Source organism: Budorcas taxicolor, chromosome 11, assembly GCF_023091745.1.
Source record: "Budorcas taxicolor isolate Tak-1 chromosome 11, Takin1.1, whole genome shotgun sequence".
Taxonomy (NCBI): domain Eukaryota; kingdom Metazoa; phylum Chordata; class Mammalia; order Artiodactyla; family Bovidae; genus Budorcas; species Budorcas taxicolor.
Genome location: NC_068920.1, coordinates 63,877,600 through 64,021,052, shown reverse-complemented (window position 1 = coordinate 64,021,052; position 143,453 = coordinate 63,877,600). Strand labels below are relative to the sequence as shown.

At 47.9% G+C, this 143,453-nt stretch overlaps 1 protein-coding gene across 1 annotated transcript; it reads left to right on the top strand.

Annotated features, from left to right (window-relative positions):
- Positions 1-55,493: 55,493 nt before the first annotated feature.
- CRACDL (CRACD like) lies at positions 55,494-124,302 on the top strand. The gene is made up of 10 exons (XM_052649571.1): positions 55,494-55,567; positions 75,249-75,328; positions 86,798-86,966; positions 96,571-96,706; positions 97,039-97,203; positions 102,746-102,973; positions 107,092-108,649; positions 121,631-121,803; positions 122,778-122,922; positions 124,160-124,302. The coding sequence occupies exons 1-10, from the start codon at positions 55,494-55,496 to the stop codon at positions 124,300-124,302; spliced, it is 2,871 nt and encodes a 956-aa protein (XP_052505531.1).
- The last annotated feature ends 19,151 nt before the right edge of the window (positions 124,303-143,453 follow it).

Genomic DNA, 143,453 nt, shown 5'->3' with positions numbered 1-143,453 from the left:
GGGAGACGAGCAGCTGTGTGAGCCTCTGAGCGCCCACCCCACACCTTCCTCAACTGATAGCTTAAAATAACCCCACTCCCTATTCCAGCCGGCACGCTTCCTTCATTTACATAATTCGGGCACGTGACCGTGAAATAGACTCTGTTTAGGCCCTGGTCTCCCTGGAGCTCACACCTGGATGATGGAGCGCCGTGATCACTCCTTGGAGCCATGTGAGGCGGTAGGATTGTGGGGAGCAGCTTATCTAGAGCCTGTGCAGTAACATCAGCGGTCCCTGACTGTGGGGCCTGTGGAGGACTGAGCTGGGCTGGTTTCTTCTTTCTGCTCCAGTGTTGTGCTGAGCCATATTGGAGCCTAAGGTAGAAGAAAAATCAGTACTACAGATCCTGTCTTTATTTAAAACTGTGATGTGTTTCGTGCAGTGTGGATTCTGTGTTCATTTTGATGTTTTGAAACAGTCCATTGTACCATTTGTCTCCAGGAGTCTTTGGTACTCCCTGAAATTTTGTGCCTGGAGCGAGGGCCTCCCTTGGTCCAGACTTGCCTCCTGGTCAAGTTTCTTAGTTTCTCTGAGCAGCTGTCCTCAGTGAACAAATTAAAAAGTGGCACCTCCAAGGCTGCTGCGTGGCTCACACACAGCATATGGCCGCTGCGTGGGACCAGGCCCCTCGGGCTCAGGGAAGGGTGGATGTCCTGTTCATATTGTTGTTCAGCTTGGTCATCTTGAGCCGGTCACCGAAGCTTGATAAGTCTTGGTTTGACTTAGCAGAATGCGAGTGCCGGTCGCCAGCTCAGGGGGTTAAATGAGACTGTGGGTGAAGGTGCATTGCCCTCCTGGAGGGTAAGTTTTCTGAGGTGGCACAGTAGGCTGGGTTTGCCTGGGCAACCTTGCAGCCATCTGCTCTTCCTTGGGAGGTTAGCTACATGCCTGTGCACAGACACGCTTATAAACCCTGCTTGTGTTGCATGGAGACCCTGAGGAAGCCTTTTGATCCTAGTGGAGATGTTTCTTGCCCGGGGTTTATTGTGGAGGGCTGTAGGTCACCAGCCTCCCAGTTGTGATGTGCAGAGTTTTTTAGGTCAACTTACTTTTTTAGGTGAACTTAATTTCACTGCTCTGAACAAGGGACTTTGGTTCCCTGTGATATGTCTAGTCCTAGGTCCTGATCATGATTTTCCTGAGCCTAATTCAAAGGATTTTATCTGAGTCGCTATCTAGCTTAAAGCAGCTCAGTCCCCGGAAGGTCAGTCTCTGTCTCCCCAGGTCACTGTCTGGGGCCCTTTCTCGCTGCAGGTAGTCTCTGGGCTCCAGGAGAAAGTTGCAGCACCTCAAGGTGTGGGGAGCGTGGCTTCTTGCCGTCATCTGATGGCTTTCCCACCACAGAGCCTCCTTTTTCTGTTTCCATTGAGCATTGTCCAGCCGGCTGTCACTGGAGTGAGACACAGTTGGGGACCCGGCTCCTGCATCCGGCCCTGAGGTCTCCGCTCCCTGTGTCTCCAACAGGTCCCTGCTGGGCATCTGGGAATCTGCCCAGTTTGTGTGGAATAGCCCAGGTCCCTAGTCTGAGCGGTCCCGTGTTCCTAGCAGTAAGCAGGACAAACTCCCCCCAGCCTTCCATGTCCCTCTCAATCCCCTGGGGGTTTTCTTCCCTCACTAACCCCTCTGCTCCAGGCTGGGTGTAAAGGGGCTGGGGGCTCCAGGTTCCTCTCTCCCTGTATCGGAAGAGCTTTTTTTTTTTTGACATGAAAGGCAGGAATCTTTCTTAGGTTGTATCTCCTGTCCTCTGGACATGGGGGCTTAGAGTAAAGCTCTTGATGTGTAGAGGGAATTTCAGCATCTTATATGTCTTAACTCCTCCCCTCCCTGGAGAAACCAGATGCACCCTGGAGATGTGGGAAGGAAGCAGGGGGGCAGCAAACTGGGGAAATCGACTAGAAATTCCCTTTCCCCATCCCCTCATCTTCTGGGCAAGTCAACCTCCGTTATCTGCCCTGGACTTCTTATTACCTGAAAAGGACCGGAAAGACTGTAGGGCCTGTTGGAGTTACCAGTCAAGGATGGAGAGGAAATGGGGAAAGAGTAGCTTTGAAGCTTTGGTGGTTGGAGGACAGAAGAGTTGTCTGCCTACACACTCCCGAGCCCAGCCCGGTAGACCAGGTTCATATGCTTTGGTGTTTTCCAAACGGTCACGCTGTTTATGCCGCTGCTTCTTCATCATCACAACGATCCACTGTATGCTTGGCATTTACCAAAAGCAGCAGGAAAAATACCTAAAAATCCAAGTTGTAATTGATTCTTCAGGATCCTTGGGAATTGTTTGGAGAACTTGATTAGCCCTTGTGAAGCCTAAAGCTTCGCAAGTCCTGGGTTTTGTTCATACTTTGTGGGTAGAAGGCAAAGTGGTCAGGGAGGGCTTCTCAGAGGAGGTGGGACTTTAAGTAACATTAAGACTTGGCCACGTGTGAGATTAAAGAGAACTTCCCATGCAGAGGACTTCTTTTTTTTTTTTTAAACTTTTTAGTTTGTATTGGGGTATAGCCAATGAACAATGTTGTGATGTTTCTGGTGAACAGCTGCAGGGACTCATATGTATACATGTATCCATTCTCCCCCAACTCCCCTCCCACCCAGGCTGCCAAATAACATTAAGCAGAGTTCCCTGTGCTATACAGTAGGTCCTTGTTGGTTATCCATTTTAAATATAGCATGTGTACCTGTCCATCCAAAACTCCCTTACTATCTCTTCCCCCCACTGGGAAGGACCTCTTGAATCCATAAAGACAGAAGACTCCCCAGGAGTGGTCTTTTGGGGCTCACCTCTTAGCTGACTCTTCCTGGTGTCGTGTTATCCCTTTTGTTGTCAGGGTACCTGTATCTGTACGTTGGACCGTAGGCACGGTCAGCTTTCTAAATGCCTGGCATTTCCCCCCAGCTGAATGGAAATCAGAGGAATTCTCATCTAATCCTGTTATTCTCAGTTATCTGCACCTGGAAGCGCATTTCAAACTTTCAGGTCAGGTAAATGGTCCTTAAGGCCCATCGATGATTCTAAGGAATTACTCTAGCATCCTTTGTATTCCTTTAATATGCCACGACCCATAACCCTGAGCTCAGTAGGACACTAACCAGTAGGTCCCAGGGAATGGTCAGCGAATTTAGCGACAAATTGACAAGAAATGATCGGACGGGGTGGCCATGCAACCAGGGACACCCCTACCTGTGTCGGCTCCTTGTGGACACTGGCACTGTTCCTGTGCAGACCTGGGTAGGAAGAGCTCCCAAATATGTTGCTTATGATTAAGCTGTTTGTGAAAGAAATTGCAAAAGCGCCTTTTGAAAGGTGAGGAGTAGGATGTTGTGTATTTGCTCAAGTGTGTTCCTAGCCCCGGTGTGGGATGGGCTTTTGAATGTATGAAGTTTGAGAACTTCTGGAATACCCATTCACCTCTGGGGTCCAGAGAGTAGTCCCTTTTTTTTCTGTCCCCAGATTCGCACGTCTGTGGGAGGCAGCAGAAGCCTTAGGTCAGGTGTGCAAGTTTCCCAAGAAACTACTCTTAGAATGGCTGGCTTGAGTGGGGGGTCGTGAAAATGTCAGAGGTGTTTTGCTTTCTTAAAGCAAGTGGTCCAGCTGAGCGGGGCAGTCAGGGCTCTGGTTTCCACTCTGCCACCTAGAGTCCCTGTGACCCCATAGCATGGGGGTGGGGATTCATGTTTACCAGCATCACTTGAGATCCTGTATCAGCGGAGAAAATGCCTCATGAATTATTTGTAGTGGTTACTCTTCCATTGTCTTTCTTAATAAGCAAAAGCGCATTTATTTTGATCCCAATTAGGACCCCCAAGGCGATGGCACCCCACTCCAGTACTCTTGACTGGAAAATCCCATGGACAGAGGTGCCTGGTAGGCTGCGGTCCATGGGGTCATGAAGAGTCAGACACGACTGAGCAACTTCCCTTTCACTTTTCACTTTCATGCATTAGAGAAGGAAATGGCAACCCACTCCAGTGTTCTTGCCTGGAGAATCCCAGGGACAGGGAGCCTGGTGGGCTTCCGTCTATGGGATCACACAGAGTCGGACACGACTGAAGTGACTTAGCAGCAGCAGCAGCGTGATTCATATGGTATTTCTCCTTCTCTGACTTCCCTGGTGGCTCAGATGGTAAAGAATCTAACTGCAATGCAGGAGACCTGGGTTCAATACCCGGGTTGGGAAGATCCCCTGGGGAAGGGAATGGCAACTCACTATAGTATTCTTGCCTGGGGAATTCCATGGACAGAGGAGCCTGCAGTTCATGGGGTTGCAAAGAGTCAGACACAGACTGAGCGACTAACACTATGACACATAAGACCCCCTGATAAAGGATCCTAAAGCAATGAAGGGTCTGAGATCTGATGGTGATCCAGGACAACGAGCAAGTCTGCTGTGTAGAGCACTGCTGAGCAGGGCTAGTGGTAGATGTCCTGTTGGGAATGACCTTATTGTGCTCAGTCATGTCCGACTCTCTTGTGACCCCATGGACTGTAGCCCGCCAGGCTCCTCTGTCCGTGGGGTTTCCCAGGCAAGAATACTGGAGTGGGTTGCGATTTCCTCCTCCAGGTGGGAAATGAGCTTGATGCAGTTTCAAGTGAGAAGCTGGGACAGAGAGATGGGGCAGGTAACAGAGGTAGGGAGGGTGCAAGCAGGTGGGATCTCCCCGGGGCCTGAGTCCTGGGGCACACAGGGCTCGCATGCTCCGTCTCCCTCTGCAGTGTCAGCTTTTCCTGCTAACATGGTGACAAGTACTAGCAGCCAGGCTACTGACGGGAGGTGCCCTGGACCAGTCACCCTCCCCACCGCACACACACACACACACACACACACACACACACTTGTTCTGCAGGCGAGATGTAGGGCCTGCTGCATCTGTGACCAGCATGACAGACGGCGGTGGCTCCGAGGACCACTTTGAATGTCGCCCGTGGGTAATGGAATTACAGTCAATATCAAGTCCCTGTTGTATATTTAGTCTCCTGTAGATGAATATATTGTGAATATTTAGTACCTTTTCAGCGCTGAGTGTATCATGAATATTTACTGCCCAGCTGCCTGGGTATATTTAGCGCCTCATGAATATCAGGTGTCTGTCTGTCCTTCCACACCTGTCTGTCTTGCATGCACACGTGCTCTCCTTACTGAGTGTTTGTCTCTGCTTAACCTATCTTACGAGAGTCCTTCATCCTGTTTCCTGTCCTCTCTGGACACGCTGCTCCGAGCCTGTGCAGACTGCTCTTGGCTCTTCTCTCTCTTGTTCTATGTGCAGCTCTGGGGCCAGGCACAGCCTCAGTACCTCATGGGGCAGGTGTGGTGGGCGTGGAGGCTTTGACCTGGGTCACTTGAGTTCCCTTCAGGGCTCTGCAGCCCAAGTGGCAAGTGCAGCGAGCTGCTCTGAAGCAGCGTCTCCACTGGCACCGGCTCTTCTAACCTGGGTTGGATACTTAACTCCTCACCCCCATGTTCCATCAGCTTGCCTGCTTAATTATTCATTCTTCCTCCCACCGTGCTCCCCAAGGAGTGGTGGTTGGTCAGTCGCTCAGTCGTGTCCCACTCTTTGTGACCCCATGGACCGCAGCACGCCAGGCTTCCCTGTCCTTCACCATCTGCTGGAGTTTGCTCAAATTCATGTCTGTTGAGTTGGTGATGCCATCGAACCATCTCATCCTCTGTTGCCCCCTTCTCCTCTTGCCCCCTATCTTTCCCAGTATCAGGGTCTTTTCCATTGAGTCGGCTCTTTGCATCAGGTGGGCCAAGTGTTGGAGCTTCAGCATCAGGCCTCCCAATGAATATTCAGGGTTGATTTCCTTTAGGATTGACAGGTTTGATTTCTTTGCTATCCAGGGGACTCTCAAGAGTCTTCTCGAGCACCACCGTTCGAAAGCATCAGTTCTTCAGCCTGGTAGCAGGAACTTTCTCTTGGGTTCTCCTGTGTGGAAGGTGCGTGACTTAGAAGCTGCAGCGAGAGGAGCAGGCGGAGGATGGGGTTTGTTGGAGGTTTAGCCCCACCCACTCGATGTCTGAACCTGCAACACTCCACCTGGGGATCCACCCTCCTTGCCCTGGGGTCATTTCCACGGGGATAGACTCAGCCCTGTGTATTTGGTGTGTTACTGGGTGTCAGTTGTATGCACCATTGGAAATCAGATCTTTAAATCATTGCATATTAGCGTTTCCAGTGTATTTTCAGGGTATAAATGGATTCTCAATGTACGAAACGTCTTGCAGATATGAGTCACCTGTTTTCTGAGACTCAGCAATGTCATCTTATTAAGTGTCATTGCGCTGCGTCGGGCCTTCGTGGGCAAAGTCGAGTCTGTGCATCAAGGGGTTCTGGTCAGCACGGCTTATTGGGCACCATGTTCTAGAGCTGAAGTTACCAGGAGCAGTTCATGGGCAACCTCGGGGTCTCTTGGTGGCAGCACAAGCACTGTAGACAAGACTTGGCCAGGCTGGCAAGTGGGAAAGGCCTGGAAGTTGGCGAGCCTGGCTCAGGGCCAGCCTGCCCGCCATCTGGGGCCCTGACCAGACTTGTGATTGGGCTCCGTCCTGGCAGCCTGCCCTTTGGCTGCCCCCTCGGGTGGCCCGAGGCCCGGTGTCGCTTCACAGACAGTCTCTTCCATCGAGCAGACCAGGAGGCAGAGCGGGAGCAGGTGTAGCAGCGACATCTGCGGGCAGCGTCTGCTTCCGGTCTTGGTTCGTGCTGTGCCAGATACGCATGTACACGTGTGCTCACAGGAGTAGGTGTTGTTACGGTTGCCAGTAGGGAAGAATGGGAAGAAGGGATAGTTAGGGAGTTTGGGAGGGACGTGTACACACCGCTGTGTTGGATGACCAACAAGAACCTGCTGTGCAGTGCAGGGAACTCCGCTCAGTGTTATGTGGCAGCTTGGAGGGGAGGGGAGTTTGGGGGAGAATGGACAGGTGTATGTATGGTGGAGTCCCTCTGCTGCTGACCTGAGACTACTACAGCACTGTTAATCAGCTGTGCCCCAATACAAAATAAAAAGTTTTTTTACAAAGTATATATTAATACAGGGAAGTAACATCTACATTGTTTACTGGGCCACCTTTTCATGTGTTGAGTCTCTTCTCCACGCTATTGGATACACTTCTGTAGCACCAACTCTTCTGGCTGCAAAGGACTCCACGGTCAGGGTGGTCCCCACTTACTCACCCACCCTCTGTTGGATGGACGTGTACCTAGGCCATTTTCAGCCTTTTGTCCTTTAGCCCCATGAGAATGAAGGTCATTGTCTGTGCTCTTTTGTACATCTGTCTGGTTGGTTCCTTCCAAGTCCATCTCGAAAGATTGATTTCCTGTGTATACACAAGCCTCTTCCTTTGATATGTCCTGCCCAAAGTCTGTCTGTCTTTTCACGCTGAAGTTTTTTTCCCATGAGATTTCATGTATTTTGGTCAACAGCGTCTTCAGCGTCTGTGCTATTCAGGATTTGCTCCAGTTCCTTTAAGCAGAAGAGGATTTAGTGCAGGAAGTTCAAAGATAACAGAGTTGTTGAAAGCTCAGCCTCCAACCAGACCTGCAGGGCTGTCCTGCTGGGAGCTGCCTCCCTCCTCAGACCTACCACACGGGGGGCAGGGGAGAGGAGATGGGGGTCCCCCCTGAGGCTCAGCATCCATCCTGAAACTGTGGCCGAGGCTCTGGGACCCCCTACACCCCCTCATAAGAAAATGGATGCATCCACCGTGGTGCCTCTTAGCAAAGCAGGACAGTGAACTCTCCCAGGTGGGCAGCGTGGCCTGGACAGAGGCTAGAAGTGAGGTCTTGGTTTTCTAGCCTCAAGCAGGCAGTGAACAAGCCAGGTAGGGTGAACTGTATCTCAACCTCTCTCTCTCTGTCTTTTTCTTTTCTTCATAATTTGTACATTTTGTCTTTGAGTTGATGCATACAGAGGTGAGATTCACAGAATTTAGCCTTGGATTCCAAGCTGGTTCCTGCCTCGCAGAATCAGTCATTCGTCCTCTCCAGAGAATGTCAAGGTCGTTTCCCAGATAAGATTTTCATTTCAGTCCCCTTCTCTTCAGAGCTCTTTTGCCGTGACCCTAGCCCCCTTCCTGCTCTCTCTCAGAAACCAGATTGGAAGCTTTTCCAGCCTGAGCTTCAAATGGATTAAAAAAAAGAAAAAACCCACTATATATCTGTATCTGTATAGCTGTGTCTATCTCAAGGTGAACCCACATAGAAATAATTCCTGTAGACTTGCCTTTTAGCTAGACCAGGTATTTGAAAATCAACCCCCTGACCCCAGGCCTGCCTGCAGGATGGCCTGGGCCAGGGTAGGGGCAGGGGCCGTCTGGTTCTTTTCTCTTGTTGGGGAACGCTGGGTCGTGTTGCCCCTTCAGGCAATGTCACACTCCCATTGAACAGCCCTGAGCTCTCAGGCGTGGGTTGGAAGCAGGAGTTAGCTTACTGTTAAGTTAATAGCCAATTTTTCCCATGAGCCATAATTGATCAGCAGGTAATGTATGAACCATATTTCTCCCTGCCTTTTCCAGCAGGCTTTTGTGTGTAATTAGTGTGAATTTAGGTGTTTGTAGAGTTCCAAACTCCCCCTCTGAGTCGTTTCTGTATTTTCAGTTGTTCCAAGAAAGGATTCTTGAGGAAGGATTCCAGGAAAGAGTATGTCCTTAGCAACCCAGAGTTCACCGGGGCGGCGGGGGGGGGGGGGTGGTGTAAAAGGTGTTTGGGTGACAGCAGGAGGGTAGCCACCAACCTGGGGGTGCACGCTCTCCTGACCCTCAACAGGTCCTCCGCCCCTTGTGGTCCTTGCCTGTCATTAGACAAGCGCTGTTTAAAATGAGCTGATGCCCCCTAGCTGAAAGCTCTGGGGTGGAGGGGTGGCGAGGAGGGAGCCTGGCCCCCTAACTCCAGGTGGGAGCTAGCCCTTGGAGCATCCAGCAGGTCACGCTGTCAGCAAGGCGCATCAAAGAGCCCATGCCTTTTATGTATTATTTTCCCTTTTCTGTGGCTGTGCTGGGTGTTCGTTGCTGCGCTCTGGCTTCCGTGGTTGTGGCTCACGGGTTTAGTTGCTCAGTGGCAGGTGTGACTCTTAGTCCCCCGACCAGGGATAGAATCCTGTCCCCTGCATTGACAGGTGGATTCGTAACCACGGGACTGCCAGGGAAGTCCTCCCCCAGGTCTTTTTTTTTTTTTTTTTTTTTAAAGGCAAAAATAACAGTGATTCACTCTCTCCCAGATGATGTGCCTTAGCTCTCAACAGCACCTGCTTTCCATGACTTATACGTGATAGGTATTTGCCGTTCTTGAATTTTAGGGGGTTGTATGTTGATTGTGTATTAGGAAGTACACTGAAATAATTGTTTTAGTGGCAACAGATGTTTTTCTTTCAGTTTTTTCTAAAAACATACAGTGAGAGTCTGAATTGTGTGTGTAAGGCATATAATCACTGGACAATTCAGGCTGCACATTGCATGACTCCCCCCACCCCCAACCTTGTGCTTTCAGTAGTTACTGAAGTTTGAGTCTGTGTGTGATCAGAACAGTCTCTTCCCACCCAGAGAACAGATGGTGTCGAAGCCTGTTCAACACCACGCATCATTTTGGGTCTTTCGTCTGCAGCGTCTCATTCAGTCCTTACGACCACCTTGTGCATTTTACAGAGAAGGACACTGAGGCCCAGGAAAATCGAGTAACTTGGCCAGGGCGCCTCAGCTAGTGAGTCGCAGAGACGTGAACTCCCCTCACTCTCCCTCCTCGCAGGATGCACACGCGCTCAATCGTGTACTAGACTGTGGCCCGCCGGCTCCTCTGTCCGTGGGATTCTCCAGGCGAGAATGCTGGAGGGGGCTGCCACGTCCTTCTCTGGGATCTTCCCAACCCAGGGATCGAACCCGCGTCTCCTGCATTCGTAGGCAGATTCTTTACCGCTGAGCTACCTGGGAAACCCCTCAGGAGATGACTTCCTCCTGGAAATAGGCCGTTTGCTCGTTAGCGGGTACTCCAGGTACTGCCAGAATTGCTCTGTGCCCCCGTTTTTATCCCCGATTTCCAGAGGAGCATGCAGGCAGAGAGCGGTCGTGAGCCTTACCGCGGCAGCAGGCGGTGCACTGGGGATTTGAACCCGGTGTCCCCTCCTCGTCGCCTGTTTTACCCTGTCTGGAACTCTTAGCTTAGAAATGGCCAGGAAGTGTCCTTATAGCTGGCCCACTATAGTGTCCTATAGCTGGTTTCACTCAGTGGGAGTGAACATCCCTGGGCAAATTCCCCCCCAGGGTGTGCACAAGGCCTGCTGTCACCTCCCTGATTCCCACCCAGGACTGGAGTCTCTGGGGACCCTCCTTTTTCTCTCCTGTCTCCACCACCTGCAGCGGCTTCTGCAGGACAGCAGAGCAGGGGAGGTGGCCGGGAGCCAGGCTGACCCCTTGGGCCTTGGGCTCCCTTTCCTGCAGGGCTGTTGTAAGAAGCAAAGGCAGTTTGTGTGGAAGTGGCAGATATCTTGTGACCGGTGGACGAGAGTGAGGTAGAAAGGCTGTGTTATTGTAACTGAGCCTCACTTCTGTCTCTCTCTTACACAGCTATTTATTTATCTATTTTTGGCTGTGCTGGGTCTTGGTCGTTGCTCGGGCTTCTCTTTAGTTGCGGTGAGTGGGGCCTCCTCTCCAGTTGTGGCGCTCGGGATTCTCACTGTGGTGACTTCTCTTGTTGCAGAGCACAGCCTCTGGGATGCATGGGCCTCCGTAGTTGTGGGACATGGACTCCGGAGTTGCAGTTCATGGGTTTAGTTGCTCCACGGCATGCGGAATCTTCTCGGATCAGGGATTGAACCAGTGTCCCCTTCATTGGCAGGTGGCTTCTTTACCGCTGAGCCACCGGGGAAGCCCACTCTCCCCCTCTCCCGCTCTCTTTTAATGTTAAAACGTTCCAGTTAAAATTGAGCAAGACCTCGTGACTGGGAGCTCTGGGTGCAAAGTCTGACTCTCCCGTTCTCCAGCTGTGAGGCCTCTCAGCACCTCTGTTCCCATCTGGAAAATGGGGATGTGACGAGCCCCCCACCCCTGAGGGCCGTCGTGTGGGCCAGCTGATAGTCCTGGTGCCTGTAACGTGCCATCGGAGAGGGTAAAACCTGAACTAACTGGAGCCCCCAGGTAGCTGAGCCTGGGCTGTGCTCCAGGCACTCTTGGGTACATAAGGAATTACATGATCCCGCTGGGTCTTCCTACAGCTTTAAAGAATGGAGAGGATTATCCCTGTTTGGAGGTGAGGAACCCAAAGCTCAGGAGGTAGATGTGGTGTGTGTGCCTGTCTCCATCCCGGGACCCCTAGCGGGTGTGACCACCTGAAACCTGGGGGTGGTGAAGGGCTCCAGAGCTCCGGGGGCCAGGCCCCCTGTCTCAGCACCACATCAGTGGTTGGGTGGCATCAGGGTGGCTGCCTCTCGAGTCTCTCTGGCTCCAGGGGGCGACCCCAAGTGAACTGTTCACCACGTGCTGGCAGGATTGGCTGAGGGAGCAGATACTGCCCAAACATCATCTGTTCTTGTTCCACCCCAATTCCCAAATAAACACTTCTGTTGTAACATCAACATGATATTACAGCAGTTCTTTGCTCTTCTCATGGCCATAGAGTCTTGTGTGCAAAGTTGCAGTTTAAGCTCCTTGCTGTCCATCAGAGTGGAATTCCCATCTGAATTTCACTTCAAGACACAACATCCGGGATGGCCAGCCGTGGTGTTTGGTTTCTTAAAGGCTGTCAGTTCTCCCCTAAAGCCAGGGTCCCTTTGTAACACTGAACAAGTAGAGAAACGTTCTACATGACGGCAGCTACGTTTTCAATATATCAGTGTGTCGATGAGGAAAATACATACAAACAAAAAGACAGTATGAATTTTGAGGCTCATCTGGATGACTTATTTTATTGATCACATCTGCATGTATTTAAGGGCTTCCAGGTGGTAGAGAACCCACCTGCCAGTGCAGGAGACACAGGAGTCCCAGGTTCGATCCCTGGGTGGGGAAGATCCCCTGGAGGAGGGCATGGCCACCCATTCTAGTATTCTTGCCTGGAGAATCCCCATGGGCAGAGGAGCCTGGCGGGCTACAGTCCACGGGGTCACAAAGAGTTGGAAAGGACAGAGCAACTAACACTTTGACTACTTTTTCACATGTATTTAAAAATAAGAACCTGTGTATGTATGTGACATAACATTGATGCCATTTATAGATAATGCTTGTCCTTCAGGGATTCACATGTAAAGAACTGAGGATTTGTGTTTGGAGATTTCATTATTTATAGGCTTTCAAAAAAGTAGAAATGCCCTTTTGCAGTTTGCTTTCTCCTCCTGGGTACTTTGCTTGTAATTTCAGGAGGTTCCACCAGGGGGTGCTTGGGCTCATGATGCTTCTGCAGTGGATGAAGCTCCGCTCCTGCTATAAGACAAAGTGTAGTTTTCTACACCCAAGTGTTTCCTTTTTGGGACAAGCAGTATTCTTGCCTGGAAAATCCCTTGGACAAAGGAGCCTGGCAGACTGTATAGTCCATGGAGTTGCAAAAGAGTTGGACACTATTTAGCAACTAGACAGCCTTAAATAAAAGAAAACATGATTTGAGCAAATGCAGTCTAAAAGAGTTGTAACTGAACATGAAGACAAATTTAAAAGATGTACTAGGCTAAATAATACTAAAATTCTAATTATTAATTACTGCTTAGTTTTTTCTGTTTCAGGCTTTATTTATTTGTCATGCCACGTGGCTTGCGGGATCTTTGTTCCCCAACCAAGGATCAAACCCAGGCCCCCAGCAGTAAAAGCACTGAGTCATAACCACTGGACCAACCAGGGAATTCCCAGGATTTATTTTTTAAAAAGCAGTCCCTGAGCATCAGCTACCACACTCACTTCCAAAGGGTCTGAAGTGTCACAGCCCAGAAGAGCTTTAGGATTAGAAATATACAGGCTGCTTTAGCCGCGTAGTGACTGTGAGGCACCGTGGACCCCACTGTTTTTCACCTGGACCCTAACAGAAGGTTCTGAGACTCTTGCAGACACATCCTTCTCTCAGCAGCTCTGTCTCACAGGCCGTCTTGGCCTGTTGACCTGTGAGGGAGCTGAGTGTCAAACTAATTTGAATATGATATATAGAGCCAAGAAAATCAGGCAAAAGCTCCTCAGAGCACCTGTTGGTTCATTTAGTAGTCCCACTGATAAAACTTCACTGCTAATCCCTCTATTCCTGTTCCTTCAATACACGTTTATCGAGGCTCATGGCACGCACGGGCTTCCTTGGTAGCTCAGCTGGTAAGGAATCCATCTGCAATGCAGGAGACCCTGGTTCCGTTCCTGGGTTGGGAAGATCCCCTGGAGAAGGGATAGGCTACCCACTCCAGAATTCTTGCCTGGAGAGTCCCCATGAACAGAGGAGCCTGGCAGGCTACAGTCTCTGGGGTCACAAAGAGTTGGACACGACTGAGCGAGTAAGCAAAGCACAGCTCGTGGCTCTCAGTCGACACAGCATTGGGATATCAGCGTAGGGCAATGAATGACGGATGAGGGCAGCAGACGCTCTGGGGCGGGCCGTGCGGGGCCTGGGTCCTAGAGACCCTGGCCGTGCTGGAAGCTGCGTTCCCTGGGGAGAGTCCAGGGAACCCTGTGGGGCTCATGGTGGGGCCGGGCCCACTGGCCCAGTGGACACCTGGTTCTGAGGGTCCATCATAGTTCTAGGGGCCCACAAAATGTCTTCATGTCTTTTCCTTTTTTTAATTGAAGAAATTAAAAAAAAATTTTTTTTTTTGGCTGCACTGGGTCTTTGTCGCTGTGTGCAGGCTTTCCTCTGGTTGCGGTGAGCAGAGGCCACTCCCGAGTTGCATGTGTGGGCTCCCCACTGCAGTGGCTTCCCGGTGCAGAGCACAGGCTCTGGGAGCTCAGGCTTCAGTAGCTGGGGCTCGTGGGCTCGTGGGCTGCGGCCCACGGGCTCAGCTGCTGCTTGGCACGTGGGAGCTTAGTTGCTGGACCAGGGTTCCACCTGCGTCCTCTGGGTTGGCAGGCGATTCTTAACCACTGGACTACCAACAAAGTCCCCAGAATGGTTTAACCTTTTAAAATCAGAAGGAAAACACGAACTTTAGGGTAAAGAAGGTGTCTTAATATACAATAATATATTCACCTTTATATCAAAAGATGGGCTTCCTTGGTGGCTCAGTGGTAAAGAATCCACTTGCCAAGCAGGAGACATGGGTTTGATCCCTGGGTTGGGAAGATCCCCTAGAGAAGGGAATGGCAACCCACTCCAATATTCTTGCCTGGGAAATCCCATGGACAGAAGAGCCTGGTGGGCTACAGTCCATGGGATCCCCAAGAGTTGGACACTACTTGGCAACTAAACAACAGCAACAAATTGTAAAATATATTTAAAGGAGGTTTTTAAATCGAGGAAGGGACCCACAAAGGCAGAAGTGCTTAGCGCCCCAGAAGTCACAGTGCAGTGTTTGGGAGTGTGACGAGGGACCTGCTGACCCTGGGAGATGCCTCAGCAGAGTCACAGAGGCGGGGCTGACCCAGGCAGGACGGGGCTGACCCAGGCAGGACGGGGCTGCTTGGTGGCTTGACTTACCCACGCCCAGGTGCGGAAAGGGCCTGGAGAAAAAGCAAGGACTCTGAGAAGACCCCCACACACACCTTGCCCCCAAACCTTGGCTGTAGCCCATTTGATGAAGGCAAACGACCCCTGTTTCTCAGGCTCAGGACCAAGTGCTTGGGTGCCTGAGGCTTCAGTGTCATTGGGATAGACACACTTGGCACTCTTAGGCCCTAGAGTCTTAGCTAAACCAGAGAAGGTTGTGTTTCTCAATTATGGAATTTTTTTTTTTTGTTCTGGTTCCAGGCTGGTTGCTTGGGGCTGTGACTGCACCTCTGAATGTGCTTCCTCATCTGTAAGTTGGGGCAGTAACTGAATTAGACTGTGCGTGTCAGGAGCCTTCCTAGCCCAGTGCCTGGCTTCCAGCCATTGTCAAATGTTTCCTTCTCCTTTGCTTGTCCACGTCACCTCATTCAAGGGAGGCCAAAGAGATGGAAGGCGCTGGCCTGGGCCATACGTGGTCTTGGTATCAGCCCGCTTGTGGCTGCCCTGGCCTCACCTGCCCGGATGACTCAGGAAGTCTGGGTGGGACTAGACTTTGTGTGAACAAGCTTTGCACGTGGACCTGCCCTGTGGCTGAGCCTGAAAGCCTTGGCCTTCACCTGAGCGTGTCTGGGCCGTGGTTGGGCAGGTCTGATTTCTTAGACCGGAGCTCCCACTTTCCTGTGGGAGGGAGGAGCGCAGGTCCTTGTCTGGGGAGATTCCAGGCATGCTGGGCTGGCCTGCACCCCATCTGCTCTGAAGAGGCACAAGCTCTCCTTTGTGCTCAGCCCCAGAGGCCTCCTTGTCCACCAGCAGTCGTTCTTCCTTTTGGCCTCTTGGCACCGAGAGCTTCCTTCACTCAGTTTGTCAGCACGCGGCACTGTGGGCCGGACCTTCCCGGCATCCCCTGATGGAGCACGAAAGTAGACGGGAGTAAGGCCTCCTCCATAAGGTGCAAACCCAGTGGAAATTTGTTTTCATTCCTAATATTTTATCTTATTTATTTTTTGTTTATTTTTAAATTGAGGCAGAAGTGACACATTAGTTTCAGGTATACAACATAATCATTCAATATTTGTATATATTTCAAAGTGATCACAATAACTCTTGTTAACATTCACTACATTTTTATACATACATCTTTATTCCATACTTTTATGTAATGAGAACTTTTAAGAGCTACTCTCTTAGCAGCCTTTAACATGCAATGTAGTATTCTTTTGGGGGTGGGGGCCACTGGGCCTCTCTAGTGGCTCAGTGGTAAAGAATCAGCCTGCCAATGCAGGAGACTCGGGCTTGATCCATGCATTGGGAAGATCGCCTGGAGAAGGAAATGGCAGCCCACTCTCGTATTCTTGCCTGGAAAATCCCATGGACAGAGGAGCCTGGTGGGCTACAGTTCATAGGGTCGCACAGTCGGACATGACCTAGCAGCCAAACAACAACATTATTGATGAAATCAGACTATGGAGTGAGGGTCATTTCTACAGTAAGAGGCACCTCCAATTGGAGGATCTGGCGCGAGTGAGACAGGACATGGGCTGCATGGGCAATGGGGTTTAAAAGAGGAGGCTGTAAAAACTGCGGAGGAAAGCGCTGGCGCCCCCTAGTGGTCACAGCCCTGGGCGTCTTCAGGAGTAGCCACTCAGTGATGGCTTTTGAACGAGATGTGCTTGGCTTGGGGGACAGTGCAGAGACAGCACCTACGTGCTAAATGTGCAGTCAGCCTCTCTGCTCCTAAGAAAGTCAGGAAATGCGACGGGGAAGTCGTTCCACTCATGACAGAAGCAAAGATGGGGAGAATGCTAATGGAAAACGTATGGAACCTGCACGAAGAACAGAAAGTTGACCTGGAGACCCGAGAGAATGGTTCTGTAAATGAAGGTATTTAACACTTTCCGGTACTTTGGCCACCTCATGCGAAGAGCTGACTCATTGGAAAAGACTCTGATGCTGGGAGGAATTGGGGGACGACAGAGGATGAGATGGCTGGGTGGCATCACTGACTTGATGGACGTGAGTCTGAGTGAACTCCGGGAGTTGGTGATGGACAGGGAGGCCTGGCGTGCTGCGATTCATGGGGTCACAAAGAGTCGGACACGACTGAGCGGCTGAACTGAACTGAACTGAGCTGAACACTTTCCTGCAAGTGCTAAACAATTTCCTGTAATACTATTTTGTGTATTCATGTTGTTCCCCAATTAATTCATGCATTTAATGCAATTCCCAGCCAGCATCTGCATGGATAACCTATCCAGTATTAAAACATATTATACATTTGTAAGTATCTAAACATTTTAATCTGGGGCCAGGAATTGAAATCATACCCATGGAACAGAATAGAAAGTCTGGAAAATAGGAGTTAATATTTAACCACTTGGAAAACCATCATGTTTCTCACTCATGTCAAACCCCAAAATATATTCCATGTGGGTTACAATTTTAAATGTACAAATGAAGTTATTCAATCCACTTTAGATGAGAGCTTGAGAAATTATAAGATGAAATGCACACCACAACAACAACAAAGATGCCGCATGCTGCAACAAAGACCGAAGACCCTGCTTGCTGCAGCTGAGGCCTGGCATCGCCAAATAAATAAATGAATTTCTTAAGAGAAATTGTGGGATGAGAAACATTTTTCTACATGTACTATCAGAAGCAGAAGCCACAAGGCCAAAATTGTTTTGCTTGTTCACCTGGGGGAATCAAAACTTTAGTATGCCAAAAGGAAAAAAAATTCCAAAACCAAATAAAAATTCACTTGATAAACTGAGAAAACAATTTAGCAACGTGTATGAAAAATAGCCTTACATAAACAACTCTGATAGTAAATATGAAGAACTGTTTCTTTTTTAAAGATTTTTTTTATGTGAACCATTTTCAAAGGCTTAATGGAACTTGTTACAATATTATTTTGTTTCTAGTCTATGTTTTTTGCTTTTTGGGCTTCCTCGTGGCTCAGATGGTAAAGAATCTTCCTGCAATGCAGGAGACCCAGGTTCTATCCCTGGGTTGGGAAGATCCCCTGGAAAAGGAAATGGCTACCCACTCCAGTATTCTTGCCTGGAGAATTTCATGGACAGAGGAGCCTGGCGAGCTATAGTCAGTGGGGCTGCAAAGAGTCAGACACAACTGAGTGACTAACACAAGAGGCCTGTGGGAGCCTAGCTCCCTGACCAGGGATTGAACCCTCACCCCGAGCATTAGAAGGCAAAGTCTTAACTGCTGGACCACCAGGAAAGTCCCATGAAGAACTCTTTCTATGAATGAACTGGCCAGTAGGAAAGTGGGTGAAGGATGTGAATTCATTCACATGAGGAAAAGCAAATACCAGGAAGTGTGAGAAAGTAGTAAAGCAATAGGTACATAATAAAATTAGATACTTTTTTTTGCTATCAAATTAGGTATCAAATCTAAACAGTGTATTAAAAAGCAGAGACATCACTTTGCCAACAAAGGTCCATATAGTAAAAGCTATGGTCTTTCCAGTAGTCGTGTATTGGTGTGAGAGCTGGACCGTAAAGAAGGCTGAGCACTGAAGAATTGATGCTTTTGAACTGTGGTGTTGAAGAAGACTCTTGAGAGTCCCTTGGACTGCAGGGAGATCCAACCAGTCAATTCTAAAGGGAATCAATGCTGAATATTCATTGGAAGGACTGATGTGGAAACTGAAGCTCCAATCCTTTGGCCACCTGATGCGAAGAGCCAACTCATTGGAAAAGACCCTAATACTGGGAAAGATTGAAGGCAACAGGAGAAGGGGACAACAGAGGATGAGATGGTTGGATGGCATCACCGACTTGATGGGCATGAGTTTGAGCACCCAGGAGATGATGAAGGACAGGGAAGCCTGGTGTACTGCAGTCGATGGGGTCGAAAAGTTGGACACAACTGAGTGACTGAATGAAAAAAACAGTCAAATTAGCAAATTTTGGGGCGTGTACTGTTTCTGTTTGTTCCTGCAGGGGATAGTACTTGGTGCAAGTGTGTGGCGAGGACTCTCATATCCCTTTCAGAGGGGAAGAAGATAAACAGTTTCTGCCAAACTATTTGGCAGTTGTCATAAAACCCTTGAAAGAATTCCCCTTGAAAGAATCCCTTCATCCTGGTGATTTTAGTCCTAGGAATTTTTCCCGAGGAAACAATTAAATCTGCCATCAAAAGGTTTCTATGCAAGGATGTTCATCACAATGTAATTTATAAAGATGCAAATTTGGAAGCAAGGGTAAACACTCAGTAATGGGGAGTGAGTCGTTCACTACTGGAACCCTTAGGAGTGTTTCTGAAGGATGCTTAGTCACTAGGGCACTTCATGAGCTGTGGGTGAATGAAGAAGGCAGGAGGGACAGTGGGTGAGTGCTGGCGAGGGAGCTGGACCTGTGGCAAAGAGCCCGGGGTCAGAGTGAAGATGAGAGATGTGTTGGGGGGATAGGCGGGTCTTCTCTTTCGTCAGAGCAGATACTGGGTGCGAGGCACTGTCACGCAGGCTCGATTTGGAGAACAGGAAGCTTTGGGTGGGCTGAACAAAGGAGTGCCCACGACCAGGAGGCGCTCACTCAGGGTTGTTGACCACCTCTCTGCTCTGAGGCCCACGTTCCACCCGGCCCCTCCAGAGGCTTGCCCTCAGGGACTCCGCCCCCTTCCCACCCCACCCCCCCAGTCCCCTACCACCCCACCTCACCCCCCACCGCCCACCCCATTGGGGCTGCTTGCCCCTGCTCCATACTCAGTGTGTCTGAGGCATGGAGTTCAAAACCAAACAAATCTCAGTATATACAATTTTTTAAAAATCAAAATGTAAAAACTTTTAAAAGAGGGGTTGTAGTCTATAGGGGCTTTCCTGTGGCTCAGACGGTGAAGAATCTGCTTGCAATGAAGGAGACCCAGGTTTGATTCCTGGGTTGGAAAGATCCCCTGGAGAAGGAAATGACAACCCACTCCAGTATTCTTGCCTGGAGAACTCCATGGACAGAGGCGCCTGGCAGGCTACAGTCCTTGGGGTCCCCAAAAGTCGGACACGACTGAGTGACTCACACAGGCAGCTCCTGAAGGACTCCAGACAGTCATATCCGCCCCAGTCCCCAAGCAGCCCTGGTCCCTGTGGTCCAGTAACAGGCATGATGGGCACACGCCTGCCATGCTCAGCCCGGAGGACCCCGGGAGTGGCCTCCCGTGTGCTCAGGAGCCAGTCCACTGTGGTGTTCTGCTCTGGCCTCCGAGGTACTCCTGGGCTCAAAGGAGGGACTTAGCCACCTCTGGTTCTGTGCAGAAAGGGGGTGGCCAGGGGCAGCCCCTCTCCCACACGCTTGTACCCCCTTGTCCCTGAGCCTTAGTCCCCTAAGCCCTGTGAGGTGATGCCCTTTTCAGTCTTTCTCACTTTGATCACCCAGTCCCTGGGCCAGGTCAGGAAGTGGACACTCCCATACAGGCTGACCACCACCCCCACCACCGATTTCTCTACCCTCTGAGCCCCAATACCAGTTCCTTCACCCAAGCTACCCACACTGACGGAGGCCCGAGACTGGTCAGGGAGCTGATGCCCACTACTGGGTCTCTGCTCTGGACCACCCGTTCCTCATCCACTGGCAGCCGATGATTGCCGGTCACTGCTCCTGGGGCTGGGGATGGGCCCTGGGAGCCGCCTGGGCCGAGATTCAGTCTTCCTTCCTTCTCAGGGATCTACCTCTAGGGACAAGACTCTCAAAACCGGAACCAGGAGGAAGGGCAGGGGGCTGGGTCCCCTACCCCCATGGGGCACAGCGCACCAGGGCAGCCGGCCTCCCCTTCTGTTTGAGCAGAGATAAACGGGGGCCAGAGGCTGAAGGGCCCTTGAACTCCTGAACTCAGGAACCCGATCCCTGAGAGCTGAGAAGGGTGCAGGACAGGGCTCCCCTTCCTGTTTTTAAAGACGTCTCCTTGGAAGAGGGAGGAAGGAAACAGCAGGTTCACCTGGCCCGCGTCCACCCCGGATAATCTTAAAGCCGCGGTGGGGTGGTGGCGGGACCCAGCCTCCGCAGCCCCAGGTGGGAAGGGTGAGCCTCAGGGAAGCCCTTTCGGAAGCGGGCTCAGCCCCGGGGACCTTGCCTTGCTGTGGCCAGGGGGAAGGGGCTGAGGAGCTGCCTGGGGCCGGAGCCTGGGGGCGGCCGGGGTGGGGGGGGTACGGCTGGGAGGGACGGGATTGGGAGAGGGTGGGGGAGGGTGGTAGGGTGGGGTGCGGGGGATAAGAGGGCAGCGGGAGGATCCGGGTGCGGGGAGGCCCTTACAGACATCAGGGGTGGGTGGGGCCAGCCAGGCCCTGCGGGGTTCTCTGGAGCCCTTGTGTGCGCCTTTCCTGCGTGTTTTCACTGGCAGCGTCCACGTGTCCGGGGGTGTGATGCCCCTACACAGCGGGGCGCCTCCCGCTGCAAACCTGGCTGCTGTTTGCACTGACTGGGTGGCTGTGCAGTGCCTGAGGCGGCAGAGGGGAGACAGACTTCCGGAGTGGACGGTCCATTAGAGGAGCTCCAGGACCACCGGTCCCTGGGTTTGCTGGTTCTGACCTCCGCCCCCTGGCTGTTTCCTGACTTTGATTCCTGGCTCCTGACCGCAAGTGGGGCACATCGACAAGGTGGCCAGCCCCACACTGGTCCGTGGCTCACGGGGAGCGACACATGATAATAAAACCTGCAATACAGAGCTGATTTCTAAGCCTGTGAATAACAGGGCACCATTACATCTTGTGGAAGGGGCTTAGAGGTTTCAGGTAACTTCTCCCAGGCCCTACTGCTTCTGAATGGTGGAGTTGGGGTTTGATACCCCCTGCACCCCAACCTGTCTATTGCTAAACTGTATTCCCCCACCACCTTACACCTGGGCACTGCAGGATCACCAGCCACAGGCAGGTGCTTTGTCCACAGCTTCCATGTAGCTTATTTAATCCTCAAAACATCCCTGCAGTAGGTTTTGTTCTGATTGTTCCTCTGATCATCCTGAGGTTCAGAGTGTGTAAGTAACTTGCCCAGTCACACGCAGTGGTTAGGGTCCTTTTGCCGTTTCAGAGCGTACTCTTCAGTGACTGATGGATGCCCGGACCTGCCCTCGGATGGGAGGTGTGGTCCTTGGTTACTAAGGGGCTTGGCCCTCCAAGTCTGACCAGCATTCCTTGCATCTAAGCACGCCTGATACCTGCTCCTCCCCTCAGTGCCATGAGACTCCCTGTTCCCCAAACATCCCCAGATGCTGCAGACCTCAGACCCGTGTCCTCTGCATGCCCTCCCTCACGTCCTGGGTAGAGGTAACTGTCCCTGCACCTCCCCGTAGAGCCCTGTAGCCGTCCCCGCCCCCGCCGACTATGGGCAGGACAGAAGCGTCTCTGGAGTTCTTTGAGGTTGGAGACTCTGCCTGAGGTCCCAGGGACAAGGAAGAATAACACCAGATAGATGTTCAGGAAATGGTTTTGAATTAGGCTGAATTGAACTTATAGATGTAAAATCTCCCTGCTTTTCTGATCTAATGCCTTTTAGGTTTGAGAATGTTGGCAATAGGGTGAGAAATTTTCACGTGCCATACGGGTCCCGATGGTAAACAGTAAGACAGGTTCAATTTTTAACTCCAGATTTTAGCTCTCAGACTGTGTACTATCAGCATATAGCTGGACATCTCAAGGCATCCACGGAGTTCAAAATCGGGGCTCATGCCCTACTCAGTGTGATTTGTGGAGGTGATGACAGGCCTCCTTGCAGGCCCAAGGACCCCTGGCCCAGGGCTAATGGAGCACCCGTGGGTGCCTGGCGGCCTGTCTCCTGGCCCCTGCTTCTAGGCGCCTCCAAAATGAGTCAGAGCATGTGCAGCGTGGGCTTGTGCGGGTGGCAGGGAGCCCAGAATTAGCTCAGCTGCTTCAGCAGGGCTGCAGTGGGGAGGGGGCAGCTATGCCAGGCAGGGGTGAAAGGCAGGCGGCCTGGAGCCACAGCAGGGGTCTCTCTTGGGGGGCCATCCTGGGCCTGGGAAAGTTGGGGGGAAGAAGACTGTCTGTACCTGGCACTCGCCCAGCTGGATGAGCAGGAGGTCTGAGCAGCACGTCAGCTGCTGGTGTGACCCCAGCCCACCTGAGAAACAGAGCTGGGCCGAGTGGGCATGGCCAGGTCACCCCCGAGGTGCAAGTGGCAGACAGGAGAGGCATCAGCGGGCTCGCTGTTGACCTTCAGTCTGCAGCACACCTGGGTGGCTGAGCCTTCCTGAACCCATGCCTGTCCACCACCCCGACAGCCCGCCCTCCTCCAACTGCTGTCCTTATTGTGTTGTTGCGTGGTGAAAGTCGCTTAGTCGTGTCCAGTTCTTTGAGATCCCGTGGACTATAGCCCGCCAGGCTCCTCTGTCTGTGGGATTCTGCAGGAGAGAATACTGGAGTGGGTTGCCATTCCCGTCTCCATTTTGCAAACTACCTTTTTGTTCAAAGGAACCTTAATAAATTGCCAAATGCTTTGAGGTCCCTTGCACCTTGCCCACTCTCCCCAACCTCTGGCACAGGTGTGTGGCCCCAGATACTGGTGGGTGTCACTCCCAGCTACAGCAAAACAAGGGGTGGGGAGGGGCCTGGCACTTGGGTTACCATCAGATGAGTCAGCCAGGTGGAACCGTAAAGCATTTAATCACATGGGTGTCAGCGTTGTTCTCGAAAGAACATTTTTCCAGGACCTGGTATGCAGGATGGGCACACGCTGTTATCTCTGCGGTTTTCACATTGCCATGTGAGAGGCATGCGAGCTGAGCTATCGGTGTGCTCGGGGTTTTTGTGGTTTAATCATGTGAATTGAACAGTTTGGGGAAGAAAGCAAAGTGTCTGCAGGTTTTCAGGCTGGCCCAGCTTTGAGGCTCAGCAGGTAATTTCTGCCTTGGAGTGCCGGCCTGGCCTTGGGCACCAGCTGTTGGGTTCAGGAGGCCACGGGGGGCCATGGGCACCCTGTCCGGCAGAGGCTGGGCAGCTGCTGTTCCTGCAGTCACCTCCCTCCTGACCCTGGCACTGATCTGGGCGTGATGTTGGACACACCTGGACCTCACACACTAAGGGGGCACAGTGTCAGCTGTGGGCATCCCAGGGCATGGACCATGTCTGGTCAGCTTCGCCCATTCGGTGCTTGACCTTGTGCTCTGTCCACGGAGAAGGCCCAGGCTCCTCAGGCAGTGCTGTGGGTTGGCACCTGAGGCCAAGCCTCGGGGGCATCCGTCGCACAGAGGGTCCCACAGTCTGGAGAAACCTCTCCATCTATACAACCATCTCTTTCTTCCTCCCTCCCTGCTTGCTTCCTTTCCTGCCATTCCCTTTGGCACGCGGTATCTTAGTTCCCTGACCAGGGATTGAACCTGTGCCCCCTGCAGTGGAGGTTCGGAGTCTTAACCACTGGACGGCCAGGGAGGTTCTCAGAACCATCTTTTTTTTTTTTCATGGCACAGCTTGCACCCCACAGTCTTGTCAGGGCCCCCCATTAACTGTGACGTGAGTAGAGCCAGAATTACCGAGCCCCTCTGAAGGGCGAGCCATCTGAGCTCAGGAAGCGTTAGGGGTGTGCTGTGTTGGGAGCAGACTCACAGGCGTGGTGGGGCCCCCGCCTCTCAGATCCACACCCAGGCCAGGTACCTGGGCTTGTCCCACCAGGACCCCTTCCCACCAGGTTCCTCCAGAACTCTGGGTGTAAACACCCCATAAGTGAGACCCCACTTGCGGAATCTTGGAGCAAGAATAGACCCAACTTCTGTGTTTTCCAGCTGTGAACACTGAAGCTGAGATGAGTGAGGAATTTGCAGTAGGCTAAATATTGGAAAAATTATTTGGAAAGAATTAAAAAAAAAAAATCCCAGTCAAAGTTTATAATGCTCAGCCAGCAACATAGGTGTGACATTTGTCTCCTAGCTGCTTTGCACAAACACAGCTGTGTGAGCCTCAGGCCTGGAGGCTGGACGTGCACTGCTGTGTCCTCCCCTTCCTGGCAGCCATATGGTGTTGAGGACAACTTCTCACCCTTTCTTGACAAGTGAACAGTTTCTTAGATTTTTCTAATTCTCTCTTTTCTGCAAGGTCACCGGAACCTGAGTCCTGAATGGCCCCTTTTGCTGAGAGGTCATTGTGTGCACCCTTGAGCTGAACAGTGGGTCTGCATCACCCGATTCAGTCCTGCCGACTCCCTGGGTGCAGTTATCAGCGTCACTTGGCAGCAAAGCAGTCGTGTGCACTGGGGGCGGCCCTGGCCGGGGTCCCCCTCTAAACAGGCCTGGGCCTGGAGGACGCTAAGCCCACACTCTGGCAGGGGTGGGGTGGGAGGGAGGAACACCTTAACCCCAACCTGACCTGCGTGGCTTCCAGGCTGCTCCTTGTTTGGGGAGAACTGTCATGGTGAGCCAGAGCTGACTGGTTCCAGGGGTCCTGGGAGTGGTGGTTTGGAAAACAAGGGACTTCTCAGGATGCGTTCCAGAGAAAATAGCTGCTCTTCATAAAAAGCATGTGGGGGTGTCCTGCCCCGGGGTGGTCCTGCCCACCCCCTCTACCAGAGGTGTCTGAAATCTGCTCCCGTGGGTGGAGCCTCCGGAGGAGGGCATGGAGCCCAGGTGGGAGGTGGTGCCAGGCTCACGGAGGGAACAGCGTTCCCCCCAGTGCGATGTGGAGGAGGGACAGATGACAAGACGGGCTTACTGCTGGTGGATGTTTAATTAAGCCGGAGGGTTGAGAACCTGCGCAAAATGCATCCATTTCCTCCTTCCGGATTCAGTCACCCCTTTTGAAAGCTGCTGAGCCCTGCTACCCGTTCTCTTTCTTGCTCTCATCTCTCAGCCAGATCACTGCCCCTTTCTCATGCCCGCCCATGGGCTTTGGGCCTGGGGACAGGTTCTGTGAGTTCACAGGTGGCGCAGAAACAGGATTCCTCTGGCCGAAAGGAAAGCGGGGAGAAGAGCAGCTGGCCAGGTGCTCGGTGAGCTGGCAGATGGAGGATTCAGAGCCTGGCTGGGTTCCCCGGGAGGCCAGCTTAGCCTGGAGTCAGATTTCAAAGGGCCTTCGCAGGTCAGAGCTGGAATGTGCAGGGGAGGGGCGGCTCCCTTGTGCCAGGCCCCGCTTGCTCCTGTCGCACAGCCTGACAGCTCAGCTCACTGCCTCTGGGGGCTTCCTGAGTGGTTTGATGGCAGTTTGCTGTTGTTCAGTCACTAAGTCGTGCCCACCTCTTTGAGACCCCATGGACTATGTAGCCCGCCAGGCTCCTCTGTCCGTGGGATTGCCCAGGCAAGAGTACTGGAGTGGGTTGCCCTTTCCTTCTCCAGGGCAACCAACCAGGGATTGAACCTGGCAGATGGATTCTTTACTGCCGAGCCACCAGGGAAGTCCCTGATGACATCTGCCCGGGTCCAGATGACATGGAAACAAATGAACCTCCTCCGGGACCCTTTATCTAAAGATCATGACGGCATTCTCAGACTCTAGGAACAGGAATTCTTCCCTACCTGCCTACCTCTTTCTATGAAAGTGAAAGTTGCTCAGTCATGTCCAACTCTTTGTGACCCCATGGACTATACAGTCCATGGAATTCTGCAGGCCAGAATACTGGAATGGGTAGCCGTTCCCTTCTCCAGGGGATCTTCCCAACCCAGGAATCGAACCCAGGTCTCCTGCATTGCAAGTGGACTCTACTAACTGAGCTACCAGGGAACAATGCACAGCTGTTACATGTAAATCAAAAGAAAAGTGAACCAAATAAAGAAAATAATTTCATGAACAAATAAGCTCCCCATGAGAAGCCCAGAGAGTCTAATGTCATAAGGGAAATACCGTGAGGAAAATTTAAGAGTTTGCTACTGCTGTCTAGGGCTCTGGAAAATATGAATTTTGTGGCATGCACAGAAACCTCATGCAGAAATTGCCTGACAGCTCTCTGCCAGTCTCTTCTAAATCTTCGCCAGATAGCTCTCACAGGAGTGTCTGAGGAAGCAGAGTTTCTGAAACGCTGATTCACTGTGTGAGGCTTAAATTCAGGACATACTTGTCCAGCCTCTGCTGTTAGCATCTCCATTAAGCTTTGAAACATAGCATCGTTTAAAAGCTTGGAGCAGATTTGGGGCAGTGGGCTTCTTCTGTGTAGACTTTTGAGCTTTTAGGATTCTTCTCTCTCTCTCTGTTAGTCGCTTAGTAATGTTCGACTCTGTGACCCCATGGACTGTAGCTCGCCAGGCTCTTCTGTCCATGGAATTCTCCAGGCAAGAATACTGGAGTGGGTAGCCAGTCCCTGCTCCAGGGGATCTTCCCAACCCAGGGATCTGACCTGAGTCTCCCAGGCAGATTCTTTGCCATCTGAGCCACCAGGATCCAGCCTTAGGATTCTTCTGGCTGGTCCTAAAATTGAATGTAGGGACTCGGTCCAGGCTGAGCGAAGACAGGCAAGGTGTAAGTGACATTCACTTCTGCACACACGACTTGTACTGGAAATTGTGAGGTTCAGGCCACTTCTCAAGTGGATTCTGGACATTGCTGCTCTACTGATGGAGGCAGTGCCGGGAGTGGCGGCGGGGAGGGTCATTGGATCTGGGAGCCACTTGACACCCGAGCCTTGGTCTGTTGTCTGGGGCAGGCGGCAGCTTGTAACCAGGGAAGGAAGGGGCGGCTCTTTCAGGTGTTTCGTCTGCCTGATTGACATTCGCAGCAACAGGGTGAGTATGAGTTTGGGTTTCTATTTGGCTGGTAAAATCTTCCTGTTCCCTGACAAACTGTTAGGGCGGCAAGCCGTTGGCAGGCTGTGGATGGGAGAAGCCCTGGTGTCAGCTGGCAGGGTAGCCGGGGAAGACTGCCAGTTTCCCCGTACCCAGACCCCTGTTTGCAGTGAGGGGCAGACATTTGCTCAGAAAATAACTTGTTGAGGGTTGACCTGGTCCTGTCCTTGCAGGAGTAATAGCGTGTGACCCATTTCTGCCCCAAAGCTGAGGATTTGAAATTGTCTCAATGAGACTCAAGGACTTCCCTGGCAGTCCAGTAGTTAAGACTTTGCTTTCTAACACAGGGGGTGCAGGTTCGGTTCCTTGTTGGGGTGCTAAGATCTCACCTGCCTTGCGGCCACAAAACCAAAACATGATGCAAACAGTATTATAAAAAATTCAACAAAGGCTTTAAAAATGGTCCACATCAAAAAAAAAAAAAAATCTTGAATAAATGAGAACCTGCCTCTTGAGTGTGACCTTGGAGCTCTCCAGTCCACACATTTGGGCTCCTCTGTGCTCATGGTGGATTTCCTGGATGAGATGGCCAGCTTTGAATGAGGAGGGAGCGCTGCCCGCTTCTGCTCTGGCTGTGGCTGAGCTCAACCAGAAAAGCTCTGGGAGCATGTCCTCGTACTCCAGCCTTCCAAACCGCGGGTCTCTACCTGGTGACAGAGATGAGGACTGGCTTCACATGCCCATGGGTTTATCTGAAAGTATATTTTACTCCTGATGTCTTGCCGGATTTGCACAGGTGTTTAACAGGTGTCAAAGCATTGCATTTTCTGTTCGAAGAAAAACTACCTTATCGGCCTTCTTAGGTGGTCTTAGGGTAGGTCGTTGATTTTGCAGTTTTCTTCCACACAGCAGCCAGAGTCAGAATATGAAAAGACTTCCAGTCCCAGGCATGGTGGAGTAATAAATATTGAATTTACTCTTTTCCCAACCATTTTGATGATTGATTTGATTTAGTTGCTTAGTTGTATCTAACTCTTGCGACCCCATGGACTGTCGCCTGCCAGGCTCCTCTGTCCGTGGAATATCCCAGGCAAGAATACTGGAGTAGTTGCCATTTTCTTCTCCAGGAGATCTTCCCGACCCAGGGATCGAACCCGGGTCTCCTGCATTGCAGGCACTCTCCTGAACTGCAGGTGGATTCTTTACTGACTGAGCCTCTGGGGAAGCCACGATTTTTGGTACTGGGCAAAATATATGAAGCAAGTGTTTTCAGGAATGGAGCAATACTGAGTGGTCTGTGATTCAAGTGAAAGTATGTGGGGCAAGCTCCACATCCTCCCTGGCTTGCTGTTGAGCAGAAACCAAGGCAGAGTGGAGCAGAGACCAATAGAGAGCTGGGCAGAGGAAACAGAGGTCAGGATTTGGGGGTGCTGTCGCAGCTGTAATCTGTGGGACACAGTGTGTTGGACAGGAAGGTTCTGAGCAGAGACTTAAGAAACCTTCAAAGTGGTTGCCTAGAGACTCATATAATACTGAGCTGTGTTTACACAGGCCACGGTGCTTGGAGGCTCAGCAGAGAGCAATTACTCAGGAGCAAACAGTGAGCTAAACAAAGGTTCTGGAGGTCACGCAGTCTTGGGAGACCTAGCACTCTATCCTGCCAGACTAAGGAGCTCTTACTAAACACCAGAGATGACGGGGACATCGCACCTTAGGGACAGGGTTGCTTTAGTCTATAGAAAGGACCACACACAACCCGTAATATTGATAACAAGCCCTACAAACAAGCCTCATTAGGATTACGGTGATGTACCAGTCAACCAGCTGTCTGCCAGAATAAAACTCAACACTATTTAAGCTAAAGTGTTATCTACAATATCCAGCATGCAATAAAAAATCGCAAGACGTAAGCAATATGACTGATAGCAAAAAGAAAAAAGCTCATTAGATATACACTCACAGAAACATAATGAGTAAGCAGATAGGAATTTGAGTGAAGAAATGGAAGTTTAAGAAACAACCAAATTGAAATTCTAGAACCCAAAAATAGAGCATCTGAAATGAAAAATTCACCAGATGATTCCACAGCAGTTTGGGCTCTACAGAAGAAATGTCAGTGAACTTTAAGGTAGATCAATAGTAACCATTCAAACGGAAATACAGAGTGAAAAAATAATGGAAAAAAAGTGAACAGAGCCTCAGTGCCATGTGAGAGATAATATTAAGTAATCTGACGTTTAATTGGAATTCTAGAAGGAGAGAGATTGGGGCAGAAAAAATGTTTGAGGAAGTATCATCAAATTTGATGGAAAAAAAGAAAAATCTCAACACACAGATTTTAGAATTTCAAGTAACCCCAGGCAGGGTATACCCAGAGAAAACCACACCTAGGCACACCAGAATTGGGTTGCTGAAAACAAAGGTTTAAAAGCAGCCAGAAGAAAAAAGATATACAGTTGACCCTTGAACAACATGGGTTGGGACTGTGTGGGTTCACTTACACATGGATATTTTTAAGTAGTAAATACCGTAGTACATGGTCTGTGCTTGGTTGAATCCATGGATGCAGAGGAACCACAGATATGGAGGGATGCCTGTAAGTTATACACAGATTAACCCCCAGGTCATTCAGAGCTTAAGTGTATTACATATAAGGCAACAGAAATAATGATATAATTGACTCCTTACCCAAGACAATGCAATGGGATGCCATCTTCAAAGTTCTGAAAAAAATTGTCTTTCAAAAATAAATATAAAACAAAGACATTTTCAGATTGACAGAAATTGAGAAAAAATTGTTCCCTGAAGACTGTCAGTATAGGAATCATTAAAGGAGTCTTTAGCCTGAAGGGAAGTGCCACCAGATGTAAAATGGATCTGTATAAAGGATGAAAAGTGCCAGAAATTAGAAATATGTGGTAAATATAAAATAATTTTTTTTTAATTTTAAAGTTCCTTTGAAAGACAATTGATGGTTTAAAGCAAAAATAATAAGCTATTTGAGCTTCCCTGGTGGTCTAGTGATTGAGAATCTGCCTGCCAATGCAAGGGACATGGGTTTGATCCCTGGTCCTGGAAGATTCCACATGCCTAGGAGCTATGAAGCTTGTGCATCACTCTGCTAAAGCCTACACACCCTAGAGCCTGTGTGTGGGAACAAGAGAAGCCACCTCAGTGAGAAGCCTGTGCACCGCAATGAAGAGTGGCCCCCACGTGCCACTAGAGAAAGCCCACTCACAGCAGTGAAGACCCAGCACAGCCAAAAATTGAAATAAAATAATTTTAAAAGGCAGCCAGGAGAAATAAAAGGCAAGAAGTTTGGACAGAAAGGAAGAAGTGAAATGACCTTGTTTGCAGCAGACCTAATTCTAAGTAATCTACACAAGTGCCACTAGAACTAAGAAGTGAATCAAGCGAAATCGCAGGATAGGTGGTAAGTGTGCAAAAATTAATCATGGTTCTCTATACTGGCCAGAGAAATTGGGAAATGAAATTTAAATATGTGTCGTATTGTGCCAGCCCTCTGCTCAGAACCTTCTGATGGCTTCCTACTTCACTCAGAATCAAATCCAAAGTCCTGTCCCGTGCTTCAAGGCCCTCCTGCTGTGCGCCCTCCTCCCCACGCAGCGCGGCTCTGACCCGTCCGCAGCCTTCCCCACCACCTCCCCATGGTACACTGTCCCCTACTTCCTTTGCATCTCGGCTCTACGATCACCTTCTCAGAAAAGGCCTCTCATCACCTGGTATAAAAGCACTTCCCTTACTGTGCTCCGGGTTGTTTTTTAAATGTTTATTGATCTGTTTATCTGTGTCAGGTCTTACTGGGGCATGTGGGATTTTCATTGTGGTGCGTGGACTCTTTAGTTCCGGCTCGCGGGCCCAGTAGTTGTGGCGCACAGGCTTGGTTGCCCCGAGACACATAGGACCTTAGTTCCCCGACAGGCATGGAAGCCGTGTGCCCTGCATTGCTAGGTGGCTTCTTAACCGCTGGACCACCAGGGAAGCCCCGCTTTGGGTTTTACAGCCCTCACCGCCGACATACTGGATGTTGGTTTGTTTGCTGTCTCTCCCCCTTAGACCGTGAGAACAAGGACGCTGTCTTCTGTGGTTGTCCACGGCTGGATCTGCAGCGCCTAGTGTGGTGCCTGAAGCTCAGTGAGCATTTTTTCCATGACTGATTCAGAACAAGGTATAATGCTGATCGGGACGAGATACTGGAGGGTACTGCCGAGGACCCCCTGGTTACTGGAGGGTAACTGTACTGAAATGGCAGTTGTTGGTTCAGGAGGCTCTTGAGTTCCCTTTGATCTTTTTTGAAAACCTATGTAATTTTACCGTGACAGAAACATTTCCGTTTAAAATCGTGATGTCTTGACAAGTCCTGAAGCAGAACAGGGCACATCTGTAGGGCAGGCGTCTCCAACCTCTGGTATCTGATACTGGATGATCCGAGGTGGAGCTGATGGAATAATAATAGAAATAAAGTGCACCGTAAATGTAATACGCTTGAATTATCCTGAAACCGCCCCCCAACCCACACACATCCCGGTCCGTGGAAAAATTGTCTTTCCACGAATCCACTCCCTGGCGCCAGAAAGGTTGTGGACCGCTGCTGTCGGGCACCTCTTCTCTGCATGACACCGCATCACTTGCAGAGTACTCTCCCGGGCTTTGCCACACCGAATGGCACAGGGCCCGGGGGTACAGAGGATATGACGGGGAGGCAGAATTTCAGGTACCTGCCTATGGCCACCGTGCAGACGAGCTGAAGCCAGGAGACTGGATTTCAATCCCACTTTCCTCTCCACTGCACCCCATGATGGGAATCGGGCCCCATCACGGTTTTGCATGGTCCCTTATGGACAAGGCAGCCCTTGGGGTCAGATCGTGATGAGGATAAGCGTTCTGCTGTCTCTGCTCTGTGCACATGAGGCAGCAGGTGGAGAAAAAATTTTCCAGATGTTTGAGTTCTGTTGTGGAGGCAGGATCTGGGGGAATGGAGACCGGACCAACATCAGCCAGGCCTCAGGTGTTTCATTGTATAAAAAGGCACAGGAAGGGCCCTGCCGGCCCTGGGGTGGAGTGAGGGCCCCACAGACCCCTCCTGAGGACTCTGGAATGTGCACTGGCTTCAGCTACGAGGAGGAGAGGCCTGGAGGGGCCCCGGTCTTGTCACACATGCCACTTTGAGCTGCTGGGAGGCCGGTGGGGAGAAATAAATTCTTCTCTGATTGAAGTTTGTGTTAGTAAACAAGGTCGATGGCAGACGAAAGGCTGGGCATCCGTGTGCAGTCTCCCACCCGCTGGGTCCTCAGAATGGACGAGAAAAATGCCTCTTCCACCTTCCCGGCTGAAGAAGCAGGCAGAGAGTGATCCTGTGGGTGTCTGAGACTATTCCCATGGTAGATAGAAGGCCCGGCATTAGGTCCTGGGTCTTGGGCTTGAGCTCCAGGTCAGCTGCGCTCTGGGGGAATCCCCTGGTGGCCCGGTAGTTGTGTAAGACCCTGGGCCTCCACTGCAGGGGCTCCGGGTTTGATCCCTGCTTAGGGAGCTAATTTAAATACGTGTTCTCCAGGACAGCTGCAGATCTCCATGGGGAGTGAGTGGGACAGAGAGTGATGCGTGACAACTCTAATACCGTAATCGTGAGGAGGCAGCTTCCCGGGGATTGTTCTGGAGGAAAGATGAATGAGGTGGCCCCAAGTGAGGACAGGGCTGGACTGAACTCGTGTGGGGGTGTGTGAAGGCGTGGGCACATCAGTTCTTCCTCTTGTGTGTTTGGTACCTGCCTTCTCCATGGCCCCTCACTTTGTGTGACTCTCTCCTGGGGATCGTTTTACTTGTCCTCCCTGGGTTTAAGGCTCTGGCTCCACAGGGAGGCTGTTGGGAACTCAGGGTATCGCCGACAGCAGGTTGAAGGCAGCTCCGGGCTCCCCTGCAGGAGGCTGGGGCCCCATGCTCTGCAGGTGTCATTCTGGGAGTCAGACATCAGGCAGGCGAGCACCACGCAGGGAAGCAGGACTGATGGCTGCAATAGCGTTTCTGACCGCAGGACCGCATGCCTCTGTGTGTGTGTGTGTCTGTGTGTACCTGTGTGTGTGTCTGTGTGTCTTTGTGTAGAGCTAATGCTGGAAAGAATTTTTTTTTTTTCCTAACTCAGTGATGCATCAGAAATAAAAATTACTACTAAGATCCACTCGCAGTAAAACTGCAGGGTGAGGCATGTTAAGAAGCCTTAGCTCATCCTCAGTGCTCAGACTTAATGAAAATACAAATGTTTTTCATCAAAAGTATATTGTTGCTTTAGGGGGAAAAAAAATCTGTTCCTGCAGTTAAGCATTTGCAGTGGTGTAAACTTGTCTCTCTCCCATGAGCCTGTGGAGCTGTGGCCTCTTCCTACAGGTGGAGTTGTTTGACACAGTGAAGCCTGTTGTTGTTGTTTAGTCACCAAGTCATGTCTGCTTTTTGTAACCCTGTAGATTGTAGCCCCAAAGAAGGCCATGGCACCCCACTCCAGTACTCTTGCCTGGAAAATCCCATGGACAGAGGAGCCTGGTGGGCTGCAGTCCATGGGGTCGGTAAGAGTCGGACACGACTGAGCGACTCCACTTTGACTTTTCACTATCATGCATTGGAGAAGGAAATGGCAACCCACTCCAGGGGGTTGCCTGGAGAATCCCAGGGACAGGGGAGCCTGGTGGGCTGCCGTCTATGAGATCACACAGAGTCGAACACGACTGAAGCAACTTAGCAACAGCAGACTGTAGCCCACCAGGCTTCTCTGTCCATGGGATTTCCCAGGCAAGAATCCTGGGAGTGGCTTTCTTTGTTGGCATCTAGCTTGGTGTTATCTGTGACTCCTAATGAGTTCCTAGCTGTAATCATGGTAGTAATATTTGTTCAGTCTCTCAGTTGTGTCCGACTTTTCGTGACCCCATGGACTAGAGCATGCCTGGCTTCCCTGTCCACTAACTTTTTGCTCACACTCATGTCCACTGAGTTGGTGATGCCATCCAGCAGTCTCATCCTCAGTTGCCCTCTTCTCCTCTTGCCCTCAGTTTTTCCCAGCGTCAGAGTCTTTTCCAGTGAGTTGACGCAAATATATGTTTGCAATGCTGTCAGTGCTTCGTGTTTAATGCCAGAAGGGCAGAAGGAGCCAGCTCTGGGTACATGCAGCAGCTTGGCTGAACCTCAGAATCATCATGCTCAGTGAAAGAGGCCAGCCTCAAAATGTTATGTGCTGTGCCGTTCCACTTTTGTGACATTCTCGAAAAGACAGGAGCGCAGCGGGAGAGAGCAGATCAGTGGTTGCCAGGGGATGGGGGGCGGGAGGGGCGGATAGTGGAGCAGCGTGGGGGAGGGTTTTCGGGGTGATGGAGCAGTTCTGTGTCCTGGCAGTGGCTGCATGAATCTAGGCAGGTGTCGAAACTCAAGGGACAAAAAAATAATTTGACAATAATTTATTTCAGAAGGTTGTCCAGTCCCTGAGGACAGGCTCGAGTCCCCTCTGCTCCTGGAAGTAATTACCTCTGTACTGAGAGATTTAGGAAGATTCCCCAACCCAGGCTCCCTTCCGCATCGCTGGTATCCTTTGGCTGATGGTTGTCAGGATGCATGAAAGGTCACAGTCTGATATTCTCTCTTCTATGAAATATCGTGGAGGGACTTCCCTGACGGTCCATCAGTTAAGATTCCGAGCTTCCAGTGCAGGGGATGGGGCTGATCCCTGGGAGGGGCTTTCCTGGTGACTCAGACGGTAAAGGCTCTGTCTGCAGTGCAGGAGACCAGGGTTTGATCCCTGGTCAGGAAGATCCCCTGGAGAAGGGAATGGCTACCCAGTCCAGTATTCTTGCCTGGAGAATCCCCATGGACAGAGGAGCCTGGCAGGCTATAGTCCATGGGGTACAAAGAGTCAGACACAACTGAGCAACTAACACTTTCACTTGGGGGACTAAAATCCCACATGCTGCCCAGTGTGTCCAAAAAAAATGTCATAGCGTTTGCACCTCTGCTTCAGACCTGCCCCTTGGAATACATTTAGGATGCACATTTAAGTGATTTTGTTTTTTTGCCACTTTCAAGATTTCCTTTTGTGTGAGTATATGAATGTTTATATGATTGTGTGAGTCGCTCAGTCGTGTCCAGCTCTTTGTGACCCCATGGACTGTATAGTCCATGGAATTCTTCAGGCCAGAATATTGGAGTGGGTAGCCTTTCCCTTCTCCAGGGGATCTTCCCAACCCAGGGATCGAACCCAGGTCTCCCACATTGCAGGCGGATTCTTTACCAGCTGAGCCACAACAGAAGCCCAAGAATACTGGAGTGGGTAGCCTAACCCTTCTCCATAGGATCTTCCTGACCCAGGAATCTAACTGGGGCCTCCTGCGTTGCAGGTGGATTCTTTACCAACTGAGCTATATATGATTGTAAGCGAGTCTATGAAACTGATAAATTGAGAACAGTGATTCCTTTTCCACTGTTAGTTTATTCCTTTGAAATCTTTTCTCCTTTGGAAACATGTCCAGAAGGGTGAACCACCTTCACGTCTCTCTCCCCAGCAAAGCCAAGTCTCCTGTCTTGAAGAGACTCCACCGTCCACGCATTTGCCTGAATTTGAAACCCGGGGTGCATCTGTGCCATCTCTTTTGCGCCCTTCATTAGGCACCGTGCTCTGTATATTCTGTCTCCTAAATAGCCCTGCAATCGACCCCTTTCCTTTCCACCCAGCTCACCACCCTGCTCTCCCCTTTAGCTGAGATCTTTCTGATACTCACATGCATTCAGCTCATTCTCCTGCTGAACACCTTGTCAAGCTCTCGTTCCCTTTATTATTGAATTTACTTATTCATTTTGGGCCCTGCTGGGTCTTCACTGCTGCACGGGCTTTCCCCATCAGGTCTCTGTGGTCCTCCGCCTTCCCCTGCTCAGACCCTAGTCCTGGGTGGCTGGGGGACTGGGGCGGGGCTCTCTGCCCCATCAGGTCTCTGTGGTCCTCCACCTTCCCTTGCTCAGACCCTAGTCCTGGGTGGCTGGGGGACTGGGAAAGCTCTCTGCCCCATCCGGTCTCTGTGATCCTCCGCCTTCCCCTGCTCAGACCCTAGATCTGAGTGGCTGGGGGACTGGGGAAGCCCTCTGCCCCATCAGGTCTCTGTGGTCCTCCGCCTTCCCCTGCTCAGACCCTAGTCTTGGGCGGCTGGGGGACTGGGGAAGCTCTCTGCCCCATCAGGTCTCTGTGGTCCTCTGCCTTCCCTTGTTGGACAGGGGAGGGGTGTGCCTTGTACCCAGGACTGATTCTGCTGTCTCTGAAGTTGTGTCCGGCCAGCCTGGTCAAGGATGGTTTGCCCTGCATCCCACAGCCATCCAGACTGCCACAGAGAGGGATCCTGGAGCGCTGACAGGCTCTGCTGACTTCACAGTTCTGCCAGGCCAAGGGCCTACCCACTCTTGTTTGAAGCCTCATCTGATTTCCTGATTAAAGCAGACCACCAGGAACATGGAAGTCCCATGGTCTCAGCTTATGGGCACTGCCTGTGTGTCCCAGCCCCTCCTTCCCCACTGACCAACCAGTGTGGCGCATGGACAGGTCACTGGCTTTTCTGGGCCTTTTTCCTCTTCTCTCTAATGAGGAATTTGCATGAGGCAGTGATCACTGATTCTCTCCAGAAGTTTGATTTAATAAAGTCACTATTGTATCTACTGGGAGTTAGTGTCCGGGCTGGTAGATGAGGCCTGCACATCCACTTTCTTACCTCACTGGGTCCCAAAGAAATGATAGACAATGAGGTGGGGAAAAAGAGAAGGAAGTGACAATACCCTCAGTGAACCAGAAATGCAGAGGAGTTCCTGGAAGGTAAGAAAGGAATGGGTTGCCAAGGAAACCAGAGCAGAGGATGCAGCGGCTCAAGACCCTGGAGAGAGACGTGAGTGAGCTTTTCATGGAGCCCTGGAGAAGCTCCAAGCTCCTTAAACACAAAGAACGGGAACTGCAACCACCTGGAGCAGCTGCCCCACCTCCAGGAAGCCCCAGCAGCACTTGCTGCAGAGCAGAGCAGCCCAGAGCGGATCTTGCCTCCAGGATGAAACCAGGCGTTCTCTAAAGAAGGTGGGCAGACTGCCTGGACAGTTCCGGGCAATGGTGCTGGGCTCTGAGGTAACCTGAGACCTCAGAACAGACAGAGGAGAGATGATGCTCTCCAGGCTCCCCAGGTGATGCTTGTGGTAAAGAACTCACCTGCCAGTGCAGGAGATGTAAGACACGTGGGTTCGATCCCTAGGTCAGGAAGATCCCCTGGAGGAGGGCATGGCAACCCACTCCAGTATTCTTGCCTGGAGAATCCCCATGGACAGAGGAGCCTGGCGGACTGCAGTCCATAGGGTCGCAAAGAGTTCAACACGACTGAAGCGACTTAGCACACACGCACAGGAGCGAAAGACATCATGTGCTTTACACCCAGAATAAAGCTTTCTTATTTTCAGCAGCCATGAGTGAGAGTCCCCGGCTGCCAACCTCCTTCCCACCTACCCAGCCTCCCATCAAGAGGAGAGGCCTGAGGGAAATAAATTCTAACCAATCTTCAGAATTTTAAGAAACATACTGCTAAGCTTCTGGAGAGAAGAAACATCTTACGAAAAAGAACAGAATCAAACTGGCAGCAGACTTCTCCTCAGCCCCACTGGTGGTGCCGTGTCTGCCACGTTTGAGGGAGATAAACTCCAACTGAGAAAGCTACTCCTAGCCACATTATTAATCAAGCGTGAAGATCCGTAAGGATGTTCCTGTGCCTTGAGGAACTCAGAAATTCATCTTTACATCCCATATGGGGGAAAGAAAAAAAAAGAAGTCAAAGAGGTCCTCCAATAAAGCAAAAGAAAAAGCAACAATCTAACAACAAAAACAGAGATTGCTTGGTGGGCAAGAAACAGTGGCGGCCAGTGATCCAGAAGAAGGGAAGATGCCTGGAGAAAAGTGGAAATGCTTCAATAGACCCTGACTCTTTAGAAAGTTAATTAATTAATTAATTAATTAATGGCTCTGCTAGGTCTTTTTTGCCTCAAAGCCTTTTTCTGGTTGTGGCAAATGGGGGCTACTTTCTAGCTGCGGTACTCGGGGCCTTTCATTGCAGTGGATTCTCTTGTTGCAGAGCATGGCTCTAGGCAAGAGGAGTTGGTGGCTGTGGAGCACGGACTTGGATGCCTCATGACACAGGGAATCTTTCTAGACCAGAGATTGAACCCAGGTTCCCTACATTGGCATTCAGATTCTTAACCACTAGACCACCAGGAAAGTCCAAATAGACCCTGACTGTTGGAGGTTCTTGGACTGCAAGGAGATAAAACCAGTGAATCCTAAAGAAAATCAGCTTTGTATATTCATTGGAAGGACTGATGCTGAATCTGAAGCTCCAGTACTTTGGCCACCTGATGCTATGAGCCAACTTACTGGAAAAGACCCTGATGCTGGGAAAGATTGAACGCAGAAGGAGAAAGGGGTGGCAGAGGATGAGATGGTTAGATAGCATCACCGACTCAATGGACATGAGTTTGAGTGAACTCTGGAAAATAGTGAAGGAAGGACAGGGAAGTCTGGGGTGCTGCAGGCCGTGGGGTTACAGAGTCAGGCACAACTTAGCCACTGAACAACAACAGTCGAAACGTCTCAGGTCCGGTGGAGAGGTTTCCTTTCCAGTGGACTGGTCACGCCATTTGCTGTCCAGTGAGTGGCCCTGTGGCATTGCCCTGCCAGCTCTCCCAGTCCTGGCTGTGGGCCCTCACATCGTCCCCTCCTCACCAGTGCTGTTGTTTCTACCTCTGTGGCATGTTCCCAGCTCCCCTTGGCGGGGGGGGGGGATGGTGTTGACACAAGTCGGGGCGAGGAGGGCGGGAGCGGGGAGGGCTGGGCGTGGTTTGGGAAAGGAGCATGCCCACGGCTTCCTAAGCCGGCTGCACTTTGTCACTTGGGGAGCTTTAACATGCCTGATGCCCACACCCATTCCTGGCTGATTGCATCAGAAGTCCTGGGGACGGCGCCCAGTGACTCTGCTGTGTAGCCCCTGGGAGGTCAGGTGAATTCAGATGGAAGTGAGGACTCAGAGCCTTCACTGGGCTCCTGTGGGGCTTCCGCAGTGAAAGACAAGCTGTTCACACTGAGAAGATCAGAAATAGGCCCCAGAGATGTTTTTCTTTTTAATTATCCTTTCATTTACATGAGTAATTGAAAATAAAAGTAAACACAGCATATAGAGTAAAAGGCTCTTATCCATCCCCCAGAGATAAGCCAGTATGTGTCTCTCCAGGTCTTTTCTGTGCATTTACCCAAAAGGGTGTGGAACTAGAGCTTGTCTGTACTCTTGACTGAGAACGGATTGGTGGTGCTGCCACAGGTCCCTTTTCCAGGTGTCGGGGGGGCAGCAGGCTCCCTGGTCCCAGCCACCTGCTGGCACAGGAGCTGGGATCGTAGTAGGAGAGAAGGTCCTTGGAGATGTTTTCAGCAGCTCCTTTCCCTCTCCGCACCCCGCCCCACCCTGTGCGCCTGGAGGTGGGGGGGGCCACCTGGGAACGGCCTCTCTGGACGGATGGCCCTCCTGCCAGGGCCATGGCCAGCGTGAGGGCTGCACAAGAGGAGCCTGGCCCAAGGGGTCCCCAAGAGTGTGTTGACCTAGTCAGGAGGTGGGCACAGGCCAAGGGCAGTGTTGCTATAGGGAGGCGGGAATGGGGGTGGGGAGGTGGGCCAACACCACCGGAGGGCCCTGGCCCCAGTTGGGCTGGACCTGTCCTTGGCGGCCCTTTGTCCAGGTCCAGGCCAGGTGCTGAGCTGGACAGGTGTGCACACGGCTTCCCCCATAGGACTGTGGGCCTCTGCTAGCCAGGAAGTAGAGGCCCTTCCTTGTGGAAAGGACTGTACCCTGAGGTCCCTGGATTGCACTGGAGTGTTTGGTGCTAAAAGGGATGGGCTATTTAGCTGCTATTTCAGAGAGCCTGGAAAAACTATGGCCAAGATGCAGGGAGGTGGTAGGAGCAGGGTGGTTTCTGCTTCACTCTGAGGAGTCCAGCTTGTCTGTGACTGGTTCTACATGTATATGTATATGTGTATATACACACACATGTGTGTGTGTGTGTGTGTATAATATATACATGTTATAGATGAAAGCATGTGATGCACACATTGTATATACAGACACAGGCATGCATATTCGGGTTTACATTTTTTGCAAATTTAGATCATACTACATTTGCATGCTTTTCTGTAGATCTTTATTGACATTTCATATTTTATAAATACTTCCAAGTCAGTAAATGGATCTACTTCATTCCTTTTAATCACTCTTTAGTATTCTAAATAGTTAACTATTACCAAATCAAGTGTTTATGATACAGTTTTTTTTAATTTCATTTTTTATTAAATTTTTCTTTTGTTTAGCTGATTAACAAACAATGTGATAGTTTCAGGTGAACAGCTAAGGAACTCAGCCCTTCCTATACATGTATCCATTCTCCCCCAAACTCCTCTCCCATCAAGGCTGCCACATAACATTGAGCAGAGTTCCCAAAGCTATACAGTAGGTCCTTGTTAACCATTTTAAATATAGTAGTGTGTAGATGGATATGACTAAATTTTTAATACAGATCTGGCTGCAGGGAATATATTTGCTCATTTATCTATTTGCTTCTATAGAATAAATTCCCAGAAGCGTAATTGCTGTGTCATAGGATGAAAACATTAAAGATTTTCATAGAAACATAAACGATGCCAAATGGCTGTCCAACAAAGTTGGGCCATGTTTAAACTACCAGCAGCATATGGGTGTGCCCATTTCTCACACTCTGCCAACGATGAATAGCACTTGCCTTTTAAAATTTCCAGGTGTCTGATTGTTGCATTTGGTTTTCAGTGGGGATGTTTTTCTATGCTTACTAGCTATTTCTTACTGTGTGAATTGTTTTTCCATATCCTTTGCCCACTTTTTAATGGAATGTTTGCATTTTCTGTATTGCTTTATAAGAGCTCTTTATAAGTCAGGAATATATATTTCCTGTCTTATGTATATTGCATATATTTTTTCTTAGGATAACTCAAATCTTCAGCTTTATTGAAAGCTTTCACAGTGTAGAAAAGGTTTGGAAGAGATGAAATAAGAAGCCACCTACTTTTAGGACTGGAAAAAAAAAAGATGAAAGGGCTTATCATTCACATACAACTTTTCAAATAGGGTTTAACTTTACCGATTAAAAAAAAATCCAAGAGTTCCATTGTTATAATTACTAGCTGGCTTTTGCTTTGCTTCTCCTTCTACTTTTAAAATACTTGATATAATTCACATATCCCCACATATTTTTCACTACCACAGTCTAATTCCAGAACATTTTCTTTGCCTCAAAAAGAAACTGCAGTCCATTAGTAGTCTCCTTTAAACATTCGATGAAATATGCCAGTGAAGCCTTCTGGAACGGGGCTTTTCTTTGTGGACAGTTTCAAACTTCCTAATTCAATCTTTTTAGTCATAATCAGTCAATTAAAATTTTCTTCCTGATTCAGTTTGGTAGTTTGTTTCTTTCTAGGAATATGTCTTTGTCATCTAGGTTATCTAGTTTGTTGACATCCAGTTGTTCATAAAATTCCTTTATAATCCTTTTTACTTCTGTACAGTCAGCAGTGATGGTCCCTCTTTCATTCTTGATTTTAGTAATTTGAGTCTTTTCATTTGTCTTGGTCAGTTCAGCTAAAGGTTTGTCAATTTTGTCGATCTTGTCAAAGAACCGGCTTTTGGTTTTGTTGATTTTCTCCATTGTTTTTCTGTTCTCAGTTTCATTCATTTCTTCTCTAATCTTTATCATTTTTTCCCTTCTGTTGCTTTCAGTTTCATTTGCTTTTTTAAAAAGATGTCTAACGTAGAATGTTTCAGCATTCAAAAATTTAATATCACATGATATCCAGTCCCATCACTTTATGGCAACTATAAAGGGAAAAATTAAAAGTGACAGATTTTATTTTCTTGGACTCCAAAATCACTGTGGATGGTGACCGCAGCCATGAAATTAAAAGATAATTTTAATTGCTCCTTGGAAGGAAAGTATGACAAATCTAGATAGCATATTGAAAAGGAGAGACATCACTTTGTCAACAAAGATCTGTATAGTCAAAGCTATGGTTTTTCCAGTAGTCATGTGTAGATGTGAGAGTTGGACCATGATAAGAAGGCTGAGCACCGAAGAATTGATGCTTTTGAATTGTGGTGCTGGAGAAAACTCTTGAGAGTCCCTTGGGCAGCAGTGAGATTAAATCAGTCAATCCTGAAGGGAATCAACCCTGAATATTGGCAGGATGGGTGCTGAAGCAGCTTCCCCTGCTTTACACCTGAGAGTGTGCGTGAGGCAGTGCTGCTTCAGTCCCGCCTTTCCCTTCCCGCTGTGTGCTCCAGCGTACCGTTAAAGTCCCTTGTCATTTCTTTACCTCCTTTAGGTTTTACTTTCTCAGTAGTTGCCCTTGGCGATTTGAATTTATAACAATCTGGTATAGATTAATTCCAACGTAATTTAATAGTGTATCGACAGTTTGTTCTTTTATAATTCCATCTCCTCAGCCCTGTTTAGTTGTACAAATGGTATTTTCACACACCATGTGCCTGTTAACACAGAGTTATGGTTATTGCTTTATACAACTGTCTTTTAAATAGAAGGAAAAAAGAGTTACAAACAATACATTTCTATTATTATAAATGACTTTTATATTTACCTATGTAATTACCATTATTGGTGCTCACTTATTTTGTGTGGTTTTGAGTTCCCATCTAGCAGTGCCCATTAGTATTTCCTGTAGGGCAGGTTTGCTAGTGTTTACCTGAGTATGTCTTAATTTGTCTTATTTTTTTTTCCCTTCGTTTTTAGCAATTGAGGTGAAATTTATATAACATAAAATTAACCATTTTAAAGGGAACCGTTCAGAGGCATTCAGTACACTCACCACCTCTCCCTACTTTCAAAGCATTTTTTTTTTCACTCCAAATGGATATTCTGTACCTGTTAAGCAGTTGTCCCCATTCTTTCACTGTTTTTTTTTCTCTTTTTTCAAATACTGTTTCTGCTTTGTTCTTTTGACTGTGCTGGGTCTTTGTTGCAGTGCGTGGGCTCTTCATTGTGGTTCTTCGCTGCAGGATGTGGGCCTAGTTGCCCCACGGCATGTAGGTTCTTAGTTCCCTTCCAGGGATTGAACCCACGTCCCCTGCCTTGGAAGGTGCATTCTTAACCACTGGACCATAGGGAAGTGCCCCCATTCTCTCACTGTTGTAGAATAGTTTGCTGGATCTACTGTTGTTCATCCATAGTCTCGTTCTTTTTAAAAATTTTTTATTTTTTTAAATTATGAAACTATGAAGACACATTTACAGGAGACTTGGAAAATACAGACCAGAGTTACATATAGTTCCACTATGTATTACAATTATTTTTTAAGTAGATAAGTTAAGATTTTTAGTTGGAGTTTCAATATCAAACTCTCAAAAATTAATAGGATGAATATACAGAGAAGTAGAAGGACATGGTAGACCTGAAAAGCTCTATGACCCGATTCAGCGTAACTAAGACTTATACAGTTTTCGCACAATGATAGGATACGAATTCTGTTCAAGTTCCCATTGCACAGTCTTTGCTTTCAGCAGGTTGAATAGTTCATCCCGCTGCTTTCTGGCCTTGTGACTTACGATGAGAAATCAGGCATGAATCTTACTTTGGTGCCAGTCCCTCAGTCGTGTCCGACTCTTCAGGACCCCATTGACTGTAGTCAGCCAGGCTCCTCTGCCCGTGGAATTTCCCAGGCAAGAATCCTGGAGTGCGGGTGGCATTTCCTTCTCCAGGGATCTTCTTGGCCCAGGGATCAAACCTTCTTGTGTCTCCCTGCATTGGCAGGTGGATTCTTTACCACTAAAGCCACCTGGGAAGCCCGTTAATCTCCCTGAGGACCCCTTAGGGTATGAGTCCTTTCAAGATTTTCCCTTGTCTTTGGCAGTTCAATTATGATGTGTTGCAGAATGGATCCTTTGAGTTTATCCTACTTGGAGTTTGTTGAACTTCTTAGATGTGTAGATAAATGTTGTCCTCAAATTTTACAAGTGTCCAACTATTAGTTCTTCCGATATTCTTCCTGCACCATTCTCTTCTCTCCTTCTCAGATTCCTGATATGCGTATGTTCGCATGTTCAATGATATGAATTTTACTTCATTGTATCTCTTTCTGTTTCTCAAGCTGGTTAATCTCAACAGATGGATCTTCAAGTTCATTGAATCCATTTGAATCTGCTCTTGAGTCCCTCTAGTGATTTTTAAAAAATTTGTTACTGTACTTTTCAAGTCCAGTTTCTATTTGGTTTTCTTTTATAATTTCTTTCTCTTTATTTTTATATATTTGGTGAAACATCATTCTCATACTTTGCTTAATACACAGTTTCTTGGTTCTTTGAACATATTTAAAGTAGCTGATTTAAGTTCTTCATCAAGTAAGTCCCAACATCTGGGTATCCAGTATATGGATCACACTTATTTTCCTTTGTATGTTTAGTAAGTTTGTGGAATATTTAAAATATATAATGTGGCAACTTTGAATTTCAGATTCTCTCTAATTCCCCAGCATTTGTTGTTGTTGTTTGTATTGACTTTTCTGAACAAATTTTATAAACTCTGTATTTTTTGTCATGTGTGGCCACTGAAGTCTCTACTTTGGTTGGTTTAGTAATCAGCTAGTGATTGGACAGAGACATCCTTAGACATTTAGAGTCAGCCATCCTCCCAGTCTTTGCTGAGGGACTCTGTACTCAGACAGATGACAGCTCTGTCTAAACCCTGACTTCCTCCTTGCACAAGGACAGCAGAGGTGAGAGCTTAGCGCCTTCTCAGGCCTCTCCTGAGTGTATGCATAGCCCTTCATGTGGACTTCTAGATTCCTAGGAGCATGTCGGGCTTTTCCTTTTAAGCGTTTTAAATAGTCTATTGTTTGCCCCTAGGGGGCTTCCCTGGTGGCACAGTGGTAAAGAGTCTGCCTGCTCATGCAGGAGATGCAGTTTCGACCCCTGGGTCAGGAAAATCCCCTGGAGAAGGAAACGGCACCCCACTCCAGTATTCTTGCCTGGAGAATCTCACGGACAGAGGAGCCTGGTGGGGCTGCAGTCCATGGGGTCGCAAAAGAGTCGGACACGACCGAGCGCAGCACAGCATAGTATTGTTTGCCCTAACTTTATCCACTTGCCTCCGCAAAGTTGAATATTTACCTTTAGGGGGAAAAGAGCTTTTTATATCGAGTGAACGCTGACTCAGGTCAGACTGGGCTTTTTTCCCCTCTAGGCAGGCTTCTCCAGGGAACCACTAAACAGATTAAACAGTGACAATTCTCTGAGAGTGGAGCTTTGAGGACACTCCAACCCAGTTCTTCCCCATCTCTTGGCTGCCAGGCTACTCATTTACACAGTAATTGTGAACCTGGTGATTTTCAAGGCTACCAGGGTGATGGAAAGCCGGAATAAGGCAAGTTAAAATGCCACAATACTCACTGTTTTAACTGAGATTCAGCCATGGAATAGATGCTCCATGGAATGGTAAAGACTTTGGCTAATTTCTAGAGTTCTGACAAAGTTGACTCTAACTTTTTGTTTATTTATTTTTTGCCAGTTTTTTAATTGCTTTTGTGGAGGAGAGATTTTTGAAGGTCCTTATACCACCATTCTTGATGTCATTTGCTCTTGTTTTTTTTTTAATTATTATTAATAAAAATGTTTAGAATCACATTGAATGTTTGGTATCATCATATTTGGTTAGCTAAGAGAGCTCACTTTTGCCACTAATTCACTGTGTCCTGGGGCAAGTTACAGAATCTGTCAGCCTCAGTTCCACATCTTGAAAAATGGTTGGTTGCCTAGCGAAAGCTTTAGTTTTTCTGAGATTCTGAGCTTCTAAAGGCCATATTTTCATCCTCATTTTCAGTTCTTTCTTATGCAGCTTTACTGAGTTAATTTTTAAAAATTCTTACCATACCCTGTCAGTCATATTTTTGTGATAATTATTTCCTTCTGAATTGTAAACATCCTTCTGATAACATCATTATGGCTCTTGGCTGTTATCTATTCCTGCTGAGAGACTTTAAAAATGCAGTTGCTATGTATCTTACCATAGAAAAGGGGGTTACTCTTCTCGCTGTTGTCCGCCCCCACCGCCCTGGGTTAGCAGCTCTTTGGCTTGAAGTAGAAGATGCTTTTAAACGGGCCTTGGTACAGAGTAATGGTACCCAGGTCTGGAAGTAAAATGCCATAGCAACCGAGCCACACATCCCATGCCCTAATATAACTGCTGATGAATTGACCCCAATGGCAGATTTCAGCCTGCCTTGATCATACCATCTTTGTAAACCGTAGCCTCTGCGCTTGGTCTTCAGCTGCCTTCTGATGCCTAACTGCCATGGACACCCACCCCCTCCCCACACTCCTGCGCCTCTGGGTGCCAGGGGCCCTCTCCCTGCACTCCTTGCACGCAGCTCAGTGAGAGTGTTGGTTCGCTGTGTCCGACTCTTTTATGACCCCATGGACTGTAGCCTGCTAGGCTCCTCTGTCCATGGGATTCTCCAGGCAAGAGTACTGGAGTGGGTTGCCATTCCCTTCTCCAGGGGATCTTCCTGACCCAGGGATCAAATCCAGGTCTCCCTCATTGCAGGCAGGTTCCTTAGCACCTGAGCCACCAGGGAAGCCCCGATCAGCCGACACTGGATTCCAGGGCAGGAGGGCACAGCAGGGGCACAGCAGGGGCACAGCAGGGGCAGGGGCACCGCATCTGGCACTACTCCCCTGGAAGCCCACCTCGCGTTTCTCAGGCACCTGCAGGTGGGCACCAGATTGACACTCATGCCTCCCTCTTTGCGCTGAAGTGGGCCTGGGTGGCAGGAGTGGGACAGGGGTGTCCTGGTGGTTTGGCCAGGCTGGCCGGCTCGCAGGGAGAAGGTGGGGTTCCAGTCCAGCCTCGCCGTCTTATCTTTCCTCTCTTCCTCTCTGCCTGTCCTGGTCTCCGACTCAGAGCTGCTCGTTCTGGCAGGAAGGGGCAGATGTCTGCCCTGTGCTTCCAGGGCCCCCGTTGCACCAGGTTCTAACCCACAGTCCGGCTCACGACCCCTGCTGGCCGCTGTCTCCAGGCGGAATGGGCCCCCGGGGGTCTGCAGCCCACCCCCCAGCCCCAGACGGGCTCCCGTGGGCGCGCTGTCTCCACATCCCAGCGAGCTGAGCACGGGACAGCCAGAGCAGGCCTTGCGTGGAGGTGGTGTGCGTGGGCGCCATGTGCTGCGTTCTGAGAGATGCCAAAAATATCGGTGAGCCGCACGCCCTCCCCTTGGCTCCGAGCGCCTCAGGCATTACATCATTTCATCCGGGCCTGCGCGGCGGTCCGGTGACAGGCGGGACACAGAGGCCCGGCACTGAGTGACAGCCAGGGCTCCCGTGCAGACAGCAACTCGGGGCTCTTCCCGTCCTACTCAGGCCCAGGCTCCTCCCTCTGTTCGGGGTAGAATTTTGGCACCTCTGGTTGGTCTCCCGAATCGTGCTTGGTGTTAGTGTAAAGGCACGTTCCTCTCAGGCGGTGCGGGACCGGGGGCGCGGCGCGTGCCTGCTGGGGGCCGAGCCCCAGGCGGGCCTGCCCACGCGCAGGCCTCAGGCCGCCAGGGTAGGCGCCCACGGAGCAACTCGGCTTTCCTACAGCTCGGCTTCATGTGCACTCTGAGCCCTGGGAGCGCAGAGCTGCCCAGCTTACTCTCACAGCTATGGTGTCTGTCGCAGCCCTCAGCACCTGGCTGCGCCAGCTGGGCTGTGGCGCGGCGTCCAGGCGGGTGGAGTGGGCGGAACGCTGCTGGCCGCAGTGCCTCTGTGCAGTCCACCAAGACCGCCGCCTCCTGCCTCTGCGCCAGTGGCTCTGCCAGGCCTCCGGGTTCGCATAGTCTTCCCTTTCTGTGGTCCCTATGAGTTTGGTGAACTGCCCCACCCAGGCCTCCCCTGGAGCCCGGAAGTCATTCTGGAGCTCTGATCCTGTGGGGACCCAAGACACCATGGCACGTCAAAGACTGGCTTTCCTGACCACCTCTCCTCAGCCGTTTTCATCCACAGATCTTGCTGTCACTGCTTGTCAGCTGGATCTGTCTCCTGAAGCCCTAGCCCTTCCTTCTTTGCCAGACTGTTTTCCACCCAAAGGAAGAAGCGTTTGCACCAGAGGACACTGAGCGTGTGCAGAAAGTGGGACAGACCTCAGCCATGGCTTATTCCCCTGGTTACCGAGCTGCTCCGAGGTGATTCTGAGGGTCTTCCCTGGTGATCCAGGGGTGGACACTTTGTCTTTCAGTACAAGGGGTGCAGGTTCAATCCCTGGTCAGGGAGCTAAGATCCTACATACCTCTCAGGCAAAAAACCGAAACATGAACCAGAAGCAGTGCTGTAACAGATTCAATAAAGGTTTTTAAAATGATCCACATAAAAAAAAACCTTTTTTAAAAAATGCGATTCTCTAAAAAGAAACAGTACAAATGAACTGACAAAACAGAAAGCGACTCACAGACTTACAGAACCAACTTATGGGGGAAAAGGATGGGTGGAAGGGATAGGGAGATTGGGATGGACATTGCTCTATTTAAAATGGATAGTCAACAGGGACCTACTGCATAGCACAGGGAACTCTGCTCAATGTTATGTGGCAGCCTGGGTGGTAGAGGAGTTTGGAGGAGAATGCATACATGTATATGTGTGGCTGAGTCCCTTGCTGTTCACCTGAAACTATCACAACATTGTTTGCTACTTGGCTATACCCCAGTGCAAAATAAAAAGCTTTTTAAAAAAGAAAAATAAAAGGAAAAAAAAAAGTGATTCTGATATAGAGGGGTCACACCTCTGCCCTTTGTAAATCTGCCATGAACAGACTCTTCCTTTACTGATACCAGCCTTTCCTTTGCCCCAGCCTTTCCTGTCCAGAAGGTGTATCTAACTGCTTTGTCCTAAAGATCTAAAAATAGAACCAAACAAAGCATGTCCCTGTGGCTTGACCTCACTCATACAGTTCCTGTTTGCTCTGGGAATTAGTTGGGACTCTTTATTTTGCAAATAAGGCTTGCAAAGTTTTGTTGGCTTTTTAAAAACCCAAGAGATAGACTTTGTAGCTTAGTAACTGGGAAATCACTGGTAACTGCCTTCAGGAACAGTTTGATCCAGGACTCTTAGCAGAGTTCCCAGGTGCTTTGCTTTTCCTCTTTACCTCTTGGTACTTCTTTCCTCTCTAAACTCATATCCTTCCAGACCCAAAAGAAAAGAAGTAGTCTCTTTCAACAATTCCATAAAAGCCCTGAGCCTCACTCTCCTGGACCTGAAATGAGTCACATGCCTGTCCCTGAAACAACTACTCTTGCCAGGGTGTAGAGCTGCATTGACCAACTGTAGCTCCTGACTTGAGCCACAGCATATGTTGAGTCAGGCCTTGGCAGGTTCTTACTGAGTTCCTGGGTGTCTGGACCTGAGTGAACCCAGTTTCCACCCCTGCTGGAAGAGTAGGCCCCTATACTCAGTTGTTGTTCAATCGCTAAGTTGTGTCCAACTCTTTGTGACCCCATGGACTGCAGCACTCCAGGCTACCCTGTCCTTCACTATCTTCCAGAGTTTGCTCAAACTCATGTCCATTGAGTCGATCATGGCATCCAACCATCTCATCCTCTGCTGTCCCCTTCTCCTCCTGCCTTCACTCTTGCCCAGCATCAGGGTCTTTTCCAGTGAGTCGGCTCTTTGCATATGGTGGCCAGAGTATGGGAGCTTCAGCATTAGTCCTTCCAGTGAATATTCAGGCCGATCTCCTTTAGGGGTGATGGGTTTCAGATCCAGGGATGGAGCCGCTGCCTCTGCCTTCAGTTTCTAGTGACAGGCAGCCTGAATGGTCTTTAACCCTCTCTTCCCCAGGTGGGTTCCTATTTGTAAAAAGTTGTATTCCCTCAGTTCTCCTGTGTTTGACCTTCTGTGACTTGAAGGAAAACCGTTTGTTACTGAAACTGTAGAATTGAATGCAGAAGTGTGCTTTCTTTTTCAAAGTATTTTTTTAGTATAATTGCTTTACAATGTTGTGTTGGTTTCTGCTGTACAACAACATGAATCAGCTATAAGTATACACATATCCACTCCGTCTTGAGCCTCCCTCCCACCTCCCACCCCTCTAGGTCATCACTGAGTACCAGTCTGAGCGCCTACGGCAGCTCCCACTAGCTGGGTGTTTTACACACGGTAGTGTATATACTCTCTCAATTCGTCCCCTCCTCCCATTCGCACCCTGTGTCCTCAAGTCATTCTCTCTGTCTGCGGCTCTGTTCCTGCCCTGCAGCTAGGTTCATCAGTACCAGAGGTGGGGAACAACAGTTCTCTCCCCTGCCTGCATCTGAAGTGACCTGGGGTACTCTGACAGCGATTGGGCCAGGGCATGATCCGAAGATCAGGAGTTTTTAAAGCTCCCCAGGGGATTTTGATGTGCAGCCAGGGCCGAGAACAACTGCTGTAAAGCAGTGGTTCCCAAATGTGAACATGCAGAGGGGTCACCAGGGGCCCTTGGCCCAGGGCGGACTGTGAGGCCATAGATCCGGGTGGATGGAGTCGGAGATTCTGCCCCTCTCATCAGCTCCCAGGCGATGCCGAGGCCGCAGGTCCCCTGGCTGCCCTTGGAGCGGCAGGGCCACCGGGTTCCATTCATGAGGCCTCCCGGCATCTCTGGCAGGTGCACACACGCCCATCGGCCCCTGCTCACCCTCAGACTCCATGCCGCTGGGCTGCCTCCAGGAGAAAGAGGAACCACAGGCTTCTCAGACACCCTGCCCACAGCAGCTGTCCCGGGGGTGGGCTTCCAGGCAGGTGAGGCACAAGCATCCCAGGTTGGGCAGCCTGTCAGCGCCTCACGCCATTAAGCTGAACGCTTGGTAAGTTTTCCTCTCCGAGAAGCAGAGTCAGTAGGGTGCTCTCCTCTGTTGCTCAGCGGGGGATGTATCAGACGGGACCACAGGATTCCCTGAGCCACCTGCCCAGGAACTCAGAGCCCAGGACTGAGTGGGACTGTGTCTACCAGGGACTTGGGGCTGCCCTTCTGGGTGCAGATGGGTGCTGCACCCTTGCCTTTGGGGAAAAATGTGACTCAGTGGAGATGGAAGAGGGGCCCCTGTCTGTTCAGCCACCTGGTTTAGCTGCCTTTCGGCAGGAAAGCCTGCACCCATCCCAGGAGCGGCACCCAGAATCAGGAGTCCCCCAGGCTCCACCCTCCACCTGGAGCCTGTGCTGGTGCCTCGTGCTGCCGCCGACCGTCACCTGGTGACACTCCTCCTTCCAGAGCACGACTCCGAGTGGCCTGGCTTGGACGGAATTCTCGTAATATTCAGTTCCGCTGACGTTTAAAGAAGAAATGCATGTGGAATATGTACAGCAGTTCTTGGCACGTGTAAGCTCCGCCGGCATCATGCCTTGGCTTGCTAGGAGGTGAAGTGTGAGAAATTCCCAGAGTCCTCATTTGTTCACGGGATCCCACGTGTCTGCACAGTCTTCCTTCCTCTCTCCTGTGCATCCGTCAGCTAAGGACTTCACGGGTGCTTGCTTTCTGACTGTGGTACCATGCCTGTTGCTGTGTGCACTGATGGCCCTGGCTAGTCCAGGAGGATGTGGCTTGTGTGTTGCACCGTATTAATCAGTCACGTGATATCTTCACATGCTTAGTTGACTCTTTGTGACCTCATGGACTGTAGCCCACCTGGTTCCTCTGTCTATGGAATTTTCTGGGCAAGAATAACTGGAATGGGTTACCGTTTTCTCTTCCAGGAGATTTTCGCAACCCAGGGATGAAACTCAAGTCTTCTGCATTGCAGGCAGATTGTTTACTGCTGAGCCACTGGGGAAGCCCTGTATTAATTAATCACTATGCACTTATTAAGCACCTACTGCATATTTGGCTTCTTGGAATACATAAAACAATCTAGTTGATTGACATTGTTCTTAGAGAATTTGCAATCTGATTGAGGAGACCAGCTATGCACATTAACTACCAACTGGCATGGGGCATCTATTAATATATATACACAACACCCTCCTCCCACCATGGCAGTATTGAAGAAAATGGGAACTTGGCTGCTTCTCCAAGGCCTTTAAAATACCGAGAGGCTGGAAAAATTTGGAATATTAGATGTCCTCACATAATGAGCCAAATGTGTGTTCAGATTGCTCCATGTTCTCACTCTCCAAATGTGATGTCTCCAAATTGCAAAATAGGAAGATATTTATGTCAAACCCAGCCAGCCCACACATCTGAATCACACAGGAGCACTTTGTCAGAGCATCTTACCAAATGGCTCAAACGGAAGCCAACTATTTGAGAATCCCCCCGCTCCTTAGGAGGGACTTAATAAAGCAAATTACCTTATTAAAAGTGATTTTGTCCTTTTTTTATTATTAAAAATTTTTGGCCACACCACATATCATGTGGGATCTTAGCTCCCCAATCAGGGAATTGAACCTGGGGCCCCTGCATTAGAAAGTTGGAGTCTTAATCCCTGGACCACCAGGGAAGTCCCTGCCCTTAGATTTTTATAAGCACAGGTGATGAGGCTCACTCGTTCATTAAATATTTCCCAGCATCTACTATGTGTAGATATCAGAGCTACAGAGATGAAAAGAGCTTATCTCTTCCCTTAAGAAGTTCACATTCCAGTTGGGGAAATAATGTGAGTGGGCAGGGGCTCAGAGGAAGAATGTGAGGTGCCCAGCAAGTTCTGAGGTGCCTTAGGGTCACGGGCAGAGGCACGGATGCGTGTGCATGAGGCGTTCCCTCGGGTAGCAGAGTGTCGGGTGTGGCTACGCGGGCGGGGGTGGTGGCAGCAGGAGGTGCGGTGGCCAGGCCAGACTGAGGGGCTTCCTGTGATGTTCTCATTGCCACTTCATTTTTCTGGCTCACAGACACGCAGTATAGTGGCTAGATTCTGACACTATATTTTCCATAGATGTTGTTCTCAGCTCGAACACGTCTTTTCCTCTGTTGGTTCACAGAAGCATCTTCACAGAAAAATGAAGTTTGGGCCAGTTTTACAGACCTTTATTTTTCCTGAGGTAATCCGATAGACTGTCAGGTATCAGAGTTCAAACCACTCATATCAGATCTGAGACAGAGGCCCAGAGAGGGAAGTGGTTTGCCCCGAGTCATTCAGCTGGTTAGTAGCTTGTTAGTGGCAGACAAGGCGAGAATCCAACTCTATAGATTTACTGCAATTTCTGCCAATGATGTCGACAGGCTTCTAGCCAAGTGCTGCTCCAGGCAACTGGCAGGAGCTCCCCAGAGGGCTGTGTGGTGAGCAGTTCTGAGAATGATGCTGTGGTTGACTACTGATGTCTGCCAAGGACAGGTGATAGGAGACACCTTGACCTGGGCTTCTTAGGAGGCAGCTGCCCTCATGGGGCTCACAGCTGGATGAGGTACAGGCCTTGATTTCAGCATCAGATTTTCCACTTACACCGTCCTGGACCTGCAGGGACACTGACCAGGCGCAGAGCAGGGCTGGCCGTAGCGAGCAGCAGGGTGGCTCAGGTTCAATGCGCTGAGTGCTGAGCTGGCCTCCAGTGGGGTGAGTTGCAGCTGTGGGTCTGTTGGACTTGGCCTCTGGGGAGAGAGGGCTACTGGCTGGGATCACTTCTCAGAGACATCCACCCTGAAGCCAAGCCCATCCTGACCCTTCTGCCCCTGACTTGCCTCATGGGAGACAGGGACACCCCCGCCAGTCCGTTGTCCCTTTCCCCAGAGAAGGCTGAGCTGTTGGCAACATCCAGGCAGCTGAGAGCATCTTTAGAAGATTCTAAAGAGTCCAAGGGCAGGTGGGTGTAAACTGCCAGCAGAACACTCAGCAGTCGTTTTTCCCCAAATTCATTAAACTCACTGCTTTCTTTAGTTACCATCAAATACACTGGTTATGCTTTATTATTTCAATTATAAAGAAGTCAATCAGAACTTTCTTTGGAAGTGTTGATGCTGAAGCTGAAGCTCCGATACTTTGGTCACCTGATATGAGAACCAACTCACTGGAAGAGACCCTGATGCTGGGAAAGATTGAAGGCAGGAGGAGAAGGAGGCAACAGAGGGTGAGATGGTTAGCTAGCATCACCAACTCAACATGCATTTGAGCAAACTCTTGGAGATAGTGAAGGACAGAGGAGCCTGGCGTGCTGCAATCCACAGGGTCGTAAAGAGTCAAACATGACTAACAATAACAAGGACCAGAACTTTATATATATGGATGCGTTTCGGAAAATAGAAGAGGAATCTAGGACTTCTTCAGTACCGTCTTCAGAAGTCACCCCTGCTGCCTGCTGCTCCGCAGTTTTCATAATACAGAGTCACACTTGTCATCCAGAGCCTTCTGTCAGCCCTCTAGACGTTGCCTGGAAACCGCCAACAGTGCGGTTAGCAGTCTTTAGACTTTGCAGGAACTCAGGTGCAGTTGCAAGGCTGGGCGGCAGGAGTCTGTTATTTTGAAGTGGCAGCTGCAGGTCATCAGAGAAGACGTCACCAGGAGGTGGCTTTGTGGAGGGGGCGGGCGTGGCCTGTGCACCTGCCCGGTGTGGTCACCAGCTGGGAGTGCTGCAGCTCTGGCTGCCACAGCAAGCCCTGGGGCAGGTGCCTGCCTGAAAGGAGGAGCCTTGGGAAGGTCCCAGGAAAGAAGTTCACCAGACACATCCAGGCCCTGCGGCAACAAGCTTGAAGAGGGAATAAGGAGAGAACCAGAGCAAGGGAACAAAAGGCTGTGGGGCGGGGGCCTTAGACATTCCCCCAGGGCCTGAACCCTCGCTCCGATGGGGCGATTAGTGCCCTTTGCCCGACTCTGTCGGGAGCCCAGGGAGGCAGAGCCCGGGCTTGTCGATTTCCACCCTCAGCAGTTGGGGAGGGAGGCGGCGGCAGCTCCAGCCCCACCCTGGCCGTCCACGTGGATGGAGGAGAGGAGGAAGTGGTTGTGTGTCTGAGTTCCCAGGGCCCTGTGCTGCACACCTGCCCGGAGGCCCCGCGGGGCTGCAGGAGTTGGGAGAAGTCTCCGTGTGCCCGGGGCCCGAGGTGCTGCTCTGGAAGCGGGAGCAAGGCTCTTGATCAGCACCCAGGGGTGACCCGAGGGCCCCTTTGGGGAAGGGGAGGCCTTCTGTCCTTCCGGAGAATGAAAGTGCCGAAGGCCCCCTCCATATTCACGAAGATGGCTGCCTTTTACCAGTGCATCAAGCCTGAGCCCAGGTGCGCCCCTGAGAGCTGAGAGGTGGTGGGGTAGACGGAGGGGCTGAGAGGGAGGGGGGCCCGAGCTCGCACCCCAGCCCCTGGGGCCTGAGGGCACATTCAGTATCTGTGGTCATTGATGACCCCCTTCCTTACAGACGTCACTATATATATATAATATATCTCCTTCAATTGTGTGAATTCTGAACAAACTAATGATTTTCTTTATTTTCTTTGTGACACATGCATATATTGAAACCGAGGGGAGCAGGGTGCTAAGGTGAAGGGGATGGGGAGTAAAAGGAAGAGAGAAGGGGAGGGGAACGGGGCTGGAAGACAGAGTGTTTTCCGCTGGACATCCTCTGGACATCGCATGCCTGTATAAGGGGTCCACATGGCACAGTCTGTGACCTTTTGGTGGAGAGAAGGCAGCGAAGGGCAACATAAAAGATCACTAGAATTGTTCCTGGAACTAACGATCAGCACCGAAGGGCTTGTTCTTTTTTTTTTTCTTTAATTTTTTTAAATGAAGTATAGTTGACACACCATATTATGTAAGTTACAGGTGTACAATGTGGCGGTTCACAAGGTTAAAGTTTATACTCCGTTTCTAGTTATTATAAAATGCTGGGTATGTTGCCTGTGCTGCACGGCCTACCCGTGGAGCTCATTTTATGCCCAGTCGTGTGTGCCTCTTAATGCCCTCACTGTCCGTCGCTTCCACTCCCCTCTCCCCGCTGGTAACCACTCGTTTGTCCTGTGTGGCTCTGCTGCTTTTATGTCACATTCACTAGTTTGTTGTGTTGTTTAGATTCTCCATGTAAGTGAGGTCATACAGTGCTTGTCTTTCTCTTCACATAACGCCAAAGGGCTTAGTAGTAACTGACAGGCTTGCGGAGCGCGGTGGCCTGCCCAAGTTCTTCGGGAGCAGAGGCCAGTGGACCTGCAAAGCCACCTCGCCCTGCTGCAGGTGAACTCATCCTTTGAAAATGTTTGGCCTTTGGTGCACTGTGCTTCCACCATGACAGTACAAAGGGAAGCAGAGCTCCAATGTGGTGGAAATGCCTTTGCAAGTATAAGTAAACAGCTTGCATGTCTCATAAGCAAATGGAAAATTCCAGTATGGCAACCTCTATCCAACCAAGTGATGGTCATGTCCGCACATCACCTGGCCTGGGTGGTCTTGGGAAACAAATATGCCCACTTCGTCAGCATACATCTGGAGGTGTGAGGGATGCTGGGAGACCTGGCAGACCGTCCACTCCCCGCCAAGCCTCACTTGCTGCTTTTGCTACACAGGGACAGGAACCCAACAACCAAAGGCTTCCTTGTGAACACATATCTTTGTACTGTTGCAAAGCCCTATGCAGGAAGGTCACCATCACTGTTATTGTTTCATTAAAATCTTTTTTTTTTACTTAGAATTATTCAACCTCAGTGTCTGATGCTGCCTCTTTTGAATGGCCCAGAATAGAGTGGTGGTGTGATGTCTCTTCATTAATAGACTTTGGAGCATGACTTCCTAATTAAAAAAGAAAAACAAATCAAAACTTCAGCTCTGCGTCTGCTGTGCTACAGAACTGCCAATCACATATGGAACATCCTAGATAAATTTAGCCTTAAGAACTTTCTTCATGTCCTTATTTTTGGTAGACATGCAGAAAAGAGGGGAATTTACTACCTAAAAAAATTCAAGTTAAAGACAGACCAGCCCTCATAAAGCTTCCCCGCGCCCCAGGGTTTGGGTCCATTCATCCCATGTGGGTAGTGATAGCACAATTCACAGCTCACTCAGAGATTGAAAGTTTCCACGTTAGATCACATCTTGGTAAGACACCCCAGCGTTAGAATGTTTTCCCAGGAATTGTACAAATGCAGTTTCTGAGGTTGCAAAGTTCAGTGCTCACCTCTTTTATTTTTTTATTTTCGGCTGTGCCGGTTTTTCGTTCCTGCGAGGGCTTTTTCTCTAAGTTGCGGCTAGAGGGGGCTGCTCTCTCATTGCGGAGCACGGGTTCTGTGGCATGCAGCTTTCACTAGTCTCAACTCCTGGGCTCTGGAGCACAGACAGTAGTTGTGGTTCACAGGCTTAGTTGCTCCACAGCTTGTGGGATCTTTCCAGATCAGGGATCAAATGAGCGTCTCTGGCATTGGCACGCAGATTCTATACCACTGAGTCACCAGGGAAGCCGCTTACCTATTTTTGAAATTATGGTCTTGTAAACAGTGGCAACCCACTCCAGTACTCTTGCCTGGAAAATCCCATGGACAGAGGAGCCTGGTAGGCTGCAGTCTTTGGGGTGGCAAAGGTCGGACACGACTGAGCGACTTCACTTTCACTTTTCACTTTCATGCATTGGAGAAGGAATTGGCAGTCCACTCCAGTGTTCTTGCCTGGAGAATCCCAGGGACGGCAGAGCCTGGTAGGCTGCCGTCTCTGGGGTCGCACAGAGTCGGACACGACTGAAGCAACTTAGCAGCAGCAGCAAACGTATCTCATAGATTTGTTTTATTCTATTAACATACAAACGCCTAAAGTAGTGTTTTAAAAATCTCATTTGAAAACATTCATTTATAAGCGAGTGAAAGCAGGTAACTCAAGTGAAAGCTGTCGTGTATTGCATGGGCTTCATTGAGGAGCATCCATGTAGACACAGGCTGCATACTTGAACGCAGGTTCCTGTGTGTATGTCTATAGGAGGGTATGCATTCCCAGCTAAGTAACGTACCAGTGTACTTCTTCATAAGTATTGCAAAATCAACTGTTACATAAGTTTCAAATCAATGGTATAGTTTGAGACACTACATATATGCTTATAAACTATGCTGTTTGTCTGGCAAAGAAACAGGCTAACCACTTGTGGTCCACTGCCTCATTCTCTCTGGAACCTCTCACTGTCCCTGTCAGGACTGTCCCCAAGGACAGGAACCAGGCATCTGAAGCAAGGTCCTCCTTGCATCCATGTTCCTTGACTCCCAAAGGCTCTGCATGGTTCTAGGGCAGGTGATGTCTAGGGAGCCAGGGACAAGAAATCAGACTGAAGAAATGTGACATCATTTAGTTAAGTCATGGACTTTTTTAAAAAATCAATTGATTTCTGGCTGTGCTGAGTCCTCGTTGCTGGGTGGGCTCTAGGGCTCGTGAGCTCAGTAGTTGCGGTGCATGGGATGAGTTGTTCTGAGGCGTGTGGAATCCTCCCAGAACAGGGATTGAACCCATGTCCCTTGCACTGGCAAGTGAATTCTTAACCAGTGGACCAATGGGAAGTCCTAAGTCGTGAGCTTTGAAAGATGTCTGTCTTGGAGACAGGGGAGTGTCGCCTGGTCTTGGGAACTGTGACTGGGTAGTGGATGCCGTGTCATTTTTCTCAGAAGGTGAATCCTTTGTCTAACAAGTGTCGTGAGTGCCTCTGACTCATTTGCTCATTCATCCATTCAACAATCTTTTTTGGGGACCTCCTGTGTGGCAGTACCATGCTGGTACGTGTTCCCTGTTCTCAAGGAGTTAGTCTTCAGGTTTTACACTTTTAGCCAGATTGGAGATGACGCACTTCTCTAGGTCAAGCCGAATTTTAGGTTTTTTAAAGACTGTCAGTTACTGGTCTCTAGGAAACTGACCTCCCTGTAAGTTCCTTTGCTCCCCTCCTGCTGTCCTCTGAGCACTATGACTCTGTGTTTGAGTTCTCGGTTTTCAGCCCTTTGCTCATCTGATTGCTTTGCTTTCGTTTTTTCAAGCAGTGTTTTAACTGTAGTTGATTTACAGTGTTGTGTTAGTTTCCAGGGTATAGCAAAGTGATTCACGTATATATTCCTGTAACATATATATGCATACACATACCTGCACACTGAGTTGTTGTTCAGTCGTTAAATCATGTCCAGCTCTTTGCAGCTGCATGGACTGCAGCACACCAGGCTTCCCTGTCTTTCACTATCTCCCGGAGGTTGCTCAGACTCATGCCCATTGAGTCGGTGATGCCATCCAACCATCTCATCTCAGTCTTTCCAGGCATCAGAGTCTTTTCCAGTGAGTCAGCTCTTCACCTTAGGTGGCCAAAGTATTGGAGCTTCTGCTTCGGCATCAGCCCTTTCAATGAATATTCAGGGTTGATTTCCTTTAGGATTGACTGGTCGTATTCCATTGTGTGTATATATACACCACATCCTTATCCATTCATCTGTTGATGGTAGGTTGTTTCCATATCTTGGCTATGGTAAATAGTGCTGTCATGAACATGGGGGTGCATATCTTTTTGAATTATAGTTTTCTCTAGATATATGCCCAGGAGTGGGGTTGCTGGATCATATGGAAGCTCTATTTTTAGCTTTTTAAGGAACCCCCATATTGTTCCCCGTAGTGGCTGTACCAATTTACATTCTCATCCACAGTGTAAGAGAGGGTTCCCTATTTGCCACACCCTCTGCCTATTTCAGGGAGAAGGCAATGGCACCCCACTCCAGTACTCTTGCCCGGAAAATTCCATGGACGGAGGAGCCTGGAAGGCTGCAGTCCATGGGGTCGCTGAGGGTCGGACATGACTGAGTGACTTCACTTTTGCTTTTCATTTTCATGCATTGGAGAAGGAAATGGCAACCCACTCCAGTGTTCCTGCCTGGAGAATCCCAGGGACGGGGGAGCTTGGTGGGCTGCCGTCTATGGAGTCGCACAGAGTCGGACACGACTGAAGCGACTTAGCAGCAGCAGCAGCTGCTGCCTATTTCAGTTCTTTTTAATGATGGTCATTCTGACTGATATAAGGTGATAATTCCTTGTAGTTTTGATTTACATTTCTCTGGTAATTATCGATGCTGATCATCTTTTCCTGTGCCTGTTGGCCATCTCTGTGTCTTCTTTGGAGACATGTCTATTTGGGTCTTCTGCTTGTGTTTTGATTGGGTTGTTTTCTGTTTTTGTTGAGGCGTATGAGCTATCTGTATGTTTTGGAAATCAAGCGCTTGTCAGTTGCATGATTTGCAAATATGTTCTCTCAGCCTGTAAGATTGTCTTTTCATTTTATTTATGATTCCCTTTGCTGTGCAAAATCTTATAAATTTCATTAGGTCTCGTTTGTTTATCTTCACTCTTGCTTCTATTGCCTTGGGAGACTGACCTAAGGGAGCATTGCTACAATTTATGTCGGAGAAAGTTTTGCCCGTGTTCTTTTCTAGGAGTATTATGGTGTCAGGTCTTATATTTCATCTTTAAGCCATTTTGCTCGTCTTTGGGTATGGTGTGTGGGTGAGTTCTAATTTCAGTGACTTACATGCAGTTGTCCAGCTTTCTCAGCACCTTTTTGCCGAGGTGACTGTCCCTCATTGTGTATTATTTCCTCCTCTGTCAAAGATTAACTGACCGTAGGTGTGTGGGTTTATTTCTGGGCAATTTCTTTGCTTTCTTTTCTCCATATGTCAGAGTGGATCTACTTTTTCTCCTCCCATTGTTCCCAACAAGTGAATGAAGCAGGTTTTATGCACACACCTCGAGGTGTACTCTGAAAGGTCAAATCCTCTGGTTTTGGGCATAAAAGTGTCTATCATGAGGCAGTAAAGCCGGCACAATTTTCGAGCAGAGATGTCTCACAGGAACTTTACAAGCCTTACACATTCTGTTGCCTCAGTAATGTGAAACTGCTTTTTCTAAAAAAAGGTACAGGCAGATCTTGGTGTGACTCACTAGAGAACAATAGTCAAGTCACAGTTTATTTTCATCTTTTTCCCCCCAAAAAAGGAAAAATTGATTAAATGTATAGGGAAGGTGAGCAGGCTTAAATCCATAAAGGGGAACCAGATCACAGAATTGTGCAAACAGAGATGTGATGAAAACTGGCGAATGCGGTGAACAGAAAGGTCCAGGCTTCTTACTGTGCATTGTGGAAGGTGCTGGCTCCTCTGATCAGACGCGCCAGCGGGACTGAGCGCTGAGCAGAAGCTGATGAGAAGAAAGGGGAGCGTGAGAGCAGGGAAGAGCTTTCAGGCAGAGGGAACAGCATCTGCAAAGGCCCTGGGCTGGAGGGAGATGAAGCCTGCAGGGCAGGGAGAGCAGGGCGGGCGCATTGGTGCCGACTGTGTGTGTGACTGAGATCCAGCTGACCTGCTCGTCTGTCCATGCTTAGATTTACCCGGATAAATACTGGGTAAGGTCATATCCTTCCTCCTTTCATATCAGCTTTGCTGTGGGATTGCTAGAGACACATTGTATCATGTCTTCTTTCCCAAAATGTCTTTACTTCACCTTTTTATCTGGTCATTCTTTTTTCCCAGCAGCTTTATTGCCGTATAACTTTATATAACCATAGAGTTCACCTTTAGGAGTGTGCAGTCACCAGTCTATTTCCAGAGTCGTGCAACTGTGAACAGAATGTGATTTGAGAATGTATTCATCTCCCCCAAAGAAATATTCACCTCCCCTTCTGCTCATTAGCATCTCTTCCCATTCTGCCTCCCTCTCCAGAGCACCCCACTCCCAACCTTGGCAGACACTAACTTACTGTCTGTCTCAATGGATTTGCCTATTATGGGTGTTTTTTGAAAATATTTATTTATTTATTTTTTGGTTGTGCTGCGTGTGGGCTTTCTCTAGTTGCAGAGAGCAGGGGCTACTTGCTCGCTGTGGTGCGTGGACTCCTTTTGTGGTGGATTCTCTTATTGCGGAGTGTGGGCTCTAGGGCGGGAGGGTTTCCGTGGTTCTGTCACACCAGCTTAGCTGTGTGGCAGCGTGTGGAGTCTTCCCAGACCAGGAATCTGAACCGGCATCCCCTGCATGGCAAGGCAGGTTCTTAACCACTGAACCACCAGGGAAGCCTTGTTCTGGGTATTTCATATAGGTGAAATCATTCAGTATGCGGACTTCTGTGTCTGGTTTCCTTTGATGTAGCATGATGTGTTCAAAAGTAACCCACACTGTAGCATGTGTTAATGCTTCATTCCTTTTTATGGCTGGATAATATTCTGTTGTATGTATGTATCATATTTTAAATGTATTCATCAGTTGTTGAGCTGTTTCCACTTTCTGATTATAAATAATGCTGAACATTGGTGAATACATTTTTTTGTGCATTTCCCCCATTTTTATTGTTGTAGAATACACGTAATATAAAATGTTGCCATCTTGAGCATTTTTAAACATCCAGGTCAGTGGTATTAAGTACATTCATCTTGTTGTGCAAGCACCACCACCCATCTTCAGAACTCTTTTCATCTTGCAAAACACAGACTCTGTACTCATTAAACTAACCGCCCCCCCTCACCGCTGCCCTGGCGCAATTCACTCCTTCCCCAGCCCCTGGTAGCCACCATTCTGCTCTCTGAATCTGTGATTTTGATTCCCCAACATAAGTAGCGGAGTCATCCAGCAGTTGTCTTTTTGCGACTGGTCTATTTCACTTCGCATAACATCCTCCAGGTTCATCCACGTGGCAGCCTATTTTAGAATTTCTTTCCTTTTTGCAGTTGATAAGAAGACACTTGCTTCTGTCATTTTGCTATTTGTTTTCTCTATGCTTATAGGTTTTTTATCCTTCATTTCCTGTATTACTGTCCCCTTTTAGTTGATCTTTAATATTTATTTTTATTTATTTATTTTTCTGCATCAGGTCTTAGTTGTGGCATTGGGGATCCCTGACCAGGGATCAAACCTGGGCCCGCTGCCATGAGAATGTGAAATCTTAGCCACTGGACCACCGGGGATGTCCTGAGTTGGGTTTTTTGGTTGTTGTTGTGAAACTGTTAAGTTCCTTTCTCATTTTCTTCTGTGCTACAGCTGTTTTGTGGTTACCACAGGATTACATCGGAGAAGACAATGGCACCCCACTCCAGTACTCTTGCCTGGAAAATCCCATGGATGGAGGACCCTGGTGGGCTGCAGTCCATGGGGTCGCTACGAGTCGGACACGACTGAAGCGACTTAGCAGCAGCAGCAGGGATTACATTGAACATCCTAAAGTTATAACACTCTAATTTGCATTTGTTCCAGCTTAACTTCCATGACACACAGAACCTCTGCCCCTTTTCGCTTCTGTTCCTCTTCCTTTCAGTTGTTGATGCCACAGAATAAGATCTTTAAGCATTGTGTGTCTAAAAACATAAATTAATAATTTGAAAAAATACAGTAACCTCTTAAATTAGAAAGAAAACAAAATGTGGAGTTACATACAAAAGTTACAATAATACTAGCTCTTAGACAACTAATTGCTCTTTAAAAAGGTGTAAGTGTCTTAAATTATGTGGAAAACAAAAAGTGGAGTCATGAATCAACCATAAACCAGTGTTGACCCTTGAACATTGAGGGTTGTTGTTAGGAACAGCAGCCCTCCACACAGTCTAAAATCTGAGTGTAGCTTTACAACTGGCCCTTCATATCTGTGCCCTATCCAGGGATTCCACCAGACCTGGGTCATGTAGTACTACAATACATATTTGCTGAAAAAAAATCCACATATAAGTGGACCTGGGCAGTTCAAACCCATCTCGTTAAAGGGTCATCTGTACTGGCTTTTATAATGGCCCAGGTATTTCCCTCTACTAAGTTTTTAAGTTGGTTTTTTTAAATTGAAGTATAGTTGATTTACAGTATTATGTTACAGGTGTATAATGTAGTGAATCACAAATTTTAAAGTTTATGCTTCATTGATCATAAAATAGCAGCTATATTCCCTGTGTTTTACAATGTGTCTTTGTAACTTGTTTCGTACCTAACAGTTTGTACCTCATACCTACTTCCATAGTACCCCTTCCCCCTTCTCCACTGGTAACCACTTGCTTGTTCTCTATGTCTGTGAGTCTGCTTCTTTTTTGTTATATTCACTAAATCTTGTATATTTTAGATTCCACGTTTAAGTGATGTCATACAGTATTTGTCTTTGATTTATTCTTCCAAGTCCATCCATGTTGTTGCAAATGACAAAGTTTCATTCTTCTTTATGGCTGAGAAGTATTCTGCTGTGTTTATCTTCTTTATGCCTGTTCTTTATCCATCTTTAAAATACAGTTTCAAGTTACTGTCTAGCTCCCTTTTATTCCAGCCTGCAGGGCTCCCTTGAACATTTCCTGCAGGGCATGTGTAGCGGTAATGGACCCCTTCATCTTTTATTTATCTGGAAATGTCTTCATTTCTTACCATACTTTTCAAGGACAGCTTTGCCACATTTAGGGTTAGTGGTTGACATTTTTTTCCTTTTAGCACTTTGACTATATCCCCTTCCTGCCTTCTACCTTCCAGAATTTCTGATGAGAAATTTGCTGATAATCTTACTGGGGATTCTGTGTATGTGATGATTTGCTTCTCTCTTGCTGCTTTCAAGATTCTTTATCTTTGGCTTTCAACTGTTTAATTACAGTGTATCTCAATTCATTGAGCTCCTTAGATGTTGTTATTTGTGTCTTTCGTCAAATGCAGGAGGTTTGGGGTCATTATTTTTTCAAATATTCTCTTTACCCCTTTTTCTCTCTCCCACCTCCTTCTGGGACTCCTACAATGTGTATTTTGATCCATTTGATGGTGTCCCATAGGTCCCTTGTACTTCCCTTGTATCTCAGACAGTAAAGAATCTGTCTTCTATGTAGGAGACCTGGGTTGGATCCCTGGGTTGGGAAGATCCCCTGGAGAAGGGAATGGCCACCCACTCCAGTATTCTTTCCTGGAGAATTCCATGGACAGAGGAGCCTGGTGGGCTACAGTCCATGGGGTTGCAAAGAACCAGGCACTACTGAGTGACTAACACTTTCATTTTCATAGGTCCCTTACGCTCTGTTCAGTTTACTTCAATGTTTTTCTTTCTATTCCTCAGACTCTAATTATCACGACCTGTCTTCAAGTTTCCTGATTCTTCTACATGCTGAAATCTGTCTTGGAAACCCTCTACTGAATCTTTCATTCCAGTTACTATTTCAGTCGCCTTTTTTTTAGCCCCAGACTTTTTCTTCCTTGTTAGGCTTCCTCTCCTTTTATTAACACTTCCATTTTGTCTGTACGTTATTTCCTTGAGTTTCTCTACTTCTTTAGTTCCCTGAGCATCTTTAAGATCGTTGTTTTTAAGTCTTTGTCTAGTAGATCAGCCACCAGATCTTCTTCAGGGACAGATTCAAAACTGGACATTTGAATCTAATAGTATGGTAACTCTGGAAATCAGTTCTCCCCCTTCATCTGGGCTTGCTAGGCTTTATTTTTTGTGCCAAGGATTGGCCTGAGGTATAATCTTAAGGGCTTCTAAGATCTTTTATAAGCCTGTGAGTTTCCCTGGGCATATGCAGTAACTTTCTCATTTCCCCCATATATTCAATAGCTTTTGAATGTCCTTGGAGTCAATGTCTGGCTCCCAAAAGGGGAAATCAGAAAACTGAAGTGGGGAAGGGGGACATGGGGCACCCAGCCCAGCCCTTTAAACCTCCTAGAAGTTAGTGCAGCTAGAAGGGGAGGGGCTTGCAGCAGTAGGGAAGGTGCAACAACAGTGGCAGTCCACCACCTTGCAACTCTGTCCTCGTCAGCACTAATCACAGCACAGATCTCTAGTATTTGGAGAACTGGGTCCTTTTTGCCCACCATGGTTCCTTCAAGCTGTGTGCAAGCTGCTTTGAGATGCGTGGCTGCCTGTCAAGAGAGCTGGGAATGGGAGTGAGTAGATGCTATTGAACTAAGAGCTGAAATTGACTGAAATTACCTGCAGTTTACATACCAGCCCTCCTCTGGGAGTTGCGAGCCTTCGATGGACTCCGAAATAGCTACACCAAACAGATTCTGCCAGTGTAGTTGTTGTCTAGGTGGGAGAGAGATTCCTGGTGCCTCCTACTCCATGGTATTCCTAGAATCTTTCATAGACATATGTGTTTATTTCTCCAAGGTAAATACCTAGGAATGGAATTGCCAGACTGTATGGTATCTTTATGCTTTATGAGGTTTCTTCCCCAAGGAGCTGTTTTCCAAAGTGTCTGTAATGTTTTGCATTTCCGTCAACAATGAATGAGGGTTTCAATTTCTAAATGTGCTTGCATCACTTGTTATTGTCTGTCTTTCTATTGAGCCAGTCTAGCGAGCGTCGAGTAGTATCTCACTTTGGTTTCAGCTTGCAGTTCCCTCGTGATGGGTTTCCTTGGTGGCTCAGTGGTAAAGAATCCACCTGGAATGCGGGAGACAGGGAGGATCCTCTGGAGAAGAAGTGGCAACCCTTTCCAGTATTCTTATTTGGGAAATCCCATGGACAGAGGAGCCTGGCGGATTATAGTCCATGGGATTGCAAAGAGTTGGACACGACTTAGCGACTAAGCAACAAACAGTGGTCAAACATCTTTTCATATGCTTATTGGCTGTCTGTTTTCTTTCTTGGACAAGTATCTGTTTAAATCTTTCATCTACTTTAAAATGGATGTCTTTTATTATTGTTATAAGAATTATTTTTGCATTCTGGATACAAATCACTTACCAGATACACGATTTGCAAAAATTTCTCACAGTGTGTGGGCTCCCTTCACACTTTCTTGATAGATGGGTTTGAAACAAAAAGTTTATAAATTTGGCCTTTTAGTGCTGCATCTCAGTAATCATTGCGTAGCCCAAGATATAAATTTATTCCAGTGTTTTCTTCTAAGAGTTTTTATAGGTTTAACACTTACATTTACGTCTGTGATCCACTGTGAGGCAATTTTTATGTGTAGTGTGAGGTGGGAATATAACATGTTTTGGATGTGAATGTCCAGTTGTTCCAGCATTTGTTGAAAAGACTGATTCTTCCCACACTGAATTATCTTGGAACCCATGGTCAAAATCAATTGGCCATAAATATATTTTATTTCTGAACCCTGAATTCATTTTACCTATATGTCTATCTGTATGCCAGTACCATGCATTCCTTTTTTATTTTTCAGTTGGAGGATAATTGTTTTACAATGTTACAATGTGTTGATTTCTGCTGTGCCATAATGGGAATCAGTCATAAGTATATACATGTATATCCCCTCCTTCTTGAGCCTCCCTCCCACCTACGCCTCTAGTTGTCACAGAGCGCCAGGCTGGGCTCCCTGTGTTATATAGCAGCTTGCCACTTTCATTTATTTTTAATCAGAGGATAATTGCTTTACAGTGTTGTGTTGCTTTCTGCTGTACAACAATGTGATTCAGCCAGAAGTATACATATCTCCCCTCCCTCTTGAACCCCCATCCCACCTGCCCCCCAGTCCCAACCCTGTCGGTTGTCACAGGGCACAGGGTTGAGCTGCCTGTGTTATACAGCAGCTTCTCTCTAGCTATTTTACGTATGACAGTACCATGCATTCTTGACTGCTGTAGATTTGTGTCAGTTTTGAAACTGAGAAGTATGAATCCTCCATCTTTGTTTTTCACTTTCAAGATTGTTTTGGGTCCTTTGTTTTTCCATATGAATTTTCAGATCAACTTGCCAATTTCTGCAAAAAGAAAAACAAAACAAAAATTTCTGGGGAAAAACAATCCACATGGGATTTTGATAAGGATTGCACTGGATCTGTTTTATCAATTTGGAAAGTATTGCCATCTTAAACATGTTTTTTCATCTGTGAACACTGGATAACGTTCTGTTTATTTGTGTCTTCTTTAATTTCTTTTAGCAATGTTTTGTAGTTTCCAGAGTACAGGTATTCTGCCTCCTTGGTTAAATTTGTTCCTGAGTAGTTTATTCTTTTGTATGCTATTGTCAATGGAATTTGTTTTTTTAGACTTCATTTTTGGGTTGTTTACTCCTGGTGAGAGAGCAATGGATGTGACAGGCATCGAAGCTCACAGCTTTGAACGTAAGGGCAGTGGTAGGCAGATACCTTACAAACAAGTTGCTGTTGACGGTTGTGGTGAGCATTGTAAAGACAGGTACAGGGGCTGAGAAAGAATATCAAACAGAGGTAAGCATAGCCTGGAGGGTGGTGTGGAATGAGTGGGTCTGTAAGGGTGAACACGAAGGCTTTTTTGTACATAATTATGGGCTCAGGGTCATGTACTCAGGATACAGATGTTTTTCTTTGCATTGTGTAGAGTATAATGCATGGGTCTCTTTAAAATATCGTAGTTAAAACCTGTTCTCATTCTTCACGTGCATAAACTTCTGTAGAATTTTTTAGTATGAGCTGCAGCTAATGATAGAATTCTGCCAAAAACTGGGGAGAAGCCTGTGGTGAGTTAGGGTTCAGAGAGCAGGAGTGGGAGCAGCCCCCACAGGATCTTTCTTTGGATCCAGGACCCCCTTGGATTCTGTAGGCGCCCAGTGCACACTGATGAGTGCTATGTGGAGGGGGCTGGAGGCCAAGCACCCTCTGGAGTTAATGAGAACCCCTGAAGAGGCCCCCTCAGGCCCAGATTTGAAGAACAAGTTTTTCTGTTCCTGGACTTGCGCTGTCAGAGCAACAGAGTGGGAAGGGGGAGGGCAAAAGCTGGTTGAAGGAGTGTTGGGACCACTTGATCTGAACCTTGAGTTCCAGCAAGAAGCAGGAGGGATCCTGGGAGATACGGTATTTAACACATTGCTTTTCTATATAAAAGGGCTTCCCTAGTGGCTGAGATGGTAAAGAATCAGTCTGCAATGCAGGCGATCTGGGTTCAATCCCTGGGTTGGGAAGATCCCCTGGAAGAGGGCATGGCAACCCATTCCAGTATTCTTGCCTGAAGAATCCCCATGGACAGAGGAGCCTGGTGGGCTACAGTCCATGAGGTCCCAAAGTGTCGGACATGACTGAGCAACTAACACTTTCTAATTAAGGTTCTCCTGGCTGTTTTTTGAACTTTACTCAGGTGGGGGAACATGTATTCAGCAGTACAGGTTATTGGGCTCAACGGAGAAGACATTCCCTTTAAAATAGCTGCAGAGTGTTTGTGCCTGAAGCATCCAAGTGGAGGGGCCGGTTCTCCATCCTTGCACCCCAAAGTCTCAGGGGGTGGACATGCCTCCGTGGCCTGGAATATAGTTTTATCTGTTACTTGTAGTAGCTGCAGAGTGTTTGCGCCTGAAGCACCCAAGTGGAGGGGCCGGTTCTCCATCCTTGCACCCCAAAGTCTCAAGGGGTAGACATGCCTCCGTGGCCTGGAATATAGTTTTTCTGTTACTTGGCAGCAGTTTTATTCATGGTCCATCGAGCTATGGGGGCATTGGGAAGATCAGGGCTCATTTAGGAGCCCAGGTGTTTTCATCTCTGACACTGGTGGCTCTGAAGTGACCTGTTTGCCCAAGGAGACTGTGCCTTCATTGGACAGAATGGACCATCCCCAGGGTATACCTGTTGTGTATATTCTTGTCTGCAGTTGTGCAGAGGGGTGAGCCTGTGGTGAGAAACGAGGTGTAGAAACCAACAGCTCTTCTCAGTGGGTGCTTCTATATGCTGTATTCTCAGTCCCATTCAGTTAAAGTGTTACTGGCTGTGTTTTATAGATGAAGAAACTGAGGCTCGGCCCTCATCAGTGCTAGGGTGCAGCTTCAGCTCCAGGCCTGCCTCACTTTCAAGTCTTTTCCTTTTCTTCTGCACCATGTTGACTGGTGCAGTCATTCTTGAAGGAAATCAACCCTGAATATTCATTGGAAGGACTGATGTTGAAGCGCTAATCCTTTGGGCACTTGATGTGAACAGCCGACTCATTGAACAAGTCCCTGATGCTGAGAAAGATTGAGGGCAGGAGGAGAAGGGGGCGACAGAGGATGAGCTGGCTGGACAGCATCTCACCACCAATGCAATGGACATGAACTTGGGCAAACACTGGGAAATGGTGAGGGACAGGGAGGCCTGGCGTACTGCAGCCCGTGGGGTCGGACACAACTCGGTGATTGAACACCAACAAGCACACCATATTGCATTCTTATTCATAAGAAGACGAACGAGCAGGTTTTCAGACCTCCCACGTGCGGTGAGCCTGGCTTGCCGTCCCTTCGTCTGTGGGGTGACTTTTGCCTCCGAACCTGAGTCCGTGAGCAGCCTTGCATCTGGTGCTGCTCTCTGCATCCGGGTCCAACGAGAAGAGCCCCGGGCTCTCCTCTAGGGTCCCCCGCCCTCCTTCCAACCTGCTCCTGACCCCCTGCCCTGGCACAAGGCTTTATCACAGCCACGTCACTCAACCCAGGGAGCAGCACGTCAGAGCTCCTGGGTCTGTTCCACACTCAGTGGGGTGGACGCCCTCCTGCACACCCACCTCAAAGGCTATGCGCACACTCACGTATGCCTTCACATTCTCAGCCCTTCCCAGAAAGGAGCCTTTTATAAAATGTGTGGATTTTGTGGCAAGTTTTCCATTTGAATTTTCAAAGTTCATAAATTTATAGCAGTAAAACTGTTGGGTACTGATTTCCCTCGTGGTGCAGTGGTTAAGACTTCACCTTCCAATGCAGGGGGTAAGGTTTGACCCCTGGTTGGGAAGCTAAGATCCCACATGCCCCCTGGCCAGAGAACCAAAGCGCAAAACAGAAGCAGTACTCTAACAAATTCAATAAAGACTTTGAAAAAATATTGTGCAACAACAACAAAAAATTTGCCGAGGTGGACATTTTGAAGGTAATCGCATGGTTTCTCAAAGGCGTTAGTTGATAAATTATGGCAGCCTCAACCCCCGCTCTCTGGACTAAGATGCCCCGTCTGACCCAATGGATGGTCTCATGGGGCTCTTTCAGCCCCTGGACTCGGGCCTGATCCTGGACAGGGGCTACTCGGCAGGCGGAGCCATTTCCATGGGAGACCAGTGTCCTTTGGATTTCCCAGCTCCCCTTAAGCTTCTCTGGGGACAGCTCAGGATGCTCCTCTCCACTGGGTCAACATCGGTCTCACACAGCCCTGCAGCCCCAGGCTTCAGAAGTGCCTTCCCGTGCTGGGGATGCAGGCAACATGCATGTACAAGCTAGCGTCTCTGCTTCACTGTTTTGGACCAGTTAATACATTTTCGTTGTTGTTGTTCAGTCCCTAAGTCCTGTCTGACTCTTTGTGACCGCGGGGACTGCAGCACGCCAGGCTCCTCTGCCCTCCACTATGACCACAGAGCTTGCTCAAATTCATGTCCATTGAGTCAGTGACGCCATCCAACCATTTTGTCCTCTGCCACCCTCTTCTTCTGCCTTCAATCTTTCCCAGCATCAGGGTCTTTTCCAATGAGTCAGTTCTTCGCATCAGGTGGCCAAAGTATTGGAGCTTCAACATCAGTCCTTCCAGTGAATATTCAGAAGTGATTTCCTTTAGGATTGACTGGTGTGATCTCCTTGCAGTCCAAAGGACTCACAAGAGTCTCCTCCAACACCACAGTTCAAAGGCATCAATTCCTTGTTGCACCACCAAGGAAATCCCTACCCAATAGTTTTACTGCTATAAATTTATAAACTTTGAGAATTCAAATGGAAGCTTGCCACAAAATCCGCATATTTTATAAAACGCTCCTTTCTGGGCAAGGCTTGGTGCCCTTTATGAACCATCTCTCACATCCAAACGACTCCTGGAAAAACCATAGCTTTGACTATACGGACCTTTGTCGGCAAAGTGATGTCTCTGCTGTTAATAAACTTACCTGATACCTAATACAGGATCTCAATTTCAAAATGAGAATACTTAGAGTTCTTGGGGATTAAATGAGATAATTCAGTTGATAAGTCGTTGCAGTTGTTAACTACAAATTCAGACAATAGAAAGCTCGAGCGCTTGTACTTTCTAGCTCACTGGCAACCATGGAAGATGGTACCCAAGGTAGTAGTTGGCACTTAACCAATCCTCACCATTTTTATTCTCCTTGCTCCTTGTATTTTTCTGCTTTCCCTTCTCTGCTGCATCTTCCTTCAAATACTCTGGTAGCTGCCCCTTCCCCTATAGTAACTTTAAGCAGCAGGAGTCTATGGGATCAAGGATTCTGATGGAGTTTGCATTCAATCTGTAGATTGCTTTGGGTAGTATGGACATCATAACAATAATAAGTCTTTCGTTCTATGAACATGGGATGTCTTTGCACTTATTGACATTATTTTCAGTCTTTGGCAACATGTTTTAGTTTTCAGGGTATAAGTAAGTCCTTTGTCTCTTTGCTTAAATTTATTCCTAAGTACTTTATTCTTTTTGATACTATTGTAAATGAAATTACTTTCTGAATTTCCTTTTTGGATTGTTCATTGTTATTTTATAGAAACAACTGATTTTTGTGTGTTCATTTTGTGTTCTGCAGCTTTGCTGAATTCATGTATTTGTTCTAATAGTTTTTTGTTGTAGAGTGTGGATCTTTAGGATATAAGATCATTTCATCTATGAACAGATATAATTTAATTTTTTCCTTTTCAACTTGTATGCCTTTTATTTATTTTTCTTGTCTGTGTGCTCCAGCTAGAACTTTAGTACCGTGTTGAGTAGATATGGTGAGAGTGTCTTGTTCCTGATGTTAGAGGAAAAATTCAGTTTTTCACTGTTGAGTATGATGTTAGCTGTGGCCTTTTCATATATGGCCTTATTACATCGAGGTAGTTTTCCTTTATTTCTAGTTTTTAAAATTTTTTGTCATAAAAGGTGTTGAGTTTTGTCAAATGGCTTTTTTGCATCAGTTGAAATGATCATATTTTTTTTTTCTTCATCCTGTTGCTCCAACATTTTTGTAAAGTCAAATTATATCAAAATCAGGAAGCAAGGCTTATGAATGCTTATTCACCTTTTAAGGAGTTGGCTGATCAGAGATGGACTGTTTGACATTAATATTAAAGGAGACCTAAATATTAGACTCAACTCTAGCAAAGACCTGCAACTTCTTTCCTCTGTTAAATATTTTTAAAAAATTTCTCCCATCATTTCCTGTTGTGTACTGTGTATAAGTGATAAATGTTAATTCATTAGTTAAATATTTTAGCTCCCTTTTAAAGTGGGAAAATTCATAATGATTGCCAATAAGAAATAACTTTCCAAGTAAATGATGAGTTAGTCTGTGTAGGATAGAATGTGCTGTTTTAAAAGTTAGCTATGGGGACTTCCTGCTAATTCAGGGGACACAGGTTCGATTCCTGATGTGGGAAGATCCCACGTGCTCACCAGACAGCTAAGCCCCTGCGCCACAACTACCGAGCCTTCGCTCTAGAGCCCACGCGCTGCAGCTGCTGGAGCCCTCTTGCTCCAGAGCCTGTGCTCTGCAACAAGCGAAGCCGCCGCAGTGAGAGGCCTGCAGCCCCTGCTCCCTGCAAGCAGAGAAAGCCCATACACAGCAGTTAAGACCCAGCACAGCCAAAATAAACATATTAATTTCTTTAAAAAGTCAGCTATGGGAGGCAGGGGCACAGCTCAGTACTCTCTGGCAGGAATATTGGCCAGTAATCATTTTGCAGCCCACCAGGCTCCTCCATCCATGGGATTTTCCAGGCAAGAGTACTGGAGTGGGTTGCCATTGCCTTCTCCTCCATGAAAAGTCAGAGGTTTTTAATTTAAGAAGAAGCCAAGTCCTTATGGATTAAAGGACGATAGTGTCTGGGATGATTCACTTTGAAATGACCTGGCAGAAGTGGGAGGGGATAAGGGGTTAAGATGAGCAAGAGTCATATGTATTAGGTTCATTACACATTCTGTGTACTTTTGTTTGAAATTTTTCATAAAAAATTCTAAAAAGAAATAAGGTAAATAAATGATGGTGCAGCATCCAATCCAAACATTATGCAGCCATTACAATAACACATCAAGGATTTTACTGATGTGGGATAAGAAAATCAGGAAGTCAGTCTTACTAATGTGGTGCATGTGTGCTTGGCACATAAATATTTGCATAGAAAAATATTGGAAGGAAAAATGTTAAAACATTGGCTGTGGTTAGTCTTCCTTGATTGGTGAGATAGTGATTTTCTCTGTGTCTTTCAAACTTTCTACAGTGAACAAGAGAAAAACGTAATTTCTTTTTTTTTAATATTAATTTATTTATTTTAATTGGAGGTTAATTACTTTACAATATTGTATTGGTTTTGCCATGCATCAACATGAATCTGCCACAGGTATACACGTGTTCCCCATCCTGAACCCCCCTCCCATCTCCCTCCCCGTACCATCCCTCTGGGTCGTCCCAGTGCACCAGCCCCAAGCATCCAGTATCATGCGTCAAACCTGGACTGGCGATTCATTTCATATATGTAATTTCTGTTTAAGTTTTCTTAGGTTGGATTACAATTGCTTTACAGTGTTGTGTTGGTTTCTGCCGTACGGCAGCACGAGTCGGCTGTGTGCACACATGCGTCCCCTCACTCCTGAGCCTCCCTCCCACCCCTGCACCCCAGCCCTCTAGGTCCTCACAGAGCACCGAGCTGAGCTCTGTGTGCTGCCCAGCAGCGTGCCACTGGCTGGCTGTTTCACATGCGGTGGTGTAGATGCGCCGGTGCTCCCCTCTCAGCTCCTCCTGCCCTCTCCTTCCCCCGCTGTGTCCACAAGTCTGTCCTCTCTGTCTGCGTCCCTATTCCTGCCCTGCAGATAGGTTCATCAGGGCATAGATTCCATATTAATACCCAGCGTTTGAGCAAAACATAATTTCTGAAAATTTTTCTTTCAAAGAAAGAAACCAAATCTGCATTGTATAAATTGGTGAAGCTTTCCCAGCTTTCTGTTTTCCATTAAATGGGTCTGGTCAGTGGTTAGATAAACACTGATGTGGTTACTAATCTTGAGCCCTGGACCTGTTTTTTGGCCTCTGTCTTTGCCAGGGTCATGGGCAAAAGTCAGTCACCATCTCAGTCATTAACTTCAGTTAGACTTGTTCCTCTCACATGGCTTTCTCCCTGATTTTTAGTGAGCTGGACATGATTTCCACGAGGGTGATGGACATTAAGCTTCGGGAGGCTGCAGAAGGCCTTGGGGAGGACAGCACAGGTAAGGCCTTCTTTCACTCTCCCTGCCCTGGGAGGACCCTTGTTGGGTTGTGGGGCTGGCCGAGGGGCTTCCGAAGAAGGGCTCCGGGTTCTCCGCGTGGAGAATGGGTTCAGTTCAGGGTGTTCAGACACCCCCAGATGCCTCCCAGGGGCTGGAGACCCGTCCAAGACTGTGGATGGCCACTTGAGGGCCGTGCTCCTTTGCTTCTCCATCAGACACACCAGGGACAACGTGTGTGTATGTGTGTATGTGTGTGTGTGTGTGTGTGTGAGAGACCAAGAGAGAGATTAAGTCCTTTTCCTCATTCTTGAAGGTGAACATATCCCCGGGTTTAGTTGACAGAAGCAGAGGAAGAGAGAGGCAATGGAATCATTCCTCATCCAGGAACATCCAGAGGTTTCAGTGAGACATTGGGCAAAGCCTTGGATGGTCTAAACATCCAGAAGAAATAACAGTATCAAGAGAGAGCCTTTGGTGCCTCTTTTATGGCTTTTATGCTCCTTCCAGAGACCTTTATTGTGCTTTTCTAGGGAGCTGAATTCCAAGTCCATGAATCATCATCTCAAAACACTCCACAAGTTACCCAGTTATGTGGTTGGTTTACTGATATCTGTAGATTGCTCTGTGTGTCTTGATAGAGGTGGAAAATTGACCTTAGGAAACACATGTGATCTCCCCACATGAGCCTCATATCAGCTATTTGTATTCACCTTTTTTTTGTGGCAGAGGTTTCCATTTCTCTCTCTGTTATTTTAAGTCAAAGTACTAGTAGTGATTGTCTTTAGGTAGTTCAGGTGAACAGCTTCCAAAAATATTAAACCCTAGCTCTTAACTCTTAGCTTCAGATACTAATTTCATTAAAGACTTTATTTCATATAATACAGATAGATTTTTCTTATTATCCTATATATTAGGATTACTTTTTTCTCTCACATTTCAGTACATGCAGTGGTAATTTTCTTTTCAACAAATGGTGCTAAAGCAGTTGGACATTCGTATGTTAAAAAAAAATGAAATTTGAAAGTTCACAGTTGGTTTGAATTCAAATGAGGGTACAAAAATTAATTCAAATGTATAATCGGCATAAATGTAATACTATAAATCTTTTATTAAAAGAAAACATAGGAGCAAATATTTATAACCTAGGATTAGATAAGAGTTCTTAGATATGATACTTCAGACTCTAAAAGAAAAGGTTGATAAATGGAACTTTCTCAAAATTTAAAGCTTTTGTTCTGTGAAAGATACTGTTAAGAAAATGGAAAGTCAAGTCACAAACTGGGAGAAAATATTTACAAATCACATTTGACAAGAGCACTCAAAATTTGACAGTAAGAAAACTAACAACCCAATTAAAAATAGGTAAAGAATTTTTAAAGATGTTCTACTTAAGAGGATATGCAAGTGGCAAAAAGCACATGACAAAGCACTTAACATCAATAGCCATGAGTTAGTGCAAATTAAAGCTATGATCAGATACCACCATACACAGATTAGAATGGGGAAAAAACCAACAGAAACACACTTGACAGCAGCAAATGCTAGGAGAATTCAAAGCAGCTGAAACCCTCTTATACTGCCGATGGAAATGCAAATGGTACAGCCACTTTGGAAAGTACTTGTCAGTTTCTTGTAAAATTAAACACACACTTAGTCTATGATTCGCCAGTCCGACTCCTAGGTATTTACCTAAGAGAAATGAAACCGTATGGTTACACAAAAGCCTATGGCAGTTTTACTTTTGTTTACCACTTTGTTTATATCTATACAATGGAACCAACTCTTTGGGACCCCATGGACTATAGCCTGCCTGCCAGGCTCCTCTGTCCATGGAATTCTCCAGGCAAGTATACCAGAATACCAGAATGGGTTGCCGTTTCCTGCTCCAGAGGATCTTCCTGACCCAGGGATGGAACCCGCGTCTCCTGCATCTCCTGCATTGGTAGGCGAATTCTTTATCCACTGTCCCACCTGGGAAGCCCCACACGATGGAACAGTACTCAGCAATAGATAGGGACAAGCTCCTGATTGATGTAACAACATGGAGGAATCTCTAGCGTGTGGTGATAAGTTTAAAAAGCCAAATCAAAAGGATGCATGCTGTCTGAATGACTCTGGAAAAGGAAAAACAATAAGAGCAGAGAAGATATTAGTGGTTTCCAGGGGTTAAAGATAGGGGAAAGGTTTGACTATAAAAGACAACACAAGAGGGTGATGTGTGATTTTGGTGGTGATTATTCAACTCTGTGTACCCCTAAAAGAGTTAATTTTATTGATAAAAATTTTAAAACAACTTTCAAATGATGTACAGTAAGTCCCCTACATACAGACCTTCAACTTTCAACTTTCAAAGATGGGAATGTGTGTGCCACCCCCTGTATGGCAGCTGTTGTACTTTTTAAGGTACGGTGCTGTAATTTTGGACTTCCCTGGTGGCTCAATGGTAAAGAATCCACCTGCAATGCAGAAAACACAGGAGACACGGGTTCAGTCCCTGGGTCAGGAAGATCCCCTGGAGGGGGGCACAGAACTCACTCCAGTGCTCTTGCCTGAAGAATCCCATGGACAGAGAATCCTGGTGGGCTACAGTCTGCAGGGCCGCAAAGAGTCGGACACGACTGAAGTGACTCAGCACAGACACACACGCATGCACTATTAATATATAGCCAATTGTGTTAGTTGGGGCCCTAGGCTAACTTTGTTGAACTTATGAACAAAAAGTTTACTTATGAACATGTTCTTGGAACAGAACTCATTGGTATGTAAAGGGACTTACTGTACCAGATTTGAAAAATGATCAAGTGGATTTTTTAGAAATAAGTAAAACTATTACGATGAAAGATTCAATTGATGAGTTTATTAGCAGATTATATCAGCTTGAGGTAGATCACAAGGAAGTACACAGAATGTATCATAAGACAGTAAAAGGAAGGAAAATACAGAAAGAGGACAAGAAGCATGGAGATAAATGAAAGGGTATAACGTGCATTTGAGCACTCTTAGGAGAGGAGAGAGTAGCTGAGAATTTTCTGGAATTCAGTTTAAAAAAAAAAAAAGATGATCCAATCTACAGATTTAACAAACTGAATGACTCCCAGGAAGGATAAATAAGAGGAAATCCACAAAGAATGAAAATATAGAAAACTAAAGACAAAAGTGAAAAATCTTAAAATTAGTCTGAGAGAAAAAAAAAAAGGACCTTCAGAGGAGCAAGAAACTGACTTCTTGACCACACAACAGAAGCCACAAAACAGTAAAATGATGTCTTCAATATTATTAAAAGAATAACTTAGAAAAAGTAACTGCCAGCCTAGAATGTGAAACCTAGAAAAACGATGTTTCAGGAAGGAGCTTCAGGAATAAAGTCATTTTCAGATAAACAAAAACTGAGTGTGTCACCAGGAGATCCTCAGATTCCAAAGGAATCTGCCTTCAGGCAGAAGGAAAATCATACCCTGTGGAGGGTCTGGACAAAGAAGGAGTGGCAAGCAGAGAAGATAAGAAACAAGCAGACACGTCCAAACAAACATAGAGCGACCTCCCTGGCGGTCCAGTGGTTAAGATTCTGCACTTCCAACGCAGAGGGCACAGGTTCAATCCCTGGTCCCGGAACTAAGATTCCACCTGATGTGTGGCATGGCCAAAAATTAAACAAAATAAAAATTTAGCAATAAACAAAAGCAAATGAATATGGAATAGTATCTGTGGATTTTTAAAGATCAGAATGAAAACAGTAGGGTATGAAATAAGATGAAAGTATTCTAACTGACTGAAGAACTGACTTATTTGAAAAGACCCTGATGCTGGGAAAGATTGAAGGTGGGAGAAGGGGACAACAGAGGATGAGATGGCTGGATGGCATCACTGACTCGATGGACATGAGTCTGAGTGAACTCCAGGAGTTGGTGATGGACAGGGAGGCCTGGTGTGCTGCAGTCCATGGTGTCTCAAAGAGTCGGACATGACTGAGCGACTGAACTGAACTGAACTGATTCTAACTTTCTTATTTTGTTCCATAATAGAATGTGTAGTATAATTTCTAGGGTAACCCCTGAAAGAACAAAGATAAAAGACAAAGTTTACAAACTAGAAGTGGGAAAAAATGGAATGTTCTTTTAAAGTCAGTTAATCCAAAAGACAGAAAGAAAGATTTTAAAAGACCACAAAGATGGTAGACTTGTTTTTTATTAACATGGCAGTAACTAGAGTAAGGGCTTCCCAAGTGCCTCAGCTGGTAAAGAATCCACCTGCAATGTGGGAGAGCTGGGTTTGATCCCTGGGTTGGAAAGATCCCCTGGAGAAGGGAAAAGCTACCCACCCCAGTATTCTTGCCTAGAGAACAGTCCATGGGGTTGAAAAGAGTTGGACATGACTGAGTGGCTTTCACTTTCAAGTGATTCACTGGTAAAGAAGCTGCCTGCCAATGCAGGAGAAGTGAGTTTGATCCCTGGGTGGGGAAGATCTCGTGGAGGAGGAAATGACAACCCACTCCAGTATTCCTGGCTGGGAGATCCCATGGAGAGGAGTCTGGTGGGCTGCAGTGCATGGGGTTTCAAAAGAGTTGGACGTGACTTCGCGACTAAACAACAAACAAGAGGAAGTGGCAGTAGCTAATTATACTCATGTTCCAGTCAGAAGTTAAAGGTCAGATTGGTTTTCTGAAACTCTGGTGGTGGTTTAGTCGCTAAGTTGTGTCTGACTCTGTGACCCCATGGACCCCTCCAGGCTCTTCTGTCCATGGGATTCTCCAGGCAAGAATAACTAGAGCGGTTTGCCATTTCCTTCTCCAGGGGATCTTCCCGACCCAGGGATGGTACTTGTGTCTCCTGCATTGAAGGCAGATTCTTTACCACTGAGCCACCAGGGAAACCCACTCTAAAACTCTAAATCTCTTAAATATAAGGATTCGAAAAGTTTAAGATAAAAGGATGGAAGAAAATGAAACTTACTAACACTGGGCCAAAGGAAGCTGGAATGGTTCTATCAATAGCAATCAAAATTAAGTTTAAGGCAAAAAGCATTACTGTTAATAAAGAGGGTCATTTCACAAAAGGTTCACTTCTACAGGAAGATATTAATTCTACCTTTCTGTGACATTTATCTGGAGAATAAAATGGCAACCCACTCCAGTGTTCTTGCTTGGAAAATCCCACGGACGGAGGAGCCTGGTAGGCTGCAGTCCATGGAATCGCTAAGAGTCGAACACGGCTGAGCAACTTCACTTTCACTTTTCACTTTCATGCACTGGAGAAGGAAATGGCAACCCACTCCAGTGTTCTCGCCTGGAGACTCCCAGGGACAGGGGAGCCTGGTGGGCTGCCGTCTGTGGGGTCGCACAGAGTCGGACACGACTGAAACGACTTAGCAGATGGCATTTATCAACATAATGTCCAAAGTTATAGAGCAGAAATTGGCAGTTAAGTAAAAAGATAACTCTACAATCAAAGTGGATTATTTTTAATACACCTAATTGATAGGACAAGTGTATTAAAAATTAAAGACATAAAGTACTTGGACAGCACAATTAAAAGGAAAAAGACCTTGTCCTAATTGATGTGTGTGGGCCAGTGAAGAGAATACATTATTTTCAAGCACTCTAGGAGCATTTTCAAATTTATGGTAAGCCATAAAGCAAGTCTGAACAAATTTCAGTGGATTCAAATCGTGTAGTGTGTTCACTGACCTCAATGCAATTAAGCTAGAGTTCAATAACAAAGATTATAAGAAAATTCCCAAGTGCTTGGATATTAAGACATACTTTTCTAAATAACCTATAGGTCTAAGAAGGTATTATAATGAAAATTAGAAAATATTTTACCAAATGTAAGGAAACTACATATCAGAACGTGTGAATGCAGCTAAAATAGATTTAGCAGATGTGTTGCCTTGAAAGTGAAAGTGTTGGCCGATCATTTGTGTCTGACTCTTTGCAACCCCATGGACTATAGCCTGCCAGGCTCCTCTGTCCATGGAATTCTCCAGGCAAGGATACTGAAGTGTGTCGCCGTTTCATTCTCCAGGGGATCTTCCCAACCCAAGGACTGAACCAGGGTTTCATGCATTATGGGCAGATTCTTTACCATCTGAGCCACCAGGGAAGCTATATTGCCTTAAATGTGTGTGTATATTATAAAAACAGAGAACCTAAAAATTAATTAGCTAAGTATTCATCTCACTTCAGTTCAGTTGCTCAGTCGTGTCCGACTCTTTACGACCCCATTAAAGATAGCAAAGTAAACCCAAAGGAAAGTAGGAGAAAGGAAAGAAAAACTAACACAGAAATTAGTGAAATTAAAAAAATATTGCATTCATATTGTTAATGCAATAAAAATATTGCACTAAATTTTTAGTGCAAAAATCTTGCACTTATTTTTTTCTCATGTGAAAAGAATTAACAAAGCCAGACTTTTTTTTTTAAGGCAAATGAAATTGACAAACTTCCTATGTGATTGATCCAGGAGAAAAGGAGGTGCAGATAATACCAGGGCCAAGAAAAGGGGGCTATATTATAGATAGTACAGATGCTAAAGTAAAAGGCTGTTATTAATAACTATATGCCAATACATGTGAAAATGTGGGAACCTAGAGTCTGTCATACAGAGTTACATTGTCAGAGAAAAACAAATAATCATATATTAACACATTATATGAAACGGAGAAAAGTGGTACTGATGAACTTATTTGCAGGTCAGGAATAGTGATGCAGACAGAGAGAATGGAATTGTGGACAGAGTGGGGAAGAGAGAGTGGGAAGAACTGAGAGAGTAACACTGAAATATATACACTCAGTTCAGTTCAGTTCAGTTCAGTCGCTCAGTCGTGTCCGACTCTTTGCGACCCCATGAATCGCAGCACGCCAGGCCTCCCTGTCCATCACCAACTCCCGGAGTTCACTCAGATTCACGTCCATCAAGTCAGTGATGCCATCCAGCCATCTCATCCTCTGTCGTCCCCTTCTCCTCCTGCCCCCAGTCCCTTCCAGCATCAGAGTCTTTTCCAATGAGTCAACTCTTCACATGAGGTGGCCAAAGTACTGGAGTTTCAGCTTTAGCATCATTCCCTCCAAAGAAATCCCAGGGTTGATCTCCTTCAGAATGGACTGGTTGGATCTCCTTGCAGTCCAGGGGACTCTCAAGAGTCTTCTCCAACACCACACTTCAAAAGCATCAATTCTTTGGCTCTCAGCCTTCTTCACAGTCCAACTCTCACATCCCTACATGACCACAGGAAAAACCATAGCCTTGACTAGATGGACCTTTGTTGGCAAAGTAATGTCTCTGCTTTTCAATATGCTATCTAGGTTGGTCATAACTTTTCTTCCAAGGAGTAAGTGTCTTTTAATTTCATGGCTGCAGTCACCATCTGCAGTGATTTTGGAGCCCCCCAAAATAAAGTCTGACACTGTTTCCACTGTTTCCCCATCTATTTCCCATGGAGTGATGGGACCAGATGCCATGATCTTCGTTTTCTGAATGCTGAGCTTTAAGCCAACTTTTTCACTCTCCTCTTTCACTTTCATCAAGAGGCTTTTAGTTCCTGTTCACTTTCTGCCATAAGGGTGGTGTCATCTGCATATCTGAGGTTATTGATATTTCTCCTGGCAATCTTGATTCCAGCTTGTGCTTCTTCCAGCCCAGCGTTTCTCATGATGTACTCTGCATATAAGTTAAATAAGCAGGGTGACAATATACACTACCGTGTATGAAATAGACAGCTAGTGGAAAGCTGCTGTATAGCGCAGGGGGCTCAGCTCGGTGCTGTGTGGTGACCTAGAGGTGTGTGGTGGGGGGGTGGCTGGGAGGGAGGCTCAAGAAAGAGGATATATATATTTACATATAGCTGGTTCACGATGTTGCACAGCAAAAACTAACACAACATTGTAAATCTACTATATCCCAACTACAAAATAAACGATAAAATAAAATTAGTGATGAGCCTGGGGGAAAAAACGAGAAAAGTCAGATAGTTAGAAAAATAAAATAATAAAATAAGTTCAAGAAGCAGGAAACCCAAACAGTTCCCATAACCATTAAAGAAATTAAATTAAAAAGCCTAGTAGGTGAACAGATATAACACACAGGCCCCCACTGTATGGCCAACTAATCACAACAAATCAAAGTGTTCAGCCACTATACTGATCTTTGTAGCCACTCCCTTTAATCCTGAAGCACTATCTTCAACTGTAAAGGACTGTGAGGCTGCATGTTTGTTCCACCCTTCTAGGATGCATATCTACCTGTCAACTGGCAAAGGCCAGGTAGTGTCCCATGATTCAGAAAACTCTGAGGAGCCTTTCCAAATAATAAGCTCTCTCTGAGGCCCATCAGGCTTCCCTGATAGCTGTTGGTAAAGAATCCACCTGCAATGTGGGAAATCTGGGTTTGATCCCTGGGTTGGGAAGATCTCCTGGAGAAGGAAAAAGCTACCCACTCCAGTATTCTTGGGCTTTCCTTGTGGCTCAGCTGGTAAAGAATCTGCCTGCAATGTGGGAGACCTGGGTTCGATCCCTGGGTTGGGAAGATTCCCTGGAGAAGAGAAAGGCTACCCTACCCACTCCAGTATTCTGGCCTGGAGAATTCCATCGACTGTACAGTCCATAGGGTTGCAAAGAGTCAGACACGACTGAGCGAAGACCCATCAGTTAATAGCATGAACATTTTGAGGTTATAAAGGTTAAGGAAACTTCCACTAGAAGTTAAGAAAGGGTTTCCTGGATGGCCCAGTAGTCGAGAATACACCTGCCAATGCAAGGGACAGGGCTTCCATCCCTGGTCTGGGAAGACTCCATAGGCCCTGGGGCAGCTAAGCCCTTCAAAGCCCTAGAGCCCTGGCACCGTGCTCCCCAGGAGGGACTGCTGCAGTGAGAAGCCTGAGCACTACAAGTAGAGAGTAGCCCTGTTCCTGCCACTGGAGAAAGACGGCAAGACCCGGCACAGCCAAAACGTAATTAATTAAGTAACACTTTAAAAAAGAAGTTAAGAAAACTTGACTGAACTGAGTAACACTCTAAAAAAGAAGTTAAGGAAAGTTGACTGTAGAACTCATTTCTTTTGGGGTACGGATATACTCCCCTTAAGGTAATACAGTAGGTATTCCTGCTATAGGATAATCCTAAGAAATTCTCCACGTGAAGGCAAGATCATGTAAACTTCCCAAGGCAGGCATTAATGTAAACAAATTATAAAGATCCTACTTTTTTTTAGAAGGGAATTCACCTTACAAAATGATCTACTTATCAAATGAATCAATTGTGAGCGAATTTTCAGGATATGCTAGACAGCATCCTGATAACCGGTGATGTTCCATCCTTCTATTCTCATATTCAGAAGGAAAGGAATCAACGTTGCTGAGCTACTGAAATCTCAGGATCCTGAATATGATGGGAATTTGTGGGTGAGGACGAAGGCGACATCAGAGAAGAGATCACGAAATGTTTAGAAGTTTAGACCAGCAGTCACCAGCCTTTTTGGCACCAGGGACCGGATTCTTGGACAACAGTTTTTCTATGGACCGGGATGGGAGGGATGGTTTGGGGATGATTCAGACACATCATATTTATTGTGTACTTTATTTCTATTATTACTATATCAACTCCACCTCAGATGATCAGGCATTAGATTCCAGAGGTTGGGGACCCCTGGTGTAGATTCTGACACTCCAGGAAGCATGACAGAGCCAGCACTACCACCACCAGTTGATGGGTTTTCTCCCCAAACGTTGTTAGCTCATCACAGCATTTGGCACTCCAGCAGCCCCTCTTGGCCCTGAGGCTGGGCCTCCTCTGATTGTCCATGATGCTCACATCCATGCTGAATGAAGCACTTGAGGATTTTTTAAAATTTTATTTTATTGGAGTATAGTTGATTTACGTTGTTGGGTTAATTTCTGCTGACTCACCTTATATATACACACACACATTCTTAGCACTTGAGGATTATTTTGAAAAATGATTTGAGTTATCATTATGGTCTTTACCTCGGCAAGACTTTTTGTTTTTGACTATTTTTATTTTAGGGATTAAAATCTGATTTTGCTTATACAATGGAATATTGCTCAGCATTTAAAGAAAGGAAGACTGGAAAAAGCATGCATCTCCGTGCAAAATCTCAAACACAATATATGGAGGGAAAGAAGCAACACACAAGCATATATGTTGTATGATTCTACCCAGAATGTGCTGTGTGGATTCAGGAATGGGCAAAACAAATATGGTGCTATCAATAAAAACAATGGTTGCATCAAAACAATTGGGGATGGACATGTACACACTGCTGTATTTAGGATGGGTAACCAATAAGGACCTACTGTATAGCACAGGGAACTCTGCTTAATGTCATGTGGCAGCCTGAGTGGGAGGGGAGTCGGGGGAAGAATGGATACCTGTGTATGTACAGTTGAGTCCCCTTGCTACTCACCTGAAACTATCACAACATTGTTAATTGACAGTGTGAAGTGAAAGTTGCTCAGTCATGTCTGACTCTTTGTAACTCCATGGACTGTACAGTTCATTAAGTTCTCCAGGCCAGAAGACTGGAGTGGGTAGCTCTTCCCTTCTCCAGGGGATCTTCCGAACCCAGGGTTTGAACCCAGGTCTCCCACATTGCAGGCAGATTCTTTACCAGCTGAGCCACAAGGAAAGTCCAAGAATCCTGGAGTGGGTAGCCTATCCCTTCTCCAGTGGATCTTCCTGACCCAGGAATTGAACTGGAGTCTCCTGCATTTTATACCCTGAGACAAAATGCAAAGTTTTTGAAAACAAACTCAGAATAAATTTAAGGACTTCCCTGTTGGGCTTCCCTTATAGCTCAGTTGGGAAAGAATCTGCCTAAAATGCAGGAGGCCTGGGTTTGATTCCTGGGTTGGGAAGATCCCCTGGAGAAAGAAATGGCAACCCACTCCAGTATCCTTGCCTGGAGAATTCCATGGACAGAGGAGCCTGGTGGGCTACAGTCCATGGGGTTCCAAAGATCGGACACACCTGAGCAACTAACACACACTGTTGGCCCAGTGTTTAAGACTCCACACTGCCAATACAGGGGGCCCAGGTTCAATCCCTGGTTGGGGAACTAAGATGCCGTATGCCATGTGGCAAGGCCAACAGATAAAAATAAATAGATCAGTTTGGGAAGGAGTAATACAAATTTTTAAAAAGAATAAATTTAATAACCAAGGAAGTGAAAGACCTGTTGAAAATGATTCATTTTAAGTAAGAGGAAATTTGCTTGTGCTTTTGACTCTGTGATTCATGTTCCAAAGCTTTCTTGACTCCTTCATTCAATGTCCAGAATAGAAATCAAGATTTGTTTTCAGGTGTGAAAAAAAATGGTATGCTGTGTGCTTTGTGTCCTCCTGTGTGGGAAAAGGACTTACCGGAAGTGAATAATTTGTTTGGACAGAAATCTTACTTTTTCTCCTTGCACACATCTCATCCATGTTTGGCAGATACTTACGTGCATTCTTTCTGTGTAGGAAAGAAAAAGTCCAAATTCAAAACGTTTAAGAAGTTCTTTGGGAAGAAGAAGAGAAAGGAGTCGTCTTCTTCCACAGGAAGTAGCACCTGGAAGCAAAGTCAGGCGAAGAACGAGGTCATGGCCATTGAGTCAGGACCAGTGGGCTACGACTCAGAGGACGAGCTGGAGTGAGTTGTCTTTTCCGTCCTTCAGGCTTGTGTGTTCCAGGGAGCAGAGGAGGACACAGGAGGACCCCAGAACTCAGGCTTATTGTCATGGTTACTCGATGGACTTCTGAGCCCGCTCTCCTCCTAAATAATTCCACAGAAGGTGTTTGAGATTCTTCCATAGAAGTGGTGTTTTCTGTCTTTTTGTACACAGGGATGCAGAAAGTTGGTGGGGGGAGATTATTAGGTACCTGTTATGTGCCAGGTGTGTATATATCAGAATTCTGCAATAAATGTAGGAGGGGAGGTAAGAGATACCATCTTATAAGTGAGTAAACCAAGCTTGGGAGAAATTTCAGAAAATCCGCCCAGTGTCCTGCTCTGCAGAGTGGCAAGATTAGGATGTAATCCCTGATTTCATTTGACTTAAAACTCTTTTTGAGGACCTGGATATTTTACCAGAAGAATACATCTGTCTAAGCCTAAACCTTGAATAACCGAATAAGAAAATTTTCCGTTAGAGAGGAGTAGGGGGAAGGCTTCTTACTTTACTTCTTAGAAAAATCATCCAAAAAACATTGTTGCCTACAAAGTCTGGGAAAGTTGCTTGGTCGTGTCTGACTCTTTGCGACCCCATGGACTATACAGTCCATGGAATTCTCCAGGCCAGAATACTGGAGTGGGTAGCCTTTTCCTTCTCCAGGAGATCTTCCCAACCCAGGGATCGAACCCAAGCCTCCCGCATTGCAGGTGGATTCTTTACCAGCTGAGCTATAAGGGAAGACCCTCCCCCCAAAAAAACATTGTTAGGAAGAACAAAACCAATAGGTATAAAATATGGAAAAGTCTAGTGAAGAAATCCTTATTTCCTAACTTGTATTTCATCAAAATATAGTTATAATGCACATGCTTCAGTTATTCTAGCAGTTATTTCTGTGAGTAAAAGGAGGGGAAAAAAACAGATTTGTTGCCTTGTCAGGTTTTATGTTTCTTTTAAACAACCTTGACGCCTTAATTTGAGAATAAAACTCTTTGGGAGGCATAATGACCCTGGTGGGTCACAGACCATACTGAGATGGGTTCACCGGCTCTCGCATCCCGTGGAGGGGTCCTGTCTCCTCCCTCCTCACCAGTCTCTTCGCCCATTTCTAGAGTAGAAATTACACTAGAGTGTTCCATTCCCAGGTGGCACTAGTGGTAAAGAACCTGCCTGCCTGCCAGTGCAGGAGACGTGAGAGATGTGAGTTCGATCCTTGGGTTGTAAAGTTCCCCTGGAGGAGGGCATGGCAACCCACCCCAGTGTCTCCTGTCCTGGAGAATCCCACGGACAGAAGAGCCTGCAGGGCTACAGTCCACCCTTCAACAGAGTCAGACGAAACTTAAGGAACTCTGCACACAGGTGCAGAAGTCACACTGACCGCTTGGTGGCAGCAAATGACTGAAGAGGAGAGGTTTGAGTTAGTCTTCCAGCGTTTCTCCTGCTGTGGGCGGGGAGCAAGAAGCACCCACATGGTAGCTCGTGAAGAGCAAGCTCTACACGCATTTTTAAAAGGCAGCTCCAGACTCTTGGGGAGCAGGAGATGATAATATTGCTCACTTTTACATGTCTTCACTGGGTCAGCCCCAGGGACATTATAACACATGTGCCCCCGCCCCCCCCCAACACACAGCCTGTCTCTCCACCAAAACACAGACAAGGAACGAGAGCACGGCTGGAGGGGTGAGCTGGGCTGAAATGACCTGTCCACTTGTCCATCTTATATCGCCAGGCTCCATGGACGGTGCCCTTTTCATCTTTGTATTCTCGGCACCTGGCGGGGGCCAGTCCTGGTGGAGGTTCCCTGGAGCGCTGCTAGGAGAGGAAGCTTGCTGTGGGGTAGGAAACGTCCTACAAGAGCAGAGATGAAACAACATCTTCTCTCTTTTATCCCAGATTTACTGAGAGATCACTGATACATAACACTGTGGGAGTTCTAAAGCGTGCGCTGTGTTGATTTAATGCACTTATACACTGCCAAATGATCACCACCATTGCATTTCCTAATTCCGGCATCATGTCACCTAGTTACTGTTTCCCTTTTGTGGTGAGAGTCTTTAAGATCTACGCTCGTCGCAGTTTTCGAGTCTGTAATATGGCATAATTACCTTTAATCGAGCTGCTCCAGCTGTGCTCTAGCCCCTGAACTTACTCACCGTGTGGCTGGAAGTTTGTACCCTTTGACAACATCTCCCTGTTCCCCCTACCCCCCAGCCCCTGGTAACCACCGTTTAATCTTTGTGTCTGTGTTTGCGAAGTCATTTCAGTCGTGTCCGACTCTTTACGACCCTGGAGACCATAGCCCACCAGGCTCCCCTGTCCATGGGGTTCTCCAGGCAAGAATACTGGAATGTGTTGCTTTCTTTTTTAGATTCCACATGTGAAATCATAGAGTATTTGTCTTTCTCTGTCTGACATATTTCACTTAGCCTAATGCCTTCAGCATCCGTCCATGTTGTTGAAAATGGAAGGATGTCCTTCCTTCTCATGAATAAATAATATTCCATTGTACATATGTATCACACCTTCTTTACCCATTCACCCATTGATGGACCCCTAATTTGTTTCCATAGTTTGGCTGTTGTGAATAGTGCTACAGTGAACGTGGGAATTCAGATGTCTCTTCAAGATCCTGTTTTCCTTTCCTTCAGATAAATACCCAAAAGCAGAATTGCTGGATCATATGATAGTTCTGTTGATACTTTTAACTTTTTGAGGAACCTCTATGCTGTTCTCCATAGCGACTGCCCCAACTTACATTCTCAGCAACAGTGCAAAAGGGTTCACTTTTCTCCACATCCTTACTATCACTTCTCTCCTTTAATTTTTGTAAAAGCCATTTTCACAGATCTGAAGTGATGTCCCTTTGGTTTTGATTTGCATTTCCTTGATGGTTGGGGATGTTGAGTACCTTGTCACATGCCCGTTGGTCACCTGTTGTCTTTGACAAAATGTCCGTTTAGATCTTCTCATTTTGTATTTCGATTGGGTTTTTGCTGTTGAGTTGTATGAGTCCTTTATATATGTTACTATTTTGGATATTATCCCCTTACCAAATACAAGCTTGCAAATATTTTTTCCCATTCTGTAAATTGCCTTTTCATTTCATCGATGGTTTCCTTTGCTGTGCAGAAGCTACTTAATGTGATGTATTCCTACTTGTTTATTTTTGCTTTTGTTTCCTTTGCTTTGATGTCAGATTCAGTAACTCATTTCCAGATGTCAGGGCGCTTACTCCCTATTTTTTCTTCTAGTTTTTCAGTTTCAGGCCTTACATTCAAGTCTTTAATCCATTTTGATTTTTGTGTATGGTGTGAGACAGTGATCCATTTCATTCTTTTGCCTGCGACTGTCCAAGTTTTCCAAACACTGTTTACTGAAGAGACTGTCCTTTCCCCATGGTATATTCTTGGTTTCTATGTCGGGGAGTAATTGACAGTATAAGAAACAAAAATTTAAAGGTGCTCTTTAGTCTCTGTAAAGAGTCCATAAGCCTGCTAGACTTTGTAGAAACTTCTCATCAATCACTATGGGCAAAAAGATCCACGCACCAGGGTTTCCCTGGTGGCTTAGAGGTAAAGAATCTGCCAGTCAGTGCAGGGGACACGGGTTCGTTGGCTGGTCCAGGAAGATCCCCCGTGCCCCAGATCTGCTAAGCCTGTGTGCCACAACTGGTGAGCCTGTGCTTCAGAGCCCAGGAGCTGCAGCTGCTGAAGCCTGCGTGCTCCGCAGCCTGTGCTCCGCAACAAGAGGAGCCGCTGCAATGAGAAGCCTGCGCACCGCAACTGGAGAATAGCCCGAGCTCTCCACAACCAGGGAGAGCCCACATACAGCAACAAAGACCCAGCACAGCCGAATAAAAGAAAACAAACTTATAAAGAAAAAAGTTCCACTTGCCAAGGCGCATGGATGCTGGCAAACCACGTGAAGCCCTGTAGATTTGAAAAGTTAATGCACATTTATTGAGTCTACGTGGTTATGCTTCTTGAGTCTCTTAATCTATTGGCTTGGCCAAAAAGTTTGCTCAGGTTTTCCTCACGATCTTATAGAGGGGACTCTGTGGTGGTCCAGTGGCTCAGACTCTAAGCTCCGAATGCAGGAGGCCATGGTTTGATTCCTGGTCAGGGAACTAGATCCCACGTGCTACAGCTACAAGTTTGCATGCTGCAACTAAAGATCACGCATACTGCAACTAAGATCAGGTGTATCCAGGTGAATAAATTTTTTTTTTAAAAGACCCCATAGAAAACCCTGACCAACTTTTTGGCCAACCCGATGTAGCAATTTTACTTCACCACCCCCTCCACCCCCGGCTTTGTTTCATGTCACTGATCTGATGGAGACTATCCCACAATCTGCATCTGTTTTCTTTTCGTGTGATTGATCTCATCCCTATATTCTCTGAATTTCTTGTAGAGTAGTAGATGGACCTAGAAACTTGATTAGCGGTGGATTCGATGGCGCTGGCACTTACTGCCCCATCACACCATCAGGCACATGCTTTCTGCTTGTCTCACTTCTGGTGATGCCTAGGCTGAGTCGTGGACTCGGGGGTTCTTTCTTATCTGATCCCTCCATCAACCCTCATCTGGTGGTTTTTACACCTGCTGATGGTCACTCCGTGCTTATCTACTCTTGCTTTATTGACTGCGTCGAAGCCTTTGACTGTGTGGATCACAACAGATACTGGAAAATTCTTAAAGAGATGGGAATACCAGACCACCTGACCTACCTCCTGAGAAATCTGTATGCGGGTCAAGAGGCAACAGTTAGAACTGGACATGGAACAACAGACTGGTTCCAAATTGGGAAAGGAGTATATCAAGGCTGTATACTGTCACCCTGCTTGTTTAACTTCTATGCAGAGTACATCATGAGAATCACTGGGCTGGAAGAAGCACAAGCTGGAATCAAGATTGCCAGGAGAAATATCAATAACCTCAGATATGCAGATGACACCACCCTTATGGCAGAAAGTGAAGAGTAACTAAAGAGCCTCTTGATGAAAGTGAAAGAGGAGAGTGAAAAAGTTGGCTTAAAGCTCAACATTCAGAAAATGAAGATCATGGCATCTGGTCCCATCACTTCATGGCAAATAGATGGGGAAACAATGGAAACAGTGAGAGACTTTATTTTCTTGGGCTCCAAAATCACTGCAGATGGTGACTGCAGCCATGAAATTAAAAGACGCTTACTCCTTGAAAGGAAAGTTATGACCAACCTAGACAGCATATTTAAAAGCAGAGATGTTACTTTGCCAACAAAGGTCCATCTAGTCAAAGCTATTGTTTTTCCAGTAGTCATGTGTGGATGTGAGAGTTGGACTATAAAGCTGAGCGCTGAAGAATTGATGGTTCTGAACTGTGGTGTTGGAGAAGACTCTTGAGAGTCCCTTGGACTGCAAGGAGATCCAACCAGTCAATCCAGGCTCCTCTGTCCATGGAAATTCTCCAGGCAAGAATACTGGAGTGGGTTGCCATATCCTCCTCCAGCGGATCTTCTCAACCCAGGGATCAAACCCAGGTCTCCTGAATTGCAGGCAGATTCTTTACCAGCTGAGCTACCAGGGAAGCCCAATATGAGACTATCAGTTACTAATATTAGACTTAGAATTACACTGAATCACCAGGGAAGTCCCAATCCTTATTTATTTTTATGCTCACATTGTCCCATCTTATGCTACTGAGGGTCACTTCAGATTAGTTCCTTGTTCTTTTGATGTTTTGACATTCCATTTGTTTCTGAAGGGGTCTTTTCTTTCTTGCCTGTTGAGAAATTTTAGATTATTTTGCACATTTCCTGCCCTAGACCTGTAATCAGCCATTTCCTCACAGGTTCCTTTAGCATAAAGTGGTTTTTGGAGACCACAGTTTGCCTGCCAGAGGTGATGATTGCTAGTTGTTCAGTCACTCAGTCGTGTCCAACTCTTTGCCACCCCGTGGACTACAGCACATCAGACCTCCCTGTCCTTCACCATCTCCCAGAGTTTGCTCAAACTCATGTTCATTGAGTCGGTGATGCCATCCACCCATCTCATCCTCTGTTGCCCCCTTCTCCTCCTGCCCCCAGTGTTTTTCAGCATCAGGGTCTTTTCCACTGAGTTGGCTCTTTGCATCAGGTGGCCAAAGTATTGCTCCATTTTCATCTTCAACATCAGTCCTTCCAATGAATATTCAGGGTTGGTTTCCTTTAGGATTGACTGGTCAGCTATCATTGCTTCTAAGCCTTTCCAGTAGATATAGCCAGGAAATATTTCTTTTTAAGAGAGAAAAATAAATAATAAATCATTAATTCACTGATATTTCCAGTTCAGATTTAATTGTACAAAAATTTTACTTCCTTAAATCTTTGTTTGAATTCATTTTTCTCTAATACTGGAAATCTTGGCTCTTAATGAGACTAACAAAATTATTTTCTTCATCATATAATAAGTTTATTACTCCCTTCCCCACACAGAGGTATTACATACTATAAAGATTGTTCTGTGTTGTTTTTTTTAAATCAACATTGCTACTGATATAAGAACTACAATTTGCTGTCTTTGTGCTTTTTGGTCTTAGAATGTATCCTATTACGGATATAGAGTCAAAAGTAAAAAGTCTCTTGAAATCATTCTTTTCTCTGTGTGGTTATGCCAACAACGTGATATAAAATTAGACTTGTTTGTTTTCTGGTTTTAGAGACCAATTGATTTTCCTTTTTTTTTGGTTTTGTCTTTTAACTATGCCAAATGTTTACATAGTTTCAAAGACAAACTTGTAATTGTAAGTAAATACTGTGGCACCCTGTCTGCCCATCTTGTTCTGTCCTTCCCCTTCAAGGAGAGTATTTTTATTCATTTGTTCCTTATCCTCCATTTTTTATTTTTAAAAAAATTTACATGGGAACTTTCCTGGAGGTCCAGTGGTTGCAACTCCATGCTTCCAATATAGGGGATGCACGTGCAATCCCTGGTCAGGGAATTAAGATCCCACATGCTGCCCAGTGCAGCCAAGGTATTAAAAAAACAAAACCAAAAAACCTTTTAAAAAATACACACAAACACACGTATGTTCCTATATGTTCACAGCCCTTTCCCAGTCGGAGCTAACCCACCCTAAACACGGCTCCATGTTTATCTTTCACTCAGTAGGCTCTGATGTCGCCTGTGCCCAAGGATGCGCCTCACCCCCCGGTCGCCTGCAGAGCCTCTGTTGTCTGTTACATGGCGTCCACCTGCTGGGGGACACGTGGCCTGCCTCCAGCCTCTTGCGCGTATTAAACGCTGCTGTCATCAGTGGCCTCAGGCACAGGGCATTTCCACGCTGTCTCAAATTCTAGTTACATGCAGCACGGAGGTGTTTGGGCAGTGGTTATGGTTTCCAGAGGGCATGGCCACAGGCTGCCCACTGCGGGAGGGAGCCCCAGGTGTGCATGTGACCTCTGTGACGAGAGTTGTTGGCAGAGGGGCCCTCCTGGTTCCCTCACTGGGCCTCACTCTCTCCCAGACACGTGCGGGCACTTGGGAACTCCAAGTTCCCCACTGACACTCTTACTGCCGTGGCTGGAAGTGTTGCTGACCAGGGCTCTTGGCCTCCTTAAGCAATAGAAGTGGGCTTCCCAGGTGGTGCTAGTGGCAAAGAACCCAGCCGCCAATGCAGGAGATGCAGGGGATGCGGGTTCCATCCCTGGGTCGGGAAGATCCCTTCGAGAAGGAAATAGCAACCCACTCCAGTGTTCTTGCCTGGGAAATCCCATGGACAGAGGAGCCTGGTGGGCTACAGTCCATAGGGTCGCAAAGAGTCCGATATGACTGAGCAACTTAGCACAATCAATTCAGGCAAGGCTTTACGTGGGCCCCTGCTAAAACAGGGGGAAATGAAAAGAAGCAATAATTTCTCTTGCTTGCTGGCTCATTGAGAAGGATGAACTTGTTCCTTATCTGGGGTGAGGGTAGAGGTGTGTCCAGGGGTCAGGCTACAGGGGTGGCTTAGGTGGTGCTGGGTGCAAGGGACATGCGCGGCCCCCTGCTTTTGCTTCCCTCTCTTCAAAAGTAGCAGTTGGGTTTTCTGGTCTCTCCGTATCTTTTGTCCAGAATTTGCCCCAGCTGCGCATGCATGCAGTTATTTTCAGTCTGTACCGTTTCCTTGTATTTTGTTCCTCTCGAAGACGTGTGCCCAGGTGCAAGCATCGCAGCTCTACAGCACAGGGCCCCAGGGCCCAGGCGTCTCACATCACTAACCAGCACAGTTAGGTCTGTGGGGAGCAAGGGCACACCCAGGAGTCCCCAGGGTCTCCCAGGGGACAGGATGCCCAGGGCAGGGTCGGGGGCAGCTGGTGCTGAAGATGGCAGTGTCTGCGGGCCAGGCTTTCCTTCCTTCGTCTCGTCTGAGTCACCTCCTTCCACCTATTGTTCAGGTTGCCACTGCTACTAGGAACATCTGACACGAACTACCACAGCCTCTTAGGATGTTTTGTGAACATCCTGTGGGTTCCGTCTCCAACTGGAGCCTGGAGCTTGGGGCTGGGGAAGGGGCTGCGCCAATGACGCCCGAAGGGCCTGCCACCTACACACTGGCCGAGTTGCACTAGTATCATTATCAGCAGTGAGGGGGCGTGGCTTTGCACTTGGCAATTTCGGTTCGTAAATTATTTATTTACTTATTTATTTTTGGCTGTGCTCAGCCTTCCTTGCTGCCCAGGCTTTTACTCTAGTCGTGTGGAGTGAGCAGGGCGGGGGCGGCGGGGTGGGGGGTGCCTCCTCTTGAGTTGCGGCACTCACTTCTCACTGTGGTGGCTTCTCTTGCCACAGAGCACAGGCTCCAGGCTCTTGGGCTCAGGAGCTACTGCTCAGGAGTGTGGCACAGGGGCTTAGTTGCTGCGAGACATGCAGGATCTCCCTGATCTGTCCTTTTGCTCTTAGTCACCCAGTCATCTCTTGACTCTTTGAAACCCCGTGAGCTCTAACCCACCAGGCTCCTCTGTCCTTGGGATTTTCCAGGCAAGAAATTGGGATGCCATTCCCTTCTCCAAGCTATCTTCCCAACCCAGGGACTGAACCTGCGTCTCCTGCATTGGCAGGCGGATTCTTTACCACCTGGGAGCCACGTGGGAAGCCCGCCATCCTCATTTCAAATTTGTGGTTGTGTATGTCCTGGACCACATGGTGAGGATGCCTCTGTCCAGCAGGCCCTCATTCTCCTGTGCAAACACGGCCTCCGGCCCCCCAGGGGAGTGCATACTCGCCCACAGGGGATGACCTGACCCTCCCCGGGCGTGCAGCACAGCCCACTTCACAGCCTGCCAGCCAGCCCAGGCCCCCTGCCAGCCCTTCCTCTCTGCAGGCCTACTGTTCTGGACCTCTCACCTCATCAGACCTCGGTTTTCCCCTTAATGAAAAGAATTCACACCACCTTCAGATATGTCAGGAAAATTCCTAGCTCTGCAGAGCTTCTAATAGTTGACTGTGGTATTTGATGGAATGAGCTGAGTCAGAGCAGTTACAAACAAAATACGGCTGGACGGTTGCTGGAGGGTGTGCCGTTACCCTCATACCCGTAGGTTGATCCCGAGCCCAAACCCATAGTCGCAGTGCCTCTTTCTTCCTAGGGACTCGAGGGGCGCGCTGGGAAGCCGGGCCCTCTCCCACGACAGTATTTTCATCCCCGAATCGGGGCAGGACCCTCCTCGGCCGGTGCGGGTGTTTTCCCAAGAAAACGTGTGTGACCGGATTAAAGCTCTGCAGGTAAACTTTCCTGGGCAGCGGATATGCATTGGGAAGTCTTAAAATGATACCTGCTTTTCCTTGATATATTTTAACGCCTAATCGAATGCACGTCACAGCTCTCCCAAGACTCGCCCAGTTAGTTACAGACGGGCCCTGTCTCCTTCTCATTCATAACCACTCACTTTCAAGATGACAGCAGGGGAACTGGTGGCAGACACTGAGTTTATTTAGCTCCCCGGCCTGGGCAAGGATGTTAAAAATACCTCCGGAATGAATGAATTACAGCAGGGGAATTTGGGGAGAAAAGTCACTGATGAAAACTACAGCAAATGTTCTTTATTCCAATCTAGTTAAAAATACAGTGTAATGTGAAAATGGGGCCGCCGCCTCCTCCTGGGAGCCTTCCAATCAAGCGGGGAGATGATGCCGGCATGAGCTCTGAGGATGATGGTCTGCCCAGGAGCCCCCCCGAGATGTCCCTGCTTCATGACATTGGTTCCAGCACTACCATAAAGGCAAGTGCCACCTGCGCCACCCGGCTCCCTCCGCCTCCTCCCCCTGCCTCCACACAGGGCCATCGGGCTCTGGTGGCCCCTGTGTGGGTTCCTCTAAGATTCCCGTGAAGACTCCCGCTCAGTGTGCCTGGAGGGGTTCCAGCCAGCTCACTGGAGCCCACTGTCCATCCTTGGGCTGTATTTATTTTCATTCTTTGAGCAGAAATTCAAGTCTCATTCAGGGATACGGTTTGGGGAACATTTTCCATGGTGGTTGTAGATCTGATGCAGTCAACCTCCTTTTTCCTGTCTGAGCAGATGACCAGACCAGGTATCCCATTTAAAAATGGAAACCAGTTTGAGTCTGCTTTCTGTCCTCATGATATTTGGCTGGAGGGAGAAGGGAGCTTCCCAGGTGGCTCAGTGGTAAAGAATCTGCCTGCCAATGCAGGAGACACGAGTTTGATCCCTGGATCTGAAAGAGCCCCTGGAAGAAGGTATGGGAACCCACTCTGGTATTCTTTCCTGGGAAATCCCATGGACAGAGGAGCCTGGCAGGCTTCAGTCCGTGAGGTCACAAAGAGCTGGACACGACTGAGTGACTGCACACAAGCAGCGAGTGGTAACACATCCGATTTAGTCTAGGCTCCTGCGTCTGCTTTTGGGACTCTGAGAACTTGTTGGTTTAGGGCTAGAAATGTGAGATGTGGCGCTGGGGGACAGGGCAACAGGGAAAGTTTGACAAGCAGGAGAGGTGTCTCTGACCCCATAAGGTGGGAAACTGATCCCAGAAGCCCCCCATCCACTTTGAAATCCAGGAGGAAGAACTGAGCCTTTTTCCCTTGTATACAAACAGCACGGCTCACACTGCCACCACCTGAGTCCCTAGGGCGGGCTGAGTGATGAAATATATGTTGCTGGTGTTACACGAATGCATAAGTGACCAAACACATGGCCATTTTCCCCTTGTAGACAAGCCTCCTGGTGGGGTGGGTGGAGCTGGCATTACCAGGGCCATCATCCGTTATCTAGAGCCACATCCCTGCCCTGTGTGCCCACGGAGGGTCCGAGTGCCCTGGTCAAGGGCCATCCTTGGGGGATTTCTGCAGATTCTGTGCTGCTCTGAAATAGCTTCAGCAGTCAGTTCAGCTGGGAAGCTCAGAAGTTCCCCTGCAAAGGCAGATTGTTATTGTTCAGTCACTCAATCATGTTGACTCTTTGCAACCCCATGGACTGCAGCACACCAGGCTTCCCTATCTTCCACTCTCCCAGAGTTTGCTCAGACTCATGTCCATTGAGTCGAGGATGCCATCCAGCTCATCCTCTGTCATCCGCTTCTCTTCCTGCCTTCAGTCTTTCCCAGCATCAGGGTCTTTTCCAGTGAGTCGGTTCTTCACATCAGGTAGCCAAAGTTTTGGAGCTGCAACTTCAGCATCAGTGTTTCCTGTGAATATTCAGGGTTGATTTCCTTTAGGATTGATTGGTTTGATCTCCTAGCAGTCCAAGGGGCTCTCAAGAGTCTTCTCCAGCACCAGAGTTCAAAAGCAGGAAAAGGAGTATTTACCTGACTTGGGTGTGGCTGTGGGTTCTCAGAAGGCAGAGGAAGAGCTGTGGTATAGCTGAAGTGTGAACACACCCAGGGCAGGGGTTCCCACCTAGCAGGCCAGAGAATGACTCCTTCCAGAATTCTGCCCTGCTTGCTCCACGAGCAGGTCAGAGGGCAGTGGGCCACCCGCACCTGCTTTCCCAGCTGGACGAGAAAGCAGAGAAGACACAGAGGAAGGTGTGGCCCATTTCCTGGACTCCAAGCTCACCCTGTACCCTTTAGGTGCAGGGGAAAGGTGACAGGCTGATGGCCGTGTAAGGTGTCATCACCAGGTAACACACATATCTTGGCATCTTCATTGGCGGAGCCTCAGGAATGGATGTGATTTTGTGTTTGTACCATGTGGTGGGGGAACGTGAACCACCATAGACTGACTCACCTCCACTCCATCCCATGGTTCTCTGATTTTCCCAGCAATGTGGTTCTCTGCATTTAGCTGGGACAGTCAGCTGGGATAGACAGTATAGGAGAGTTGGTAGCTTCTAAATCTGTTAAGGATTCAAGTGTGAACCCAGCCTCAAACCCATAAAGTGCCATGATGCACAAATTTCATAGTCTGACTAGGAGCCATTCATACAGGGCAGGGCTGACTTTGTCTTCAACATCCCTCCTTTCGTGGTGACATTCTTTTTTTTTTTTTTAATTGGGTAATAGGACCCATTCACTGGCATCATTGGTAACCAAAATTTGAGCCTTTAAGACTTAAAAAAAATAAAATATTTATTACTGTGGTTTTGAAGATGCAATGACCATATTTTGTGCCCTGAAAGTTTTTAGGGCCCAGTGAGTCGACCAAGAGGGGAAAACAACACACAGCATTTGATATAATGGAACCATAAACCCCAAAAGGATGGGACTGTGGGCTGTTTGATCTTTTCCTGTTGTGACATCTCACACAGGCCCACTTGCTCGACAGATTATTATGAAAAAAAGGTCTTCAGTAAAATGTGTTTGGTGACACTGCCAAGATAACATTTCCTGGTGAATGGGTTTTTCAGAAAATATATGGGATTATTTTTAAGTTGCACTAGCATGTGAGGTAACAATGGATGATGTTTGCTTAGTGATGTTTAAGGTAAAATTACACCTAAGAGGTCCTTGTCTAGGTTTCCTGCCATTAAGTAAGAAACAGGGGGTCAAGGGTGGCAGACTGGCAGGTCTCATTTGCTCTGGATGATGAGGAAGAGAGCAAGGGAGACGGCTCAGCTCTGCCAGCCAAAGGCTGCACAGCCATCACTGCTGGTGAGGCCGCAGCCTGGCCCGTTGCCTCTGGGACCTGGGGGAGAACGGAGTGGGCTCAGGCAGCTCTGTGCCTCCCCACGTGGGGACCTATTCCCCGCGCACCACACTCCACCCCTTCCTCAGTGTCAGGGCCCCTGTTTTTGAGGATGGTTAGGGTGAAGCAGCTGTCACCCAGGGTCACCCCACAGAAGCCTCTGAACCCCAGGCTACTTCCTCAGGGCTTTGATCCACAGTCCCCCAACAAAGAGCAACTTGTTAGACTCCTATTAAATGCTCCACTTCCAGAATCATCCAGAAGCACAGATTCCAGGAATACTGGGGAACTGGGAGCAAGCAGTGTAAACATGAGCTCCAGAAGCTGCCAGCCCGCAGATAAAAAGACAAGTCAGCTTCTCCTCCTCTCCCGGATCTCAGCCCAGCTCACGTAGTTGCCTCACTGATCAGAGACAGAGCTTGATTCTCCTTAATCAGGAAGGGGCCCCAAGGACTCTCAGAATGACAGCTCAGACAGAGGCGAGGGCCCAGTCCCCTTTCAGGAAGACGAGCCGTGGTGGCCAGCAGGTGGGTTTTCGGGGACAGAGGCCCAAGTTCAGGGTCAGAGACGTTCAGCTCCTTCCCAGACACCCACCTCAGAGCCAGGGTGGACCATCTGCTCAGACAGTGCACACTCGGGAGCCCCATGAAGAGCAGGCAGGGAATGTTGGCCCTTCAGGTTTACAGAGGGGTGACCCCGGCCCACGTCATTGCTGGGGATCATTCTCACTCATGGAGTCACCCCATGTGCAGAGCAGTTCATCTTGTTTGCTCTCTTGAGTCCCAGACAGTAAGAAAGAAAACCCAAATCTCAGCAAGTGTGGATATCACTGTCCCTCCAGACAAGGGCACAGGGTTCTAACATGGACTCAGAGTGACATGGCCGCATCCTGCCATGACTTTAAGGAGAACTACCTGGGGAAGACATCACCTGTCCAGTCGCAGGTGACTTCCCGAGGCATCAGCGACTGGGTGGGAGTCAAGGCCACGGGCATAGAGGGAGACATGGCCATGAGTCCTGTGGTTCATTTAAAAATTTTTCCTATTTTATTCCCCTAAGAACTCGAATCGATAAAGCCACAGAACTAAAAGAGATTATGTTCACTTAGATTCCTCTCCTCCTCATTTTATTTATCTATTTTTACAAATAGTTTTGTTTTTGTTATTTTTAATTTTTGGCTGCACAGCATGTGGGATCTTAGTTCCTCGACCAGGGATTGAACCCGTGCCTCCTGCAGTGGAAGCTTGGAGTCTTAAACCACTGGCCTTCCAGGAAAGTCCCACCCCCTCATTTTAGTAATTGTCTTCTCCCAGTCGACAGGGATAAACTTTGTACTTGCATCAGATCGGTTCAGTTCAGTCACTCAGTCATGTCTGACCCTTTGTGACCCCATGGACTGCAGCACACCAGGCTTCCATGTCCATCACCAACTCCCGGAGCTTACTCAAACTCATGTCCATCAAGTTGGTAATGCCATCCAACCATCTCATCCACTGTTGTCCCCTTCTCCTCCCACCTTCAACCTTTCCTAGCATCAGGGTCTTTTCCAGTGAGTCAGTTCTTCACATCAGGTGGCCAAAGTATTGGAGTTTCAGCTTCAGATCAGCATCAGTCCTTCCAATGAACACCCAGGACTGGTCTCCTTTAGGATGGACTGGTTGGATCTTGCAGTCCAAGGGACCCTCAAGAGTCTTCTCCAACACCACAGTTCAAAAGCATCAGTTCTTTGGCACTCAGCTTTCTTTATGTTCCAACTCTCACATCCATACATGACTACTGGAAAAACCATAGCTTTGACTAGACAGACTGTTGCAGGCAAAGTAATGTCTCTGCTTTTTAATATGCTGTCTAGGTTGGTCATAGCTTTTCTTCCAAGGAGGAGGCATCTTTTAATTTCAAGGCATCAGACAGTAGGAGATAATTATGTTAGCAGGCCGCTGGCCACCCACATCGTCCTGTTGCTGCCTCATTCCTGAGAAGACCATTGACTAAATCATAGAGGTGCATAAACTTAAGATCTTGAGTTAAAATGTAAACATTGTACCACCTCACACCCATTATGACAGCTACTATTAAAAAAAAAAACAGAAAATAACAAATGTTGGTGGAGAGAATACAGACATTGATACCCTTGTGCAGTGTTAGTGGAAATATAAAATAGTGTAGCCACTATGGAAATCAGTATGATGGTTCCTGAAAAAAATTAAACATGATGTTACCTAGTGTTAGAAGCGTTAGTTGCTTAGTCATGTCTGATTCTTTGCAACCTCATGGACTATAGCCCGCCAGGCTCCCCTGTCCATGGGATTCTCCAGGCAAGAATACTGGAGTATTCTTTCTCTTTTTTCACACCCCTGGGCCTTGCCCATGACTTTCAGAGATGGGGCCAAGCCTGACCCCACCCTCGGAGGAATTGGCCTGGTCAGTTTCATGGGAGAAAGTTCCTTGTCTGAAGCACCTATGCAGCTGCTGTGGGCGGGCGAAGGCAGAGTTACCCATTCATGGAGCACCTCAGACTCGGGTTCTTGGAAATGAGTGATGGGCCTGCAGGGTTGACCCACCATTTCAAACCCCGAGCCCAGAGATGAACATGATGAAAGGGGAGGCTGATGTGCTGGCTGTGCTGTTTGCTGTCTGTCAAGAGGCTGATGCTTGGCCTGTCTGCTCCTTGTCCCCTGAAGGTCTGTGTGGTTTCCTCATCCCGGCCGCAGTCTCCAGACCAGCTCTTCTCCAGGCAAGCGAGCGAAACTTCCGCCTCCCCTAGGACCTCGGACAGCAGCATGGTGCCCGTGGCTGACTTCGATTACCCCCCAGAGTTCTCCTCCTGCCTGGACAACTCTGCGGCCAAGCACAAGCTCCTCGTCAAGCCCCGCAACCAGAGGTCCAGCAAGATGAGGCGGCTGTCCTCGGTAACTGGCCAGAGGCAGGGTGGGCAGGCCCCAAGCACCCAGACACCCGGCTCCTTCCCTGTAGGGTCCCCATCCTCTGAACCACCACCTACCCCTGTGGGACCTATGACCTGTGGGACCATGACCAGACTCCAGAAGCTGGGGGTGCTCGGGGTTTCAACGTAAGTCAGATAAGCCCCTCCTAACAAAAGCACTTACTTACTTGTTTGGTCATTCATTCTACAACGCGTGCCAAGAGCCTGCTGTGAGCCATGGGGCGCCTCCTTCGCACTGCCTTCAGTGTGATGTCCACACTGCAGGCCTGGCACAACCAGGCCCTGCCTGTTTACCTCTTCCTGTTCTCACCAAACATGTTTTGACTTCCTTTCTTCTTTTGGAGCTCACCAGGCTGTCTCCCATCCCAGGCCTTAGGACCTGCTGTTGTATCCCCTGCTTGGGACACCCCCTATTCAGCCCTTGAGGGGATGGGCTTCCAGGTCCTCCCTATGAGGTTCCCCCTGAGCATCCTGTGGAAAGCAGCCCACCTGCCAATCACTGTGGGCCCTTTCTCCACGGCACTGGCCACACACAGATGTGACCTTTGTCAATGGAGGCTCTTGGGTTTCACTGGTGGTTGAGATGGTAAAGATTCTGCCTGCAATGCAGAAGACCTGGATTCAATCCCTGGGTCAGGAAGATCCCCTAGAGAAGGAAATGGCAGCCCACTCCAGTATTCTTGCCTGGAGAATTCCATGGACAGAGGAGCCTGGCGGGCTTCAGTCCACGGGGTCACAGAGTCGGGCATGACTGAGCGACTAGCACTTTTTTACTTTCTGTGAGAAGACTGTGCTACTAGCTTCTAGTCACAGAGATGCCATCCCCATGGGTGTTAGTGGAACGCCTGAATGAATGATCAAACGTGTGTGAGTGAACGACCGGGAAGAAGCTGAACAACTAGAATGGACACTGCCTGGGGTGAGGACCCACCTAGCGGCGGAGGAGTGGTGCCCTGTAAGGATGTGCTGCCCAGGGCAGGCATCAGCCGGTCCCCCGGGAGCTGAGAGTGCACTCGTGCAGTGCATCAGGTTCACGGGACAGTTGTCCCCCTCACCACTGCCACGCCTCATCCCCAGATGAGCTGAGAAGCAGGGTGTGGGGCCAGCCTGGCCACCCAGAATGACAGGGCTAAGGAAGGGATACTCAGAGACTGATATCCCTTCCTCCTTCCCTCAGGACAAGACCATGAGGTGTTGATGAGGTACCAGGGCAAGCTGGACACTTCAGCTGGAGGCAGTGGGTGGGTTCTCTCAGATTTCAGAGACCCCCTGGAGAGAGTGGCTTTTCTTCTGGGCATGTGGAAGGCGCTTTCCTTTTTTTTCTCCCTGTCTGTCTCTTGCTTATTATATTATGGAAGTGGTTTATAATTTATGTTCCAGAATCAAAATTCTAGACTTGATATAATTGGTTTACAGACTAGATTTTAAATAAAGGTAATAGCAATGAACTCAGAGATGTTATAATTTACCCCAAGTCATACAGTAACTTTTGTTCCTCATCTAAAGGTTTACATGAAGTAATGTAGGATTTTCATATTCTTTAATTGTGGAAGGTGCTTTTTAAACTCATGCCAGCAGGATTGAATTCTGAGAGAGAGAACGCTGCAGAAAGAAGGAGGCCATGTTACCCTCGGGATAATGGCCTGTCCTGTCCCCCCTGCAGACTGGGGGGACCTAGGTGTTTGGGCAAATGCTTCTGTGTGCAGTGTCTCTCCAGTTAAAGGCTCAGTGCCACTGGGACTTGCAAGACCCACTGACTCCAATCTGCCTACCCTCATGCCGAGCGCAGCCACAGGACAAGGCAAAGCCAGCTCCCTCTGGCCCAGGTCTGAGCTTCCTTCCCATGGGGATGTCTTTTGCCCTGGAAGGGTGTGTGTGTGGCCAGCCAGTGCCCGCCCAGGACTTGGCAGCAGGAAGCCCAGCTCGTACTCCGGGTGAAAATGCATCATCCTCTCTTACTGTCCCCTGGGCAGAGCTCTTCCTCTTTCTTTACTTTTCAACTTGACTTAGCTCTTGAATCCCATCTTTTAGGATAAGAAGATTTCAGGCTGATTTACTGATTTACACAGACTGATTTAGGCAGTCTGTATAAACTCGGTCATTCCTCGATTTAAACTCCGCCTTCTGCACATCTTGCCCCCTTTCTGGGTTGGGAGCAGACGTTTTTGGAGGTGTCTGTATTTTCTGGATTGCACAGAGGTGTCACTGGTGTCACTGTTGGGTCCATGCCAGCTTCCTCCTTCCTGGTCCCCCACTGTAACCCCCTTGGAGCTGCCAGTGGCTCAAGCTGGATGTACCCAAGCCAGGCCTGCTCCTCAACTTTATGTGGACTTAGCCTGAGTTCCAGTCATTTTAAAACATGACCCATATCCTAAAGGATTTCCACATCAAGGATTTCCCTCAGTAACAATAGACAAGTAAAACCTTGCATGCTTGCTAAGTTGCTTCAGTCGTGGCTGACTCTTGGTGACGCTATGGACTGTAGCCCTCCAGGCTCCTCTGTCCATGGGGATTCTCCAGGCAAGAATACTGGGATGGGTTGCCGAGCCCTCCTCCAGGGGATCTTCCCGACCCAGGGATCGAACCCACATCTCTTATGTCTCCTGCATTGGCAGGTGGGTTCTTTATCACTAGCACCACCTGAGACACCCCAATAACATCTTAGGAACCTGAAACCTTTGAAAATTCTTCTGGAAATTTCACATGTTCCTCTTTTCAAAACCAGAGGAATAGGATTGTGCATCATGGCATGGCTAGCTTTGGTGTCGTCACAAACACCCCGGTTATCTTGTGTTAGCAAGCAGATGCCAGCTGGGAAGTGTTAAAATAACAACCAAAACCTATTGCAGACAGTCCCCTGGGTGTTTCTTAAAAAGACAGAAGGTCACTGCACGTGTGCAGCAGCCAGGGTGATGCTTGAAGAATCTAAAGACAGGTCTAAAGTCTTGTTGAAAACACCAGCATCAATGCTCTCGGCCTTTTGGTCATTTTCACATTTGCTTTTGAATGATCCTGATTACCTTGATCTCCGTTCCTTCCTAAAAGAGCAGGAATTGACTTTGTGGATAGCAGGGAGGAAGTGGACTAACTGTAGATTCCAGAGACCTCTCGGAAGAAAACTAGCACGAGTGTTAGTCTCTCAGCTGTGTCTGACTCTTTGTGACCCCATGGACTGTAGCCTGCCGGGCTCCTCTGTCTGTGGGATATTCCAGGCAGGAAAGCTGGAGTGGGTAGTCATTCCCTTCTCCAGGGGATCTTTCTGACCCAGGTCTCCTGCATTGCCGGCAGATTCTTTGCTGTCTGAGCCACAAGGGAAGGCCCAAGGCTATGTCTTATTGTCACACCACACCAGGCACGGGTTTCTTCAGGAGTGAAATTGGGGATAGCTCTGGAGGTCCTGGGGGAGCCCTGGAGGTGAGCAGGGAGCAGCCAGCCGACCAGTCGCTCAGATCCAGAATCTGGCACATACAGTGGCAGGGGCTTGGCTTGACCTGAGTAGGGAGTGGGAGAAATAATTTAAAATGGAAGAATATACGACTTCAAATTTAGCTGAAAAGTTTGGGCTTTGTCCTAACAGAGGGTTTGCTACTGACTGTGTTGGACCTGATATGAACTGGCTTTTAGGCAAACCAGCCTGCCTTCACTATGAGTGTACAGCCCTGGAGAGAGAGGGCACTGACATGGGACACGGGCTCTGGGGCAGCATGGGGGTCAGACGGAACAGCTTTGCCCTTCAGCCACCTATTAGCTCAGTCCTGGCGGAACCGGGGACCTCTTTGAGCTTCCAGTTCTCCAAGTGCAAAGAGGACATGGAAAGAAAAGTGAAAGTGTTAGTTGCTTAGTCGTGTCCAGCTCTTTGCAACACCATGGACTTTCTGTCCATGGGATTTCCCAGGCAAGAATGCCGGAGTGGGTTGCCATTCCCTTCTCCAGGGCATCTTCCAGACCCAGGAGTGGAACCCGTGTCTCCTGCATTGGCAGCTGGGTTCTTTACCACTGGGCCACCTGGGAAGCCCTATGGGGAGGCCACAGGCTTCCTAATATTTGTCCTAACGCTGCTGTCCATTGTGCCTTTACTTTCAGAGAGCACAGTCAGAATCTCTGAGCGATCTGACCTGCACCCCAGAGGAGGAAGAAGTCGATGAGAAACCGCCACTCCAAGTCAGCAGGGAGGAGCAGCCCAGTTCTGGGCAGCAGGAGGCAGGTCAGGACGGAGGCTCTGAGCCAGAGGGGCCCGCCCCTGTGTTGCCACCCGTGGGGCCCCGTGTGAGGCGGGCGCGCCTGCAGCACTGCCCAGCGCTCACTGCCAGCACCGAGGAGGAGAGCCCCCCAGGGGAGAACTCCTCCAGCCGCCCGGCCACCCCAGAGGACACCCCGCAGGGCACACTGGAAGCCACCCTGGAGGTCATGGAGGTCACAGAGCCCCTGTCAGGCCGAACTCCCCACTCGGAGTCCCCATCTCGCCCAGAAGACTCCCCAGACCCTAATCCCAACAGCGAGAACCAGAGGGAGGACCTGTCCTCGGAAAGCGCGTGTCCCCCAGGTGGGGACACAGCGGATGAGGCGATTTGTGCGTCGGGAGACAACGTCGAGGGTCGACTGTCTCCCTGCGTCCCCGAGGGGGACACGACCCCTCCTGAGCCAGGCCCAGCCGCCACCCAGGAGACGCCCCCTGGTCTGGACGGAACAGACAAGGCCGGCCGGAAGGAGCCGCTGCCGGCGCTGGACTTGCCGACGCCAGAGGGTGCAGGGCCGGAAAGTCCGGCCGCGGCCCCCAGCCCGCCGCCCCCCAAGAGCTGCTTGAAGCACAAGGCCCCCTCGCCACCCGCCTCCGAGGCGCCTCCCCAGGCGCCCGCGCCCCGATCCCCGGAGCAGGGACCCGCCCCCCCGGGGCCCCCAAAGACCGAGCGGGCGGGGTCCCCCTCGGGGGCCCCGGAGCGCAAGACAGAGCGCGGAGGCTGCGAGGCGCGCGGGGCCGCCAAGAAGTTCTCGGTGTCGTCTGGCCGCGAGTGGCCGCGCGCGGGAGGCCGCCTGCTGGAGCCCCGTGGCCCCGCCGTCCGGCTGCCGCTTCTCCGGAGCGGCCCGGCCTGGAAAAGCGAGGCCGCCCTCGACGACCTCCCGGCGCCCCCCGAGTCCCAGGGCCCCAAGCCCGGCCCTCGGAAGCCGCATGCCCCTGCCGAGCGCGGCTCTCCGGACACGGCCGACCCGGCTGCCCAGGAGCGGGCGGCAGGCGGGGAAGGAGGCCCGTTCCCCGTCAAGCTGCGCTCCACGTCTCTGTCCTTCAAACGCAGAGAAGCTCCCTGCCCGGAGGGGAAGGCCATCAAGAGGTACAGTGCGGAGGTCAGGCTGGAGAGAGGAGGGCTGAGCTTGCTGTCCAGGGACGACAAGGGACCTCCGGGGAGCGGCCCCTCCACCCGAGGCGCCAGGCCCCCCAGTGAGCCGGGGAAGGCCAAGACCCTGCCCACGGAGCAGCTCAGTTCCAAGCCGCCCCTGCCCAGGAAGCCCTTGCTACAGACCCTCACCCTCCCGCAGCTGCCGGCGCCCCCTGAGACCAGCTCTGGGGACCCCGAGAAGGTGGGGCTGCCCATGGATCCTCGGAAGGAGAGCCGGGCTGAGAGGAGGTCACCGCACAGGGCAGTTGGTAAGAGACCAGGTGGAGTGGCCTGGGGAGGGTGTGTGCAGAGGGGTAGGGGGAAATCAGGTCAGCTGGACCGTCTCTCTGGGCATCTCTAAGGTATGTAAATGCATTCGGTGAAAACCTTGCTGCTGGAGAACTGGAAAAAAAAATAAAAATTTTTGTTGATAGCACTAACATATTTGATCAAGAGTTAGGAATGGAGAGAACTTCCCTGGTGGTCACTGGTTAATACTCCTTGCTTCCAGTGCAGAAAGCACCAGTTCCATCCCTGGTTGGTGAACTAAGATCCCAGGTACCCTGTTCAGAGAAGTCAGGAAAATGTGGAAACATTCCGGGAGGAGGTGGGGTCTTCAGTGGACCACTCACATGCTTCTTCCTCTAGAGGCCCAGACTCCGGGACATGTGTGTTCTCTGGATGGAGGTCCTCCTGGGGCCTGAGCTGGTTCTTTGTAATAAATGAAGCATCTGGCTCTGCTGTCACTTAGCATCATTCTGACCTTTCCTCCCAAGGAAAGACCTCCTCCTATTTAACAGTCAGGCTCCCAGGGCCCAGCCTCACACAGAAAGCATCTCCTCTACTGGAGTCGTGAGTCTGTGAGTTCCTCCACAGGTTAGGCGTGAACTGTCCCCAAAGGGAGATGGTGTTAAGGTTGGGGTAGAAAGTAAGAAACTTCTAAAGCAACTGCCTTTTAAAATAAGACACAAAATAGATACCTTTCTGTGTCTTTGACATGCATCACTATTTATAGAAATAGTGTTGGAAACAGATCTGTTGGAAACAGATATATTCGGCAGAGCTAAAGAATCTCTCATTGCTGATTTCTTTTATTAATGGCAGTTGGTGTGCCAAAGATGGAACTAGGCATGCAAGTTGTGTGTGTGTGTGTGTGTGTGTGTGTGTGTGTGTGTGTGTGATATGGGAGTCCAAAGGAGAAATTTCTCCATGGTAGGTTTTATAAAACAGCACAACTTACAGGATGTTTTAAGTGGGTGCTCTAAGTCTGGCACTCCTTTAGGACTCATTGTGCGACAGCTGAGATAGAAGCCAGTTCTTCAGGATCTCACACCCTAAAAGAGCAATGAAGGGCACACACGAGACAGGTTCAAAGACGTTGTGGCCTTTCTCCTAAGATATTAGTAAAAGTGCCTTGTATAAAGGGCTCTGTGTGGACCCAGTGGGGGAAGGAGAGAGTGGGACGAATTGAGAGAGCAGCGTTGAAACACAGACATCACCGTATATGAAGTGTCAATGATGGCTAGTGGGAAGTTGCTCTGTAACACCCGGAGCGCCGGCTGGTGTTCCCTGACCGCCTAGATTGGGTGGGGGTGGGAGGTAGGTTCAAGAGGGAGGGGTCTTATGTATACTTAAGGCTGATTCATGCTGTTATATGGCAGAAACCAACACAATGTGGTAAAGTAATTATTTGCCAATTAAAAATAAATTTTAAAAAATCAGAAAATTATATAAAAAAAAGATAATCAGGGGCTTTAAATTCCTAAGGCAACACCCAAAGATGCAGGTGTTTCCAGGGTGAAGATTCCAGAATAACATCCCCGAAAGAGCCACCACAGGTAACTTTCCTGATTCAGACCCCTTGGCTGTAATTTGCGCTGCTGCTGTTGCATTAGAATAATAGGGAGCTTTGGGGGAGGTTCAAACTGTAACTGGTGATCCACTCTGCAGATTTCCAGATTACAGAAGCTATTATAGAGTGGCTCAAAAAGCCACTGAACTAGCCACGGAGGAGGGAGCTGCAGATGAAACCCTGACCTCAGCATCATCCACCTTCGTGGCCTAGACTTGAAGGTGTCTTCTGTCAAGGGCTTGCCAAATGAATGGAACTTAAACACAGGATACTCAGCTTCGTGGTCAGAGCTGGAAAAGAAACTTCAGAGGGCGATGCTTGACACACTGATAATTTATAACTTCCTCAGCCCAAGCTGGGAGGGTTATTGTCAAGAACAGCTGGCTGGAATGGTCTGTAGTCACAGACCATAGGAAAAACCATCAGTGTTTTTCTTTCAATTAAGGTGGCACTAGTGGTACAGAGCCCACTTGCCACCACAGGAGGCGTAAGAGACACGGGTTCCCTCCCTGGGTTGAAGCACAGCTGAGCACACTGAAGCGACTTAGCGCAGCGCATAAAATGCAATATCATACTTACTCATTTCTTTGCTTAAATAGTGGAAGAGAATTGTCTCATCTGTCTAACTTTGTTAGCATTCCCTAAGCCATAGAAATAACTGACTCAGGTGAATTCTGGAAGGGAAGAGTCCTGGTCACTATAGGGGGCACAGGGAGTGATTTTCATATCAGTGCAAAGACAGGAGATAATTCTTACATGCTTTTGGGAACTGACCCTCTCGGTTGTGGTTTAGTCACTCAGTCGTGTCCAACTCTTTGCGACCCCGTGGACTGTAGCCTGCCAGGCTCCTCTGTCCATGGGATTCTCCAGGCAAGAATAGTGGAGTAGGTTGCCATTTCCTTCTCCAGACTTAAGGCATGAGAGCCAACAGAGGGTGGGGCTGCTCTCGTCCCACCTGGAACCGTGGAGTCTGGAGGCTGCCTCCCACAGGCCAGGGCAGAGTCTCAGAGCCCCGGCTCCTGGAGCCCATTAAGTAAAGTGGTCTCCACTCCTTCCCCAGACACTGAGTCTGCTTGTAGTTCAATTTGTTATTATAACTTCTGCTACCGTCCTTGCCCCCAAATTACAGCAGCTAAAGGCAATTAAATTCACATAAAACATACAGATAATAAAAAGTTGTAATAACATATTATCCAGTTTTCTAGAAAGGCCTAATTGTTGCTGTTCATTATCTTGCTATGAGCACTTTACCCAGAGCCCCCAGATGGGCTGCCACCTCCCCTGTCCCCCTGAGGGGGTGCAACCATAAGCTGGGTGATGGAGGGGCCCCAAGTGGGCCCCGTTCTGCCTCGGGGACTCCAGCTCCTTCCCCTCCTCTCCTCACACCCTGTCTGTCTGCTCTCAAGATGAAGAAACCCCAGGATGTGGTATTCAGGGAGAATATGATGGTTGTTGCAATAAACAGGAGCCCAGCTTGCCGCCTGGGCTGGGTCTCACAGGGCCCCTTGGGGTGTTCACTGTGAGCCCAGCACATTTGTGCTCGTCGGCACGCAGGAGACCGGTGAACCTGCTCACCTCACTGCCGTAGCTGGTGAATGGCCCTGGGTTAGGAGCCCTGCTCATGGGTGCAGGACAGCTCCCACGCCTCTGCTGGACCAGTCTGTGGAAGTGAAAGTAGTAGTCACTCAGCTGTGTCCAACCCTGCCATCCCATGGACAGTAGCCCGCCAGGCTCCTCTGCCACAGAACTCTCCAGGCAAGAAGACTGAGGTAGATGGCCATTCCCTTCTCCAGGGGATCTCCTCAACCCAGGGATTAAACCTGGGTCTCTTACCTTGCAGGCAGATTCTTTATTGTCTGACCCAACAGGGAAGCCCAAATATTGAGGAGCAACCACCCACCATGGGGCTAGAACCCATGACCCTGGGATTAAGAATCCCATGCTCTGCTGACTGAGCTGGCTGGGACCAGTCTGTCCCACGGTCTAAATTACCAGGCTGGAAGCACCTTTCTGCTCACAGGATTAGAATTACCACAGGAAAAATGGTGAAATACTGAACACACGTAGAAAAAGTCATCACTTTTCAATTCATTCTCTGGATGTTATTCCTGTTGGCCTGCCTTCTAGTCATGTGTGTGTGACTTATCTTCTGTGGAGTGGTGGACACTTGGTGGATGTTTTGGAGAGTGGCTGGACAATGTGCTGTCCTCACCAGGGGCCTTGTTGGATAACCGGTCTCCACCTCCAGTCCAAACTCATTCCTTCCAGGCAGGGCTGTGGCACAGCAGGCCCGGGAGCCAGGCTCTCTCATTCATGCATCTGGTCTTTCAGCAAACATTCACATACTCCTGCCTCACACACGGTGCTGTTCCGACCCCGAAAGGCAGTCAGGAGGAGCATGGCAGCCTTGCCGTCCGGGAACTTAGGGCCCAGGGAGGCAGCAGGTGGTGAGTATAGGTAGATGACCCTCTTGTCTTTGGATGTCAGGGACATTTTCTGAAGGAAATGAGCTCAAAGAGGTTGTCACCTTCTCTAATGGCAGTTATTTCAGTGTATTCAAGTTTGTTTACGTAGAATACAAGGAGTTTGGTGGGGTTTTTTTTTTAATCTTTTTGGTATCCTAAAAATATATTCATGTCTTTTATTCTTAAAGAAAACCAACTTCATTCACCCCTACCCTTCTTTTTATCCTCCTCCTTAACCCCATGGTCCCTTCCTGGCAAGTAAGCACGGTCCACACTCTGCGCCTCAGTTCCCCTGCCTCCTCTGGTCTCCTCAGACCATGCGCAGCTGCTCATGCCCGCCTGCTGCCCAGTGTGGTGACTCTCCCCCCAGCAGAGCCGGGATGGACGCCGACCCCCTCAGCGGGTGTGGTGCCGGCGTCCTGAAGCTCACCTGCTCTCACCACGCTGAAGCTCCAGCGCTTTGAGCACCTGAGCGAAGAGCCAACTCACTGGAAAAGACCCTGGTGCTGGGAAAGATTGAGGGCAGGGGGAGAAGGAGGAGACGGAGGACGAGCTGGTTGGGTGGCATCACCGACTCCGTGGACGTGCGTGCATGATCACTTGCTTCAGTCGTATCTGACTCTGTCACCCCGTGGACTGCAGCCTGCCAGGCTCCTCTGTCCCTGGGATTCTCTAGGCAGGAATGGGAGATGGCGGGAGACAGGAAAGCCGGGTGTGCTGCAGTCCGTGGAGTCACAAAGAGTCGGGCACCACTGAGGGACTGAATAAGTGGCTGCAAAGGGAGAGAGTTTTGGGGGGTGTTGGCATTGTTCTGTGGCCCATTTGTGGTGGCTGTCACAAGAATCTTAAGTCTGTATTCAAACTCATAGAGCTGTATGGCAGAAAAATGAATTTCACTGTACGTACATTTTAAAATAATCTTTTAAATGACAGAAAACGATGTAGTGGCCTCCTCTCCACGCACCTCTGAACCTCCCTAAGCCCCTTCCACACACATATACACAGGCAAAACGCACCACCACTAAGAGATTCGTCCCTACTGTTTCTCATGCCAGTTGTGGTCAGAATTGCATCAATGTTGACAGGTAGGTGCAGCGATCTTTTTATTTTTTTGAGTTTTTATTTATTTTGGGGGCCACACCAGTGGGCATGCAGGATCTTAGCTCCCTAATCAGGAACTGAACCCACGCTCCCTGTAGTGAAAGCACAGGATTTCAACCATTGGACTGCCAGCGAAGTCCCCAGCAATCTTTTTTTTATCATAAAAATGCTATCCATGTTAGCTTGCAATTAGACATTTTCACTCCACAATAAGGAGTGGGCATCTTTTCTGATCAGAGTGAGCCACTTGGCCTCATTCTTTTTAAGGGCAACGTGTGTGTGTGTGTGTGTGTGTGTGTGTGTGTGTGTGTGTGTGTATAGTCACTCAGTTGTGTCTAACTCTTTGCAACCCCATGGACTTTAGCCCACCAGGCTCCTCTGCCCATGGAATTCTCCAGGCAAGAATACGGGAATGGGTTGCCATTCCCTTCTCCAGGGGATCTTCTCCACCCAGGGATCGAACCAGGGTCTCCTACATTGCAGGCTGATTCTTTACCGTCTGAGCCACCAGAGTACATATACCATATATTCTTTAGCCATTCTCCTGCCGAAGGGCATTCCGATTGTTGAGAGAGTTTTTTTTTTTTTTTCCTTTTGCTAACACTGCTGCAGTAACCATCCTTGTTCATTTTAGTTCTGTGTGTTCACACAATCATTTCTCTAAGCTAGGCTAGACTGTTCTTTTGTTTTGTTTTGTTTTGGTTTTTGGCCATGCCATGAGACTTGTGGGATCTTAGTTTCCTGACCAGGGGTCAAACTTAGTTCCCTGACCAGGGGTCAAAACTGGGCCCTCGGAAGTAAAAATTTGGAGTCATAACCACTGGGGAATTCTATCTCTAGGACAGATTTTTTTTTTTTTTTAAGATTCATCTATTTTTGGCCGTGCTGGGTCTTGGTTGCCGCTCGGGCTTTTGTCTGATTGTGGCGAGCGGGGGCCACTCTCGAGTTGCGTGTGCGGGCCTCTCTTTGCAGCGGCTTCTCCTGTCGCAGAGCACAGACCCTGGGCGCACGGGCTTCAGTGACTGCACCAAGTGGGCTCAGTAGCTGTGGCGCCCAGGCTTGGTTGCTCTGTGGCGTGTGGGCTCTTCCCGGACCGGAGATCAAGCCCATGTCCCCTGCCTTGGCAGGCGGATTCTCAGCCACTGAACCACCAGGGAAGCCATAGGATAGGTTCTTAAAAGTGGATTTTCTGGCTCACAGAGCTAGAAAGTTTTAATTTAATAGCCAACTTCAGATGGCCCTGATAAAGGCTGCGCAAGTTTACACTTCTAAGAGCAGAGATGAGACTGTTTCTGCACCTCTCATCTGCACTAGGTGTTGTCAGTCTATTTTTAGTTTCTTTTCTTCCATCTGATGGATGGAGAAGATCAGTCATGTTTTACACCTTGGTCAGCACGTCCTGGTCATCCTAATGTGCAGATCTTTGTCCTCCCCTACCTCCCCCCAGGCCAGTTCTCAGCACCTTTAACCTGACCCCTGCAAGCACCCTCTCCTTCCAACTCCTCACTCTCTCTTCCCAAGTCACGGGTCTAACCCTAGAACTTTCAAACTTGTGAATGTCAGTGGATGTCTAGATTGCTTCTGTGTCCTGGCTATTGTAAATAGTGCCGCTGTGAACACTGGGGTACATGTGCCTTTTTGAATTACAGTTTTCTCAGGGTGTCGCTAGTGAGAAGTTGCTGTATAACACAGGGGTCCTAGCTTGGTGCTCTGTGATGACCTCGAGGGGGTGGCGTGGGAGAGAGGCTCAAAGGGGAGGTGATACATGTATACACGTGGCTGCTGTGCGTTGTGAGGCAGAAACCAACACATTGTGAAGCAATGTTCCTCCAATTAAAACAAATTTTTTACATCCTCTGGGTGCCTCCCCATTATGTTTAGAATAAAATTCACACTCCTGTGTAAGGCATTTAAGGCAGTTTAGATTCTTGCCAAAGTCAACATTTCTGCCTCCCCAAGTTCATCTACCACGCCTTCCCTCCCTCTGACGTCTCCTCCAGCGCCCCCCGCCCCCTGCCAGCAGCTCCGAGAACATCGACGACTTCACTTCTCTGTAGGACATCTGTACCAGGGGCGGTATGGGAGGGGTGGCCCCTGACCTGCAGTGGGTGGCCCTCCGCCTTGTTTGTGCGACCACGGGCAGGGATGAGGCAAGGAAGTGAGCCAGGCAGGCACTGGGTGGGGAGATGGAAGAGCCTGGGTTTGGAGGTGTGATTCTGGGGTCCACCCCTCAGGGGCTGTGAGACTCTGAGCAAATGAGTTTGTCAACTGCTGTGTCTTAGCTTCCTCCTTTGTAAAATGAGGTTAGTCGTAATTCACAGGGCAGCAAGAGCATTTTAACTGCAGACTGTGATGCGGTTTCGTACCATACAGTCACGCTTCCCAGGGATGTACTGAAACCTCCTCTTGGCTGTGCGGGAGGGTGCGGGAATGGGATTCTCCTGTCCCAGCTTTTTTAAAATTAATCTATTTATTTAATTTTGGCTGTGCTGGATCTTCATTGCTGCGCACGGACTTTCTCTAGTTGCAGAGAGGTGGGGGTCACTGTCTAGTTGCAGCGTGCAGACTTCTCGCTGCGGCGTCTTCTCTCACTGCGGTGCACGGGCTCTAGGGTGAGCCGGCTGCAGCGGTTTCGGCTCCCGTGCTCTGGAGCACAGGCCTGGTAGTTGCGGTGCTCAGCCTCAGTTGCTCTGAAGCATGTGGTATCTTCCCTGGTCAGGGCTCAAACCCATGTCTCCTGCACTGGCAGGTGGGCTCTTTACCGCTGAGCTGCCAGGGAAGCCCTCAAAATTGTTTTCAAATTACAGTGTCCTTCTGTCCTCATTGGAGAAGGCAATGGCACCCCACTCCAGTACTCTTGCCTGGAAAATCCCATGGACGGAGGAGCCTGATGGGCTGCAGTCCATGGGGTCGCTAAGAGTCGGACACGACTGAGCGACTTCAGTTTCACTTTCTGTCCTCATACCCATATGAGGTCCTGGCTCCATCACTGGCAGGACAGGGAGATGGGTTGTCTCTGTGCTCAGAAGACTCTGGCGTTGTCTTCTGCTTAGAGACTGTCCTAATTGCACAGACAGTGGTGGTTGAGCAAATGAGCTTTCGATCCAGGTTCTTCCGTGTCAGCTCTGTGCCCTGGAGCCTGTTGCTGGCTCCCAGGTCACCACCATGAGGTGTGGGAGTTGGGCTGGATGTTGGTACAAGGTCTGCCAGCCCTCACATGCTGAGGCCTGCGCTCAGGCCCTGAACTCAAGCAAAGAGCCTGGCCGAGCATCTGACCCTTGGAGCCTCCAGTTCACACACCCTTGGGTGACCAGATGCCCAGGCCCTGCACATCCAGATCCAGATGTGATTCGCACATTGATTTTTCTCTAAAAATGCTTTTTCACAAATTTTACCTACGAGTCACAGAGCCTTAGAAGAGTTATATGAGTGAGTGAGTGGGTTAGCGTTAGTTGCTTAGTTGTGTCCGACTCTTTGTGACCCCATGGACTGTAGCCACCAGGCTCCTCTGTCCATGGAATTCTCCAGGCAAGAATACAGGAATGGGAGCCATTCCCTACTCCAGGGGATCTTCCCAACTGAGGGATTGAACCCAGGTTTCCTGCACTGCAGGCGGATTCTTTATCATCTGAGCCACCAGGGAAGCCCCACCCCAAACTGTTATAGTTGGTGCTTTGGAGCCTGCACAAACCCCGGCCCTGGACATGGACTGCCCATCTGTCCCCTCCACAAATATGTTGGGTTACCACACCCTGGGCAGTGTTGACCCAGAACACTGTTTAACTCCATCAGCCCATCACCCCTTTTCACCAGGACCGGATTCGTTGTAAAACCTTGACACGCTGTTAGTTATCATCACAGTTTAACTGTGTCCTATGTGGGTCAGTGGGCACGAGATGCTGTACTGACCTGTCCGTAAGCCGGGGGCAGAGGGCACTCTCCAGGCCTTTCCAGCACTCACTTGTTATGATGTAAACACTCCAGGGGGAGACAGTGAAAGCAGCAGGGGCTTTTTTTTCCAGGACGGGGGTGTGGAGGTTGTGAGAAAGGCGATGAGTAGGCGAAGGGAAGGTGGGTTCAGAGGAGCTGGGATGAGAGCAGTGCCTCCTGACCCAGGAGGAGGGGAGCGGCGTATGGACGGTCTGCCTGCCGCGCCCCGAGAAGGAGGCTGGCCGACACAGTGCTTCTCTGGGAGCTGCATCGTACCATTGAGTTCGGAGAGGCAGGTTCTCTGCCCTGGCTGGTCTGGGGTGTTAGTTAGGAAATGGAAGTGGGAGGGGGGATTCTGGGTAAGCCTTCAGAGAATTGCAGAGAAGGAGTAGGAGGGCGGGGGCCAACTGTCAAAAAGACAAGTGGTCCCAGCGCCCCAGGCAGCGCAGAGGCCCGAGGGGGCATGAAGAGGGTGAGCAGGGACCGACTTCCTCCCCTGGTCACCGCCCAAGCACCGCGTGAGTCCTGATTAATTTGGAGTGCTTTTTTTTTTTTTTAATGTTTTTAAAAAGATTACATGATAAAGTAGGGGCTTCCCTGGTAGCTCAGTGGGTAAAGAATCACCTGCAGTGCAGATGAGCCAGGTTCGATCACTCAAAATAATTTTATTGAGTGAGATAGTGAGTTTCAAGCCCTGTCAAAGCCCTGCTCTTCTCCAGTCTGCTTGTCCGAGGTGGAGACTGGCATGTGCTGGCTGTTGCCGGGAGAACTGTGTGGGCAGATGTCAGGGGCCAAGAGAGAGCAGAGAGCACGACCAGCCAGTGAGTGTGAAGAGAAGGTCTGAGAGGAATAAAAGGACCCCTCCCTGCAGGAGAACTCCAGAAAGACAGAGATTATGAGTACTCTCTGGAAGGAAGAGTTGGGAAAGAGGGATGAGACACGCAGACTTCCGGTGAAATGAGCCACGCTGCCTGCCTCTGTGCCGAGCGACGGCTCGGTTCTCTGGACGAGAAGCTGAGCGCAGAGTTACACCTTAGATAAGCTAATATTAGAACAGCACTTGGTATGTAGTTACTGCCGGCTGTTTGTTAAGTAAATAAGCAGTTCTGGTGACCAAAAGCATATGTCAGTGGGGTGGTCGGTCAGCTGGCAGTTGTGTTTAGTACCAAACAGTGGAGCAAACGTCTCAGGAGAGTTCCAGCAGGGTTAGGATGGGGAATGTGTCCAACTGAGTGACCGGAACAGGCTTCCTGGAGGAGGCGATATGCAGACGGGAGCTTGGTGGACTTGAAGGGACGATCCTGGAGTAGCTGTCCAACCTCTCCTGGACCGTGGCCACAGCCTCCCACCCCTCTCCCTGCCTCCAACCCCACTCACACTTACTCTCCATGCAGTCTCCTCCAGAGTATACCCAGTGTTTAAACCTGTAATGGACAAGAAAAAGGCCAGGAAGACCCCTCAGTTGGCCCACCCTGTCCTTCAGCCCCTCTAAGCTGGCCTGCCAGCATCGCTGTCTTTTGTCCCCTTTCCTTGCCCGTCTTCTCAGCCTAGAAGTTTCCTTCTTCAGGTCCCAGTTGCAGACAGTATCCTCAGTGGACCCATCGGTGTTACCCCACGTCCACAGCACGTTGTGAAGTGTAGCGAGTTCCAGTCTTCGCCACGTATTTGTTATTGGCTGCACTGGGTCTTCGTTGCTGCACACAGGCTTTCTCCAGTTGCGGCGAGTGGGGGCCTACTCTGTACTTGTGGCGTGCAGGCTGCTCATTGCAGAGCGTGGGCTCTGGAGCACAGACGCTGTAGTTGTGGTGCAGGGGTTTAGTTGCCACGTGGCATGTGGGATCTTCCCAGACCAGGGATCAAACCTGTGTCCCCAGCATTGGCAGGCAGATTCTTAACCACTGGACCACCGGGGAAGCCCAGAGCTCTTTAAAGAAACAATTTTCTCTTTACCATCTTAGTTTTTAAGCACAATCCCTGCCCATAGCAAATAAGGAGTGGATGAAAGAAGGAAGGAATGAGTGGGAGGGAGGAAGAAGGGAAGGAGGGGTGGGGAGTAGAAATGCTGGGCTCCGGCTCAGAGTAGAAGGTAGGGCTGGATTACACATTTAGAAGCAATCTGAGCAACTGTGAGTGCTGAAGTTAGGAGTTGAACAAAGAATACTTGGGAAGGAAGAGAGAAAGGCTGAGGATCAGGAGCAAGGGGGAATTCCAGGTTTATGAGCAAGAGTCCGGCAGGGTCCTGGAGGTGGGGTGCCCACAGGGGGCTACGTGGTCCCAGCTGAGCTGCAGGGGTGAAACAGCTGGAGGACAGGCGAGGCCCCGGATCTGCAGTCCAGTGGTTGGGCGGATGGATAGCGTGGTGTTCACATCGTGTCTGAGTCTGGGGTTAGCTGAAGAGACACGGGCAGAGGAGAGTGGAGAACAGGGGCTGCGGGGAAGTGGCAAGGTTCTGGAGACGTTTTTCTCTGAGCTGTGGGAGACCTGAGCGTTTTGCAGAGTGATGGGGAAGAGACGGGGAAGAGCCTGAGAGGGCTGAGGGGACTAGGGGCGAGTCGAGGCGATGGAGCAGGTTCACAGGGGCCAAGGGCAGGTCTGTGCGGTGCAACCCTGGTGGGAGAAGCAGCTCACAGGGCGGTGGCTCTCACCCCTCCTTGGTGACGGGGGGTGGGAGAAGGGGACTCCACGTTGAACTGGAGGCAGAAGCCAAACCAGACAGAGTAAAATTCTAAACACACCCGATCAAGGGGTGGTGTCTGTCAGGCTACAGAGAATAAGGGCACTGTCCCGCCCTGGATGTCCCCATGTGTGCTGTGTCACGGTACAGCCTGTGCCTGCTGAGGGGGGCGCCCTGTGGACACAGGTAGCAGGAAGAAGCCAGGCTGGAGATGGGGATTCGTGGCCGTCTGCTCTGTGGGTGGTGGGCAGATGCTCAGGGAGGCCAGCTCATAGGCCTTCAGCTCAATGAACTTTCCAGACACCCATGAGAAGCCACTTATTTAATCACTTGGTTTCCTTGAAAAAAAACAAACTGGCTTCTTTTTTCTGTTGACGAAGGGAATAAATTCTCATCATAGGAAATATAAAAATACAGAAGAGTTGAAAGGCAAGGGAAAGGGGGAACGACCCACAGTTTTACCACCCAAAGCAAGCTCTGTGAACATGGAAGGAAACTCATCACAATGTTTTGTTTTAAAAGCATTTTTTTTTTCTCTTCTCTCCCAAACATCAAGGAAAATAGTTGTGGCTTATTCTTGGTGTCAGTGTCCACAGGGGAAGATTGTGCTTACAATTTTTAAAAGAAAAGAGAAGCATAGTGTTCCAAGCATATCGAGTATTGGGTAGTGTATACTGGTCCCAAGGGACAGGCCTGTCTTAGAGAAATCTTCTCTGTCTAGGTACTGACTCTTATCTCATTCCCTAACATCCCATAGGAGGAAGGTTGCTTTTAAATGTGTGTATGGGAGCAGTTGCATTTGATTTTTTTGTGGCTCCGACAGGAGAGGCATAAGCTCTTTGAATCATCTTTAACTAAGACCCTGATGCTGGGAAAGATTGAAGGCAGGAGGAGAAGGAGGCGACAGAGGATGAGATGGTTGGATGGCATCACCAATTCAATGGACATGAGTTTAAGCAAACTCCGGGAGATTGTGAAGGACAGGGAAGCCTGGTGTGCTGCAGTCCATGGAGTCGCAAAGAGCCAGATATGACTTAGTGACTGAACATAACATAACTGAGAAAACAAAGTCCCTGAAAGAAAAGGACTAGTGTCTCCAAGGAGGCTTGCAGACCCCCACCCACACACCCACCCCAGAGCCCCTGTGCAGTGTGCTGTGGGTGGGAGAAGTCAGGCCAGGCTGGAGGTGACCAGGCTTGCTTTGTATGACCTGTGTCTTTACCCATAGAGAAGGTAGCAGGGCCTGGAACCAACAGCCAGCCCGTGCCTCCCTGGATCACCGTGGGGCGCCAGAAGCGCCGGGGACCTCTGGAGCAGCCCCCCAGCCAGGAAGACAAACCTGCGGCCCGGACCTTGAAGTCTGACACAGGAAGGCCCGCCAAGGTACCCGAGAAAACCCAGGTGCTCAGAGTGGGCCCTCTGTCTCCCTGTGTATGCAAGGGAGCGCCCCAGGTGGGGGCTGGGGGCTGGGACCCCGTGATGGCCCCATGTCCTGCACGGTCATTATAGCGACCGTCGCGTGTGATGACAGCTGATGTCTGCCCCGTGCATGTGCCAGGCGCCCAGGGCAGCAGAGGAGCCGTGGGCCACTCAGGCAGTGCAGACAACCCTCTGTTTCCCGGCTTCTTGGCAACATAGCTCAGCATCTGGAGAAAGGGACCCGGGGTGAAAATAACTTCCCATTTGGATGCTAGGCAACCATGTCAGCAGCCCCATCTTGACTCATTTTGCAGTAAATGACCAAGCCCTGCATGTGCCGCTGCCCTGGCTGCCCACTGGGGTCCATACTCTTCACCAACGTCCGTAGGGCTGGACCCCGGGGGTCCCTTGTACACTCCAGACTGAAAACAGTTTTCTCCAATGCAAACAATGGTGCTTAAAAGCAGGCTGACACTCACAGCTTTTGGGTTCTCCCCAGTCACCACAGTAAAAATCCCAAATCATGTTGCAGCCATGTGGGGAAGTGAGCTTGAGCTTGCAGTTGAACCTGCTTCTCTTCATCTTCACCAAAACCACTGCTGTAGCCAAGCAGGCTTAGGGAATTTATAAAACAAATAGTCACCAGTGATCCTGGCATCCACGGTCATCCCAAGTGTCCTACAAGTCATAAAACTATCTCCAAACATGGTTCCTTTCGCCTTTCCAGTGGAACCTGGCCAGGACCAAGGACAGGTCAGGAATCAGGAGCAGGCTGTGAGCAAGTCCATCCTGGAGGCTGGATGGCAGCCAGTTGTGAACCGGAGCATCCCAGGAAGGTGCCAGCAGTGTTAGCCACGTGGGTGGAGGAGCCTTTATGGCTCGTCACCTGTGGGTATGCTTGTCCCCATCTGAGTCTCAGGTGAGGGACCGCGTGTGTCTTTCTTGTGTCCTGACAGGAGCCCGTGAAGCATGCCGACTTTGTCCGCAGCAAGTCGTTCCTGCTGGCCCCGGCCAAGCCTCCTGCGGACCAGAGGCCGGGGGCAAAGCTCCGCCTCCAGGAGGGCCTGCAAAGAGGAGTCTCCTTGTCCCATCAGAATTTGGGTATGAAACCCGAAAATAGTGCTGAGCCCTTAGAAATGCATTTCCAGGTTTGGTCCTGCTTTGTTTTGTTCTGTTTTATCTTTTCTGAATTATTTGCTGCCAAATTAATTTTTTAAAAATATTTATTTATTTTACTGCACCAAGTCTTCGTTGTAGCACATGGAATCTTTAGTTGCGGCATGTGAGATCCAGTTTCCTGACCAGGAATTGAACCCAGGCCCCCTGCATTGAGAATCCAGAGTCTTTATCACCAGACCACCAAGGAAGTCCTGCCACATTGATCTTTCAATTATTTATTATTATTATTTTTTTAACTTACAGAAGAGTGACTTTATTTCTCTGGTGGCTCAGTGATAAAGAATCTGCCTGCTAAAGCAGGAGATGAAGGTTCAGTCCCTGGGTCAGGATGATCCCCTGGAGGAGGAAGTGGCAACCCACTCCAGTATTCTTGCCTGGGAAATCACATGGAAAGAGGAGCCTGGCAGGCTGCAGTCCATGCGGTCTTGAAAAGAGTCATCATCTAAACGGCAGTAATAATTGCTTTATAATGTTGTATGTTGATTTTTTTACAACAGATTTTATTGAGATAATCATTCACACGGCCCCCCAAAAAATCTCACCCATTTTAAGCATACAATTCAGTGAGTATATATTTATCAAGTTGTCCAACCATCCCAGTCCAATTTTGGACCTTTTCCTTCACCCTAAAGAGCTACCCCATACCCATTCACAGTCATTGACCATGCCCCCCTCCAGCTTAAGCAACTGCTAATCTCTTTTCTGTCTCTCTGTATGTTTGCCTTTTGCGGGGGCCTTTCTTATAAATGGCATCATAAAATATGTGTTCTCTTGTTTCTGGCTGCTTTCGCTGAGCATAATGTTTCTAGATTCAGCTTTCTTGTGGCATGTAACTGTATTTTTCAGTTTAGTTTTCATTTTGCTAAAATATACATAACACAATTCACCATCTTAACCCTATCTTAAGTGTCCCTTTCAGTGGTGTTAAGAATATTTACACACAGAGTTCCTGCTGTTTTATCATGAAAGTTTCTCTCAACTCACCACATTGCTGGAACTGTAAATTATCCTATGCCAACATCGTCTTCACACATTTGCACGTTTTATGCTTGAGACCATGGTTAAGACTCTAGATATGTTTTTTAAAAGGCCTCCAAGAAGCTTAAGTGCAAATCCAGACTCTTTTCTCACGTGTCCGTTTGTTTTGTCTTCTCTCCAGCAGCCCCGTCGGCAGTGATGATGGAGAAAGAATTGCATCAGCTGAAGCGAGCCAGCTGCAGCAGCACAGATCAGCCCTCCTGGATGGAGCTGGCCAGAAAGAAATCGCAAGCTTGGAGTGACATGCCCCAAATTATAAAATAGGTTTACCAGTGCTCGGGTAAAGAATGTCTACTTCCTTGACGAGTCACTTCCTTTCGAACTGCCACTCAATCAAGGCAAACAAACTGTGAAACTGAAGAGAGATTTTATCATCAGGTTTCGAGAGATCGAGCTCAGGGAAGAGGGAGGAACCAGGCAAGCAAGTCAGACGGACGCACGGCCCCGGGCCCCGGGCCAGAGACGCCCGAAGACAAGAACACCATTGAAAAGGGCCAGGGACGAGGTTCTGTGCCCACAGGTATGAATGTGAGTCTTTCAGAATCCCCCAGAGAGAGAGGGCTCAGGCAGGGAAGAAACTGCAGATGAAGCGCGGATACAGAACTCAGGTTGCCTTCCAGGAGAACGTGTGCCCGCGCCTCCACCAGAGATCAGCTTGTGTCTCTGGGCCCCCGTCCTGCCTGCGGAGTCCGTCTTCTTCTTTCACGTTTACCGTTAGGCATGACATTCATGGTGAAACGCAGACGTTTTTTCCAAGAGCAGCTATCACACGGTCCGCTTACCTGAAGGCAGCCACTCCACGAAGGAGTGGAAGGAACACAGCGGGCTCCGTCGATTCACAGACTCCTTCCAAAATTAGTTTGAACAATGCATTGCCTGTCGAATAAAAGGTTTCAGACCTGACACGTGTAAGTGTGATTTTTACTCAGGCTGTGAGAGTGTCCTCCAGCGACTGAGTTAAATGCAGCGTGTGGAATTTCGTTGAATAAGAGAGTTCATGGTCAAACCTCATGTTGGGTTGATTGGGGAGTTTGGGTTGTATGAGATTCTCCCCGCCCCAGGAAAACTTTGGTGTTCATTTTTGGAAATCAGAAGTTACTGTAGATTTTTGGCTCTTTATAACTATTTGATACAATGTATTAAAAATATAAGATTTCCTTTAAAGCTGACATTTTTCAGCATCTCATTAATCTAACCTGTTTGTTTCTGTTGAAATCTAGGTTCTCAGTACATTAAGCAGGAGGACTGTGCAGCAGCCAGCAGAGTAAGAGCATATATTTGAAATCTCAGAATTATGCGTCAATTATATAATGCCTCTCTTTTTAAAAACCTTTCCAATTTGTTCCTGTGAACAAGCCAATCTCCATGGGAATGTGTGTAACTGGGGACATTTAGCCTTCAGAATAAAAAAGATCTCATATATAGTATAATTTGATTTTATATACCCTAAGTTCTGCTCCTTTTATTGTATTTTTCCATCCTCATGAATATTTTTTCTGTTAGAACTACACTGCTTCGTTGAGTCTACTCTATTGAAAAAGTCCTGGAGTAGTTGTTTTCTCCCCCAATCAAATTGACCTATTAATTGCATTCTCTTAGAGAACACCAAGGTGGAATTCGCTGGGGCATGTGCTCTAAGCAAGAACTCCCTTCATCCAGTCTTGCTCCAAAAGCTTGGACATGAATAGCTTTAACTAAGAAAAAACTGTGTTGGCTATTACTGCTCAACGCCATGGTTTCTCCTGTTAGCAGAACATTTCAGATGAACCATTCTGAGGCAATGGATTTCACTGTGAGAGCAAAGGTATTTGGTTCCATTTTGTTCAAATACAGGTTGATACCCTCTCTGTTTCAGGACTGGCTTTTGTTCTCTCTGGCACCTGAGAAGTTAGGAGAGTATAGAGTTTTCAGTTCAGTTCAGTCGCTCAGTCGTGTCCGACTGTTTGCGACCCCGTGAATCACAGCACACCAGGCCTCCCTGTCCATCACCATCTCCCGGAGTTCACTCAGACTCACGTCCATCGAGTCAGTGATGCCATCCAGCCATCTCATCCTTGGTCGTCCCCTTCTCCTCCTGCCCCCAATCCCTCCGAGCATCAGAGTCTTTTCCAATGAGTCAAGACTCAGGGAATTCACTGGTAGAGGGTGGCAGTGATATTGCAGCTGCCTCCCTTCCCTCTGCCCTGCGTGGAGGTGATGACCCTCTTCCCTAACAAGAGGAGTTGAGACAGAGACCAAAACTTAAGATGATGTGGGCAGTCTAGAATGGCAGCAGAGATGTAAAAGCCTGAATGGAATTGTCAGCCTCGGTTTTCCTAACAATAAAGACAGCAGTTCCTGAGTCTCTCCTCTGTCCCAGGCACTGCTCTGATTGCTTCTCAGATTATTGTTTATAATCCTCTCCACAATCCTTCAGAGATAAGAACCTATCTCCACTTTGCAGATAAGGAAACAAAAGGTACTTTATTGCGATTAAGGTCACCTGTCCAAGATCTCATAGCAGAGTGCCTGGAAGTGACCCCAGGCCCCATGCTTTTAACTACAACCCTTGAGTGGATGCCCATTTTTAAAAAGTAGTAGTGTGGAAGTGAGTGTGTCCTCAGAGATGTAACACAAAAGGAGCACTAAACTTGCCTTGAGGGCTCTTGTGTGGCTAGAGGCTGAATTTTTGTGTCTTCCCCAAATTCCTAGGTTAAATCTGAATGCCCAGTGCAACGGTGTTAGGAGGTGGGGCTTTGGGGAGATGATTAGATCATGAGGATGGAGCCCTTATGAATGGGATTAGTGCCCTCCTTGTCCCTTCTGCCATGTGAGGATACAGTGAGAAGATGGCCGTGTACATCCAAAAAGAGGGCTTTCACCAGGTGCTGAGTCTGCAGGCATCTGGGTCTTGGATTTCCTGGCCTCCAGAACTATGAGAGACCAATTTCTGTTGTTCATAAGCCATTCATTCTGTTATAGCAGCCGAAACAGACTAAGACATATGTCCTGGGGATAAGGTACCTCATGATGCTTCCCCTGCTGACCACCTTCACTCCCACCCTTCAATTCCATAAAAGGACTGGAGAAAGTGTGAGGATTCTTTTGTTATTTTGTAATCCTGATCACCTACATAGACAAAGGGTGTTTCCATTCATTCCTTCACTTCATGTAGTGCCCCACCTGTGTGTGGACGCTCTACCAGGGGACTAGGGGCAGCCTGAGGAGCAAATGGGCAACCTGCATTCTATTTATGGAAGGCGCACTGCATAAATAACCATGAAAATGAGGAAAACGTAACGAGAACCGCATGCAATGGTGGGCCTGAAACAGAGGGACTTGGTTGTGGCCGAAAGTCTCCTGGAGACTGGGTGGTTAGGAAAGGGTTTGCTCGAGAGATATGTGTGTGCTCAGTTGCTTCAGTCACGTCTGACTCTTTGCAACCCTACGGACTATAGCCCGCCAGGCTCCTCTGTCCATGGGATTCTCCAGTTAAGAATACTGGAGTGGGTTGTCATGACCTCCTCCAGGAGACCTTCCTGACCCAGGGATTGAACCCGAGTCTCTTGTGTTTCCCGTATTCTTTACCACTAGTGCCACCTGGGAAGCCCTTGCTCAAGAGATGACTTAATTATAGAAGTGAGCCAGCCATGCAGAGATCTGGGGGAAGATGCTCCAGGAAGAAGGAGCCACTCTACCAAGTCCCAGTCCCTTGAACTTGGCCTCTTCTAGAACAGTGTATCTAGCATGCTTGGGATGAGGGGAAGAAGGTGTGGACATCAAGAAGCAGGCCATGTGAGGAGACAGATTTGTTCTGAGTGCTTTGGAAGTCAGTGGAGGTGAATGATGGAAGGGATGGGATTTATATTTGAAGAAGATGGCTGTAGCTGATGGGTGGGAATGGTTTGTGTGGAGACACAGTGGAAGCAGGAGGCTGGGAGGCTGTTGCCATGGTCCATGGTCCATGCTCCATGGTGGTCTAGACTCATGGTGGAGGTGGAGAGAAGTGGGTGGTGCAAAATGCTTTTAAAAGGGTAACATTCGTGTGCTGCTGGATATGATTTTGAAAAGGAAAGTGTGGAAATGACACCTACTTTTTTAATTTGAGTGTTTGATACTGGAATTTCAATTCTGTGCTATTTATGTGTTTATTTTTGCCTACGCTGTCTTGGTTCCCACCCGCAGGCTCTCTCTAGTTTCAGTGAGCAAGGCTATTCTTCCCTCGTAAGGCTCAGGCTTCTTGCTGCAGTGCTTCTCTTGTTCCAGAACACAGGCTCTAGGCACCTGGGCTTCAGCAGCTGCAGCACACGGGCTCAGTAGTTGTAGGGCATGGTCTTAATTGATCCAAAGCATGTGGAATCTTAGCTCCCCAACCAGGGATCGAACCATGTCCTCTGCCTTGGCAGGCAGATTCTTAACCACTGGACCACCAGGGAAGTCCAATACGTACATTTTTGTTTCAAGATCCTGATGACTCATATCATTTACAGAAATGGCGGGGAGGGGGCTGATATACCACCAAAAAGGAGTTCAGTTGTGGACATCTTACAGTTGGGGTTCCCATTACACCTGTAAGGGGAAATATAGAGTTACAAACTGAGACAAAATCAGGATTAGATGGGCTAGGAATGCAAGGCCTGAAAGGAGGAGAGAAGAGTCCCTGGATTGACCTGAGGATTGGTGAACGCTTCTAGATCCTCAGAAAGAGGAGCAAGCAACGGAGACAGGGAGGGTCTGTGAAGGAGGAGGAGGCAAGAGAAGGAGGTGTTGGCAGGAGGGAGGCATAAGTTGTGTAGGGGAGTATCTTCCAAGAGATGGGGATAAGGGTGATCCCTGACCCCGGGAACATGGAGGTCATAGGTGACCTTCCATTTCAGTGGAACATTGAGAGCAGAAGCACAGGTAGAGTGGGTCAAAGCCAACCAGCCTGTTGATGCGGGAGCAACACTCAACTTTCAAGAACTATTGCTGTGAATGTGCTCAGTTGCTTTAGTCGTGTCCAACTCTTTGTGACCCCATGGACCACAGCCCACCAGGCTCCTCTGTCCATGGGATTTTCCAGGCAAAAATACTGGAGTGGGATGCCATTTTCCTCTTCCAGGGGATGTTCCCAACCCAGGGATTGAACTCACACCTCCTGCATAGCAGGCAGATTCTTTACAGCTGAGTCATCAAGGAATTGAGAACAAAAACAAGACCAGGAGCTGACTGTGGCTCAGATCATGAACTCCTTATTGCCAAATTCAGACTTAAATAGAACAAAGTAGGGAAAACCACTAGACCATTCAGGTATGACCTAAATCAAATCCGTTATGACTATACAGTGGAAGTGAGAAATAGATTTAAGGGCCTAGATCTGATAGATGGAGTGCCTGATGAACTATGGACGGAGGTTCATGACATTGTATAGGAGACAGGGATCAAGACCATCCCCATGGAAAGAAATGCAAAAAAGCAAAATGGCTGTCTGAGGAGGCCTTACAAATGCTGTGAAAAGAAGCGAAAAGCAAAGGAGAAAAGGAAAGATATAAGCATCTGAATGCAGAGTTCCAGAGAATAGCAAGAAGAGATAAGAAAGCCTTCCTCAGCAATCAATGCAAAGAAACAGAGGAAAACAACAGAATGGGAAAGACTAGAGATCTCTTCAAGAAAATTAGAGACACCAAGGGAACATTTCAGGCAAAGATGGGCTCCATAAAGGACAGAAATGGTATGGACCTAACAGAAGCAGAAGATATTAAGAAGAGGTGGCAAGAATACACAGAAGAACTGTACAAAAAAGATCTTCCCGACCCAGATAATCACGATGGTGTGATCACTCATCTAGAGCCAGACATCCTGGAATGTGAAGTCAAGTGCGCCTTAGAAAGCATCACTACGAACAAAGCTAGTGGAGGTGATGGAATTCCAGTTGAGCTCTTTCAAATCCTGAAAGATGATGCTGTCAGAGTGCTGCACTCAATATGCCAGCAAATTTGGAAAACTCAGCAGCGGCCACAGGACTGGAAAAGGTCAGTTTTCATTCCAATCCCTAAGAAAGGCAATGCCAAAGAATGCTCAAACTACTGCACAGTTGCACTCATCTCACATGCTAGTAAAGTAATGCTCAAAAGTCTCCAAGCCAGGCTTCAGCAATACGTGAACCGGGAACTCCCTGTTGTTCAAGCTGGTTTTAGAAAAGGCAGAGGAACCAGAGATCAAATTGCCAACATCCGCTGGATCATGGAAAAAGCAAGAGAGTTCCAGAAAAACATCTATTTCTGCTTTATTGACTATGCCAAAGCCTTTGACTGTGTGGATCACAATAAACTGGAAAATTCTGAAAGAGATGGGAATAACAGAGCATCTGATCTGCCTCTTGAGAAACCTATATGCAGGTCAAGAAGCAACAGTTAGAACTGGACATGGAACAACAGACTGGTTCCAAATAGGAAAAGGAGTACATCAAGGCTGTATATTGTCACCCTGCTTCTTTAACTTCTATGCAGAGTACATCATGAGAAATGCTGGGCTGGAGGAAGCACAAGCTGGAATCAAGATTGCTGGGAGAAATATCAATAACCTCAGATATGCAGATGACACCACCCTTATGGCAGAAAGTGAAGAGGAACTAAAGAGCCTCTTGATGAAAGTGAAAGAGGAGAGTGAAAAAGTTGGCTTAAAGCTCAGCATTCAGAAAATGAAGATCATGGCATCTGGTCCCATCACTTCATGGGAAATAGATGGGGAAACCGTAGAAACAGTGTCAGACTTTATTTTGGGTGGCTCCAAAATCACTGCAGATGGTGATTGCAGCCATGAAATTAAAAGATGCTTATTCCTTGGAAGGAAAGTTATGACCAACCTAGACAGCATATTCAAAAGCAGAGACATTACTTTGCCAACAAAGGTCCATCTAGTCAAGGCTATGGTTTTTCCAGTAGTCATGTATGGATGTGAGAGTTGGACTGTGAAGAAAGCTGAGCGCCGAAGAATTGATGCTTTTGAACTGTGGTGTTGGAGAAGACTCTTGAGAGTCCCTTGGACTGCCAGGAGTTCCAACCAGTCCATTCTGAAGATCAGCCCTGGGTGTTCTTTGGAAGGAATGATGCTAAAGCTGAAACTCCAGTACTTTGGCCACCTCATGTGAAGAGTTGACTCATTGGACAAGACTCTGATGCTGGGAGGGATTGCGGGCAGGAGGAGAAGGGGATGACAAAGGATGAGATGGCTGGAGGGCATCACCGACTCGATGGACATGAGTTTGAGTGAACTCCGGGAACTGGTGATGGACAGGGAGGCCTGGAGTGCTCCCTGGCATAATTCATGGGATCACAAAGAGTCGGACAAGACTGAGCAACTGAACTGAACTGAACTGAGAGGTGGGAGACCTGTGTGGCCAGCAGAGGGCTTGTGGTTAGTTGGTTACAAGGGACATACAGAACTGTGTTCATGCGTGGAAGAAAGTGAACTTGCAGGAGACGAGAATTGCTGATCTTTGTGAAGCACACCTCACCTTCCAGGGCTTCCAACAGGATGTAATGCCTGCACGTGTGGGCTGCTCTTGTTCCTAGAGCCCCCCATTTTGATCCAGCTGCCAGGGGAGGCCCCATTGTGATGGCAGTGCCCTAGTCACTTCCTCCCCTGCCTTTCCTGGGTCTACTGTTCCAGTTGAGTGCATTTTAGGGGGTTGTTGCTATCTTTTCACAGAACTTAGCCCCTTGACAGTCTGCAGAAGGAATCCAGGCACACCTGGCATTCTTAGTCTTGGTCAGACCTATTAAATATTTGGGGCCGGGATGGGGGTCTCCTGGAGGGGAAGCAGCCTCTCTAGCTTCCTCATCCCATAGTCTGCCCCCACCAGGGGGACAGGTTGCTCTTGATTTTTTTAAATGTAAGTTTACATTTTTTTCTATTTGGCTGCACCAGATATTTAGTTGTGACATGGGGGATCTAGTTCCCTGACCGAGGATCAAACCTGGGACCCTGCATTGGGATCACAGAATCTTATCCAGTGGGCCACCAGGGAAGTCCCATATTGCTCTTGATTATCTCAAGTGCAAAGGTCCATATAGTAAAAACCATATTTTTTCCAGTAGTCATATATGGATGTGAGAGTTGGACCATAAAGAAGGCTGAGTGCTGAAGAATTGATGCTTTTGAAATGTGGTGTTCGAGAAAACTCTTGAAAGTCCCTTGGACAGCAAGGAGATCAAACCAGTCAATCTTAAAGGAAATCAACTCTGAATATTCATTGGAAGGACTGATGCTGATGCTGAAGCTGAAGCTCTAAAACTTTGGCCACCTGATGAGAAAAGCCAGCTCACTGGAAAAGACCTTGATGCTGGGAAAGACTGAGGGCAGGAGGAGAAGGGGCAACAGAGGATGAGGTGGTTGGATGGCATCACTGGTTCCCTGGACATGAGTTTGAGCAAACTCCAGGAGACAGTGAAGGACAGGGAACCTGATGTGCTGCAGTCCATGGGGTCGCAAAGAGTCAGACATGACTTATCGACTGAACAACAACAATCAGACCTGCCTTGGTCCCTCCAGTCACTCACCCTCCAAGCAGCTTAACAGAATTTCTCCAAAACAAATGGAGTTATCTTACTGAGGGGAATTTCAATGAATAAAATTTTTTCCACTTTAAGCCGACCCGGTTGTTTGAAGAAAGAAGAGAGAATTGACTTATTCTGACTCCAGGGAACAAACCAAGACCAGAAATGAAAGTTCAAGAGGAAGACAAATGAAGAAACGTTTTAACACTCACAGTTGTCTAGCGTGGGACAGGATGCCCGGTCAAGGGTGAGCTCCCGGACACCTGAAGTAAGCAAGCGGAGGGAAGATGGCTGTCCCTCCAGGATGATGAACCTGTGCCTGGCCCTGGAAAGGACTTTGGACTGGATGGCCTCCCCAGCCTGGAGCTTCTCTGGATCTACAACACGTCATTAGTTTTCTAATATGATTACATTACATTGCTCTTAATACTAATGACTGTGGGCTTTCCAGGTGGCCTAGTGGTGAAGAATCCCCCTCCCAATGCAGGAGACGCGAGTTTGATCCCTGGATCTGAAAGATCCCCCGAAAGAGGATATGGCAACCCACGCTGGTATTCTTTCCTGGGAAATCCCATGGACAGAGGAGCCTGGCAGGCTACAGTCCACAGGGCCACAAAAAAACCGGGTATGACTGAGGTGATTGAGCATGATACTAATTATTACCGAGAAGTAATCATCTAGAAAATAACCCCAATGGACTTCCATGCAGAATGTAGTTTTCCAGAGCATTTTGGAAGCTTTTTACCACTGGAGAAGGAGGCCAGGTGGAACCAGCCAAGCAGAAGATGGTCCTTTCCAGTCGTCTCTAGAGATGCACGTGACGTGGGAGAGATGCAGGCCTGCCCCTCCCCAACCCCAGTCCTGAATCTTCTGGTCGGTTTTCTTTAAGTCTCGTGGAGAGAGATACTAATTTATTCCTTGGTAGATGAAAATAATCTCTAGTAAAGAGGCTTTTCAGGACCAAGTAGCAGAAATAATGCAAGCTGAATGGGTGTGTTTGGGGAAACAGCACAGGTGTTCAGGCGGTGGTTGACATTTGCTTTATCCATGTGGTCCAGCTTTCTTCCTGCCTCCTCCATAGGGAAATTATCCTCATTAACGTGGAGATAAAAGGTTGATGTGTTTGTCATGCCCAGAAGGTTCTCAAAAACAATAGCAGTCGGGATGGCTGTGGGGTGTCCTCTAAAAGCTTGCTTACTGACCTCTCCTAAGAGCACCCAGAAATATCTGCAGAGAGACCAGAGACCTCTAGACCTGCATGCCCCTGAGCTCAAACAAACCTCCCTGCCAAGAACCTTGCTCAACAGTTGCTATTACATTTTGAAAAAAAAAAAAACAACAAAGTCATCATTTATCTCACTATCCAGTTAAAAAACAAAACGAAACAAATTGTCCCTGAAAGAGTCCCCACAGGGACAAGAATTCTGCTATCAAACTTAGGAAAATAACAAAATTGCTACTGAGATGGAGGAAACTAGAGGCAAGTCATCAGGGAGTCCTTTAGGCAAAATAACCCCAGTCTTTCAGAAGCTGAAGTCTTTGAAAGGAGATGCTCCATCTTTCTTCCCAAAGGAGGAGGAGGAGGGAATATGAGCAGATTGCTTTCACTGTTGCCCACTTTCCCCACTTCATCCGCCAACTCATCCGCAAGGATCAGTTCCTCCCACCTGGTGGGCTTCCCAGGCTCTCCTGAGGGCCGAGCAGGAGGCAAGGTCTGGACGCTCACAACCCTGCCAGGTGCAGGGCAGCCCCCAGGAGCCCCTGCCTCAGATCGCCATGCCACTGCTGGTGATGAAATGCCTTGAGCCCCTGGAAAGTTCCCAAAGGGTGGGGTCAAGGCACTAAATTCAAAGGTGCCAAGTTGGGAGCTGGCTTTTCTGGCAGTGGCTGGAGCCAGACGTGTCCTGGGTCACCCGGGGATCCTGGAGGTCTCAGCAGCTCCTGCTCTGACAGGCTGCCGTTCTGTGCATCCACGGGCCACCTTTGCACAGCCGGTAGCCGGTTTTCAGGGCTTTCTTCTATGTATGGCCTCTTCCCAGGGGCTGCTGGGTCATAGACTGAATCGTGTCCCCACATTCAACTGTTGAAGTCCTAACCCCCGTATCTCAGAATGTGACTGTACTTGATAGACATTTAAAGAGGCGATTAAGATGAATGATTTCACTATGAAAGTGAAAGTGTTAGTTGCTCAGTCATCTCTGACTCTGCAGTCCCATGGGCTGTATCCTGTCAGGCTCCTCTGTCCATGGGATTTCCCAGGCAAGAATACCAGAGTGGGTTGCCATTCCCCAACTGGGGATAGAACCCATGTCTTATGCACTGGCAAGTGGTTCTTTACTGAGGAGCTACCTGGGAAGCCCAATGCAAGTTAACTAGACTTACTGTGGTGGTCATTATGCAATATAAACAAATATGTCATATACCTAAAGCTAATATGTCAATTATATCTCAAATTAAAAAAAATTTAAATCTCTGCCCTAGAATTTATAATATACATTTAAAATAATCTGAGTCTTTCTTCAAATAATATACTATTTCACAAGTATTGTAAGGATTTTATAACAGTATATTTTCAATGCTTCCCTCTCATTTCTGTGCCATTGTTATCATAAATTATACTTTTACATATGCTATAAACACATATTTCATTGTTATTGTATTTGCTTTGAATAGTTATCTTTTGGAGCAAATAAAAATAAAGGATTTTACTTAACCTTCATTTATTTATGATACTCTTTTGAACTTTATCATATTCTTCTGCCTAAAGAACTTCCTTTCCACCACTTTTATGGCAGAAAGTGAAAAGGAACTAAAAAGCCTCTTGATGAAAGTGAAAGAGGAGAGTGAAAAAGTTGGCTTAAAGCTCAACATTCAGAAAATGAAGATCATGGCATCTGGTTCCATCACTTCATGGGAAATTGATGGGGAAACAGTAGCTGACTTTATTTTTATTTTTGGCTCCAAAATCACTGCAGATGGTGATTGCAGCCATGAAATTAAAAGACGCTTACTCCTTGGAAGGAAAGTTATGACCAGCCTAGATAGCATATTAAAAAACAGAGACACACAAAAAATAAATAAATAAAAATAAAAATAAAAAACAGAGACATTATTTTGTCAACAAAGGTCCATCTAGTCAAGGCTATGGTTTTTCCAGTAGTCATGTATGGATGTGAGAGTTGGACTGTGAAGAAAGCTGAGCGCCGAAGTATTGATGCTTTTGAACTGTGGTGTTGGAGAAGACTCTTGAGAGTCCCTTGGACTGCAAGGAGATCCAACCCGTCCATTCTAAAGGATATCAGTTCATTGGAAGGACTGATGCTAAAGCTGAAACTCCAGTACTTTGGCTACCTCATGCGAAGAGTTGACTCATTGGAAAAGATCCTGATGCTGGGAGGGATTGGGGGCAGGAGGAGAAGGGGATGACAGAGGATGAGATGGCTGGATGCCATCACCGACTCGATGGACATGAGTTTGAGTAAACTCCAGAAGTTGGTGATGGACAGGGAGGCCTGGCATGCTGTAATTCATGGGGTCACAAAGAGTCGGACACAACTGAGCGACTGAACTGAACTGAACTGAAAGAACTTCTTTTAACATTTATGGCAGGGTAGGTTTGCTGGCAATTCCTCAATTTTTCTGTCTGAGAAAATTTTGAATTTCATTGTCATTCATTTTTTAAGGCTATTTTAACTGGGTATAGAATTTTGTATTGTGAGATTTTTTTCTCCCAGAACTTTAAAGATATTAATCCACTGTCTTCTGGCGGGCATGGTTTCTGACAAGAAGTCTGTTGTGGTTATTACCCTTGTCCCATGTATACTTGCTGTTTTGACTGCCTTTAAGATTTTCCCTTTGTCTTTGGTTTGCAACAGTTTGTATATGATACACCTAGGTATGTTTGTTTTTGGTACTTACCTTGTTTTTCTCTAATGTTCTTGGATCTGTGCTTTTGTGTCTGTTGTTAATTTTGGACAGTTCTCAGCCTTGTTTTCCCCGCAGGTTATATCTTCTGTTCATTTTCTCTTTTTCTCCTGTGATTTCAATTATGCTCATGTTATAACTGAATGATCTGTCCTTCTGCTTGCTTGTTTTCACCATTTTCCCCCTTTGGTTTCAATTTGGGTAATATCTATTGAATTTCTTCAAGTTCATTCCTTATTCAGTTCAATAAGTTCTAATGATGAACCCATCAAAAGTGCTCTTCATCTCTGTTACTGTGGGTTTGTGTGTGTGTTTAAAAAATTTTTAGCATTTCCATTTAATACTTTCTCATGGTTTCCATTTCTCTACTGAGATTACCTACTTGGTATTGCATCTACTTTTTCCTTTAGGTCTTTTAAAATATTTATCACAATTAATGTCTGATCTTCAACTTGTGAGTCTGGTTCTCATGATTGCTTCATCTTTACAGACTATGTTGTTTCTTTCCTTTTTGGGTGTATATAATTTTTTATTAGAAATTGGAAATGCTGAATAAGACAATAGATATTAAGGTTAGTGTTTTTTTCTTTAAATATTCGAAGATAGACCTACTTTGCCTTTGCCTAGGGCTTTAGTATGGTGAGTTGTGTTAATCTAGTCAGGAAGCGGGCTGATTTGAAGTTTCTATTTGATTTATTGCACTAGAGGCTTTAAGTCTTCTAGCTATGTATTTTTATGGTGTGGGTTAATTTGCCAGTGAGTTTTTCTGAATTTTTGTTCTCCATTTGGTTTGGGGTCTTCCTCTACTCCCCAGAGAGAATCTGTCTCAAGTAGCTTTCCCTACTGTTGTTGTTGCTGTTCAGTAACCAAGTCCTGTCCGACTCTGTAACCCTGTGGACTGTAGCACAACAGGCTTCCCTGTCCCTCAGTAACCAAGTCCTGTCCAACTCTGTAACCCTGTGGACTGTAGCACAACAGGCTTCCCTGTCCCTCACCTCCCTGCTGTTCAGTTCAGTTCAGTCACTCAGTCATGTCTGACTCTCTGCAACCCCATGGACCGTAGCATGCCAGGCCTCCCTGTCTATTACCAACTCCTGGAGTTTACCTGAACTCATGTCCATTGAGTTGGTGATGCCATCCAACCATCTCATCCTCTGTCGTCCCCTTCTTCTGCTTTCAATCTTTCCCAGCATCAGGGTCTTTTCAAATGAGTCAGTTCTTCACATCAGTTGGCCAAAGTATTGGAGTTTCAGCTTCAACATCAGTCCTTCCAATGAACACCCAGGACTGATCTCCTTTAGGATGGCCTGGTTGGATCTCCTTGCAGTCCAAGGGACTCTCAAGAGTCTTCTCCAACACCACAGTTCAAAAGCATCAATTCTTTGGTGCTCAGCTTTCTTTATAGTCCAACTCCCACATCCATACATGACTACTGGAAAAACCATAGCCTTGACTAGACGGACCTTTGTTGGCAAAGTAATATCTCTGCTTTTTAATATGCTATCTATGTTGGTTACAACTTTCCTTCCAAGGAGTAAGTGTCTTTTAATTTCATGGCTGCAGTCACCATCTGCAGTGATTTTTATTCTGCCATTATTTTTATTGGATGCTTGCTAGCATGTGTGATGGAAGAGGATAGATGGCTCATTCTCTGATATTCTGATTAAGCCTCAGTCTTAGGAAACCCTGTCAAACCTGGTTCTCAGAAGTATAACCTTCAGGAGTATTCCTGTCTCTCCTCCATGGGTAGAGGTTTTGTTTTCTGTTCTTCCCTAGCTGAACCATGTTTCCACTAGTAATCTTGGGGTACAGGTTTTGTCACACTTTCCTCTGCATATTAAGGCTTTTCTTCTCTAGGGAAGTTTTGGGATGTGAGTCTGCCAAGTGTGTCAATGGCTAATGGTCCCCTCTCTCAGCCAGTAATACAGAAAAGTTTTCTCAGAAATATCTTCTAATCCTGTCTGCCATCACCTGGTGGAATTCCCAGGAGGAAATCCTGCAAGAGAAGCCTCTCTTATATTATCCTCCTCTCGGCTGTTGGCAATTGGTTAGGGATTTCTAGCTGAATCATCATATTGACCTATAACTGTTCAATGGCTTCTGTTCTAGATAAACAAATGCTTGGGTCTTGTTCTCCCAGCAAACATCTGTCTCCAGATTTCAGGTAAATTGTTTGTCTTGCAACCTCAGTTATTTAGCGGCTCCAAGATAAGTCATTAATTTGTAGTCTGCCGTGGTATTTGCTTATTGTGATTGCAGTAACAACTCTATTTCAAGCTGTCTTGAAACTGAGCTGAAACTGGAACCCTACTTTGGCATTTTAATTAACACAATACCCTGGGAAGAAAACAAACAAATCTAATTTGTTTTTCCTGTTGCTTTCATGAATCAAAAGCCAGAAACTGGGGGAAAAAAAAAAAGTTCTGTCAGAGTAAAAGCACCTCCAGGGCTTCCCTGCTGGCTGGGTGGCAAAGAATCCCCCTGCCAATGCAGGTTCAATTCCTAGGTCAGGAAGATCCCCTGGAGAAGGAAAGGGCAACCCACTCCAGAATTCTTGCCTGGGAAATCCCACAGACAGAGGAGCCTGGCCAGCAACAGTCCATGGGGTCACAGAGTCAGACACAACTTAGTTGCTAAACAGCAACAACAAAGGCACCTCAACATAGAGTTAATGCCTCCAAGATTGTTATTTTTCCGTTTATGTCTTCATTATGACTTCAGATCATGGTGTAGTGAATTGTTTTATCACAGTAAACAAGTGTCAGTCAGTAAGTTGTTAATACTGGAGGCTCTTTTCAGCCACTTGTAAACATTCCTATCCTATGTCCTTAATCTACTGGGTTCTAACAGTATTTATGATTTGGTTGCTGGACAGTAGTGTCTTATTTACAATCCCTATCTTCTTTAATTTCTCTCACTTGTACTTCCTTTGATTTAAAAAGACTTTTTATAAGATTGTGATGAGGAATGAATCAAAACCTGATTTTCTAAAGACCTTCTGGAAAACTGGGCTTTTTGTTGGGGAAAAAAATAAGCAAACAGCCAACTAGACTCCTGGTTCTGCATCTCCTCATGGCTTCCATGCTAAGTAATCCATTCTCAAGACCACATGCCTTGTGATTACAGACAGTGTTATTTAGGAATAAAAAGATTTTTGCTGTTTCTCTTCCCATTGTATTGAAGTATAGTTGATGTACAATATTATACAAACTATACTTCAATAAATAATTAATTTAAAAAAGAAAGAAAGAAATATAAATCTCAGAACTCTGTGTGACATTTTCCCCATGAAACTGCTAACAGGTATACCGTATAATGATTCATAATTTTTAAAGGTTATACTTGATAATATAAAATTTATATTTTAAAGGCAAGACAAGAAAAAAGTTGAACATTAAATTCTCTCCCCACAATGTGCAGAGTGTATGTGCATTATATGTTAACCAAAGCTCCCCAAAGATGGGTGTGCCTATTCAACCATAAAGACAATTTTTTGTTTTCTTTCTTCTGAGGCTAGAAATGTAACTTCTTAAAATAGCCTTCTTTCCCAACTCTGTAGGGGTTCATGGTGACTTGCTACTCACTTTATACGTGTTTACCTGGATTATGTATTGTCCGTGACCTTTATGTAAAATATCAGTATGTCAGACCGATAAACAACTAAACCTTTGACTTCCAGCAGCCAGGAACAGGGCTCAGGGCTGTCTGAGAATCTGCTTTCCAAATTGTAATTCTCAGTGTGGCTCAAATTGAATTCTTTTTCTTCTTAACTTGATAGTAACTGAGTTTTCATTGACATACTTCATGTGCATGCGTGCTATACTGCTTCTGTTGTGTCTGACGCATCTATGGCGCTACGGACCGTAGCCCACCAGGCTTCTCTGCCCATGGGATTCTCCAGGCAAGAACACTAGAATGGGTTGCCATGCCCTCCTCCAGGGGATCTTTCCAACCCAGGCATTGAGCCCACATCTCTTACATCTCCTGCATTGGCAGGTGGGTTCTTTGCCACTGATGCCACCTGGGAAGCACATATTCTATTTATGGTGGTGGTTTAATCACTCAGTTGTGTCCAGCTCTTGCTTCCCCATGGGCTGTAGCCCACCTGGCTCCTCTGTCCATGAAATTCTCCAGGCAAAAATACTGGAGTGGGTTGCCATTTCCTTCTCCAGGGGATCTTCCCGACCGGGGAACTGAACCTGAGTCTCCTGCATTGCAGGCGGGTTCTTCACCAACTGAACAGCTATTATAAAAGATTGGCTGGGTTCCCTATGTTGTACAATGCACCCTTGTAGCTTATTTTATACATGGTGGTCTGAAGGTTGTTCCCTGTATCTGTGAATCTGCTTCTTTTTTGTTATATTCTTTGGTTTCTTGTGCTTTTTAGATTCCACATTTAAGTGATATAATACAACATTTGTATTTTTCTGGCTTATTTCACTTAGCACAATACCTCCAAGTCCATCCATGATGCTGCAAAGGAGAAATTTTCCTTCTTCTTTTAGGACTTGAGTAGTATTCCATCATCTATCTATCTATCTATCTATATCTCAGATGTGTTGTATCCATTCATCTTTTGATAGCTACTCAGGTTGCTTCCATATCCTGGCTATTATTAATAATGCTGCCATGCGTGTTGAGATGCACGTATCGGTGTTTTTATTTTCTTCAGATATATACTCAGGAGTGGAACTGCTGTATCATATTGTAGTTCTATTTTTAGTTATTTTCCACAGTGATTGCACCAATTTACATTCCCACCAACAGTGCACAAGGTTTCCCTTTTCTCCACATCTTCGCCAACATTTGTTATGTGTATCCTTTTTGATGAAAGCCATTCTGACAGGTGTGAGGCGATATTCTAATTTTGATTTGCGTTTCCCTGATGACTAGTGATGTTGATCTGCATTTACTCTGGAAAAGTGTCTGATCAGTTCTTCTGCCCATTTTTTAATTGGGTTCTTTGCCTTTTGATGTTGAGTTGTATGAGGTGTTTGTATATGTTGGATATTAACCTCTTATTGGTCATATCATTAGAATGTTTTCTCCCAATCAGTAGGTTGTCTTTTTGTTTTGTTGATGGTTTTCTTTGCTGTGCAAAAGCTTTCAAGTTTAATTAGATCTCATTTGTTTACTTCTTATTGTATTTAAACTTCAGGAGACAGATAAAAAAATATTGCTACAATATATATCAAAGAGTGTTCTGCCTGTTTTCCTTTAGGAGTTTTTCGGTTTCTGGTGTTACATTTAGGTCTTTAATCCATTTTGAGTTTATTTTTGTATTTAAAAAATATACAAAATATACATTGGAGAGTGTTCTAATTTCATTCTTTTACGTGTAGCTGTCCAGTTTTCCCAGCACCACTTATTGATAAGTCTGTCTTTTCTCCACTGTACGTCTCTCCTCCTTTGTGAGGTTAGCTGACCATAAGCGCATGGGTTTATTGCAGGTTCTCTACTGTCTTCCACTGATCTACGTCGAGACTTCCATTTCCTGAACTCTCTCCCCTTCTGCTGGGATCCATCCTCAGGTTCCTCATCTCGGTCCCCTTCTTTGAAGCTGCTGCCTTTCCTCAAGGCTACCTTGGACGTCCATTGCATCTGTGGATGAAAACCAGACCGGTTGATCTAGGGGGATGTGCAGTGTGGACACCTCTGTACGTGCAAAACCCTTTCCTCCCCAAACTCTCCTCCCAGGACAGGAAGACCAAGTCCATGGACAGGGAGATTCGACTGATAGGTTCAATTTTAGGGAGCACGGTCCAGAAGCTGATTGCTGGTCCCTCCCACCTGCACAAAGTCCTACACGAGGAGGACTCTGCGCAGGAGTGGGGTGCCCACATCCCCACTGGCCCAACCCTGACCCACCCCCCCACCGCCACGTCATCCTCAGAGGGCAGCTCTGCTGACTTATCAGGAATAATATCCAGAGTTGGAACTGTGAGGGGACTGCCCAGATGGGCTGTAGTTCTTCAGAGACTTTTATAGAACTTACTTCTTGGAAGAAAAGCCAGACAGAGTATTAAAAAGCAGAGACATCACCTTGCCGAAAAAGTTCTGTCTAGTCAAAGCTATGGTTTTTCCCGTGGTCATGTATGGATGTGAGAGTTGGACCATTAAGAAAGCTGAGTGCTCAAGAATTGATGCTTTTAGGTGGTGGTGCCAGAGAAGACTCTTGAGAGTCCCTTGGACTGCAAGGAGATCAAACCAGTCCATCCTAAAGGAAATCAGTCCTGATTATTCATTGGAAAGACTGATGCTGAAGCTGAAGCTCCATTACTTTGGCCACCTGATGTGAAGAGTTGACTCGTTGGAAAAGACCCTGATGCTACAAAAGATTGAAGACAAAAGAAGGGGGCGGCCGAGGATAAGATGGTTGGATGTCACCATGGACTCAATGGACATGAGTGTGAGCAAACTGGGAGACATTGAAGGACAAGGAAGCCTGATGTGCTGCAGTCCATGGGGTCACAAAGAGTCGGACATGACTTAGCGACTGCACAAACAATAGAACCAGCTTAATGTCAGCCCCTCTTCTCACCAGTGTGGACTGTGTCTGTGAAATTGGAACCTCAGCATCTTTGGGAGCAAAGATGAGGGCTCTGTTTCCAGGCCATTTCCTCTGATGCATCTTTTGAGCTGTGGCTCACTCTGCTGTGGGTAACTCAGTAGTGTCAGCACATGCCCTCTCCACCTTCCAGAAGTATATCAGAATCTAATCTGCCACTGGGTACCACTCTCAGCTCTCTCGTGGAATTACTCCATTTTCAATTCCAGTTCATAGCATTCTCAGTGCAACTGTGGGAAGGAGGCAACCCAGAAACCCTGAAGCCAGAAAGTACATTTGTCCACTGGATGAAATACACAAGGTCAATTTACCTTTGGCAAAATTTTAAACCAGATAATTCCTACAAATAGACAATATGGATAATCTTATAAAACAGAAATAGTTTTCCACTGGTTGAATATAAGCAA

Excerpts from the sequence above, each read along its gene's own strand:
- CRACDL (XM_052649571.1), top strand. The coding sequence starts at position 55,494 with ATGAAAGTGCCGAAGGCCCCCTCCATATTCACGAAGATGGCTGCCTTT. Across the intron at positions 75,329-86,797 it reads CCTTGGGGAGGACAGCACAG|GAAAGAAAAAGTCCAAATTC; the intron begins GTAAGGCCTTCT and ends CTTTCTGTGTAG. Across the intron at positions 96,707-97,038 it reads ACCGGATTAAAGCTCTGCAG|TTAAAAATACAGTGTAATGT; the intron begins GTAAACTTTCCT and ends ATTCCAATCTAG.